The sequence below is a fragment of the Elgaria multicarinata genome, chromosome 1 (genome assembly GCF_023053635.1).
Source record: "Elgaria multicarinata webbii isolate HBS135686 ecotype San Diego chromosome 1, rElgMul1.1.pri, whole genome shotgun sequence".
NCBI classification, from domain to species: domain Eukaryota; kingdom Metazoa; phylum Chordata; class Lepidosauria; order Squamata; family Anguidae; genus Elgaria; species Elgaria multicarinata.
Window position 1 is genome coordinate 900351 of NC_086171.1, and position 140096 is coordinate 1040446.

The 140096-nt window shown below is 50.2% G+C and overlaps 8 protein-coding genes across 9 annotated transcripts; 3 read left to right on the plus strand and 5 right to left on the minus strand.

Annotated features, from left to right (window-relative positions):
• Nucleotides 1–1140: 1140 nt before the first annotated feature.
• Nucleotides 1141–2704, minus strand: MRPS12 (mitochondrial ribosomal protein S12). 2 transcript variants are annotated; one of them, XM_063121711.1, is made up of 2 exons: nucleotides 2466–2704; nucleotides 1141–1667 (listed from the first exon to the last, which is right to left on the minus strand). In XM_063121711.1, the coding sequence occupies exons 1-2, from the start codon at nucleotides 2512–2514 to the stop codon at nucleotides 1264–1266; spliced, it is 453 nt and encodes a 150-aa protein (XP_062977781.1). In that variant the 5' UTR covers nucleotides 2515–2704; the 3' UTR covers nucleotides 1141–1263. The 2 variants fall into 2 exon arrangements, with proteins under 2 accessions (XP_062977781.1, XP_062977787.1); XM_063121717.1 differs by having other exon boundaries at nucleotides 1141–1660; nucleotides 2462–2704.
• A 2370-nt stretch (nucleotides 2705–5074) lies between these two features.
• LOC134395533 (transmembrane protein 176B-like) lies at nucleotides 5075–11947 on the minus strand. Its single transcript, XM_063121700.1, has 7 exons — nucleotides 11850–11947; nucleotides 8117–8384; nucleotides 7623–7754; nucleotides 7266–7319; nucleotides 6791–7024; nucleotides 6196–6306; nucleotides 5075–5432 (listed from the first exon to the last, which is right to left on the minus strand). Exons 2-7 carry the CDS (start codon nucleotides 8363–8365, stop codon nucleotides 5346–5348), a joined length of 867 nt encoding a protein of 288 aa, XP_062977770.1. The 5' UTR covers nucleotides 8366–8384; nucleotides 11850–11947; the 3' UTR covers nucleotides 5075–5345.
• Nucleotides 11948–15497: 3550 nt separating this feature from the next.
• LOC134413380 (zinc finger protein 585B-like) lies at nucleotides 15498–37087 on the plus strand. Its single transcript, XM_063147562.1, has 12 exons — nucleotides 15498–15607; nucleotides 16827–16953; nucleotides 19896–20003; nucleotides 20427–21417; nucleotides 24037–24249; nucleotides 24542–24765; nucleotides 24832–24993; nucleotides 29658–29714; nucleotides 30767–30892; nucleotides 33100–33204; nucleotides 33731–33847; nucleotides 34995–37087. The coding sequence occupies exons 1-12, from the start codon at nucleotides 15593–15595 to the stop codon at nucleotides 36359–36361; spliced, it is 3612 nt and encodes a 1203-aa protein (XP_063003632.1). The 5' UTR covers nucleotides 15498–15592; the 3' UTR covers nucleotides 36362–37087.
• A 10163-nt stretch (nucleotides 37088–47250) lies between these two features.
• Nucleotides 47251–48630, minus strand: LOC134396032 (succinate--CoA ligase [ADP-forming] subunit beta, mitochondrial-like). The gene has a single exon (XM_063122751.1). It carries the CDS (start codon nucleotides 48628–48630, stop codon nucleotides 47251–47253), a length of 1380 nt encoding a protein of 459 aa, XP_062978821.1.
• Nucleotides 48631–53994: 5364 nt separating this feature from the next.
• Nucleotides 53995–55395, plus strand: LOC134395712 (succinate--CoA ligase [ADP-forming] subunit beta, mitochondrial-like). Its single transcript, XM_063121877.1, has one exon. The coding sequence runs from the start codon at nucleotides 54010–54012 to the stop codon at nucleotides 55393–55395; it is 1386 nt and encodes a 461-aa protein (XP_062977947.1). The 5' UTR covers nucleotides 53995–54009.
• Nucleotides 55396–60941: 5546 nt separating this feature from the next.
• Nucleotides 60942–69788, minus strand: LOC134396902 (enkurin-like). The gene is made up of 5 exons (XM_063123776.1): nucleotides 69712–69788; nucleotides 67657–67805; nucleotides 66193–66419; nucleotides 64918–65064; nucleotides 60942–61420 (listed from the first exon to the last, which is right to left on the minus strand). Exons 1-5 carry the CDS (start codon nucleotides 69786–69788, stop codon nucleotides 61247–61249), a joined length of 774 nt encoding a protein of 257 aa, XP_062979846.1. The 3' UTR covers nucleotides 60942–61246.
• Nucleotides 69789–76418: 6630 nt separating this feature from the next.
• Nucleotides 76419–83397, minus strand: LOC134413381 (uncharacterized). The gene is made up of 2 exons (XM_063147563.1): nucleotides 83278–83397; nucleotides 76419–80140 (listed from the first exon to the last, which is right to left on the minus strand). Exons 1-2 carry the CDS (start codon nucleotides 83372–83374, stop codon nucleotides 76419–76421), a joined length of 3819 nt encoding a protein of 1272 aa, XP_063003633.1. The 5' UTR covers nucleotides 83375–83397.
• Nucleotides 83398–119589: 36192 nt separating this feature from the next.
• LOC134395584 (GTPase IMAP family member 5-like) lies at nucleotides 119590–127115 on the plus strand. The gene is made up of 4 exons (XM_063121748.1): nucleotides 119590–119813; nucleotides 122509–122578; nucleotides 124519–124543; nucleotides 125766–127115. The coding sequence occupies exons 2-4, from the start codon at nucleotides 122546–122548 to the stop codon at nucleotides 126398–126400; spliced, it is 693 nt and encodes a 230-aa protein (XP_062977818.1). The 5' UTR covers nucleotides 119590–119813; nucleotides 122509–122545; the 3' UTR covers nucleotides 126401–127115.
• Nucleotides 127116–140096: the final 12981 nt, after the last annotated feature.

The following is a 140096-nucleotide window of genomic DNA, read 5'->3' on the forward strand; positions in this document are numbered from 1 at the left end:
CTCCACACCCTCCATTGCTCCGTTATCCCTAGTAAACAGTCTTAGAATCAGTCATATTTCCCCAACAGGCACATCCAGTGAAGAAAAATAATTGCCAGGCTGAGGGCTCTCACAGAACTAAAGGCCAACATTTCAGGGTGGAGTGGTGCGTTTCCAAGAAACGTAGTTCCATTGCCTCCATGGGGGGTGGGGGCAATGGCAGAGCAGGCCACATGTGTGAGAACTCTGCCCGAGGAGAGCCTCCTGCCCATAGTGCCAGCTGCAGGGCAGAGCAGAAGGCCAACCACAGGCTCAGCAGGGGGACTGGGGGCACCCAGCTTCTTTATCTGAATGATGTACAGGAAAGTCTAGGAGTAAAATGGGCTAGGACCCCTCCAGAAAATTTGGCTGCCTCCTAAGAGCTGCCCTACATGTCAAATGATCGTTATGGATGGCCTAGAAGCCTATGAGGTGGTAGCATTCGAAGACTAAGGAATTGCTAAGATCATTCAGTGTTCCATCCCCCTTTCTTCCTCACGCTTATATTGTTTCTTCTCATAGTAGAGTAATTTAGAAGCAAAGGATGAATGTACTGCAGCAGACGGTTAATGGGTGGGGGTTTCTTTGGGCATAAAACAAACAAACAAAGGACAGCCCCACAGCATGAGTGCTGAAGAGGGGCAGGGGCAGGAAGACCTTGCTGCTGCTTGACTTCCTCTAGCCTATTCTGGCTCCTGCCAGCACCTAGGAGAAAAGTAGGTGAGTCTTGAGACCATGTGCTATTGAGCAAGGTCTTGTTTTGTGAGAATCACCACTGAAAAGGAGACTCTTGCTTCCTCGCTAACAAGAGACAAATGGGGACACGGCACAGAGTTGTCGCCTCATCCAGTTTCCTCCCCACCTTGATGTGTTGGACTACAACTCCCAGCATTCCTGATCATTGGCCAAGCTAGCGGAGTATGTCGGGAGTTGAAGCCTAAAACATCTGGAGAGCACCAGGATGGGGAAGGCTGCTCCCCAGATGAGCCCAGGAAATCATCCCAACGAAGCAAGAGTTGGTCTCCCTCCAGTAACATTTGGGGACGCTGCGGAAGGCGGCACCAAGTGTGAAATTGAGAGAAGGGTGGTGGGTGGGGGAGAGAAATCAACGGTGCAAAAAGGTCGGCATAGGGAGGCTCTGCCCCCAGGGCACGCTTTTATTCAGAACCCCGCAGTCTTCCTGCGCCCCTGGCAGGCTCTGGGTTCAGCCCTTCCGCTGGCCGGGCTGCCTCCTGCTGCTCCTGCTCACGCCTTCTTCTTCTGCACGTGGGCGCAGTCGTACTTGCCGCGCACGACCTTGAGCTTGACGCCCGGCAGGTCCTGGGTGCGGCCGCCCTCCACCAACACGATGTGGTGCTCCTGCAGGTTGTGGCCCTCGCCGGGGATGAAGCAGATGACCTCCTTGCCCGTGCTGAGCCGCACGCGTGCGCACTTGCGGTTGGCCGAGTTGGGCTTCTTGGGCTTGCGGATCATGGTCTTCAGCACCACGCCCTTCAGCTGAGGGCGCCCGCCTGTCGGGCCCGGCTTGGCCGGAGGGCGCTTGGGGCGGCCTAGCCGGTGCATCTGGTTCAGCGTCGACATCGCGGTGGCACCGGGTGGCGGCAGGAAGGGCCGAGGGGGGATCAGGGTGGCGGCGCTGCTGCTGCTGCCTGGCGGAGGACAAGGGTGAGCCGGTGGGAGGAAGGCAGGGAAGGAGCCCCTCGACACCCCCCCCCCCCGCCCAGGCCCTGAAGCCCTCGCCTGCCCCACCCCAGGCCCTGAGAGGGCATATAGTGGAGGCCCCCCCCACGACCTCCCACCCAGGCCCTGAGGCCCTCGACCCACCAGACCCTGAGGGGGCGCAGTTGAGCCCCCGCTCAGCCCCACGACCCCCCACCCCAGCACAGCCCCTGAGGCCCTCGACGCCCCCAAACCCTGAGGGGGCATATGGTGGAGCCCCGCCCACCCCTACGACCCCCACCCAGGCCCTGGGGCCTTCGCCCGCCCCACCCCCACCCCCACCCCAGCGCAGCCCCTGAGGCCCTCGACGCCCCCAGACCCTGAGGGGGCATATGGTGGAGCCCCGCCCACCCCTACGACCCCCACCCAGGCCCTGGGGCCTTCGCCCGCCCCACCCCCACCCCAGCACAGCCCCTGAGGCCCTCGACGCTACCAGACCCTGAGGGGGCATATGGTGGAGCCCCGCCCACCCCTACGACCCCCACCTAGGCCCTGGGGCCTTCACCCGCCCCACCCCCACCCCCACCACAGCGCAGCCCCTGAGGCCCTCGACGCCCCCAGACCCTGAGGGGGCATATGGTGGAGCCCCGCCCACCCCTACGACCCCCACCCAGGCCCTGGGGCCTTCGCCCGCCCCACCCCCACCCCCACCCCAGCGCAGCCCCTGAGGCCCTCGACGCCCCCAGACCCTGAGGGGGCATATGGTGGAGCCCCGCCCGGCCACCTACCCCAGCGCAGAGGCGCCGCCAGCGCCCTCAGCAGTCCCGCGCAGGCCATCCTCTCCGCAGCGGCAGCGACGCACCCGGCGGGACCTGAGGGGTGGGGGGAGAGCGAGAGGGGCCAAGAGCGGCGGCTGCCTCGTGAGAGCGCTTCACCGGCCGAACGGCGGCCTGACGGGGCGCCGAGCCACAGCAGGAGACTCACCTCAGCTCAGCGCCGCCATTCCGGCCTCTGATGGGCGGGAGTGAGACGGTCCCGCTGCCTCTTCTGGTTGGCCACGGAAAGCGCCACTCGACGGGCGAGTCTTCTGATTGGGAGAGCGGGCGGGGGGGACGTCCCATCGACGCTTTTCATTGGATCAATCGCAGTCATTCCTCGTGGAACGTGGCCGGCGACGTCGAGCTCCGTTACGTGCAGGAGCGGAAGCGGAAGGGGCGGTCAGGGAAGGCCTGAAGGCGGCGCCTAAAGACTCCAGGCCCAGTGAAGCCCGTAGAACAGGGCGCGACCAGCCTGCAAAGGATGGGGCCGGAAGTCGCGCCTCCCCCTCCGCTTCTATGCCCTAAAGATGAAAAAAGGGCCGCGGAACTGACGGCCGGCGCCGCTTCTCCTGTGCGGCTCTAGAGCAAGAGGCGGCCTATGGCGGCCATTGCCACTGAGGGCAGGAACCCGCGCCAGTCGCTGCCGGAAGTGCTCCCGGGAGCCAAGGCGGGGTTTGACCTGCGCGCTAGAGTACTTTTGTCGGAGAGCACTGAAGGGTTCGGCCGCTCTAGGGGCGCGGCTCTTCCTGCTCTGTGCCTCCCCGAGGACCACAGAGACGAGCCTTCTGGGAGAGGCCACGCCCCAGCCCCGGGGATTGGGCCTAGACGGTTTCCACGGGAACCGAAGCCTGTGGTTCCTGTGGGGGAAGCCCCACGCCACCCCCTGAGCTATGGGGCGACATGGATCCGACCCAGGCTGGATGTGTTGGGACGCTGACCCTGCATGGCATCGATTTGGATGCGGAGGGACGATGGCTCAGAATGCCAGCCTTTGCTTTTATGTTCTACAGAACTCCAGAGATAAGGAACAGCATGAGAAAGTGATGATTTGCACGAGGAGGCGCAGATGACACAAAATTGGGTGGGATAGCTCATACCCTGGAAGACGGAGTGGGTGGGCGGCTCATACCCTGGAAGACGGAGTGGGTGGGTGGCTCATACCCTGTGAACAGGAGGGAGACAGAAGGGCTGGGGGGATGCTAGCGCCCTTCACTTGCTGGCTCCACCCTGGGGTGGGCCGTCGCTCATCTTAAGGCACTTCAATTTGGCCCCCAAAGAGGTACCAAGCAGACCTGGAGTGGTGACGCATGAAACCAAGCACCACCAGCCCAGAGAGATTCCCTAGGCAGCGTGGGCATGGTCAGAAAGAGATCTTGGGGTTGTAGTGGACAGCTCCGTGAAAATGTCAACCGAGTGTATGGCTGCTCTAAAAAAGGCAGACTCCAAGCTGAACAATCAAACTCCAAGCTGAAATTTAATAGGGATAAATGCCAAGTTCTACATTTAGGGAATAGAAACCAAATGCACAGTTACAAGATGGGGGATACTTGGCTCAGCAATACTACAAACGAGAAGGATCTTGGAATTGTTGTAGATCGCAAGCTGAATATGAGCCAACAGTGTGATGTGGCTGCAAGAAAGGCAAATGCTATTTTGGGCTGCATTAATAGAAGTATAGCTTCCAAATCACGTGAGGTCCTGGTTCCTCTCTATTCGGCCCTGGTTAGGCCTCCTCTAGAGGATTGCATCCAGTTCTGGGCTCCACAATTCAAGAAGGACGCAGACAAGCTGTAGCGTGTTCAGAGGAGGGCAACCAGGATGATCAGGGGTCTGGAAACAAAGCCCTATGAAGAGACACTGAAAGAACTGGGCATGTTTAGCCTGGAGAAGAGAAGATTGAGGGGAGACATGATAGCACTCTTCAAATACTTAAAAGGTTGTCACACAGAGGAGGGCCAGGATCTCTTCTCGATCCTCCCAGAGTGCAGGACATGGAATAACGGGCTCAAGTTAAAGGAAGCCAGATTCCAGCTGGACATCAGGAAAAACGTCCTGACTGTTAAAGCAGTATGACAATGGAACCAGTTACCTAGAGAGGTTGTGGGCTCTCCCACACTAGAGGCCTTCAAGAGGCAGCTGGACAACCATCTGTCAGGGATGCTTTAGGGTGGATTCCTGCATTGAGCAGCGGGTTAGACTCGATGGCCTTGTAGGCCCCTTCCGGCTCTGCTATTCTGTGATTCTATGAAAGTCTGGCTGTCTGTTGCGCCATGAAGAGATGCCTTTTGCCCCCTCTGCGAGCAACTCCAGCCCAGGCCCTGGAAGGAAGGGGGCGGCTCCTTCCACCCTGTTGAGGAGGGGGGGTACCCTGGGTGCCCACCCACATGGACGCCCACAAGCACCAGGTGTGTGTGTGTGTGTCTTTGCTTTCAAGCTTATGCAGCAGAGTGACAGGACCATCTGCCACGTAGACTGGAATCCAAGAGAATGCTTCCATGAATTAATGCAATAAATATTATGTAAACCGCCCAGAGAGCTTTGGCTATGGGGGCGGTATACAAATGTAATAAATACCAGAATAATAATATAAGCAGCAAGAGCCTTTATTACTGACGGCGGCAACTGCAAGCGCAACCAGCGTTTTCCATTCAGGAGGGGGCCCCAGATAGGTGCCGGGGCCAAACCAGGGCTCAGGAGAGTGGCTCAGCAAAGGCCGCCAGGGCAGGCCGCTCCTTCACAAGCGTGAGGCGTCTTTGCAGGCAGCAAAGCACAGAAGGCACGTGAGAGAGCAAGGGGCAGGATGGGGCCGGGGGCTGGCACCTTCCCACTGGCAGGCAAGCACCGCCCTGCTCAGGCAGCGTCCCCCTCTTTCTCCGGATCCTCGTAGGAAGGGGGCGCTTCCGGGTCTGTGATCGCCACGTAGTCCTCACATCCAGCCTGCAAGGAGGAGGAAGAAAGAGCAGAGCCGGCTCAGTGCCTGGAGAAGAGGCGGAAGCGGGCAGAGGGAATTGGGGTGCAGCGGCTGCTGCGGCCTGGGGGCATCTACGGGGGTGGGGAGGGGCACTGATCAAGGGCGGAAGCGGCTCCTCGGGTGTCCCACGGGCGGAGGGGCAGCCTAGGAAGTGCCCACCCCGAGGACCCCCTCCCACTATGGAGCCCCCGGGCACGGGCTGCCCCTCACTCTCTTCTGCAGACCCAGACCAGCTGGGCCCCGTTCCCAGTTCCTCCGCTTCCAATTCATCCCCACAGGAAGGGGGACTTTGCAGCGCCACCGTGACGGAGCGATGGTGGCCAGAAGCAGAACTGACCGCCTCAGGGGGTTATGCACAAAGGCTCACTCCTCTGCTCGTGGATTGGGCGCGAAAAAGAACGGCTCAGCGTTTCCTCAGAAGTAAGTGCCAGTGAGTTCCGTGGACTTGCTCACAAGTAAGGGTGCAGCCCTCAGCACTGGCCTGCTCAGCACAGTGCTGTGCAACTTGCTTTTCCTGCTGCTGCCGCTGCTCCTAAATGCTTATTAGATGCTTACTAAGCTGTGGGAACAAACTCCGCTTCCCTGCGCCTCCTTTGCCCTCCTCCCTCCCTACGATGGATCGCAAGGCCCGTCCCAGCACCCAAGAGGGCTCTGGCTCAGGGCCCAGCTGCCTGGTCCTGAGGGGTCCCACACGTGCCCGCTCCTCTTGCCCTGATCTTCGCTAAGTACCCGGACGGAGCGACACAGGACTCGAAGGCCGTATCCCAGGCAGAAGATGGCGATTCCGAGAGCAGCGACGGAGACGATCAGCAGCAGCAGCCGGACACTGTTGGCAATGGTCTGGGGAGAAACGTGGGGCGGAGGTTGTGCTCGGATCAGGGAGAGGATGGGGTGGGGCAGACACACGCCCGCCCCAATTCCCCTTGCGCGCCACCCTGGAGAGCGCCACGGAGCCCTCGCTGTGGGGCAGCTCTGGGCCCAGGAGGCTCAGAGCCTCCGCCACGTGGGACAGGGGTGGGCAGCTTGTGGCCCCCTAGACCTTCCGGCCTACCACCCCCACCAGCGTCCCTCTCCTCTGCGGCTGCCGCCTGTGCTCTGGCTCTCCACGCTCTGCTCATCCTCTGCTCGCCCAGTCCTGCTCCTCAACCCCTACTTGGCATCGCCCACCTCGCAGGGCTCTTAGGAGGCCATGTGGCGTGCAGGTTGCAATGCACATCCGCCCCTGTCTCCGCCCCCCGTGAGCCTCTCCCGTCCCAGCTCTTTGCTCCCGTCCCCCACAATTTGCAGTCCCGCCCTTGACGACAGGGGACAAGGATCCACTCACTATCAGCTGCCACATCATCTTCTTGCAATCCTCCACTCTCCAGGCGTCATAACTCTTACTGGGGCTGGGGCTTGAGGGGACCTCCCATGAATTGTAATACTGTCTGCTCTTCTGGCAGAGCCGATCAATGTAGTAGGGCTTGTCTCTCATGTTGGGAACAGAAGCCACGCCTAGGGCCAAGGCCACCGCGCCAGCCACGACACTGGCCAGGTTGAAGAACGTGGCCAGGTGGACCTGGGTGCCAGAGGGAAAACACACACACACACACACCCTAAGAAAGCGAGGCCCCCAGTGTCTCTGGGGGGACCACGGACCCTCCAGCCCCCCGGCCGTTCAGGGATATGACCACAAGCAGGCTTCAAGGTGAAAAGGGAGGGCTGGTCTCCACGGAACAACCTGCGATGGAGCAGACCCCAGAAGCAGGGGTCTCTCTCCACCCCCACTCCCACCCCCACCCAGGTTCCCCCTGACTTACCCAGCCACCGCTGCGTCTCTCGCCCACCACAGAGAAGGTGCCAGCTAGGATGCACTGAGGGAGGAAAGGGCAGTGTGAGTAGCCCCCGCCTGGGCACAGCCACCCCCTCCCTGGCCCCTCTCCAGCTCACTGGGACTGAGTGACCTCCTCACGGGTAAGTGCGCAAAGGATTGCGGCCTAGATGTGCCGACCACTCAGCACAGTCTTTCTGTGGGTTCAGTTGAGGCCACGCCAAGTCAACCAAAGTGGGAGATGGTTGAACTTGGAACAGAGGGAGCTTGTTTGAGGTTCTCTCCCAACTGAGCCGGGCAGAAACGGTGGCTGCCTGCCTGGTCCCAGGGATTCCCCACGACTCACCACGCTCCCCATCCAGAAAGGGGCTCCGTTATATATTAAGCGGTCTTCGTAGTAGCTTGAATAGGGCCCCAGCCCCAGGCTGATCACCACGCCCAGGGCGATGCACATCAGCCCAAGCAGGATCTGGGCCGCCTGGAAGTAAATGGGGAAAGAAGTCCAATGCTGGAGCTGGGCTCTTGCTTGCCTCCCAGTGAGCAAGCCAGGTACCCCCCTGCAATTCCCCCTGCTTCCACGCTCCCCCCCCCCCACCCAGGGAAGAAAAAGCCCTGGAGCTGCCAGGCAGGGGGCTTCCTTTAATCCACGGCTCCGAGCCAGCCCCTGTTTTGAACGCCAGCACTCCGCTCTGTCGCAGGCAGAAGAGGAGACGTCTCTGTGCGTGCACGGAATTCCTGGTCCACACAGTCACCCAGTCCTGGCTGTGTGTGCCCCCAGCTCCTCTTCCCTGGGGGCTCAACCTCCCCACATCGCTCCCTCGCGTGGCCCACGGCCTTTACCCCCAGCACTTTCTGCTCCCCGCTGCATCCGGTCCTGGCACGGGGAGTGGCAGCGGGCGAGAACTCCTGGGCCTTGGAGGCTGGCTTGGGGCACCTCATGGCTGCCACGGCCTTGAAGAGGTAGGCGAGCGAGGACTCCTGGCTGATGTGGACGTTGACCACCGTCTGGCCTGGGCCCTCGGTGGCCACCTCGGTCCCGTTGACCTTCACGACGCTGTGTGACATGGTGCCCTCTCCTTGCGAGCCCATCGAGAGTGAGATGCTTCACCTGGAGGGGGGCAGAGGGGAGGGAGCAGGGGGAGGGGCTGAGATCCTTGTGAAAGACAATGCGTGGGGGAAGAATGGGTGGGGGGACGCCACTAACACACTCCCCGACATGCACACCTTTCCCAAAGGCTGGGATTTTGCGGAAGAGAATTTCCTTGGACAGAGAGCCCTGCAGAGATGTGGGGCAGACCTACCCTACAGCAGGAGCCACATTGATCCCAGCCTAATGGTTGTGGCTTCCCCCAAAGGCTCTGGGGTGAGGGTGGTGAGAATTCTTTGCCAAGCAATCCATGGCTCCCCCTCATAGGACTACATTTCCCAAGCTTCCCCAGGGAGAAGACTACGGTTCCCAGGGTTCCCCAGTTGCGGTAGACGACACCTGCAGCACAGACCTCCCTTGGCAGTGCATTTGGGACAGTCTGCTCCATGGCACATGCACAGGTGGAAGTGGCGTTGTGGTGCCCAGCAGACGCACAGGGCAGTCCTGGACCAACAGCAGCTCAGAAGGGCAGGCCCAGGCCCAGGGCCCCTCCCGTTTACCGATCCCTGAGCAGAGCAACACCCACAGCCATCAGCAGAGAGCAGACGAGCGGCATCTCAGCCGACCTCAAGGAAGCAGCGGCAGCGTTACGTTTTTATTTCTTTCTTTCGTACCCCTGCCTTTCTACCAAAAGAGGGGGCTCAAGATGGCTTGCAGAACGAAAGTAAAATTGATCAAAGCAATACAATACAAAAATGCCAAAAAGAGCTCCGATGACAGCAAAGCATCCAGGGACAACGCTCCAGGCGTCTCCTGCACGGTCCTCCCTCTCGCTGTCTCATGGCAGCCAATGTCTGACTCTGCCCACTTTGTCAGTTTGGGATTGGGGGGCGTGGGGGGGGGGGGAGAAGGACACTTCCTGAAATGACTCTGTAGCCATTAAGATTTGACAGTATACAAAGGAAGCTTAAAGCTTTGAGCAAAATCTTTGCTCGGGGCTCTGTGGATCTGAATTAAGAACTTTTTGTCAAGAATCTCTTGCCAAGCAGGGAGGGGGGATTTCATGTGAGTATGAAATAGAAATGAAGTCACAGAGGCCAATCTCACTGCTCTCTCCCCCCACCCCCAGTTCTTTGGATGGCTCCTTTGTTCCAGTGCAATGCGGGACATGGTCTCACCTTGCCAGTTCCACTTTGGCCCAGGGGCTCCACGCACATTCATTTCAGCGTGGCTTATTAGCCAGCCATTGCTTGCGCTGGGCACTGGCCCCGCCATGCCTGACTCCTCTGAGCAAGCCAGAGTGCGTGGGACAGGGGCGCTCTTCAAAACTGGAGGATCCATGGCGCGCGCTGGCTGGGCCATGTGTGGCGTCGCCGGCCTCTCGCACGTGTGGGCAGCCTGGGGTGGTGAGGACAGGGGCTGCCTTGTAGGGAGACCTCCCTCTCGTGCCTGTGGGGAGAGGCTCCGTTCGATTCAACACAGAATCATAGAATCATAGAATAGCAGAGTTGGAAGGGGCCTACAAGGCCATCGAGTCCAACCCCCTGCTCAATGCAGGAATCCACCCTAAAGCATCCCTGACAGGTGGTTGTCCAGCTGCCTCTTGAAGGCCTCTAGTGTGGGAGAGCCCACAACCTCCCTAGGTAACTGATTCCATTGTCGCACTGCTCTAACAGTCAGGAAGTTTTTCCTGAAGTCCAGCTGGAATCTGGCTTCCTTTAACTTGAGCCTGTTATTCCATGTCCTGCACTCTGGGAGGATCGAGAAGAGATCCTGGCCCTCCTCCGTGTGACAACCTTTTAAGTATTTGAAGAGTGCTATGGCCTGTGTTGGACTTCCAGGGCAGTTTGTGGTAACTGTTATTGATTGGTTGATTGATTGGGATGCACCAGGGAGGGGCAAGTGTTCGAAATCCAGTTTAAATCCATAGGTGCCAGCCATATCCTAGGACTTGTCAGCCCTGGTCTTGGGCACTGGTTGTCCATCATTGGGAGGGAGGGGGGAGAGGGTTAAATCCTGGAGAGGCAGCTGGACAAGCATCTGTCGGGGATGCTTTAGGGTGGATTCCTGCATTGAGCAGGGGGTTGGACTCAATGGCCTTGTAGGCCCCTTCCAACTCTGCTATTCTATGATTCTCTTCTCCAGGCTCAACATGCCCAGTTCTTTCAGTCTCTCTTCATAGGGCTTTGTTTCCAGACCCCTGATCATGGAGCACGTCTACCCTTAGTTGCCAAAGCAACTGCAGCTGGACGACCTAAATCTTGGGGGTACAGAAGACACCCCTCCAGCAACTGAGATATCCTACCCCACTCCCCTTTGGTTCTGCCAGGAAGGAACGTGGTGTCCCTTCTAGCTTTCTCTGAAGCGAAAAACAACCAAGGCCGCTAACAAGTTACCACTTTCTGAATGAGCAAAACTGGCTGTTTCTCTTCCACTGCAAAAGGCCACTTCTGGGTCTATTCTTCTCTGAATGAGTCCTGGCTCTCTTCCCCTCACAAAGCCTTCAACCCCCACCAGATAGGCTGCCTGCCAGGCTGGGCTTTCTTTCATGGCGGCTTCCGCCTTGTTCCAAAGAGACGCTGGTGCTGCCCTGCCCTGCGGAAGCTTAAGGGGCTGTAAAATGCCAGTTGTTCCTCTTCTGAAGGTGTGTTTACAACCCACCACAACCGAGTCCAAAGTCTGCAGCGAGCAGAGAGAGGACAAATATTTATCCAGAGAAGCAAAGCAAGATGGCTGGTTGCTACGTGGGGCAGTCCTGGGACCCTGCTGCAGGAGAAGCGGCACGGAATCGTTTGGTGGCACCTTAAAAGATGAGCAGGTTTCTTGTGGCAGAGGGTTCCTAGGGCCAGAGCCCACTCTGCATTGCCTTTCTTTGTCCATCTCATTAACAAAAGTTTCTGTTCTAGTTCTTATGATGCCACAAAAGGCTTCTTTGAATTTAAGATTACTCAACAACTTCCCCCTCACTCACTCTGCAAGAGCTCACATAAATCAGCCGACAGATGTTCACACATTCCACCTCTGGATTTTTCACTCACAAACACAGGCACAAACCTCACATTTTTATAAAAGCCACGCCTTTAATCAGTCAAACTCAGAGGAGGAGAAGCAGGTTTAAGGGGAAATTAACCAGAGCGATTTCCTTGAAGCTGAGAGCTACCCCACCCGTGTTCTCTGTGGAACGCCCTCTTGTTTTTTGGGGTGGGTGTGGCCCTGACATCCGGATTATAGTGAAGAGGGAAAGGGCTCACCCCTTCCCCAACATCTCTCTCTCACACACAGACCACCACCACCACCCTGCCCACAGAGATGCAGGATGTCTGATCACAGCCCTGTCTCGTTTGGTCCTTCGCACCTGCGCTTGCTCCTAGCAGTTTGATCAAAAGTCTTGCCATGCCTCAGTGCTCTGTCTGTTCCCCCCACCCCAAATAAGCCCCCAGTCAGGGATGCAGAAGTGGCTTACCCACTGCCACAGCGCAGACAAACCTGGGAGAAGATGGATGTTGCTGGGAACTACTTCCTTGTGGACGCAGCCAGGTGGGGTCCATAAACTGCAGCTGGCTGACGACACGCTGCAAGGCCTTTTTATCCATCTAAACTGGGAAGCCAGCCAGCTGGGCATCATCATCAAGAGCCTGAAGTGAGTAAATCCTTTCCTGGCATTTTTGTGCACCTCACTAAGCCTGCACGCGGATCCAGCTCAGAACCTTAACAGGAAAATGCAAAGGAAAACACACACACGCGCACATTAGTATTAGTATTTCTATACCACCCCACAGTTGAAACTCTCTGGGCGGTTTATAAAGATTAAAAAACACTAGAATACAGTATACAAAGTTTTAATAAAAACAAAAAAGGAGAGATTCCACACCTTGGCATAGATGCAAAATAGAGCCGTTATTTCTTTTTGCTGTGTGATCAAGCAGAGACTTTGGATGACATCTCCCTACTTTCAGAATGAGGGTTTAGGAATAGAGCATGTTGTTATTTGCATTGTGTGCAGCCTTCTGGCAACATCTGGTTAGCATCCCAGCCACGGGGGGGTGACGACTTGTGGCCCTCCAGATGTTGTTAATAATAATAATAATAATAATAATAATAATAATAATAATAATAATAATAATAAATTATTTATTTGTTGGAGGAAAATTCTGAGAGTGCCTTGGACTGCAAGAAGATCCAACCAGTCCATACTCCAGGAAATAAAGCCAGACTGCTCACTTGAGGGAATTATATTAAAGGCAAAACTGAAGTACTTTGGCCACATAATGAGAAGACAGGATACCCTGGAGAGGAGGCTGATGCTAGGGTAAGTGGAAGGCAAAAGGAAGAGGAGCCAAGGGCAAGATGGATGGATGATATTCTGGAGGTGACAGACTTGACCTTGGGGGAGCTAGGGGTGGCAACTGCCGACAGAAAGCTCTGGCGTGGGCTGGTCCATGAAGTCACGAAGAGTCGGAAGCGACTGAACGAATAAACAACGAAATACCCGCCTCTCCCTCTGGATCGAGGCGGGGTACAACACAATTAAAAATACCACAAAGTACCTAAAACTAATTCAAACGTTTAAAACCAGTGCATCATTAAAAGCAGCTCAACATTAAAAAAGGCATCTTAAAATTCAGCTGGGTAGCCCTGCCGGAAGAGATCAGTCTTTATGTTAGCTCTGTTGGGGCTGATGGAAGTTGTGGTCACTGGTTAAAAAATGGTTAAAATATTTATTTATTTATTTATTTATTTATCATACTTATACCCCGCTCCTCAGCCAAAAATGGCTCTCGGAGCGGCTTACACTTAGAAAAAAAGACAGTCTCTGCCCTCAGGCTTACAGTCTAATAAAGACATGACACACAAGGAAAAGGAGTCAAGGAGGGAGGGAGGGAAGAGAGAGAGAGAGAGAGAGAGAGAGAGAGTCCAAGAGGAGCAGGCCCCGATGTTACTTCTGCCTGCTCCTGTCCCCTCGGTCTTTCTTCTTCCCCACAGGGCCAAGATGGCAGTTTGCCCTGTGGGGGGGGGGAAGAGTCCAAGAGGAGCAGGCCCAGATGTTACTTCTGCCTGCTCCTGTCCCTTTCTGGGGACGCTTCCCGGGCAGGATCTACACTACTGCTTTAAAACGGTTTATAACAATAGTAACAACTGTTGAGGCCCAGGACACACTCCCTATACAGTCTTCAAAACGTTTTCAAAGTGTTATATCCTGCTCAGTGTAGATCTGGCACTGGGCCCGTCCCCGGCTTCCTCGTGGCCACAGGCCCCCCCCCCGTCCCCCCCGGCGCGCGGAGGGAGACAGGCAGGGAGGGAGGCAGAACCCCCGCCGGGGCTGGCGCCGAGTCCAGCTCCATCCTTGCACACCCACCCGGAAGAGCCGGCCCGGGCCACGAGGCGGCAGCTCTCCGTTGGGGCGGGGGCGGGAGAGGCCCCGATCTCTGGAGCCCGCGCGTAGATCAACAGAATTTGCTTGGGGGGAACCTTAAGAACACGGCTTCCCCCCAAGGTTTCAAGCGTTTTGTCTGGCTTGAAGCTACGGAACGCCTTCCAGCCATTATCTGGGACGGAAGGGGCGCGGGAGGCAGACGACGTCAGGGGAGGGACCTGAGCAAACGCCATGTGTGCCTAAGAACGAGCGTGCCATAAAATGCTCATCCGATGGCGCGCATTAGCTGGTAACTTCTTGTTCCGACCAAAGCAAGCAGGCAAAAAACCAATGCAGAGGAAGCTACAGAGGGGGAGAGAAAATATCCCAACCAGCTCCATCACATCTAGTAAAATGCGCGTCTCCCGTCACTTCTCTGTCGCGGCTCCCACGTCGCTTCCTGAAAACAGTGAGCTGCAACCGGACTTAGTGAGGTGTGGTGTGTGTGTTTTTGCAGTGCAATCATGGCCAGAAGGGGTAGGAGACGCGCGAGAGGCAGACGAAGTCCTGTGAGTCATTCGCGTGCAGCAAAACGTTCGTGGGATGGAGCGCTTAGGAACTGCTGTTCGCATCCACTGTTCAGGATGCCATCCTGTGGCACAGGCCGTGCCCGGGGTCCCGTCTAGGCACACCCTAACGCACCCCGCTCCGGTGATCGGTGACGGCCGTGTGAGGGGGTGGGGGAACTTCTGCCCAGCTCTCCCCTTCAGATGTAAACCGGGGCACCACAGTGAACTTTAAACCTCTATTTGACATGCAGACAATGTGACATAAAACAAAGAGAAATGCATGTAAATATCTTGAATGTTGCAGCGTTTTAATCAAAACACGCAAGTGTCAGTGGGTGATAGGAAGGGGGGGGAGAGCAAAGACCCCCGTGGGATGTGCGATGCGCTGGCTGTGCCGCGGGGGGAGAAGCGGGGGAGGGCTGCGAACGGCTTCGAGATTCTAGGCAGGCCTCCGGGAGGGAAGGGGCGAGGAGGCCCCGGCCGGAGACCTCTGCAAAGGGGGCGTCAGCACCGGATGTTTGACCGCGGAAACCACCCCGAGAACGCCCGAGGAGCCGGGAGCGGGTGTCCGAGGCCGCGCCGTCAATAAGCAATTTGCGCTCGAGCCGGGCACGATGCGGGATCCACGCGGAGCGCCGCCAGCGCCTCCTTTGCTGCCCGAGGCCCCGGCGAGGCTCAGGGCGCGGGCAAGCCCTCGGCCGGGCCCATGCGCCCCTGCCCGGCCGCCCGCGGGGACCCTCCACCCGCTCTCCCTCCGCACACGGATTTCCGGGCCGTGGTTCAGCTGTGCGCGAGAAGCCGCGGAGGGGCCCTGGGTCGGGGGCAGCGCGCGCGGCGGGCCGCGGCTCCCCGCAGAAGGGGCCCCGCCTGGCTGAGCGCCCCGAGGCTGCCGAGGCGGCCCCGGCCCTCGCGGGGGAGGGGGCGCCGTGCGCGGGGCGTTTTGCGGAAGGCGCGTGGCGCGGCGAGCTCGCCAGGCCGAGAAGAGCCGCGGCCCGGGGCAGGCGCTGCTCGCCCTCTGCAGCCCGAGCCGGCGGGGCAGCGGCCGAACCCCCTTGGGACGCCCCCGGCGAGCCCCGCACGGTAGGTAGCTGGGGGGCGGGCCGGCCTGCCGCCATGCTTCCCTCCCTCCCTCGGCGGGCCCTGCCTCCCTGCCGGCGCTGGGCGCATCCGGCGCCGGGGAAGCTCCGCAGGCGGAGGAGAGGGCCGCGCCCGCGCCCGCTGAACTCCGCCGGCAGCGCCTCGGAGCAGCAGCAGCAGCAGGAGGCCCCGGTCCCGGTCCCGATCCCCGCCCGGCTGCCGGGGCGGCGATGGCCGCGGGCCAGGTACGAGCGCGCCTGGCGTTGCCGGGCGAGGGCGAGGGGGCAGCCCGCTGCCCGCCCAAGGCGCCGCCGCCGCCGCCACTGCTGCTTGCCCTCCTCCCAGGCGCCGGCGGATCTACGCGCGGGCTCCAGGGATCGGGGCCTCTCCCGCCCCCGCCCCAACGGAGAGCTGCCGCCTCGTGGCCCGGGCCGGCTCTTCCGGGTGGGTGTGCAAGGATGGAGCTGGACTCGGCGCCAGCCCCGGCGGGGGTTCTGCCTCCCTCCCTGCCTGTCTCCCTCCGCGCGCCGGGGGGGACGGGGGGGGGGCTGTGGCCACGAGGAAGCCGGGGACGGGCCCAGTGCCAGATCTACACTGAGCAGGATATAACACTTTGAAAACGTTTTGAAGACTGTATAGGGAGTGTGTCCTGGGCCTCAACAGTTGTTACTATTGTTATAAACCGTTTTAAAGCAGTAGTGTAGATCCTGCCCCGGAAGCGTCCCCAGAAAGGGAGGCGCAAGGCAGGATGCGGCGCATCCAGGGCGCTCGTCCTTCTGGAGGAGGGCGGGCGGGCAGCCAAAGGTGGCCATGAATCCGCGGACTCCTGCTCTGGCCTCCCGAGGAAGCGGACACCTGGGCAAGGATGCCCTTCAGCTGCGCAGGGCCCAAGAGAAGCCTCCCAGCACCCCGGGGAGCAGAACCTGATGTTGTGCAGACTTCTACTGTTACTTTCTACTGTTAGTTTTACCCTACCCTGTGCCTGCTTACCCTACCCTGTACCTGTTTGCATTCTCTTCCCCTCCTTATTGTTTTACTATGATTTTATTAGATTGTAAGCCTATGCGGCAGGGTCTTGCTATTTACTGTTTTACTCTGTACAGCACCATGTACACTGATGGTGCTATATAAATAAATAATAATAATAATAATAATAATAAAAGAACCCGCAGAAGGCGCAATGCTAATAATGAGGCCTTTTTGGAAGGAGAGGGCCTGAGGGAATCCGCTCTATCCCCTAACCCCAGGGGTGCTGGATGGGACATGGATTCACAGTCGTGGCAGGAAGCTGCACTGCACGTGCTCAGGGGAACTCTCGACATTGCTTTTCCCTCCAGGGCATGGTGGGTGAGACAAGCCATCAGGCTGCCCAGGACTCTCAACCCTTGCTGTTGCCTGCACTGCAGGCGTGGCGTGTGATGGATGGCAGGTCCTGAAGGAGGCCCTCTGCTCTCTCTCTTCCAGGCCCCGGTGACCTTTGAGGACGTGGCCATCTATTTTTCCTCGGAGGAGTGGGCGCTGCTGACAGAAGGGCAGCGGGAGCTCTATCAGGATGTCATGAAGGAGAACTTTGAGCTGGTGGCGTCGCTGGGTGAGGCTTTGAAGGGACCCCGCTGTTCCTAGGGGTGGGGACCATTCCCATGACCCAGCGTTTGCACAGCCTGTTTTTCTGGGCTGATGTGTGAAAAGCACTGAGGTGGCCAGAGTGTGGCTGATGTAGGACATAAGAGACCCTCTTTAATGTCATAGAATCATAGAATAGCAGAGTTGGAGGGGGCCTACGAGGCCATCGAGTCCAACCCCCTGCTCACTGCAGGGATCCACCCCAAAGCATCCCTGACAGATGGTTGTCCAGCTGCCTCTTGAAGGCCTCGAGTGTGCGAGAGCCCACAACCTCCCAGAAACTGATTCCTAGGTTTTCCCTGATGTCCAGCTGGAATCTGGCTTCCTTTAACTTGAGCATGAAGAAGATGCATTGATCATCTTCGTGATCAACGCAGGGCAACTTAATTGTGGGTTGTTGGGAACAGCTAAAGAGGTGGCCTGGCAAGAAAGGTGCAAATCTCTTGTTGCTTCTCCCAATTTTGCAAGTGCTGCTGCTGCTGCTTCCCTCCTCCCTTGTCAGTAGCCCCCAAGCCCTGCTCCTAAAAGTTAAGAAGGAAAAAACACTGGAGAGTGTCCTGGATGCATTTGCAAACTAAAACCTAAACATTATTTTTGGTCTTGCACAAGTGTGCAGATGCAAAAGTCTGCGGTTATGAAATTTGCGTAATTCCCCCCCCTGCTTTACAGCTCCACCGTGACATTTGTGCCGTTAGGGATCCCCTTCACTTCTGTGCCTTGAAATTTGCTTATCTTTACCGATCTCCCTCACTTCTCTGTAACCCACAGGGTATATCTGACAACTGAGGCCAGTAGAGGGAAGTGACAAGCATGAAGGTGGGGGTGGGGCAAAAGCAGCCAGCAGCTGCAGGAGAAAGATATTCTGGAGTGGGTGTGCTGCTTGCAGAAGGAGAGGATGAACTTTGGACGGGGAGGAAGTGCAGGACACGGAATAATGGGCTCAAGATACAGGAAGTCAGATTCCGGCTGGACATCAGGAAAAACTTCCTGATTGTTAGAGCAGTATGACAATGGAATCAGTTACCTAGGGAGGTTGTGGGCTCTCCCACACTGGAGGCCTTCAAGAGGCAGCTGGACAACCCTCTGTCAGGGATGCCTTAGGGTGGATTCCTGCATTGAGCAGGGGGTTGGACTCGATGGCCTTGTAGGCCCCTTCCAACTCTACCATTCTATGATTCTATGAAACTGACAGGGACATTGACAAAGGGGTGATGGGGACAAATAGCGGACAGGCGGTCTTGCACTCCCCTCTCCAAATTGTGAGCACATTACCACTTTCATAAGGGCTTAGCAAATTAATTCCATTTGGTGATCTGATGCAGGGTGGTGGTTGGGGAGGAGTTTCCCTTTGGAGCTGGGAACCAGGGGTCCATCTGGTCCAGCGTTCCATTCACACTGTGGCCAACCAGCTGTCAACCAAGGACATGAGTGCAGCAGAACCCTTGTATACAGGCCTACTGCCTCTGATACTGGAGCATGCACTTAGCTATCAGGACTAGTAGCTATTGATAGCCTTATTAAAGACAAAATTAGTGAGCATATAGAAGGACAGGTCCTGCTGAAGAAGAATCAACGCGGCTTCTGCAAAGGCAAGTCCCATCTCACTAATCTTTTAGAGTTCTTTGAGAGTGTCAACAAACATGTAGACAGGGGTGATCTGGTGGACACTGTTTACTTGGACTCCCAAAAGGCTTTTGATATAGTCCTAACCAAAGACTCCTGAGCAAACTGAGCATAAAAGAAATGGTCCTTTTACGGATTTATGGATCAGCAACTGATTAAAGAACAGAATGGTAAATACTCCTGATGGATTGAAGTAAATAGTGGGGCCCCACAGGGATCAGTAGTGGGACCAATGCTTCTCAACTTGTTCATAAATGATCTGGAATTAGGAGTGAAGTTGCCTTCTTTACAGAGGCCGCGCACTGGGCGGACACTTTCATGGAGCTTTTCCACCACAACCCCAAGATCTCTTTCTTGGTCAGTCACCGCCAGCTCATAGAATCATAGAATAGCAAAGTTGGAAGGGGCCTATGAAGCCATCGAGTCCAACCCCCTGCTCAGTGCAGGAATCCACCCTAAAGCACCCCCAACAGATGCTTGCTCAGGTCCCATCAGGTTAATTATACAAACTCAGGTTACGCACCACATTTTTTTGTGGGGACATTAAATTGTGGATGCTTAAGGAGAAATGTGAGTGAACAGCTGTGGCTTCATTTTCCAGATGTTGTTCCTACACTCCAAGCCAGGCCCATCTGTTGCGGGGTTGGAGCAGAGGAAGCACCAGAGGGCACGATCTGGTGGGGGATTTTGTCCTGAACCCACAGAGGTCTCCTGGAGCCTGTGTAGACGAGTGGTTTGCCCTGGAGTGGATTCGAAGTGGCGGCAGGTCATCTATATGACGCAGCCGCCATCTTGAAGCCGTCCGGGGGCAAACGCCTGAAGCTACACTTTCAGAAAGTCGGGTACTTACCGTGACTTTTTGAGGCAAGGGAGGAGGAGACCCAACATCTCTGGTCTGTCGTCATCCCCTGGCTTTGCACAGGAGGTGTGTCCATGGGCAATGGCTAACCATGATTGGTTACCCTGCAGTGACAGGGGGAAGGGGCGCCCGAGCAAGCCGCCCCAGCTGCTGCCTCAGTAGGCAGCGCAACTAAGGAGAAAGTAAAAACAAAATAAAAAATCTGAAGCCGGTTAAAAAAAAAAGACTTCTCTTTTTGGCTGCCTGGGGAGGACCAGGAAAACAACGGGGGGGCGGGGATGGAAGAACTGGTGTGGCACCCCAGTTACTTTCCTTCCAGGATCTGTGCCAAGAACATCTTCTAAATTGCAACGGCGGCTTTCACTCCGCCCTGAGGTTGCTGCAGTGGTGGTGGCAGATTGAGACGGTTTTCTTCCTCCTGCCCGCAGGGCCCATGCCTCCCAAGCCGGAGCGGATCTGCAAGGTGGAGCAAGGGGAAGCGCCGTGCGCCGTGGATCCCGGGGAGAAAGATGCCGAAGGGGGGAGCCACAGTTCCGGTGAGTAGCAGTGACTTCCCCCCCAACCCACGTAAGGGCAGGGCATTCGGCTGGTGCTAGGCAGAGAAGCTGCGGGCGGTGGGTGAGAGGGGGAATAAACAGCACGTGTGTCCGTCCTTTGGTTGATTAATCCCATTTGGTTTTGATGTCATAGAATCATAGAATAGCAGAGTTGGAAGGGGCCTACAAGGCCATCGAGTCCAACCCCCTGCTCAATGCAGGAATCCACCCTAAACCATCCCTGACAGATGGTTGCCTAGCTACCTCTTGAATGACTCTAGTGTGGGAGAGCCCACAACCTCCCTAGGTAACTGGTTCCATTGTTGTACTGCTCTAACAGTCAGGAAGTTTTTCCTGATGTCCAGCTGGAACCTGGCTTCCTTTAACTTGAGCCCGTTATTCCATGTCCTGTTCCTCCCGTAGCTGGCGAAAGCGTGCAGGAGCAGAAGATCAAGGAGGAGGCCGGGTGCTGGAGTTCGGCCGCGTCCCCCACCGGCAGCGCCTCCGGACAACGCTTCCGTTACCTTGAAATGTGCCCCAGCTGGTGTGAGGTGAAGCTGACGGACGTGAGGAGCCTCTCGTGGGGTCTGTCCGGGGGCGACCACGGGGACCGCTGCCCTGAGGGGCTGCTGATCTGTGCGGAGTGTGGGAGGAGCTTTGCGGACAGGGAGTCCTTCAGTGACCACCAGACGCTGCACAAGGAGGAAAAAGGGCCCTTTGCGTGCACGTCTTGTGGGAAAACGTTCCAGTACCGCTTCAACCTCCTGACACACAAGAAGCATCGCGGGAAGAGGCGGCACACCTGCGCCCAGTGCGGCGCCCTCTTCTGCCTCAAGGGAGACCTGCTGCGCCACCGGGCGGCCCACGCGGCCGAGGGGCTGCACCCGTGCGGCACGTGCGGCCTGGTCTTCCAGCTCAAGGGGCAGCTGCTGGCCCACAAGGCGGAGCACGCGGGCGAGGAGCCCCACCGATGCTCCGAGTGCGGGGAGGCCTTCGGCAGCCAGGCGGAGCTCCTGGGGCACCGGGCCCTTCACGAGGGGGACAGGCCCTTCGTCTGCCCCCAGTGCGGGGAGAGCTTCAGCTGGAAGGAGAGCCTCCAGATCCACCGAAGCACCCACACCCAGGCCGGGGGCCACTCCTGCCCCATCTGCGGGAAGACCTTCAGCCGCAAGGGGAACCTCCTCACGCACCAGCGGCTGCACACGGGCGAACTGCCCTTCGCCTGCCCCGAGTGCGAGCGCCACTTCCCCAGCAAGGCCAGCCTCATGGTGCACTGCCGGCGGCAGCGCCACTGCAAGCCCTTCGCCTGCTCCCAGCGCGGCTGCGGCCTGTGCTCCGGGGGGAAGCTTCTCCAGCACCAGGCCTCCCACGGCAGCGCGGAGGAGGGGCAGGACAAGGGGGGCGCGGAGCCATAGCCGCGTCTGCGGGGCTGTGGGTGGACTCCGGGGATCTGTGTTCTATAGCCTGGGGCCTTGTAGGTGCGATGGATTGCAACTCAAGTCTGGGGATGATGGGAGGTGTAGTCCAACCCATCTAGGGGGTGTGTGGCAGGCTGGTGAACGCCTTGCCTCTCAAGTGCCCCTGATTAGCAATGAGGTCGTTTCCCCCCCCCCCCAAGTCTTGGTCTTGCAATGTCTGTCTGTTCTGCTGAAGCCACGCCTACGAGTGCTGGAGGCGGCCTGTGGTGTACGACAGAGTACTAGAGTGCTGGGCTCCGGCTGGGGAGACTCAGACTCAAATCCCCCTCTCAAGTACTGACCCCTTCCCTAAACTACCTCAAAGGAACGTTGTGAGAATAAAATGAGTTAAACTTCCTTGTAGTTTGATTGGCCCAAGTTCCGTGGAGTTAAGCCAGGGATACAGGTGTCCCTTGTGCTTTCAATGGGAGACAAATGAGGCTTGCTAAGTAATCCACAAGGCTTTTATTAAGCAACAAACATCTCTTCAACCTGAATAGAGTCTACCTCTTTGAAGCAACCCCCCTAGGCAAAACTATGCAAACTGAGCAAGACAATTGTCCATTCAAGAAGAGAGAGAAGTTACTTCGCAAAGCACCTGTTGCGGAGGTAGGTTCTGGCGTATTCTCTCTGACTTTCTCACGGCTTCTTTATGCGCCGTGCGTTTCAACTTCCGGCAGATCCTAGCATCAGTTAGTGTTTCGGAACGCTTGCCCCCCCCCCACCAAGGAAACCTCACTTCCCAGTGGGTGTGTGGGATTTGGCCTTGAAGAGATAAGCTCTGGAGGGGGCTGATTCTCAGCTGGTGAATCGGCCGTGAGAGCTTCCTCCCCCACTGGTACAGGCTGGCTGGTGTCCGGCGCTGCGTCTTCTAGTTCTGAATCTGATTCTGATTGATTACCTGAAACACCTCCCGAAACAGGGGCAGTAGGGTTAGACATGACAACAGGTATGGCAAAATCACACTCTCTCCAAGGCACAGTTTCCTTTCCAAACGTGGCCCCAGGTTTGCCTCTGATTCTTTCGGAAGAGAGCGTGGACTTGTCAAGAATGAGCTGGCCTTTGGACCCGGGGTCCAGCCGGCCCACGTGGCACAGCCAAAGGTTATTATTATTATTATTATTATTATTTATTTATATAGCACCATCAGTGTACATGGTGCTGTACAGAGTAAAACAGTAAATAGCAAGACCCTGCCGCATAGGCTTACAATCTAATAAAATCATAGTAAAACAATAAGGAGGGGAAGAGAATGCAAACAGGTACAGGGTAGGGTAAGCAGGCACAGGGTAGGGTAAAACTAACAGTAGAAAGTAACAGTAGAAGTCTGCACAACATCAGGTTCTGCTCCCCGGGGTGCTGGGAGGCTTCTCTTGGGCCCTGCGCAGCTGAAGGGCATCCTTGCCCAGGTCCTTGTGGGGCTGCCCCAGGTGTAGCAAAGAAGGCCCCGTCCGTTCTATCTTTTCCAAGGGAGCCACGGAGGAGAACCAGCCACTGCTACAAACTCTTCCCCCCAGTTTTTGAAAACCTGCCCCATCTCCTAAAAAGACAAATACTGTTCAGCACATCCTATAGGTGGGGGCAATTGGGTTAAGAGATGGAGAGGGCATTTTTTTTTTTAAAAAAAGATGTTAGGCGAAGCTTCCTAAACTCAGCTCAGAGTGGGAATAAACTCTGGAGGTTGTGGACCACTTTCCGTAGAGGAGTTCTGCTTGGGGTGGGGGGAGAGGTGAGGCAGCTGGAGGTGCTTTAGTTCTGGAAACCCTCCTTTCAACTGGGCGATTCTGCCTCTGTAAAACAGACCGATCCTCTTAGAATCATAGAATAGTAGGGTTGGAAGGGGCCTACAAGGCCATCGAGTCCAACCCCCTGCTCAGTGTAGGAATCCACCCTAAAGCATCCCTGACAGATGGTTGTCCAGCTGCCTCTTGAAGTGTGGCTGACATCCCTGTGGTTTGTACTGGAAAAATACTGCAGAGCGCCTGCTCCACGTTTAGCCACCTCTGGACCCCTGGCTCTTGCAGCCCCACAGCGGCACCAAGTTAGAACTCTGCACAGCCTCCCACCTGCCCCAGGCCTGCTGTGGGGGTGGGGAAGGGGCTTTGCATGCAGAACACGTGCTCTGCCGGTGAGCCCCCCACCCCCTCCAATGAGGTCAGCCTGTTTGGTATGGAATTGCAACTCTTCAGGGGGAGACACAATATCCGAGTTTGGACGTCACACTAATCAACGGGGTGGTGGTGGTGGTAATAGGAACAGAATGGGGAACAACCCTTGATTAGCGTGTTGTCCAAACTCAGCCAATGCCACCCACAAAAGGGTGCTTTGGCTGAGCCAATGGGAGGCAGCCGTCTCTCCCCCCCCACCCCGAAAAGAAGCATGGCCCTGGGAACGAGACAGTGGGGTTCCCGTGGGGCCTTTGCCCCTCCCCAATAAGAGGGCGTGGTGGCGCCGTGGCTTTAAGGTAAGGAGTCCTCCCCCCCACCCCAGATCCTGCTCCCTACGAAGAGGGATCGAGCTTGAGAGGTGGTGGTGGGGGCGTTTTCACCTCGCTCTCCCCCCCCCCCCGAATAAAGTCTGGTCGGAGCCCTTTGGCCCAGCTCCGCTTTGGACGCGCGTCGGCCAGGCGCGCCGCAGGGCCACGCAGCGCACCGGGGCGAGGCTCCGGCCCGGAGGAGCCGCGGGAGCCGCCTCCAAAACGGCCCGCAGCGCTTGAACGAAGGAGGGCCGGAGCGCAGCCGCCCAGCCCGGCTCCTCGGCGCGTTTGGGGAAGCCGAGCGCCCCGCACGGTGGGGCCGCCCCAAGGGTCCTTCCCTCCCTCCCCGGCCAGGGGCGCTGGGGGCTCCCGCGGCGCTGCCTCCCGTCCCCGTCCCGGCAGGTGCGCGAGGCAGCAGGCGCAGCGCCACGGAGCCCCCGGGGGAGAGGCGGAGGGAGGGAGGGAGGGACCGGCCGACACCCCCCCCCCGCTTCAGTGGCGGAGGCCGCTCCGCCTCCTTTGGCCACTGGCCCCGCGGAGGGGGGGCACTGGTGGAGGAGCGCGGGCTGCTGGGAGTTGTAGTCTTTCCGGCGCCCGCAACAAAGGCGAGCAAGAGGGCGAGGGCGAGCTCTCCCCGAGGAGTCCTGCGCCGCCGCCGCCGCCGCCGCCGCCACCGGCAGGAGCAGCCGGGCCCGGGTGCGGCGCTGCTCCGGCTCCGCGGCTCGGGCGGCGGCCGCCTCCGCCATCTGCCTGGCCAGGGCCGGGACGCGCCTCGACCGCCGGGACGCGCGCCTGCCTGCCTGGAGAGCCCCCGCGCCCCCCCGCCCAGGTAGGGCCGCCCGCGTGCCCGCAGGGCCCCCCTCCGCCTCCCCGCGCCGCCTGTCCCTCCCGGCAGGCTGCCCGCGCGCCCTCGGCCTGCCCGCCTCCGCGCCTCCGGCCCCCAGCGCAGCCCGGCTCGGCTCGGGGCTCGCGCCTTGGTGGAGGCGGGCGGCGGGGGGGGGGGGGCGTCAGTCCGCCGGAGCCAGCGGAGCTCCCCGCACCGCTCCGCGCTCTGCAGGTCCGCCGCGATGGGCGCGCGCAAAGGCGGCTTCTCCTGCCCCCCCGCCCCGTTTCCAGTCTCCACCCGAGGAAGCCTCTGCCGCCCCCGCTCTGTCATCGAAGCGAGGGGGGAAAGTGAGCCTCGGCAGCCCACCCGCCCCGTCCATCTGCTGCCATTGCTGCTGCCGCCGCTTTTCCCCGCAGGTGAAGCTTTTCCTGGCACGGCGTGGGGGGCGGGGGCGGACACATGCAGCCCCCCCCCCCGACTGCTTGCTGTTATCATAGAACCAGAGAACAGCAGAGTTGGAAGGGGCCTCTAAGGCCATCAAGTCCAACCCCCTGCTCTGCAAGAATCTTCTCTAAGGCATCCTAAGGCCATCAAGTCCAACCCCCTGCTCTGCAGGAATCCACCCTAAAGCATCCCTGACCGGTGGTTGTCCAGCTGCCTCTTGAAGGCCTCCAGTGTGGGAGAGCCCACCACCTCCCTAGGTCACTGGTTCCATTGTCGTACTGCTCTAACAGTCAGGAAGTTTTTCCTGATGTCCAGCTGGAATCTGGCTTCCTTTAACTTCTAGGCGAAGCCGACCTCTGGAGGTGGGCAACGGGCTAAGGCCAGGCTGGAGCCCTCACTGGCCCCTGGGGGGCTTGGTGAGGTAAGGTGGGCCCAGAGGGGTGCCCACTGCAGGCTGTGCCCCAGGGGTGAGGAGTTGCCTGCTGCAAGTTGCAGCCACAGGCTCCCCCTTCCCCCCGGCTACTCCGTTGGCTCTGCTTCAGTGGCCGCCAAGAGAGAGACCCCTGGGTCCAAACCGGCCTGGTGGGGAATGTGTGACCTCGAGGGAGGAGGCCTGGACCCCCAGCACCAGCAGGATTGGGGATCGAAACCAGCAGGGCTTGAGGTGTGATGTTGGAGCCAAGGGCCAGGCGCTCTAAGGGGGGGAGGCCCTGGCCCTTTCCTGACACCGGGCAGAACCAGGGCCGGCGCGACCAAAGGGCGGAGGGAGGGGGCTGCCTCAGGCAGCAGGTTGGAGTGTCCAAAGAGGGCAGCCGATGGCTAGCGGCTGACATTGCCTTTACAGCAGCAGGTGGCTGGAAGGAGTTTTCTGTCTCGCGTGCCGGATGGGCTTGGGCCTGGCTTTCGGTCCCATCCGCCTGTTTTACGCTCCGTCTCAGGCAGCGCAAGTTCTTGGGCCAGCCTGGTCAGGATGTATGAACGTGCAGCGACCGAGTTGGCTTGCAGGTGTGTTCCCAGTGTCCTTATGGCTTTCGGAGTTTCTTGTCTGTTGGAGGCGGAAGGCCTGGGTTCAAATCCCCTCATTGGATGGTCCCATTCTCCTGCTTGCAAGGGAGCCATGCACAGCAGGCTGGTTGGGCGGCTGGGCGAGAGCAGGACTGTGCAGGGCTTGTGAGCGAGGGGCACCACGAGGCAGCGCATGAGGCGGGCAGAGAACGAGAGAGATCATGGAATCATAGAACAGCAGAGTTGGAAGGGGCCTACAAGGCCATCGAGTCCAACCCCCTGCTCCATGCAGGAATTCACCCTAAAGCATCCCTGACAGATGGTTGTCCAGCTGCCTCTTGAAGGCCTCTAGTGTGGGAGAGCCCACAACCTCCCTATGTCACTGATTCGGGCCAGAGCTCCCTCTCCAAGGTGAGGACTTGTCTCTTGAAACATCCGGAGGCCCCTCATCCTTAGGAGTGAGGACGGCAGGTCCGTCCCTAGAAAGCCATTTCAGAGCAGCAGCCGTGCAGCCACACCTCCGTGCCTTGCAGGGTGCTTCCTGGTGGTCTCGCGTGCAGGTGCTGAGCACCTCTGCCTCCCCCTCAGCCCATGGCTTCAGGAGTGCTGCAGGACGAGGGACTCCCTGGATGTTCATCAACTTCCATGGGCTGTTTGCCCACATTTAGCCTTCGCGTCTGTGGGCCGCCTTCGCTTGAGTTTGCTTGTGGGGTTTTCCTTCGCTGTAACCTTTCCCGGGGCAGCTTGTAATAGCGCTAGGCGTTAATTCCCATCCGAAGAGAGAAGGGTGCTCCACCTTGGTGTTATCTGCGCGGCCCCCTGTACTTTACTTCTGGGCTTGGGGGGTGGGAGCTTCTCTGAGCAGATTAATTCTGGGACTGCCGGCTTTGACAACATCCAGCATTTCTGAGCTGGTTTTGCAGCGGTGTGCTTAAGCGTGGCTTAACTTTAAAACATGGAGGCCTGCATGATTCTGTGGTGCATGTGGTAATACGATAAACGCCAGCCTTCGTCTGGCCCTTTCCAAGAGCTCAGAGTGTTTCACGGACGCTCTCTTGGCCACCTTCACAAGGGCGTCTGGCTTCCCATAAAATCACAAGGCTTTGCTGTGCTGATGCTCCTAAAGAAGGCAGCGGGGGGGGGCATTGCATCTCTGGTCCTGTAGCCCTTGGGGTTCTGGGGTGCAAGAGGCGCAGGGGCTCTCCTGGCTGCCCCTGAGCAGGATCGACCAGGGTGGCGTGTGATCCTAAGCCAATTGGAGAAGGGCGCTCAGCACCAGGCCGAAGAACTCAGGAAGGAGGAAGGGCTGGAAACGGAGGACACCGATTAGGCAGCGGATGCTAGCCAACTCCCCCCACCCCCCGCGAGCGTGCCCAGGACCGAATTCGCCTTGAGCCAGAAGGGGAGCTTTCTAGCCAGTTGAGAGGGAGGGGGGCACTCTTTGATGCCAGAGTGGGGGGCAAGTGCCGGCCAGACTCCGCCTCTGCACCTGGGCCGCCTGGCTCTTGCCGCCTTCCCTCTTTCGTCCTTGGTTCGGTTTCTCTATTGTTCCTGTTTATGCCCATTGTCCCCAAACAGACCTGAACGCCTGTGTGGGGCCGCCTCCACCCCCCCCCCCGTCTCCTTCAGTGCTCCTCCCTCCCTGGTGAAATCCTCTTTTGCTGAATTCTTTTGCCTTCTGCCCTGACTGAAATGAAGCCCCTCAGCCCGGCCCAGGCAGAAGCCCCTCGTTCTCCGCCCCTCGTGACGCTCCCTGGCCTTTCTTTCGCCCGCTTCAGCTGAGGCTGCAGTTGAGAGTGTAGGCTCCTGAGGGCAGAGACCTAGACACCTGTAAAGCACCACGCAGAAACAATAAGCGGTGATGATTCCTGCGTTGAGCAGGGGATTGGACTCGATGGCCTTTAGAGGCCCCTTCCAACTCTGCTATTCTATGATTTTATGACGACATCACTGTCTGGGGATCCTCATTTATTTTTCTAATTCTGTATTTCGGTTCTTTTGTCTTTCTCTCTCCCTTTCTCCCCCGCCCCTCCTGATAACCAAATTTACAATTTGTGTATTCTTTTTATTTAAGGAGAGAGCAGTCACTTTTTAATGCCCTGGCCATGCTCAGGGTTGGCTAAAATTCCAACCTTGGTCATTTGGAGTCCTCGGCTTTGTCTCCATTTTGCCAAACCACGTGACTGAATGTGCCAACGTCACTTGGATTGGATGAGAGCGTTTGGCCCTGTGCAGGGCCCTGGGGCCCACGGCAGCCAGGAGAGGCGCAAGAGAGCTGCATGCAAAACCCCATTAGAGCACACTCAGCTCTCAACCTCTAAGGTCCACGTGAGATCTTAAGATCCTATAGGAATAAAATCATGGCCACGGCTCCGAAATGAGCTTCCGTTGTGGGTTCATCAGGACCCTTCCTTTTAGACCTTCAGGGAAGCTCAGGAGACCCCCTAGTCTTGTTCGCTTTTTCCAGGACTTATATACAGGACCGGAGGGAGACGAGAAGACCCGTCTGTTCTTTCTCACCCCCGTCTGTTCTCTCTCACCCCCGCCCACCCCCTCGCCCGGCCCGGCCCAACCTTGTGATGATTCCGCTTCATTTCTTTGCAGGCATGAAACTCTGCAAAGGAGTTGTTGCTGAGGAGGGAAAGCGGAGTGTGCAGAGGTGAGCGGAGGCAGCGCTTCCCCCGTGGGCCCTGGGGGTACCAATGGCTTCGTCAAGAGAGCGCGTGGCGGCCCTGACCACGTCTGGCAGCGCCTAGTGCCATGGTAAGCCGGCATTGCCAGGGGGGGCCTGGGCTCTTCCAGGCCCCCTTCGCGGCCTGTGGTGCCGCTCTCTGCCCTCCTCTGTGCAGGGGGTATCGGGCATGAGGGGCTCCGGGCACCTTCCCATCTGCCCCCGGCTTCTCTCTGCCTACGGCTTATGTTGGATGTCTTGCCCCAAAGGCGGTGCAAGGAAGGGGTGGAGCGGGGTGGGGCAAGGGATTTTGGGCCCTGGGGTAGGAAATGCAAAGGGGCCCCGCTCCTCCAGTCCTCTGGTGAACTCAGAGTGCCACCCGGTGGGAGATTCTCCTGCACAGGCCCCGCACCGCCGAGGGGTCTCCAAAGCCTGGCCTCAGCCTGGCACTGAGAGTGAAGCTCAGCCTGGTTTCTGGGCAGCGTCCTGCCGTTTGGGGTGTGCCCCGGAGGCGTGGGGGCAAAATGAAGCCCTTTCTCTTGGGCTGCCCCCATTCCTTCCTTATTCGTTTATTTAAATTGTGTCTCTGCTGCCCTTCATTATCAAACCACGGGGGTGGGGGGTGGGGGGCGTACAAAATGCACACACCAAAAAGACCGTTCTAATACAATTCGAAGAGAACAGCAGCAGCCAAGAAACGCGGCCCAGCGAAAGCGTCCCTGCAGCAGGCGCTTTCCCTCACGTCCTGCGCCCCTTTGTCTTCCCCCACGGGCAGGTCGCCTCGACGTGACGCTCCGGCCCTTCGTCCGAGAGGAGCCTGACGGGGCGGCTTGTGCGGCAGCAACTCCCCAGGCGAGGAGATGGAGGGCAAGGACTGGCAGCCCCCCGGCCCAGGTGGGTGGCAGGCAGGCCGGCAGCACGGTTCCCCTGCCCGGGCGAAGAAAGGGCGGAGCTCTTGCGTGGGGCGGTGGGGCTGGGGGGGGGCTTCCTTGGGACCCTCGTGGACCATGGCCTTGTGGCTGCTGCCGTAAGATGCGCTGCGGCTCCTCCGCTTCCCCCCAGGGTTTGGGTCTGGTGTTTGAGCCAGGCCAGGTCATGGGACTGGTGTCTCTGGGCTATGGGGCGCCGTGGGTCTGCCCTGAAGGGTCTGCCCTCCGGTTTAGCTGTCCCTCAGATCACTGCTGCTGCCCCTGCGTCTTCCTCACCCTCCTCTGGCTGGGGAGAGGCTGAGCAGAAGGAAGTATCCTTGGATGGTTCAGGAAGCGAGAGGCCCGGAGCGCCACGCTCACCTAGGGGGAGCCGCTTGCACTCTGAGAGGACCACCATGCTCCCCCCTCCTCTCCCGTCCCCTCAGCCTGTTGCATGTCACAGGGGTGGAGACCAACAAAGCTTTTGCTTCCTAGCAAACCTCCCCCCCCCCACACATGCCATGCAGGAGGAGGGCCAGCCCACAGCCTTTTATTTTGCTCTGGAGTCCCTGGGAGGGAGGGAGGGAGGGAGGGAGCTGTCCAGCCGTCTGGCCAGAGGAGGTTCTGGTGAGGGGAGGAGCGCCTGGAAAAGGGGGCTCGCTGTGTGCCTCTGTCGGAGCTGGTTGGCTGCCGTCACATGGGGCAGTGGGCAGGGTTGGGGCGGAAGCGCTTTCCGAGGTCGTGCAAAGCCAGCTGTGGTCTGTGGCAGCCGGGGCTGCTGAGCCGGATCTTCACCTGCCTCCTGTTCACCCCTCGACTGGTCTCGCTGGAGGTCGTGCAGAGCGGTTTCTCTCTCCTGGCCCGGCCTGCAGCCTCGGGGATGTGGGGTGGCAGGTTAGCCGTGGCCAGGAGGAGGCGCCCCGTGGCTGCCACGCGCGGAATCCAGCTCCCGTTGACTCTGGCTTCCTTCTTCCAGCCCCAGGCTGGGCTGTTCCGGGACCAGGGGTCGTGGTGAAAGTGGAGCCGGAGGAAGAGCTGCGCATCGAATGCCCGGAAGACCCGGCGGAGGCAGAGAGGGAGGTGGCCCCTGAGCCCCCGGCAGGTAAGGAAAGCGGCTGCCGTTCCTCCCTTGGGGAGCGCGTGGCGTGGAGCAGGAGACGGGCGGGGGAGGCGGGGGGGGGGAGAGTCTCTGCTGGGAGGCCCCCTTTTCCCCAGCCACGGTTAGGAGCCCTAATCCGGAGTGTGCAGGTCGAGACTGGCTGGGCTCTCTCGGTTTCCCCCCAAAGAAACGTCCACGTTGTAGCTTTGTGAGCCCGTGGATTTCTGAGAAATCACAGGCCTCCCTGGGCCCGGGCAGGGCCGGGCTTCTTGGCCATGGCAGCAGCACCGTTGGTCTGACCCTCCTCACACTTGTGGCGTTTCTGTGCTCTCGTGGGTCGTCCCCCCCCCCATGTGGCTTTGAAATGGTTGTGTGAACTGACCCGGGCTTTCTCACCCACTTGTTGATCTCCTCAGATAGGCAGAGATTATAGATCTGTGAGAAGAAGGGCCTGGCTGCCTTTGGATACTGAAAGCCCTCCCCCCACCCCCACTGAAAGAAACCAGCCCCCCACAAGAGATGAATCGCCTCCCTCGCAGTGGTCTTGGCAGGCGTGCTCCCCCACCCCCTTGGGAGACGGGAGTGGGAGGGAGTCAAGAAGCCCCCCCCGGGGCAAGGACACCCCTGGGTGGCAGGAGGGTGAGGCAGCAGATCGCCCTGAGCCCCACATGTGAGGGTACAGCTCACACAGGACACGCAGCCAAGGAGCTGGGAGGGAGCATTTATGCATCTTTCTTGCCCCGGGGATTTCTGGCTGCCTGAGCCGGAATGGTTGCTCTCTTGAGTGCCTTAACCGGCAGCGATTGGGACAGGCTTTCCTCCGAGGAAGCGCCACGGGGACACGGCCGAACGTCCTTTCGTGGCAGGGGCCGGAGAGGATTCCTTTCCCCCCATTACTCTGAGCTTTGGCTAGCAGGGAGGCCAGCAGCAGGCGGCCCCGTTCGGTCCTGCCAGGCAGCACCCCGCCCCACTGGTGGAAGTTTGCCACGGACCCACGTGGCCTCTTGTGAGTGCAGCTCCTGGCCGTCGATGGGTGGCCGGCCAGCCACCGCCTTCCAGGAGGAGCACTCGGAGATCGGTTATGGGATGTGCGCTGCTGATAGATCCCACGGTCATGTTATTCGGGAGATCGAAAGACCCGATTCAAATCAGCTTCCATAAGATAATGGGGAACAGCATCCTTGAAATAATTTAATGAGCAGGACACACTTAAGCCATAACTTCAAGCAGTAAAATTAATTCCTGATAGGATGACATCTATGTCTGGCTACCTAAATTAACTTCTCTATTATCTCTGTGTGAAAGAGCTTTTGTTTTGCAATAAAATTAAATCTCAAAAGAGTCTGGAAAGAAGATTAGTTTAAGCTTGACCATCTTGCAGTCCTTATAGTCACTGCAGCTAAGGGTTTTTTATGCTCTTTGGTATCTTGCTTGCTTGTAAGTTTGGGGGAGAAAGGACTGGCAGGGGTGGGGGTGGGGATAGGGGGGGCTTCAGCCAGGCACAGGTTGAACAGCCCTGGCAGAGCCGGGGTGGGTGAGTGGAGAGAGGGTGGGTGGCGGGTGGGGTGGGGTGAACTTCTCTTGGGGAAAACCAACAAAGACCTTGAACTCGATGGCCGTGTAGGGCCCTTCCAACTCTGCTATTCTATGATTCTATGTAAAGACCCATTGTTTTTTGATGGTTTAATCTTGGGCTGTTTAACCTCTAAACAACCCAGCACTGCAGTTTATTTATGTATGTATTGCATTTCTATACCGCCCAGTGAGCTTCTGTACCGAAGCTCACATGACGCATGTAGCGACTTCAGGATGAGCTGAACGTGGGTTGCTGAGTGGAAGTGGAAGGTGCAGCGCACCCGACTCTCCTGCTCTTCCCCGACAGCCCGTGGGTGGTTTAAATCCTGGGCTGTTGTTGCGTGGGATGGGTCCCACGGGGTCTTGTGGCACCTTAAAGACTGACGCACCTATTTTTGCCTCCGCTTTCATCGACATCAACTTCGTCAGACGCATGAAGTGTAAACCTCAAACTGGGGAAGGGGGGGCTGCAAACTGGGGGCTGTTTTGCACAGTTGCAGAGCGGGGGATCCGCCCCGGGTGCAGACAGAAGAGTGGAGGATTCCCGCTGTGGCGCATGTGGGAGGCGTGGGAGTGACCCGCTGGGCCTGCGGTTCCCAAGACAGTGAGGGACGTGGTTCTGGGCTCTCTTTCAGGCATCAAGCCGGGGATAGTGATCAAGGCGGAGCCGGAGGACGACTCGTACGACGAAGGTCCCTGGGACTACAGCGACGGCGAGTCCAGCGATGGCACGGACTCCTGTGAGTAAAGCCTGCTGGCTCTCTTTCAGCAAGGGGACCTGCGGCACCCCTGGGGTGCCCACGTTTTGGGCAGCAGGGGCCTCGTGGAGGCCACAGCAGCAGCCAGGGCTCTGCTGCACAGCCTGTGGGGGGCCCGTGGGCAAACATTCTCTGTGCCTTGCCTGTGGGCTGACCTGGGGTCCTGCTGTCCCCGGAGGAAGCTGTGCAAGAAGCCTCGCCAGGCCCCCTACTGACCTTTCCTTTCGAGGCACCTCCCCACACTCCACCCCTGCCACTCCCCACGGCCTGTGTAAGAGGCTGGAGTGGTGGCAGGACTGAGCCCCTCCCCACTCCCAAGCCTTATGTGGGGCTGCCTTTGCCCTCGGACATCTGCAAAGCAGGGAGCCAAGTGTGACGCCGGAAATCCTGGGGGAGTTCAGGGCATTAGGGGCCCCCCATGGGCAGTGGGAGAAGCAATGATGCAATCTCAGCCCCTCCCACTCAAGCTGCCCCCCACAAGCTGCTTGACCCACTTGTCTCCCTACAGCTGATGCCAAACCTGACGTCATTGTGAAGATGGAGCCGGAAGATGAGGAGGAGGAGCAGGACCTCGGGAGCCCCCCGGGCTGGACAGGGGCAGGAACTCTGGACGCGCTTCCCACGGGTGAGTTCTGCACGTCTCTTGCCGCAGCCAAAGGGGGAAAAGTGGGAGGGGATGACCCAGCGGGGGCTTTTGCAGCCACCCCCTTTCCTCCACCCCCCACCCCGGTGTGCTGGACGCAGCTCCAGCGTAAGGGAGGAGCAGAAGCTTCCAGGAGATGCCTTGAGGGAGGAAACCAATTTGTTAACATTAAAAAATCAATCGATCTGGGTGACCCTTCTGAGAACAGCCGTTCCAGCCGATTGGGCATCGCAGTGTGAGGGTGACGCGGCAAGCGTTGGCCAGGTGACGAGGTCGCAAAGCCAGCTGAGTGCGTCCCTTGTATACAGCTGGACCGGCACGTGGTTTTGCCCAAACCATGCTGACGGCTTAGCAACCGCAGCGTTGTCTTCCAGATGCTTACAAACGGCCTGCTTTATGACCTGCTCTAACCTCTTTCCAGGGATTGACGTTGGGCTCACTGCCCGATAATTACTGGGCTCCTCTTTTTCCCCTTTTCTTGAAGGTGGGGGGATGTACATTTGCCGACTCCTCCCCGGTTCTCCAGGGCTCCTCAGAGGTGATTGTCAGAGGCCCTGACAGCCAGGTCCTTCAGTATTCTGGGCTGCAGTTCATCAGGCCCTGGGCTCTTGAAGGCATCCAAATTGGCTAGAAGTTCCTGTAGGAAACCCTTACTGATCCGCCCCCTCCCCTGTTATGTTCGTTCCCAGTCTATTCCACTCCACTCATCGATTCATTTGGATGTAAAGGCAGAGCCGAAGTAGGAGTTGAGTTCCTCTGCTTGAGCTGACAGGAACCGGAGCTGCCCCCTTGTGGTCCCCTCCGCCCCCCGCCCCCCTTAATGGCACCCAGAGCCACCTTCTCTGGCAGCCCTGGCCCCTCTGCACATGATGCGTTCAATGCAACTCTGGGCAGCCCGTGACTGGCAGCGCTGGGCCCCGTCAAGAGGGGCAAGGACGCCTCCAGAAGGGTCAGACGGAAGAGCGGCCTCCTAAGCCACTCTCAGAGGCCTCCCGTGGCTGTTTTTAAGAAGTCTGCGTTACGGGCAAAAGCGCGTCCTTGGAGCGGCTTCTGCGGGACCGTTTTGGCCCCAGCCAGCAGCTACGATCCTTCCAGACCCAGGCTCAGTGTCGTGTCTCTTTTTCTCTAGGTGGCCTCATCCAGCCGAGTCGTTGCCCCTTGGGAGCTGCTGAGGGCCCGAAGCCCTTCCAGAAGACGGCGGAATCGGCCCCCTCCCCGGGCCCCCTCAGGAGCAGGAGCAGCAGAAGCCAGGGAGCGCAGGGGAGCAGCCCCGGCCCCCGGAAAGCCCCGACGTTGATGCCGGAGAGGAGGCCGGCTGCTCCCGGAGGGTCCGGTGGCTCTGGAGAGAAGCCGCCCCCGGCCTCCGGCCCCCCCGAGGTGAGCAAGCGCCCCAAGGGCCACGCCGCTGCGGAGCGCCCCTTTGCCTGCAGCGTGTGCGGCAAGCGCTTCCAGCACCGGGGCAACCTGATCACCCACCTGCGCGTGCACACGGGGGAGAAGCCCTTCCCCTGCGCGGAGTGCGGCAAGAGCTTCAGCCAGAAGGGGGACCTGATGCGCCACCTGCGCATCCACACGGGCGAGAAGCCCTTCGAGTGCACGGTGTGCGGCAAGAGCTTCTGCTCCAAGCAGACCTTTGTGCTGCACCAGCGCATCCACACGGGCGAGAAGCCCTACTCCTGCGCCGAGTGCGGCAAGGCCTTCAACCGCAAGGCCAACTTCGTCACCCACCAGAAGATCCACCGCGGCGAGCGGCCCTTCGTCTGCGGTGAGTGCGGCAAGGGCTTCTGCGCCAAGAAGACCTTCATCCTGCACCAGAAGATCCACGTGGGCGACCGGCCCTTCGGCTGCTCGGAGTGCGGCAAGAGCTTCAGCCGCAACGGGGACCTCACCCGGCACCAGCGCATCCACACCGGGGAGCGGCCCTTCGCCTGCGCCGACTGCGGCAAGTGCTTCAGCCACAACGGGGAGCTGATCAAGCACCAGCGCATCCACACGGGCGAGAAGCCCTTCGCCTGCCCGGAGTGCGGCAAGGCCTTCAACCGCAAGGGCACGCTCATCACCCACCAGCGCATCCACACCGGCGAGCGGCCCTTCGTCTGCGGCGAGTGCGGCAAGACCTTCAACCTCAAGACCACCCTGATGAAGCACCGGCGCATCCACACCGGCGAGCGCCCCTTCGCCTGCTTGGAGTGCGGCAAGAGCTTCAAGTACAAGGGCAACCTGCGGACCCACCACCTGACCCACACGGTGGAGCGGGTGTACCCCTGCACCGAGTGCGGGGCCATCTTCAGCCAGCGCAAGGAGCTGAAGGCGCACCAGGCGGCGCATGCCGAGGACCGCATGCTGCCCTGCCTCGGGGACGACGGGGAGACCATGAACCCCTTCCTCCAGATGCACCCCCTGCTGCTCTCCTGCACCCCGCTGCAGGGGCCCCTGGGGCCCTTCAAGCAGGAGGCTGGCTACAAAGACCTCGAACTCGGCCAGGCGGATCCTTAGCGGGGCTCGGTGGTGGTTGTGGGCGGGGGCGGGGAGGTCTGTTTCCATCAACCGCCGGGCAGCAGGCCTTTGAGCTCTGCGGGGCTGATGGCTCGTGTGCGAAGGCCTCACGCTTAGCGGCCACCCACACGTGTCGGCGCGCCAGAAAGCAGCCTGTCCCGTGGGATGTCAGGGCTGCCCCTCCCTGCTGGCTCAAAGGCAGCCTCTCCTGTCGAACCTCTGGATTGTGGCCCTGCCTTCCGGAGGCCCCCGTGGAACTGCGGCTCTCTTGGGGGTTTTATTACTTGGCAAGCAGAGGCAGTTGCAGCGGCCTGCTGGGCGGTTCCTGGACGTTGGGAGAGTTGAGCAGGCATTGCGCTTTCCCAGTGGGGCCTGGGGTGTGGTGTCATTGCTAAGGCCAGTGGTTTTAGTGGGGGCGGGGGGCAGGGAGCCTGGGAGGATGAAATGAGAAACAGATTAGATTTTAATAAATGTGAACACCAGTGGGGCAGTGTGGTTACGCTTAGCGATGTGTGTTTTTTATAACTTCAAATGAAATGTTATGAATTATAGACTCAAAGGGTAAGTGTAGATCTTGAGACACGTAAAAGAAATGTAAAATTGCGGACGCTGCAGAGACCTAAAATGATGGTTACAGAAGTAGTATCGCAGAAAAACTAGCCTGGAAATCCCCCACCCCCCGTACAATATTTAAGCTAGTTGGAAGCAAATAAACCTATACTGATTGAATAGTAAATGGCTGAACGTCACTGCTTGGACCCCACCTCCAGCGGGACCTGGCCAGGCCAAGCCAGCAAGGGGGGCCTGGGGGTCGGTCTCCCTCCCTCCCTCTCTCTCTTTCTGTGTGTGTATGGGGGGGGGTGGCGCAGTCAGGTGATGGACAAGTTGGTCTCATTTGCTGTAGCTGTTGCATAGGAAAAGGGACCTCCCGGAGCTGGTGGTGATCAGTGGGGTTAATTCTATGTGGTTGAGGGAAAGTGCTGCCCATATTTCTCCCTGCAAGAGCAAGCAGTAGCAAAGTCCAGATGTTTCCTGATGCAGCTGACACGTCCGGGGCCGGTGGGCTTGCCATGGCCAGTATAGAGCAACCTTCCCCAATCTAGTGCCCTCCAGATGTTTTAGACTACCGCTCTAATTGCCCACGCTAACTAGGAATGATGGGGGTTGTAGCCTGAACACATCTGGAAGGCACTAGTTGCAGGAAGCTGGGCAGAGGGTCTAGGGGGCTGTCAGGTCCAGGTGTGTTTTTATTTGACTCTTTGTCTTCAGTGGCTTCTCAGTGTTGCTGTGAGACAAATGGTAGACGCACATTCTTCTTCGTGGTCTCTGTGCATTCACACTGATGGGCCTGCGCGGAGACCAACCGGGAAACTTCCATAGCCTAGAGTTTTGGCGAGAACCCCTCCCCCTCCCATATAGTTCCCACCCTAATCCCTCAGTTCTTCGTTGACCGCCATTGTGGTAGACCAACTTAGGGCTTTCTCTGCTTCAGCAGCGCTTAGAGTTTAAATAATAGTTCTGTTCCACCTTTCTATCTTCTCTTATTTCTTTCTTTCAATTTGCGTTTATTTGTTTCCTCGGACGTTTATTTTGCGATCTCTGATCGCGGGGCCTTGGCGCATGGCTGTCAAGGCTCCTTTCCGCAAGTGTGTCTGCTGCGGGAGCAAACTCCCCCCCTCCGACGGACACTCTCCCTGCGTTTTATGTCTTGGTGAAGGCCATGTTGTAGATACGTGCCACCATTGTATGGCCTTTACTAGACAAACCAGAAAGCATCGTGCAGATCGCTTACGCTCGCTCCTTTGGGATAACGCCCTCCGAGCCGTGGACGCCCACCCCAAAAAGACAAAAACAATTCCAAAAATGAAGCCTACTTCGGCCTCAACTGCAACTAGATCAGATGATCTATCAGCTGCACAACACAGCTTGAGAATCATACAAGTTTCTCCATCTAAATCGACTTCTGATCCAACTCTCACGCAAGAACCAACTACTCCTAAATGACTACTGTCCTTAAAACATCTCTCTAAAAAGTCCAAAAAAACTAAACATTTGGACCCACAAAGGAAGAAGAAGCGCACTGAGCAACAGAATCCATCCCCTCCACAAGCACGCCCATCAACGCCAATTCCGTCGCCACCGATACCTTCGACACCGATAGCCGTACCACCTCAGTTAAAACCCTCGGTACAGAACGTTGTACCTACCGCCTCGATCCCTGAAGGAGAACTCGTCGAATCCGTGCCAACGAGCCTCCCTATACAGGCTACAGCAATCACCTCACCTGAGAGGCAACAACCCCTAGCCTCCGATATGCCGGAGAGAGGGATGGAACGAGGAACTGAACGGTCTCGATACCGTACCGATAGATCTAGATCCCCTCACACGGAGTGGGACAGATCATCCGAGTATTCCGCATACAACTACAGAAGGGAATACCCCCCTTGGGAATATTATCACCCTCCTCGTTATGAATACGAGTCCAGCAGATACCCTCCTCGACACACGCCTGATGCCAGATCACCATCCAGGCATAGGCAGGACGACCATGTTATGCCTCCTCCTCAGCCTCCATCCAGATCGGACCGCTTACCACCACCGAGGCACAGACCACATGACGATCATGTGACTGTACCACGGTCAAGTCAAGACAACACAACTTACCTGCAATTGCAAACAGCGCCCTCCAGCGTCGACAGCCTTACATAGACTCCCCTGGGTCTCCCTCCGATGATTACGAATCCGACTCCCCATTGGAGCTATCGGTCGCTCCATCAACACCATCCCCAGATGCAGCTGTAGGTTCACAGGAACCCGTTTCACCTCCACAAGACGTCATCAACTTCTCCGACCACATTCTTCGAATGGCCCACTGGGACTAGAAGTACAAAAACAAATAGAAAGACCTAAGGACCCTGTTTTTGATGCAATCACAACAGAAAGCGTGACATCAGTAACGATACCATACCTCCCTACTTTATTGCAAACTGCACAACAATCGTGGAAAAACCCTTCTTCTCTAACTCCAGCCTCCAAGAAGCTAGAGAATATGTACAAAGTGCAAGAAGCAGATGCGGCTTTTCTTTTGAAACACCCGCCACCTAACTCAGTAATAGTGGAGTTGGCCCAAGGAAAATCTCACAGAATCCACACCTCCCCGGTCGATAAGGAGGGTAGACGGTTGGACTTCATGGGACGCTGTATTTATACATCAACGTCACTAAGTGTGAGAGTGGCCAATTACCAGACTACCATGGCCCGATATCAACTCTTCTTATGGGAGAAGATAGGGGCACTTTGTGATGACCTCCCTGAAGACCGAAGGGACCTAGCCAGAGTCTTTTCAGAGCGAAGCATCCAAACTCGCCAAATTACAGATCCATTCCGCCATGCATCAGACAGACTGCGACACCAGGACTATGATGGCTGCTATTGCATTATGCAGGCACGCCTGGCTGCGATCCACTTCTTTAACTCAAGAGGCACGAACGAGAATAGAAGACCTTCCGTTCGATGGACTGGGACTATTCCATGCTACTACAGACGACACCATGGATTCCGTGCAAAAGGCCCGCACTACTGCTAGGAAAATGGGTCTGACACAAGCACTACAACCATTTAAGCAACGCCCCTGGTACCGACAACAATACCAACCAGCTACCCAATTCCGTACGGACCGCACCTTTCGCCAACAACAGCAGCCACAGCAAGGAAAAAGACAATACAGCACAGGGAAATACCAGTCCTACCGCAAACGACAGGAACCCCCAAAGAAGCAGCGCCAATGACTCTCACCTCCAGTGGCTAACCAGACACTCCTTTTTCTTCGATGGCCATCTCTCAAACTATCTACACACGTGGGAAACCATCACCACCGACAAGTGGGTTCTCACCATCGTAGAATCAGGCTACATGATCGAATTCAATGATCCCCCTCCTTTTTCGGGAATTCAATGATCCCCCTCCTTTTTCGGGAATAAAGGTGACCAAACCATCGCCAACACTCACACAAGAAGTACAAACCCTACTAAAAAAGGGCGCCATTCGCCTTCTATACCAGCACGAAATAGACACAGGGTTCTATTCAAGGTACTTCACGGTCCCGAAAAAGGACGGGGGCCTCAGGCTGATCTTAGACCTCAGAAACGTCAACAGATTCATCACGACTCAGAAGTTCAGGATGGTCACTCTCGCACAGATAACCCCATTGCTAGCCAAAGGAGACTGGTTCACCACTATAGACCTCAGAGACACTTATTTCCATATTTCCATAAGACAGGACAGCCAACAATACCTACGGTTTGCTATAGGGAACCAGTCTTTCCAGTTCCTAGTTCTCCCGTTCGGATTGGCAGCGGCTCCACGCGTCTTCACCAAATGCATGACCGTGGTATGCGCGCATCTAAGAGTACAAGGCATACAAGTCTACCCATATATAGACGACTGGCTGCTGGTAGCAAAAACATTCCACCAACTCCAGCAAAATCTCAACACCACTCTCCAACTCCTGGAAGACCTTGGATTGTGCGTAAATATAGAAAAGTCTGTCCTTCAGCCCACTCGCACCACTCGCTTCATCGGTATAGATATCGACGCCATCACTGGCTGAGTCTACCTTCCGAAACACAGGGCTCGAAGTTTCGCAGCCCTAGCAAAGAAACTTCGCTGTCGACAAACAACTACTGCTCATACGGTTCAAAAACTATTAGGATACATGGCAGCAACGACCGCTGTGGTGCAATTTGCAAGGCTCCACATGAGACAATTGCAAAACTGGTTCCTACGGGCATACGACAACCAACGCGACGACCAGCGCCTCATCCTTCGGATACCTACAGAAGTAAAACGGTCCCTAAACTGGTGGGAGAACCTGGACAACCTCATCCAGGGACTACCCTTCCAAGTACCAGCACCTACCAAAACTGTGGTAACAGATGCCTCCCTGTCAGGTTGGGGAGCACATTGCGGCCCCCTAAACGTCCAATCACGGTGGTCGAGAGCCGAAGCACTCAACCATATCAACTACTTGGAATTACTAGCGGTACAGAGAGCGCTGAAAGCCTTTGTTACCGTACTTCAAAACCAGCACATCACGGTCGCATCAGACAACACAACGGTAGTCTTCTACCTAAACAAACAGGGAGGAACGCGCTCTACCCGTCTTCTGCACCTCACAATAAAGATCTGGCAATGGTGCATCGTCAACCACATATACCTCACATCAGTATATATAGTGGGCCGGGACAATGTTCTTGCCGACCAGTTGAGCCGCTCCCCCTCCACAACACACGAATGGACACTTCACTCCGACATTCTAACGAACATATTCACGAAATGGGGGATGCCAACATTAGACCTATTCGCAACACACCACAATGCTGCATGTCAAAATTTTTGCAGCCGAGCAGGGACCAGTCCAGGGTCCCTCGGAGATGCTTTCAACATGAAGTGGGAAGGAACATTATTTTACCTCTTTCCTCCCTTTCCCCTCATCGTCAGAGTCTTATCGAAGATAGAACACGACAACACGAACTGCATCCTCATTGCACCCTGGTGGCCACGCCAGCCGTGGTTCACTAGGCTACTTCTCCTCTCAAAGAACAGTTATCATCGACTTCCCCAACGGCTGGATTTACTAACAATCCAACAAGGCAGAGTCAGGCATCCCAACCTGGACACCCTGGGACTCACGGCATGGAGAATCAGGCGGTAGCCCCAGACACGCTTCCCGCTCCCATTCAAAATATCATATTAGAGTCTAGGAAATCCAATACTCGACGATCGTACCTAGCAAAGTGGAAACGTTTCTCCAGGTTTGCCTGCAAATCTAGCTTCGACCCGCTACGCCCTTCGGTCACGGACATTTTGCAATTTCTATATACCTTACACCAAGACGGTCTCAAACCAAACTCTTTAAAGGTGTATCTAGCAGCGATTGCAGCTTACACTAGCCGTCACAACAATCCACCTTTAACTACACATCCACTAGTGAAAAGTTTTCTAAAGGGATTAAAGAACACTATGGGCCCATCGCGATCAATAGTTCCCACATGGAGTCTCTCGGTGGTTCTCCACTCCCTTACAAAACCTCCATTCGAACCTCTAGCAACAGCCAATTTGAAGCTGCTCTCCTTTAAAGTGGCGTTCTTAATTGCAATAACATCGGCACGAAGAGCAGGAGAGTTAGCTGCTCTAAGAATAGATCCACCTTATTTAGCGTTCCATAAAGACAAAGCTACTTTATGCCCAGATGTGACTTTCCTACCAAAGGTGGTATCAGACTTTCACTTGGGGCAGGATATTATTCTACCCTCCTTCTTTCAATCGCCGACAACACCGCTAGAGTGTACCATGCACACCCTAGATGTACGTCGAGCCTTAGCTTTCTACAAAGCCAGAACGGAACCATTTCGAAAGTCACCTAGACTGGAAAATCGAAGGGATTACCCATCTCATCACAAAGAATAGCTGCTTGGGTTGTCCAAACCATCAAGCTTGCTTACGAGATTGCTCACCTACCTGTACCGGTACAGGTTAAAGCCCACTCTACGAGAGCAGTGGCAACCTCAGTCGCCTTTGGAAAAGGGGTTTCATTACCCGCCCTCTGCAAAGCAGCTACCTGGGCTAAACCCTCCACGTTCATAAGACACTATCGTGCCAGAGAGGACTGCGCCTTCGGCCGAGCCGTTTTGTCTGAAATTCTTCACTAACGACACTGACCCTCCTCCAAGGTAGGTCAGCTTGCTAAACGCCCATCAGTGTGATGCACAGAGACCACGAAGAAGAAAGTCAGGTTGCTTACCTGTAACTGTAGTTCTTCGAGTGGTCATCTGTGCATTCACACAACCCACCCTCCAACCCCTCTTGTGTCGTTTATATACATATGTACATCCTTCTATTCAATTAAGGGTAGATATTACACCGTCGATACCGATGTTTCCCGTACCCTCTCCTCCTCTCGATACCATGTTATTCCTATCCTCTCGAGGTCAGGTCATTCCCATTTCCACCTTTACTATCCTATCTTGTTGATTTTGGGTTATCATGTCAACATCATACATCTCTCGGTCAGGCAGGCCACAATGTCGGTCTCCTAGAAACTGAGGGATTAGGGCGGGAACCCCACGTATATATATATATATATAGGAGGGGGAGGGGTTCCCGCCAAAACTCTAGGCTATGGAAGTTTCTCGGTTGGTCTCCGCGCAGGCGCAGAGCCCATCAGTGTGAATGCACAGATGACCACTTGAAGAACTACAGTTACAGGTAAGCAACCTGACTTTTTTGGTGCCTTGATGGAGCAGCACAAGTGAAAAAAGTGGTTTCTTTTGCTTTCAGAAATAACACCCCATTTTCCCTGCTCTAAAAAAACCCTCACTGAAAGTGTTGTTTGAAACTGGAGGGTGTAAAGGACCCTTGAATAACCTTGAGTAGGAAATGACAAGTGCCTGATAAATGCCTCATGTAGAAAAGCTCTTAGAAAAACAAAATATGCTAATGATTGAAACCTCCATGCCAGGATATGTGGCCCAAGATAAAAGTGGATGGAGAATCTAGGGCTGTGCGCAGACCCCCTGATTCACTTTGGGTCTTGATTCGGATTTTCTGAATCGAGCCCAATTCGATTCGGATCGATTCAGACCCAGACCACCTCACCTCGGATCTGAATCCAAATTGAGATTCGGACGTCCGAATCATTCGTTTCTTTCATTTCCCTATAGACTTGCATTGAAAAAAATAAACGCCTATAACTTTTTTATTTTTCAACATAGAAATATGAAAGTTGGTGACCTTACAGATGCCCTGGATGTGCTCATGTGTGCCAAACTTCAGACACAACGTTGCAGTGGTTTGCCTGTAATCCACTGCTAAAAATGTGATTTTTCAAGGAAAGAAAGCAGCCATTCAAAGCAAAGAGCAATTTCATAGAATCATAGAATCATAGAAGTGCAGAGTTGGAAGGGGCCTACAAGGCCATCGAGTCCAACCCCCTGCTCAATGCAGGAATCCACCCTAAAGCATTCCTGACAGATGCTTGTCCAGCTGCCTCTTGAAGGCCTCTAGTGTGGGAGAGCCCACAACCTCCCTAGGTAACTGGTTCCATTGTCGTACTGCTCTAACAGTCAGGAAGTTGTTCCTGATGTCCAGCTGGAATCTGGCTTCCTTTAACTTGAGCCCATTATTCCGTGTCCTGCACTCTGGGAGGATCAAGAAGAGATCCTGGCCCTCCTCTGTGTGACAACCTTTTAAGTATTTGAGAAGTGCTATCATGTCTCCCCTCCATCTTCTCTTCTCTAGGCTAAACATGCCCAGTTCTTTCAGTCTCTCTTCATAGAGCTTTGTTTCTAGACCTCTGATCATCCTGGTTGCCTTCCTCTGAACAAAAGGTATGTAATCAAACATCTTTTCATTTTTTAAAAAAGAGAGCAAGTTGGAAACACACCATATTAAACTTACGCGATTGTAACATCATCTACATTTCTGTGACGCCACCTCCACCTATTCACCTATAACAAATTACTGAACCGAAACCCATCACCGGTTTCTCCCTATTCTGTGAAAAAAGGGGTTCCTCCGTCCGGTCGACAGCTGCGGCTTCTGCCTTCTGCCCTGGCAGATGAGAGAACTTCAGGCCCCGCGTGGGCTGCCTCTATCCGGTGTTCTCTGCTGACCCGAGTTCAGCCAGCTGGAACCCAGGGGTCAGTAGCGGAATGGATTCATTGGCAAGGCGCCATGAAATGTCCTGCCACAATGGGGCCTTTCCTGGCCTGAGGGAAGAGAAGGCTTCTGTGTGTGTGTGAGTGTGACAGTGAGTGTGTGGTCATCTGGAGGCTTGGAGGCAGGGCAGAGAACTGATTTCAGGCTGCATGACCCACCCACCCATGTTGCCCTCCACAGGCTGGGCCTTGGCCCTGGTCCTGACATCCTTTGGTCACTGGCCAAAGTGCCGAGGGGATCGTCCTCTCGATATTTGGGCCAGGGGCCAGGCTTTTCTGCAAGTGGGCTTTCCCAGTCAGGGAAGGGCTGTGTGGAGGATCATTCCCCCCCCTCATCAGAAAGAGCCTAAGGCTGAGCTCCTTCTCCTGGTTCCAGGCATTGCCCTGATGTTGGACAGGAAGAAGCTGTGCTGTAAGAAAAGAGGCAACCCTGCGCATATTGATGTGGGATTCAGCCCCACTGAACCCTCGTGAAAGTAAATATGGATGTGATCACGGGAGTGTCACAGGCCCGGGGAGGGGGAGGGGGAAGGCAGTGGCGGCGGCAGTGGCAGCCCCCTCTGCTTGGCAGGAGGGATCCGCCAAACCCTTGCGTCCGAGGGAAAGGGGGCTTCCGGGCAGGGGCCACGCCATGCTGCCAGCCAGAAGGCACTGTGCACCAGTGCCACATTTTTTTTCCTTTGTAGGTTTTCTGCAGCAAGAAACAAGGTGGGCCCAGGAGTCGGGAAACAGGAGGCTGATGAGTGGAAGACGTCATCCAGACCCACCACAAAATCCCGTGAATGCGTCAGACGAGGCAATAAAAGCCTCGTCTGGAAGCGCCCAGAGTCGTAAATTCTGTGCAGGGATGCAGAGGAGAATGCTGCTGGGAACTGAACGAGAGTACTAGTAGAGCTACTTCCTTTCTCTCGTGTGCACACACCTACTGATGTTTACAAGTAATTCACCACATAATACTCTGCTCTTCTCCAGAGCAGCTGTAGCCGTGCTGAGAGGAGAGGAACAAGAAGAGGCCGCCCACAGCAGTGGTGGTGCCCGTGGTAGCGAGGAGGAAAGGCGAGGACGGAGACCCAGCCCACGCCAGCGGAACGGCCCTCTTCCCAAGGAGGAGGAGGAGGAGGAGGAGGAGAGCCTGCACATGTTTGGGGCTGCTCCCTGCTCAGCACAACATCTCCCGCTTCCTTGATGCAAAATTCTGGCGTTTTACATTTCTGCGCTCCTAAAATCTACAACAGCATCATTTCAGAAAGTCGTCCCTCTCCAGACCCTTTTCAGCAAGATGCATTTCTCTCTCTTTGCTTTGGGGAGAGATTTAAAGCAGGGGAAATACTTCTATGTCTTTATGCGACGGCAACATTTGCTGTGGAAACATTACATTGGTGCAGACTGTTGTGCAAAGATTATTTACGGTTACGGATTCACCACCACCTCCTTCTTCTCCGTGACGGTCTTTCTCTTTTCTTTGTGCTTGTTAAATGTTTGCTCTGTCTCTGGTAAGAAATAATCCATATATATTTATATAGTGCTTTTAAATTAAACTAAACTTCATGAACTGGTACAGGACATGTTGTAGCAATTCAATAATTCAGACAGCTCTGAGTGTAAAATACACTCCACACACACACACACACACACACCATGTGGACAGTCAAGTTTATTTCCCCTACTGCAGAATACAGATATAATCAATGCTCATTTCATCACAGTCCTCTGTGAACTCTCTCTCTCTCTGCGACGATGAGGTTCCTGGCTTCTTTTTACGGCCTCTTTTCACAACAATCTGTGAACGGCACACTGCAGACATGGAAACCGCTGTCCTACATCCTCCCATGACACAAGTCCAGTAATGATGGAGGCAAATACAATATTCCAGTTAATGCTAGACTTTTATTTGGAAGAAATGTAGGACATGTTTATCAACAATGGTTTCATTTTTGCAGCTCTAAACATCTTTGCAGCTGTAAGGGAGGTGGCTGCTAAGGATAAATATTAGCAATACGAGACTTTTACATAAAGAGTAAACCAACATCAGCTAGAAACCAGACACACGTGCGCTTACGAAGAAATGGAAGCCTCCACACAAAAATGGGGCTGAGAGGAGAAGGTAGAATAAACTCTAGAAAACAGAACACCACACGGGCGTTTGGGGAGCACAAGCCGGGCCACTATGAATCAGGCTTGCAACTGAAACTGAACATCCAGACAGGCCTGCCTCGCTAAGGTCATAATTTCAGAGAGCTTCACGGCCATTTTGGCGGCTTTATCCAAGTCATCACAGGGAAGGATTTTCAGGCCGCTGTCCGCGATTAAAGCCCGGGCGTCCTCCACTTGCGTCCCTTGGAGCCGCACGACAACCGGTATTTTCAGCTCCAACTCTGTGGCCGCCAGAATGATCCCTTGCGCAATAACGTCACATCGCATGATGCCCCCAAAGATATTCACCAGGATGGACTGGACTCGCGCGTCCGACGTAATCAGCTTGAAGGCCTCTTTAACTTGTTCCGCCGAGGCGCCACCTCCGACGTCGAGGAAGTTGGCCGGGGTGCCGCCGTGCAGCTTGATGATGTCCATGGTGGCCATGGCCAGGCCGGCGCCATTCACCAGGCAGCCGATGCTCCCGTCCAGCCCCACGTAGTTGAGCTCCGCCCTGGCCGCCTCCCGGTCCCTCTCATCCTCCTGGCTCCAGTCCTGCAGTTCAAAGATCTGCTTCTGACGGAACGCCGAATTGCTGTCGAAATTGATCTTGGCATCCATGCACAACACTGCCCCCGTTGAGTCCTCAACCATGGGGTTAATTTCGATCATGAGGGCGTCGAACTTGATGAAGAGGTTATAGAGCTTAACGATATTATCGGCGGCTTCATCGACCACCTTCATGGGAAAGCCCATTCTCTGGGCGAGCGCCAGGGCCTGCTCCTTCCGGATGCCTTCCACAATATCCACGGGTTCCTTCACGATGGCCGCAGGGTCCTCGGCAGCCACCTCTTCGATGTTGACCCCACCCTGAGAGCTGCCAATGAGCACCGGGCCCTGAAACGCCCTTTCCAGGGCGATGGCAAAATAGTACTCTTTCCTTGGATATCGGCGCTCACAGATGAGCACTTGGTTACATATCTGGCCCTTCTCTCCTGTCTGCTTGGTGAACAGCCGTTTGCCAATCATTTGGGAGGCCATGTCCCTGGCCTCTTCGGGGGAAGAGACGATCTTCACCCCTCCTTTGAGGCCCCCTTCAAAGGTGCCTTTCCCCCGGCCACCAGCTAAAACCTGGGCCTTGACCACCAGGTCCTCTGACCCGATCTCCTTTGCCGCTTTGTAAGCTTCTTCCGGCGTCTTTGCAACCAATCCATGGGGAACGGAAATGCCAGCGTCTTTCAATAGTTTCATGCTCAGGTATTCATGCAGCGACAAGTTCCTTTGCTGCTGCGCTGGAAGCCTGTGGCCAGGAGAGAATCCTGGGCTGGCCCCGAGCACCCTGGCCGCAGTGCTCAGGGCTGCTTGGCCACTGCCTCTCCCCACCAGCTTTGCCATTCCCACCACCCAGTTGCAGGTCATGGCGCCGGCTTCCAGGCCCTTGTCAGCACTGCCTCCTTCCCAGCCCTTCTCCAACAGTCTCTAACTGACCTCGGGAAAAAGATGTCCTAAAGTTCCTTCTCCAACTGTTTGCAGCCCGGCTTCCCATTGGCCAGGGTAGCAAAGATTCCATGACATCATCGCCCTGACCGCGCATAGAAGGGCTGCAGCCTGATCTTTGGGCTTTGGCTGGTCTCCCTTGTGGTCGAGCAAATCCCCCTAGGCGATCATGGGTGGTGATGGGCTCAGAGCAGGAGGGCTGCCTGTGAGCAGGAGGGAGACAGAAGGGCTGGGGGGATGCCAGCGCCCTTCACTTGCTGGCTCCACCCTGGGGTGGGCCGTCACTCATCTTAAGGCACTTCAATTTGGCCCCCAAAGAGGTACCAAGCAGACCTGGAGTGGTGACGCATGAAACCAAGCACCACCAGCCCAGAGAGATTCCCTAGGCAGCGTGGGCATGGTCAGAAAGAGATCTTGGGGTTGTAGTGGTCAGCACAGTGAAAATGTCAGCTAAGTGTGTGGCTGCTCTAAAGAAGGCAGACTCCAAGCTGAACAATCAAACTCCAAGCTGAAATTTCATAGGGATAAATGCCAAGTTCTACATTTAGGGAATAGAAGCCAAATGCACAGTTACAAGATGGGGGATACTTGGCTCAGCAATACTACAAACGAGAAGGATCTTGGAATTGTAGGTCACAAGCTGAATAGGAGAACAGTGCGATATGGCTGAAAGAAAGGCCAATGCTATTTTGGGCTGCATTAATAGAAGTATAGCTTCCAAATCACGTGAGGTCCTGGTTCCTCTCTATTCGGCCCTGGTTAGGCCTCCTCTAGAGGATTGCATCCAGTTCTGGGCTCCACAATTCAAGAAGGACGCAGACAAGCTGGAGCGTGTTCAGAGGAGGGCAACCAGGATGATCAGGGGTCTGGAAACAAAGCCCTATGAGGAGAGACTGAAAGAACTGGGCCTTTTTAGCCTGGAGAAGAGAGGATGGAGGGGATACATGAGAGCACTCTTCAAATACTTAAAAAGTTGTTCCACAGAGGAGGGCCAGGATCTCTTCTCGATCCTCCCAGAGTGCAGGACATGGAATAACGGGCTCAAGTTAAAGGAAGCCAGATTCCAGCTGGACATCAGGAAAAACTTCCTGACTGTTAGAGCAGTACGACATTGGACCAGTTACCTAGGGAGGCTGTGGGCTCTCCCACACTAGAGGCATTCAAGAGGCAGCTGGACAACCCTCTGTCAGGGATGCTTTAGGGTGGATTCCTGCATTGAGCAGGGGGTTGGACTCGATGGCCTTGTAGGCCCCTTCCAACTCTGCTATTCTATGATTCTATGATTCTATAATCCCAGCTTTGTAACCTTCCCACATAGGGGAGATGCTCCAGCCCCTTAATCATTTTAGTTGCCCTTTTCTGAACTTTTTCCAGATCTATAATATCCTTTTTTAGGTGTGGTGACCAGCACTGTACCCAGTATTCTAAGTGTGGTGGCATCATAGATTTGTATAAAGGCAGTATGATACTGGCCGCTTTATTCTCAATTCCTTTCCTCATCATGCCTAACATGGAGTTTGCCTTCTTTACAGCGCCTGCACACAGGGTGGACATTGTCATTGCGCTTTTCCACCACAACCCCAAGATCTCTTTCTTGGTCAATCACTGCTAGCTCCAATCAGGTTATACTGGGGTTTTTTGCCCCAATGTGCTGCAACACTTTACACTTGCTTACATTGAACCAGCTGGGAGAGATCCCTTTGGAGCTGTTCACCATCCCTTTGTGTTTTAACAATCCTAAATAATTTGCCGTCATCAGCAAAATGTGTTGGAGCTGGGCAGAGGGAGGGGAGGGGTTCACATGTTCCTTGTGTGAAGGGTAGACCCCCCTGCTTTATATGAAAACGGATCAACACCTGTTTAAATTTGCTGAATCAATCATGCCACATGTCCAGTGAGATAAGCAGTTGACAGAAGGAGTCACTGGGGGTGGGGTTAGGGGTCCTAATCCAGCCCTCCCACAGGATCCAGTTTTGGCATTGCAGTTTTCTTCAACCAATTTAGCAGCACTTGTTGTCCCCAAACACACGAGGCTGGAGAATGCTCTTAATCCATTTACTTCCGATACTGCAGTAAGGGGTGGGTGGGGTGCTCTCCGGTTCTACAAAATGGAGGCACCCAGGACAAAGGAACCTTACAGTATATATATGCTCTGATTACACAGGGGGTGTTACTTTCTTTCTAACCCCTTGATTGGTCAGGACGGGGTTAGCAAGTTAAATTACATTCAATTTGCAAGTTAAGGTGCACAATCTCAATGAGTCATAGGTTACATTCGATGATTCATTGGTTGAAAGTTCTTTCCTTTGTCTCCTAGGACATGATGTCCACCATTGTTGTTTATTCGTTCAGTCGCTTCCGACTCTTCGTGACTTCATGGACCAGCCCACGCCAGAGCTTTCTGTTGGCCGTTGCCCCCACCAGCTCCCCCAAGGTCAAGTCTGTCACCTCCAGAATATCATCCCTCCATCTTGCCCTTGGTCAGCCCCTCTTCCTTTTGCCTTCCACTTTCCCTAGCATCAGCCTCTTCTCCAGGGTATCCTGTCTTCTCATTATGTGGCCAAAGTACTTCAGTTTTGCCTTTAATACCACTCCCTCAAGTGAGCAGTCTGGCTTTATTTCCTGGAGTATGGACTGGTTGGATCTTCTTGCAGTCCAAGGCACTCTTGGAATTTTCCTCCAACACCACAGTTCAAAAGCATCGATCTTCCTTCGCTCAGCCTTCCTTATGGTCCAGCTCTTGCAGCCATAGGTTACTACGGGAAAGACCATTGCTTTAACTATGCGGACCTTTGTTGTCAGTGTGGTGTCTCTGCTCTTAACTATTTTATCAAGATTTGTCATTGCTCTCCTCCCAAGAAGTAAACGTCTTCTGATTTCCTGGCTGCCGTCAGCGTCTGCAGTAATCTTTGCGCTCAGAAAATTAATCCACCATTAAGGAACACAAATCTGGCCTGTAGCCACCTCTAGCCACCCTTTGGCAGAGAAGCCATCTTTATCCCTTGGCACATTACATTCTTAGGCAAGATGAAATCTCTCCCTGCCTCTATCACACTTTCTAGTTGAAACTATGACCACTGAATTGATGCATTATCTGTATAGGTGCTGACTGACTAACTGTTGGCATGTTCTGAGATCTGAAATGTAGAGAAATCCCCATTGCGCAGACAGGAAAGTTTCCAAGCGGTTCTTTCCAAATGTATTGCTATTTTAATGGGATGTGGTGGTGGGTGGTGGATTGAACAGGAGAGATTTGATGGGTCAGAACTCTATTTATGGAGTTTTCTACACAAGGCTGTTAATCCTCTGTATGTACTTTTGATTTCATCACAGAACTGAGTTCCAAGCACGCCATGAAGAGTGTTTCCTTTCCTACATAACTTCTTAGTAGCACCGTGGTATAACAGAACAGTGCAATTACACAAGTGGAAAAAGCATTCACTTTCACAAATAATACAGCACTTCCCCTGCTCTAAAAAAAACTTGCTGAAAGTGCTGTTTAAAAACATAAGCAAAATTGGAGGGTCACAACATTCTCTAAAGAATCCATAAACCACCATGAATAGGGAATGATGAGCGCACAATAAATGCTTCATGTAGAAAAGCTTGAATTTGATCAAAGCTGCTGCCTAGGCCCTGCCAGACACATCCTTTTGTTAGGTAAAACACCAGATAATACGTTGCCATTGGAACAAAAACAGACAATTGCTTGTTGGTGCAGGACCATTTCGGGAATGTTCTGTAGAGAAAAAAAAAATGAGATGGCAGCGAAAGAGAAGAGCGTGAGAAAGGCACAGAGACAAAGGCCCTGTTCAGACAACACCTTAGCCACAGCTAGACCTAAGGTTTATCCTGGGATCATCCAGGGTTCGCCCCTGCCTGAGCACTGGATCCCCTGTGTGTCACCTAGATGAACAGGTTTGCCCCCTGGACGATCCAGGGATAAACCTGAGGTCTAGCTATGGCCCTTATATCACCGTGGTTTAAGGTGTCTTCTGAACAGGGTCAAAGAGAACTCAGGTTAGGACTCTATAAGCTGGCTGTATTTGCTGGGCACCGGCTCTCTCCCCTGGAGCCTGGTTTTTATGCTGCGTCTCCACGCATGCTCAGCCTGTATATTTGTTTTAAAATGGAAATATTAAATGCAAATGTAACAAAACGCCAATAAGGCCCGGTGACCCCCTTCCAAAGGGAACGAAGCCCAGGCAAATGTTGGGCCCCTGGAACGTCTCAGTGCTTGGAGATATGAGCTGATGACAGCACATCTTATCCAGTGAAAGTCATAGTTACCTTTTTAAAAATTAAATTCAAAAGATCCTTTTGAGGGAAAGTTTTTAGAGTTAAGATTGAAAACAAGCAAACCTCCAGGTTTAGCACAGTTGTAGCAAATGTTATCAGGAGCAGAAATGACTCTGGTGGTGGGGAATCCCACAGTGACACAGGCAGATGTTGCCAGATGTTGCCACAGGCTTCAAAAAAGGAAAGGGGGGGGAAGGAAAAGGAAAAGCTGCTCAGACCCTGAAAATAAATACATAAATCAGGCTGCTTCCAGGATAAGGGCGAAGTATCTGCCTGCAATTGGAATTTATGGTTCTAACCAGTTATGCACATGTGGGGCTGATGGAATCAGTAGGGCTTAAGTTAAGTTACTCATGACTAACTTGTCCCATTGATTTCAGTGAGCCCTCTCAAAATATGACTAAATCTGGATCCAACCCATAAATTCCATAGGTCCTATATCCTTATTGAGAGCTTTTCTACACGTGGTTGCTAATCCGTTGTACCTACTTTTGGTTTCTTTGCAGAATTGAGATCCGATCTCTACAAGAAGAGCTTTTCCTATCCTGCTTTTCTGCTATATAACCTCTAGGTGGCAATGTGCTGTAGTGGAGTACTGCAATTACACAAGTAGGAAAATAATTTCCTTTCGTTTTCACAAATAATTCTCCATTTCCCCCACTCTAAAAACCCATACGAAAGTGTTGTTAAAAAAAAGAACTGAAACTGGATGGTCGCAATGTTGTCTAATGAACCCAAAAGCCATTGTAAATAAGGAATGACAAAACTGCACAATAAATACCTTGTGTAGAAAAACTCTGAAAGTATCAATGAGGACGTGCCTGATTGCTTGGTCCGGGTGATGATGTCACGGAGCTTTTGCCTCGGCCAATCGGAAGGCAGCCTGTGAACAGTTGGATGAAGAACTTTGAGGAATTGTTCCTTACAAGGGCAGTTGGAAGGTCTGTTGGAGAAGAGCCGGGAAGGAGGAAGAGCCTGGGAAGGGAACGGAAGTGCAGTGCCATGATCTGTAGGCGTGCCGTGAGCATGGCGAAGCTGGTGGGGAGAGGTGGCGGCTGGTTGGCCTTGACTGCCGCAGCTAAAGTGCTTGGAGGAAACCGAGGGTATTATACCACTCAGGGCGTGCCATTGCTGCAGCAGCAGCTGAGGGACTTGTCGCTGCACGAATACCTGTGCATGAAACTATTGAAAGAAGCTGGCATTCCTGTTCCCTACGGGCTGGTCGCAAGGACGCCCGAGGAGGCTTACAAAGTGGCAAGAGCAATCGGCACGAACGACCTTGTCGTGAAGGCCCAGGTCTTGACCGGTGGCCGGGAAAAAGGCACCTTTGAAGGCGGCCTTAAAGGGGGAGTGCAAATCGTCTATTCTCCGGAGGAAGCCAGGGAGATCGCTTCCAAAATGATTGGCAAACGGCTGTTCACCAAGCAGACGGGAGAAAAGGGCCGGATATGCAACCAAGTGCTTATCTGTGAGCGCCGATATCTTAGGAGAGAGTACTATTTTGCTATCACCATGGAAAGGTCATTTCAGGGCCCGGTGCTCATCGGCAGCTCTCAGGGTGGGGTCCGTATTGAAGATGTGGCGGCGGAGAACCCTGAGGCCATCATAAAGGAGCCCGTGGATATTGTGGAAGGCATCAGGATGGAGCAGGCCGTGACACTCGCCCAGGGAATGGGCTTCCCTCCTCAGCTGGTTCACGAAGCAGCAGATAACATGATTAAGATCTACAACTTCTTTATTAAGTATGACGCCATCTTGGTGGAAATTAACCCCATGGTTGAGGACTCAACGGGGGCTGTGATGTGCATGGATGCCAAGATCATTTTTGACAGCAATTCGGCTTTTCGTCAGCGGAAGATCTTTGAACTGCAGGACTGGACGCAGCTGGACGAGAGGGACCGGGAGGCGGCCAACGCCGAGCTCAACTACATCGCTTTGGACGGGAACATCGGCTGCCTGGTGAATGGCGCCGGCCTGGCCATGGCCACCATGGACATCATCAAGCTGCACGGCGGCACCCCGGCCAACTACCTCAACGTCGGGGGTGGCGCCACTGTGGAACAAGTCACGGAGGCCTTCAAGCTCATCACTTCTAATGAAAACGTCCAGGCGATTCTAGTCAATATTTTTGGGGGCCTTATGAGATGTGATGTCATTGCACACGGCATAATTATGTCAGCCAAAGATTTGGAGCTAAAGATACCGATCGTTGTCCGGCTACAAGGCACCCGCGTCGAGGACGCCAAAGTGCTAATAGCCGAGAGCGGCCTGAAAATCCTTCCCTGTGATGACCTGGATAAAGCTGCCAAAATGGCTGTGAAACTGTCCGAAATAATGATCTTAGCGAAAGAAGCCCAGGTGGACGTCAAGTTTCAGTTGCCCTCCTGAGTCGGAAGATCCTGGCTTAGGCCCCCGAAGCGAGGGCCCCCTGCTCAGAAACGCTTTCTGCAACCGCGGCCCCAAACTCCCATTTCTTGTGCGGCGGCTTTAATGGCCACATAGGCAGGGCTGCATTTGGGGTTTTCCCCCCAACGTGGTCATTGTTCATGTGAAAGTATTTATGGCTGATGTTTGTTCTTCCTTGCAGCCCCCCCTTCCCCCACCCCCAGTGTGCAGTTGCAAAAATGAAGTCATTCTTGAGAAGCTGTATTGTCAACAAGAGCTGGGAACTATATTTCTTCCAAATAAAAGTCTGACATTAATTAGGATGCTATGTTATTAGACTCGTGGGCATGCATGTTTGTTTGTTGCTTTATTTATTACATTTCTGAAGCGCTTTGGGTACTGCAAAATCTGCTGCTTGGCTCCCACAGAAAAAGGCTCCATGAACCACATAGTGGCTCTGGAAAGGGACTGAGCAACAAATAGGAGCCGACAGTGCGATACGGCTGCAAGAAAGGCCAATGCTATTTGGGCTGCATTAATAGAAGTATAGCTTCCAAATCACGTGAGGTACTGGTTCCTCTCTATTTGGCCCTGGTTAGGCCTCATCTAGAGTATTGCGTCCAGTTCTGGGCTCCACAATTTAAGAAGGACGCAGACAAGCTGGAGCGGGTTCAGAGGAGGGCAACCAGGATGATCAGGGGTCTGGAAACAAAGCCCTATGAAGAGAGACTGAAAGAACTGGACATGTTTAGCCTGGAGAAGAGAAGATTGAGGGGAGACATGATAGCACTCTTCAAATACTTAAAAGGTTGTCACACAAAGGAGGGCCAGGATCTCTTTTCGATCCTCCCAGAGTGCAGGACACGGAATAATGGGCTCAAGTTAAAGGAAGCCAGATTCCAGCTGGACATCAGGAAAAACTTCCTGACTGTTAGAGCAGTACGACAATGGAATCAGTTGCCTGGTGAGGTTGTGGGCTCTCCCACACTGGAGACCTTCAAGAGGCAGCTGGACAACCCTCTGTCAGGGATGCTTTAGGGTGGATTCCTGCATTGAGCAGGGGGTTGGAGTCGATGGCCTTGTAGGCCCCTTCCAACTCTGCTATTCTATGATTCTATGTCCATATTCTGGAAGGAAGGTGAATACATCTGAGCATCCCACTCGGTGGGGTATAGATCAACAGTTATCCTAATCACCCTGCCACAGCCCGACCCTATGAAAAGGAGGACAGGGCTCCTGTATCTTTAACAGTAATGTAGAAAAGGGAATTTCAGCAGGTGTCAATTGAAGAGAGTGAAATTCCCTCTTCATCACAACAGTTAAAGCTGCAGAAGCCCTGCCCTCTTTGGTATCTGGCCACTCTACTCTAGCTAGTGTAGCTTTTACTGTTGTGATGAAGAGGGAATTTCGCCCACTTCAATTGACACCTGCTGCAATTCCCTTTTCTACATTCTTGTTAAAGATACAGGAGCCCTGTCTTCCTTTTCATAGGGTCACGAGATCTGGTTTGGACTAACTAGTCGAAAAACTTATGTTAGCATAGAAGATATATTTTGAAAAGAGGGGGAGAGGTGGTTAAGAAATCATGGTTGAGGATGAGCTGGAGCAAGCGTTAGGTCTGCCCACCCCTCTCTGCCACCCTGAAAAGGAGATCAAAAGCTTCTTCTGTTTTCGATGGGTCTAGTGCAAGGCTGCCACCCTCTTGGGCCTGGAGCATAGGCGGAATTCTAAGAACAATTGCCGTGGGGCGTGTGTGTGGCATGGCATATTTGTTGGGAATGCACCCCTCTCATTTCTTTTTCTCTTTATGTGCATCTTTTCCTCTCACATACAGAGAAAAAGCAGAGAGTGAGAGAAAAGACACACACACACACACACACACACCCCGAAAGAAAACACAGCGAAAGAAATTTCCGCGAGAGCACACGCGCCGTGCGCAGAGCACAGGCATGTAGCCACTCTGATGCTTTATCTAACCCACTGTATTTTTGAGATCTCTCAGCATGGCGAGGAACAGTGACGTGACCAGGTTCCAGTTCACCATTTATCTGAGTAACCCACCTCTTATTTTTATTTAAAATGTTTATTAACTGCTTTCCTGCCAACCACAGGGCTTTCAAAGCAGTGTACAATTATATAAAATCCAAGAAAAACCGAATAAATCCAGAAATAAAACATTCCTTGAAACAGGCCAAAACAGTATTAAAAACCAACGGCCCGGCAAAACCGTACCGTTTTCAGTGCCTGCCGAAAGCTCAGTAGAGAAGGAAGGCGCCAACCTGCTCTCCCTTGGCGAGAGTTCAACAGTTCGGGTGCAGCTATAGAAAACGCCACGTCCTGTGGACCAGCCTTCTCCTGGTGGTGGGACATAGAATCATAGGATCATAGAATAGCAGAGTTGGAAGGGGCCTACAAGGCCATCGAGTCCAACCCCCTGCTCAAGGTAGGAATCCACCCTAAAGCATCCCTGACAGAGGGTTGTCCAGCTGCCTCTTGAAGGCCTCTAGTGTGGGAGAGCCCACAACCTCACCAGGCAACTGATTCCGTTGTCGTACTGCTCTAACAGTCAGGAAGTTTTTCCTGATGTCCAGCTGGAATCTGGCTTCCTTTAACTTGAGCCCGTTATTCCGTGTCCTGCACTCTGGGAGGATGGAGAAGAGATCCTGGCCCTCCTCTGTGTGACAACCTTTTAAGTATATTTGAGGAATGATATCATACAGCAGCATCTCTGGTGAAGGTTGCAAGTAGGGGCACATCCACGGAGGAGGATACGGTCTTGCAGGCATTCTACTCCTGAGCCATTTAGGGCTTTAGGGCCATTTAAGGCTTGGAAACAACTTGGAAGCCAGGGCAGTTGGTTTGAGACCAATTCTGTGTTCTCTAAAGCACATGCCAGGCAACACTCTGGCCACCGCCCTTTTGCATCCCTTAACAGGCACCGTCCGGCAAGCAGCTTCCCTGTGGCTCTAGTGGCCAACGTCCCCAGAGCTGCTACAAGCAGAGATGCCACGTGCTGCAGTCCTCTCCTGGACAAGGAAGGTGTTGCTGTCTCCACCTTCCTGCTCTCTGTAAGCAGGAGTGGGCAATGGCGGAGGCACTGCCTGTGAGAGGGGATGCCCCGGGAGCCCTTGTCCCATCCGTAAGTGGTTTAGAACGTAACACATCAGAAGAGGCCTGATGCCGGGTGAGGCCAAGGGACCATCTAATCCAGCGCTCTGTTCACAGTGGCCAACTGGCAGTCAACAGGAAAAGCACAAGCAGTGCGACAGCACCCTCCTGCCCATGTTCCCCAGCAGCTGTTGTACACAGGCAAGAGGGTCTCCAGCAACTGGTGTACATACTGCATCTGTTACTGAAGGTAGCCTACAGCCATGCCAAGCAGGAGAGGTCCCCCCTCCCCCCGGTCTCCTGAATTCTCATGAAATATGCATTTCCCCACATCTTAATCCATAATTGCATGGATACTCATTTAGAGCTCCATCAAATGGGGGGAGATCATGGTTTCCTATCGTTGCTTCTCTTCTCCCACTTCTGTTGCACAACACTTCCCCTTTCTCACGGAGAAGAAAGAGGAAGTAAACAACGTCCACGTGGCCCATTCATTGGGCCGTTTTTATCGTGCCGCTTTTCCTGCAGACAGCAAGAGAAGGCGGCAAGATACGTCTTTAAAAATGATTTTAGTTTTGGAGCTTGAACCTCAGCTCTGCCTTGGACTTTCGTTCTTGGGCAAGTGACTTTTGCTTTAGCTCCACCAGTTTGCTTTCTGGTTACTGAGTGTTTTGTGACTGGCCAGGTCCTACCATGGTAGCTGTGTTGAGTTGGGTTCTAGTTCTGCTAGGTCAGAAACAAGCCACCTGGGCAAACAGATGGCAGTTCGTTGATAGAAAATGGATGCAGAATACATGCATTCAAAGCAAGTTCACATCAAGCTTTCATAGCTGGGTCTTTATCGGGGGCCCCATGATAGACAGGAGCTGTCCCTTTGAACCACAGCTGGTTCTCTAGGCTGGTAGCGTGCACCCTTCTTCCTGAAGCGAGGCCGAAGCCTGAAGCCTGCGCATTGGATCTTCGAGGCTCCTCTGCTCAGGAGCTGACAGGCTGCATCCCTCCCCACTTTCAGAAGAAGCTTGGGGTGTGTGTGCTCCCTCTCTCACAGGACTCCCAAAGCACTTAAGCAGGGAAACCGAATTGCCTTCCTTGGTACCTTATTAGGTGTGAAAGCCTCCCAGCTCATTCTGAGATAAGACTCTATGAGAAAAGGGTGACCTAACCATCAGCGGCCCGTCCAGGGAATGAGGCCTGCTCTTGTCAGCTGCAGCCGGCTAAAATCCACTCACTGTGTTCGGCTACACAGGTCTCTTGGCGGCATTTTGAAGTCCATATTTAACAAACTCACTACAGCAGCCATTTCATGAATGGACAAGGGTGTGCTCAGGGCTGCCCCAAGGCGTTTTGCTCCCCAAGGCGAAAATGTATAAAGGTGCCCCTCCCCCCCACCCCCATCAAGGTGTGTCGTACCCAAGGTGGGCCAAGTGATTTCGGCACCTTAGGCGAAAATAACTATACATGTCTCTGGACTTTGGGGGTTGTTATTATTATTATTTATTTATTTATTTATTTATTTATATAGCACCATCAATGTACATGGTGCTGTACAGAGTAAAACAGTAAATAGCAAGACCCTGCCGCATAGGCTTACATTCTAATAAAATCATAGTAAAGCAATAAGGAGGGGAAGAGAATGCAAACAGGCACTGGGTAGGGTAAACAGGCACAGGGTAGGGTAAAACTAACAGTATAGAGTCCAAACAACATCAGGTTTTAAAAGCTTTAGGAAAAAGAAAAGTTTTTAGCTGAGCTTTAAAGCTGCGATTGAACTTGTGGATCTCAGATGTTCTGGAATAGCGTTCCAGGCGTAAGGGGCAGCAGAAGAAAATGGACGAAGCCGAGCAAGGGAAGTAGAGACCCTTGGGCAGGTGAGAAACATGGCATCAGAGGAACGAAGAGCACGAGCGGGGCAATAGTGTGAGATGAGAGAGGAGAGATAGGAAGGAGCTAGACCGTGAAAAGCTTTCCCACTGAAAACCCTTGTCCACACCCTTGTCCATTCTTGAAATGGCTGCTGTAGTGAGGTTGTTTCCTGTTTGTTCTTATATTCTATTGTGCAGCACCTTGGACCACGTGTGTGGAAAAGCAGTGCCTATATCTTAGGGGAAATGGAAGTTGCAAGGTGAATGGGCATCACGACTGACCGCTGTGTGCCTAAACACACACACACACACACACACACACACACACACACACACACACACCAATAAAAACATAGGTGGGAAAAGTAATTAATGTGGATATTTATTTCAGAATAAAACAAGACCCATCATAACTTTTCCAGAACTTTAAAATCCAAAACTTGCAAGATATTTGTTAAAATTGGCTATTATTTTATTTTACTACAAAAAGAAAATGGTATTGAAGCAATTGGTATTTTTAGTTACCTGCGGAGGAGGAGGAGGAGGAGGAGGAGGAGGAGGAGGAGGAGGAAGGGGGAATTGTGGGCTGCCAGATGTCGTTGGCCTTCGGGCCCCATCAATCCTGACTACTGGACATACTGGATGGGCCTGATGGGAGTTGGATTTCAGCACCATCTGGGAAGGGGGGGGCAGACATTTCCCCAGCCCTGCTGTAGAAAATAGATTCATTTTTAATTGCTTCTAAAATAAAAATGGGCACAATCCACCCAGAGTTAACCATGTTTTAAGTCTCAGTGATTTCAGTGGGAGAGATGCAAGCAGGTGCGCAACTCTCCCACTGACGCCAATGGCTTGGATCGTGGCCAGGATTTCGGAGGGCCTCCTTATTCATTGGCAATGTAGATCATTTTGTGTTTCTCCAGTATGTTGATGTCATGTTCCAGCTGCCGCATCTGCACCTCCATTTTCTCTTTCCGAAGCTTCCGTGGCACCGTGTCGATGACCACGGAAAGGCTTTGGAATTCCTGATTGATCTCCTCCCAGTTGTGCTTGAGACCCTGCATGGATTATATGAAAAGCAAGCTTAAATGGAGTCTTTCGAAGAATGCAGCAGCATTTGGGGGTGGGGGGAGATGTTTCTTTTCACCCAACAATGCCGGAAAGAGTTAAAATAATTGACAAAAACTAGAAAGATAACATTGAGCTTTATCACACCAGCGTTATACTGTGCAATCACTGTGAATTGTGTGCAAAGGACTCCAAAGTTTTCCAGCTTATAATCTTCTTTTATTGTGAAGTACTCCCATGCATCCTGCTTTAATTGCACTTCTTAACCAAAAGAAGTGCAATATTTTGCTACTAGTTTTTGAGCGTATCATTTGTTGTTTTCCGAGCGGCCACTGGGGCGCAGGAGCAGGATTTGAAGAAAAATTAAACAAATGCTTACATCTGCATAAACTTTAAAGCTAAAGACATCAAAATTGGCACAGTAATAGATATTAAGAAGAGCTTTAAGCATACCAAATTTGAATCTGATTGGGTCATCCATTGATTTTTTATGTGTTTTTTTTTACAGTTCCCCCCTTAAACCTCCAAGTTAGATTACTACAATGCACTCTACATAGGGCTGCCTTTGAAGATGGTTCGGAAGGTGCAGCTAGTGCAAAATGCAGCAGCTAGATTGATTTCGGGAACCAGAAGGTTCAACCTGCTCTGGTCTGCTTGCATTGGCTGCCTGTATGTTTCCGAGCCCAATTCAAGGTGCTGGTTTTGACCTATAAAGCCTTACACGGCTTGGGACCGCAATACCTGATGGAACGCCTCTCCCAACGTGAATATACCCGGTCACTACGTTCAACATCTAAGGTCCTCCTCCGGGTGCCCACTCCGAGAGAGGCTCGGAGTGTGGCAACAAGGGACAGGGCCTTTTCGGTGGTGGCCCCCAGACTATGGAACGATCTCCCTGATGAGGCTCGCCTGGCACCAACGCTGCTATCTTTCCGGTGCCAGGTTAAGACTTTCCTCTTTGCCCAGGCATATGGCGGCACATCTTAATCACCCACATGTTTAGTTTTTTAACGGTTTTTAATGCTTTATGTGTGCATGTTCTATATTTTAGAATTTTAAATTTTGTATACTCGTTTTTATTTTAATTTTAGAATTTCTGTAAACCGCCCAGAGAGCCCTGGCTATGGGGGCGGTATATAAGTGTAATGAATAAATAAATAAATAAACAAACCAACAAACCCATTTCCTAGTATGCAAAGTATCTAGCTACCCGGTAGCAACAACAACGGCGACAACTTAGCGCTGTAGGGGATAATTCAAGGGAAACAGGTATGTGGGATGAAGCTCATTATATGTTTTTTTTTTTTTTTAATAATCCCATTGTGCAAAATTATCTGGACAAAAATCTATGACGTCAACTTTCTATGAAAAAAGGTAGATGATGTTACTCCAGTTTCATGGGGTGTTTCACAGAAGTCCAACCGATGTGAATTTGGCCAAATTAAACAGATAAAATGGGAGATTCCAAAGGGGTTAATTAATGCTATTATGGCAGAAGCTTTCATGGGATGGTTCTACACTATGCATTTGGTATGGAAATCCCGTGGTTTACTCACTGACTTTTTATAGGGCATCCCACAACACAGAAATCCAATCTTTGTCATTCTGTATTTTCCTGCGGTTCTTTTGTATTTGAGAAAAGGACTGCAGAAAATCCAATGTCTTTTAGAAAAACAGAGGGAAAGCGGGATCTCTACAGGTGTAGAAGCATTTTGCACCCTCCTTCTGTCTTGTTTTAAAGGGCAGGCTTTGGATGTGGGCAGTGACTAAGAGCGTCATCACACGGGGGGGGGGGAATTGCGTTTGTTTGCTGTCGGTTCTCGCCCACACGCTTGTCCCTCGCAACTCCCTCTTTCGAACAACGTGCACGTGGCCCGCGGAAGGCAGATGACGTTGTGAGGGGGCCCACGAGAATCCGTGAGTGCCCAGTAACGAGCGTGCAATAAAACACTCGTCTGATGGGGCTCGTATTGGGCAGGTGAAGTTATCACAGCTCAGCACACATTCAGTGGCTGCCATTTGATCACCCTGATTATTGGTTTTCAGCCTTTTAACTAGCTCTAAAATGGGGGGCCTGGTTATAATATATAATATGCATTATAACTGAAAAGTTGTGTGTATACATATGTAAAATGCCATTTCAATGAAAGAGTGCTACTCGTGCTATAAAACCATCGTGCTATTTAATATTTTTTATACTTAAAAAGCCATTTGTGGTCACCACTGTGAGCCACATGGCTAAACTGATGGTGACAGGAAAATGGCCTTTCCCCATCTCTTTAATTAGTATGATAGTTTTAGAGCATTCTAACACTCCTTAATTTAAGTGGCATTTCACTAATATATTTTTTAAAAAATATATATACAGAAAAGTATTTTACTGCTAATTGAAAGACTGATTAAAAACAAATAATGGTCAAGGTTATAGTGAATGTGTGCTGAGTTCCAAATGGCAGGTGAACTGGGGCTTCATCCCACTGCAGCTTTAGTTTTGCCTGCCGCTGGTACGGTTGGACAGCCATCTGCCAGGGATGCTTTAGGGTAGATTCCTGCATCGAGCAGGGGGTTGGACTCGATGGCCTTGTAGGCCCCTTCCAACTCTGCTATGCTATGATTCTATGATCATGGGATGCACAGAGAGAACAATGGCGTCTGCGTCTCTGGTGGTGCGGAAATTCCCACGCAAGCCTGCTTGCCGTGTGGACTGGAAGCGCAATCGCGGTTCTGAGTCCGAGGAGCCACTTGCCTCGAAGCAGCCATGGGCTCAGCTCAATGCTGTAATGCTCTGAATTCTGAAACACAGTTGGTGACCTGCTCAGTCCTGATGCACAATCATTCTAGGGCCATAGCTAGACCTAAGGTTTATCCCTGGATCGTCCAGGGGTCAAACCTGTTCACCTAGGTGACACACAGGGGATCCAGTGCTCAGGCAGGGGCGAACCCTGGATGATCCCAGGAGAAACCTTAGGTCTAGCTGTGGCCTCAGGTTCCATCTGGGCAAACGGTGCCCACCCTCATTATGTAACTTGAATAAACACTCTTCCGTTTCTTTTACCAGAAGGAAAGAACAGTTTATTATCTATCTTCTACAGCCTGCCTTCACGGCGCTGCTGTGGGGTGGCAGCAGGTAATTCTGAGGAAGTGCTCCAATGGCCATATGTTTCGCCAGGCCCACCCCCTGCCCCCCGCCCAGCTTCCCGCAACCAATCAGAGGTTGCCTTCTGCCTGAGAACTCCCCCCCCCCCCGGTTTGACACCAGAGTGAGGACAGATGCCAGAAGATCCTTGCTGATCTCACTCCAGCAGGAAAAGTCAGGGTGAGTAACTGACTTTTTTCCATGCACAGCTTCGTCTATTTGTCCCACTGTGGATGTAAATCAGTGGCTGCGTCATGTAACCGACGCAGCGCCGGTTCACAGCCACCGTGCGGCAAAGATGACGTTTAGACATCTCCCTGGACATGGTTTGATGTGAGCCGCCTTCTGTACCTCCAGGACGTTTTCCCTCTCTTCCCTGGAGAGCCGCGTCAGGCCTTTCTGCTCAAGGGCCTCCTCCAGGCTGGCGTCAGTCTCTTCCTGGGCTGTCTTTGCTTCCTTCTTTCGCTTTTTAATGTATATTGGTGTAACACCAAAATCCTACAAGAAACACACCCGTTATGTCTCAAAGTGCGCATTATGGAGGCCACGCGGGCAGCTTCAGCATCACCTTTTCCCATCCAACATAGAGTGCAGGAAAAGACACCAAGATACCAATGTATCATAAAAAATGGTTAATTAATGCTATCCATTATTAACTGCTACTTTATTTAACATTTCCAGAGAAAGATAAGCTTCAAAGTTAATACTAAAACCTAAAAACCACACGAGTGGCATTTATGGACAACCCCATCAGAGGCCTTTGCTTTTGTCAAGATGTTCAACCATCAAAAGATGGATTAATTTCAGTCCAGCTCAGAGCTGGATGTCATTGCAAAACACGGTTGTAAGTCTCAATAGTTAGTTTATTATTCCCAAAATATCAATAATGTTGTTCTGATCTCCTGATGTGTGCAGGGTCTTATCCCAAGATGTTCAGCCAAAATAGGAAAAGCAGCAAGGCCCAAATTCCATGTCGTCCCTGTTGGCTTTATATGGTATTGCTGCCTCTTGTTAAAAAGGCAGTTAGCAGAGTAAAAACAAAAAGGCCAAGCATGATGAGCAGTAAGATCAGCCCCAGGGCCCTTCCTTTCTTCCAGAGATAGAATCATAGAATCGCAGAGTGGGAAGGGGCCTACAAGGCCATCGAGTCCAACCCCCTGCTCAAGGCAGGAATCCTGCACTGATACATATGCCCCTCGAACACCAAGTCATGCCTTGCATTTAGTGGTGAGTTGTCTCCAACTTCCTTCAGTATTGAAAAAAGGTGCCATTGTTTTGGTTTTCATAATATGGAAATGTATATATTTACTGAATGACAACCAATTAAGTAGCTCATAAGCAAATGATGAATCATGTGAAATCATTTAATTGGTTGTCGTTATTCATGATGATATATAGAATCATAGAATCATAGAATAGCAGAGTTGGAAGGGGCCTACAAGGCCATCGAGTCCAACCCCCTGCTCAATGCAGGAATCCACCCTAAAGCATCCCTGACAGATGGCTGTCCAGCTGCCTCTTGAAGGACTCTGTCATCATTCATGATGATATATCAGGTGCTAAAACTTTCCAACCCTGCTACGAATATTACTTTAACCACATCCTGTCATTTGTAGCACTGCCTACCTTTTTCTTGAGGTACTTTTTAACAAGTCCTGAATCGTCGATGAGAAACTTGTCTCCCTTTCGCACGTCTACACATGCATGTAGCGGTTTCTTAGCCACTGCCATGATGGCCTCAGCGACGTTGGTAGCGATGTAATTCTTCTCACTGTGGATGCCCATGATGGGGTGGTCTGTCCTTAATGGCACGTGCAGTTCTGGTGGTCTCTTACTGCCCGGACCTCTTTTTCCTGGGTTGTATAATAATAATAATAATAATAATAATAATAATAATAATAATTACACACCATACAATAGTGGCAACTATTTTATCGCTATGCACGACTAGATCTACACTACTGCTTTATAGTGATATTGAAGTGCACTGATAACGATTTGGGGCACATTCCACATATCACTTCCACAGTATTTATTTATTTATATGCAGCAGCTGGTGAAATGCCCTCTTCATCACAACAATTAAAGCTACAGGAGATATGCGAGAGTGACCAGATACAAAAGAGGGCAGAGCTCCTGCAGCTTTAACTGTTGTGATGAAGAGAGGATTTCACCAGCTGCTGCATGCATATAAATGACACCTGCTGAAATTCCCTTTTCTATGTAACCGTTAAAAGATACAGGAGCCCTGTCCTCCTTTTCATAGGGCCACCCTATTTAAATCTAACCCCCATATATACTTTGTTTTAAAAAAGGAGGTATCATTTTGAAAAAGAGTCTGGAGATTTAAAGCATTTGAAGTTGGTCTTGTCAGTCAGCTTGCCACCGCCCCCACCCCCCCGGGCCAAATATATATATATTACAGGGATCTTTTCTTGACAATGGAATGTTACATGCTGACTCCTTCGGGCCGGTATGTACATTTCATAGAATCATAGAATAGCAGAGTTGTAAGAGGCCTACAAGGCCATCAAGTCCAACCCCCTGCTCCATGCAGGAATCCACCCTAAAGCATCCCTGACAGACAGTTGTCCAGCTGCCTCTTGAAGGCCTCTAGTGTGGGAGAGCCCACAACCTCCCTAGGTCAGTGGTTCCATTGTCGTACTGCTCTAACAGTCAGGAAGTTTTTCCTGATGTCCAGCTGGAATCTGGCTTCCTTTAACTTGAGCCCGTTATTCCGTGTCCTGCACTGAGAGTGCAGGACAGACATCTTTTGCTTGACCTTAAATGCCCATAACCTGAGATCTTTGTTAGCTGTAGAGTATCTCCAAAACATGCTACAATGGCCTCACATTGGCATCCCATCTGAAGACATGGCACAAGAAAGCAGCACATCCACTAGGCCTGTCCTGGTCCAGTCCATCCGCCATGTTCTTTGGAGCAGATGCAGAAGCAAAACACCCTACCTTGGTGGCCCTTTGATGGCTGTGACACCTTTCCGCAGAGGGCCTCTGTCCTCCCTGACTCTGGGTCAAGGCCTTACACACGGGAAAGGTTTTGGCATGGAATATTGCTAGGCCCAACACGTACGCTTTGGAAGCTTCGGTTCCTTTGAATGTTTCCGGAGAAAGTCTCTTGGCGTGGGGACTTGGAGTTTGGGTATTCCCATCGTTTTGCACGGTGCTGTCTTCTTCTCTTGTGTCTCACGTTCCACCAATGGTTTGAATGTTGACACATACCTTTAATTCCAGAAAAAGTAGAAAGAATAGTTAAAACTCAAAGGGAAGCTTAAGCTCTAGACTTTCCCCACGGACAATATAATTGCACAATGCCAATTATTTCTATCTCCAGAACAACTGGATAAATGTTGCTATGATATTCCTTAGTGGAAGGTATGTCTGACATATCATGGGTACAAGCTATGATTGCTATAGCAAAGGACTGGCCAAAATTCCTAAGCAAAGGGCTGAGGAGACGCAGCAGCACCACCAACCTCACCAAACTGCTGTTTTTATTAGTGCTACCCCCCATCCCTCTTCAAAGGTCCCCACCCCCACCCTGTTTTGATTTCCCCAGCTTCTTTTTGCTTCTTGGTCAGCCTGCGACTTCTTCCTTTGAAATGGATTTTTAATAGTGATGTTGCTCAGATCTTGAAGAAACTGGTTCCGAATATAAATTCAATCAATTCATAATCCGTGGTCAAATGCTGGACTGATGGCAACCTTCCCCGCCCTCCCCCAGTGCCAAGTTCTTCTTTAGCTTGAACAGTCACCTGAGCCAGTGGGTGCCTGCCGTCCCTCCCTCCCTGGCGCCTTGAATGCTGCAATTGCAATAGCTGAAGCACCAGGGATTCTGGGAAATGCCAGCTGCCCAGGATGCTTGAATCCCTCATTGTGCGGATGACAGGTGCCCTGGAAAGTACCTCTCCCAAGGCTCCTGCGTATGGAAAACTATAGAAAGCTCTTCAGCAGGCATAGGCAATCGATGCGGACTTAGAATCATAGAATCATGGAATCATAGAATAGCAGAGTTGGAAAGGGCCTACAAGGCCATCGAGTCCAACCCCCTGCTCAAGGCAGGAATCCACCCTAAAGCATCCCTGACAGATGGTAGTCCAGCTGCCTCTTGAAGGCCTCTAGTGTGGGGGAGCCCACAACCTCCCTAGGTCACTGGTTCCATTGTCATACTGCTCTAACAGTCTAACTTATGGCCACATCTGAAAATGTGAGGACACTGTCTTGGGCACCACCACAAAATGGCTGCCATGGGAGGTGTGGCTGGTCACAAAGGCTAATCACCATGTAAGCTGGGGGCATAGAAATACTTTTGGTTGGGTGGGCCAAATGACCCCCCACCCCAAGCCCTCTGTAGGCCCATATGAAGTTTTGGGGTACAACTGGGGAGGAGTTATTTACCACATTGTGCATCTCTGTGGAATAAATTATTTATTCATTCATTTTAAAAACAAACAAATATTTTACTGGTTTGGTGACCACATTTCTTAATCAAATTGAAAGAACTCCCATCACTGTTTTTTTTAAATGAATAGCTGCAATGAAATACTGTTAATGCTATTTGTGAATGACCCATGTTTGGAGGAACTTTAACAATCTTAGCCAATCAGCCGGAATGTGGCTCTTCGCTGGAGGGCTTCTCCACATTTAGCAAAAAACCTGCAGCCTTATTGGGGCTTTGTCTTCTGGAGCCTTCAAGGGTTTAACAATTGACACAATACACGCACTGCCCTCCGCCCCCCCCTCACCTGTTTCTGCCAGTTTCCTTCCCGTGTCTTTCAATTCTGCTCCCAGCAGATGGCAATGTTTTATCATGCAATTTCAATTTATTACTCCATTTTGGGTTTTTGTTGGTTTGTGTATACATATAATGACCGATTCCCGCTTGAAATCGGCAGGAGAGGCATCAGAGGCTGACAGTGTCATTAAAAGGACCTGCAAACATCCGTGAGTCCTTTTAACGAAACTGTCAGCCTCTGATGCCTTCTCCTGCCGCTTTCAAGCGGGAATTTCGGTCATTATGAGTGTGCAATAAATCACTTGTGTGGAGAAGCTCTGAGAAAGGACCTTACAGAGTGACAAAATGTCATGCTTGACCAGGTGAAGTTTTCTCACCTGCTTGCCCCCTTACCGCTGCGTTTTGATGGGTTCTGTCTCTTCTGAGGGCAGCAGATTGTAAATATTTTCCTCCAGGTAGAGTGCGGTCATCTTCAGACGGTGGAGAGTCCTGCAGAGAGCTTAAATTGCACAAGGGATTAGTTGAAGTGGCTGTCAAAAGTGCTTGCAGACTGGAAAAGTAAAAAGTGGATTGGGTGGGTTGGGGGAAGCCCTGCTAAAGATAGCCAGACCCACCTGCTTGTGGGGAAGAGAGAGAGCCTAGGATATGAATTCAGGGGAAGTGACAGTTCTCACTCACTCACCCACGCATTGGACTATCCTCCCCCAAGCTGGTGCCCTTCAGATGGCTTGGGCTTCAACTCCTGCTAGTATGGCTAGTGGTCAGGAATGCCGGGAGGTGGAGTCCAAAGCTACATTTATTTATTTATTTATTTATTTATTTATTTATTTATTTATTACATTTCTATACCGCCCAATAGCTGGAGCTCTCTGGGCGGTTCACAGAAATTAAAAACATTCGAAGTATAAAACAACAGTATAAAACCATACTATAAAATACAATATAAAAACAGCAGCAATGCAAAATTACAAATTTAAAACCCCAAGTTAAAATTTATTTATAGACTGTTAAAATGCTGGGAGAATAAAAAGGTCTTCACCTGGCATCTAAAAGAGTATAGTGTAGGTGCCAGGCGAACCTCCTTAGGGAGCTCATTCCACAGCTGGGGTGCCACAGCAGAGAAGGCCCTGCTCCTCCTGGTAGCCACCTGCCTCACTTCCTTTGGCAGGGGCTCATGGAGAAGGGCCCCTGTAGATGACCTTAGGGTCCGGGCAGGTACATATGGGAGGAGGCGTTCCTTCAGCTAGCCTGGCCCCAAGCCGTTTAGGGCTTTAAATGTTAATATCAGCACTTTGAATCAGGCCCGGACCTGGACTGGCAGCCAACAAAGTTGTAAAAGGACTGGTGAGATGTGGTCTCGCCGGCCAGTCCCTGTTAGTAAATGGGCTGCCCTGTTTTGTACCAGCTGAAGCTTCCGGACCATTTTCAAAGTCAGCCCCACGTATAATGCATTGCAGTAATCCAAACGAGAGGTGATCAGAGCATGGATCACTGTAGCTAGGCAATATTTATATACCGCTCCCCATTCAAAATTCCATAGTGGTGTACAAGATAAAATAAAATAAAAGCAGAATAGAAACACATTAAAATAGATTTTTTTAAAAGAAGCAAAATCCAAAGTGAACTATGGCTGGTCCTCCAGGGAGGGCTTCCTGGAACAACGATGTTTTCAGGAGGTGCTGAAAGGAGTCTGGGGGGCACAAGGTCGGGGAAGGCTGCACTAGGCTGTCAGGTGCCTTGCGTCAAGGGCGTGGGCTTTCGGGGGCTGGGGAGAGAGCCAAGGAGGCCTGGCCAGTCTCTAGGAACAAGTGATGGACCAAACGGCTGAGAAGCGTCCGGTGAACCTTTCAGCTTCTAACCATCATGCAATGGCTGTTTGGGATCCATCTCCTGGAGGTGAGCGTGAGTCGTACCACTCAAGGCACAGAAGTCAACAGACTCCACGAATCGGGAACTGAACGTGTGGGACCAGATAACGCCCACCCTACGTTGTTAGGCCTTTCCCTTCCCCACTAACCGCTGCTGACCAAGATGGAGTCTCAACCACGTTTGAGCTTTCCCCAGCCCAGGTTGTGGTGGCAGTTGGGATTCCGAAGGGTGGGAGGGAGGGAGGAAGGAGAGGCTCCGCCCACTGGGCTCCTGGTCCTGCTGGTCCACAAACCCATCCCTGTCATTACTGGCCAAATTCTCCATCGGGTCTTGTGCTCATGAGCCGTACCCACACCTGCACAGGTATATAGCTGCCTTCTTTCCTTGGATATTTTCTTCTTCTTCATGATTGGAATATGGCAGGTTTCTTATCAATTGACTGTTAAATGCCTTGTGTAGGAAGGCTCATCCTCTCTGTGGCAGTGAGGTACGCCATCTTTGAACAATATCTGATACAGCCTAGCCATCACGACAATATTCTGGGTGGCCTTTTCTTCTTCTTTACATAATAATAAGGAAAAACTGTTTTCTATTGCGTTTGTTAAATATTAGATGCTGAGGAGCTAAATATTAGATGCTGAACCCAAAGCTTTTAAAGCAGGTTGTGATCAGGGGGTGGGAGCACAGGCATGCTACAGCAAAAACACACAGCCCCTGTTCAGAAGACACCTTAAACCACGGCTTTAACCAAAGCCTTATTCACTGTGGTTAAAGCCATGGTTGAGGGGGTCTTCTGAACACACACTCCTTTTTATTCTTTCCTTGAATTTAGAGAAGATAGCCTGCACTCCATCTGTCAGGGATGCTTTAGGGTGGATTCCTGCAGGGGGTTGGACTTGATGGCCTTTTGGTCCCTTCCAACTCTGCTATTCTATGATTCTATGAGGCCGGGGCCTTGTCTACACCAGCCTTTATTTCTGAATAATATCACAGCCATCCCTACTGGGCCACATGACATTCATCTACTCCCACGGTGGTCTCGGGTCGACCCCTCAGTTATTCAGGAATATCGCTGACTGGATTTGCAATGGCTTTTCCGGCTCTCTTGCTACAATCCTGACGTCCACAGCTGGTGTGCCCCCCCCTTCCCAAAACTGTTGCTCTTTGGCACAAGCTCCCTGCTCGGCGAACAGCCAACCCGCTGTCCTGGGGGCACACCGCTGTCCAGCAGCTTCGGGCATGTGTGAGAGCGGACCCATCCGTCATTTTCAGAACATTTTTTTTATTGGTTATCAGCAAGTTTTGGTGCTGACTGTGTGTATTTTTTTTAGCATAAACGTATCGATGTGCGAGAGCACGTCTTCGACACAGTGCCTATCCCCCCTTGTGTTGCTGTGTATTTGCGCTGGTGCACATCTTGGAGGAGTTATTAAAAATAATAATCCATGCCCTGTACTAGGGTGACCATATGAAAAGGAGGACAGGGTTCCTGTATCTTTAACAGTTGCATAGAAAAGGGAATTTCAGCAGGTGTCATTTGTATATATGGGGAACCTGGTGAAATTCCCTCTTCATCACAACAGTTAAAGCTGTAGAAGCTATACTAGAGTGACCAGATTTAAAAGAGGGCAGGGCACCAGCAGCTTTAACTGTTGTGATGAAGAGGAAATTTCAGCAGGTTCCCCACGTATACAAATGAAACCTGCTGAAATTCCCTTTTCAATACAGCTGTTAAAGATATAGGAGCCCGGTCCTCCTTTTCATATGGTCACCCTACCTGTACCCGTCTGTCCAGTCCTGCCCACTTCTGCCAATGCACATTTGGAACCGCCGTCACAGGGAACACGTCCTCCTGCAATGGCTCTCCTTTACTTGTGGGAAACTTCCCTCATGTGTGCTGCGTGAGCAACCACAGTGGAAGTGGGAAACTTCGCAATTATCCTTCCTCTGTTGCGAAAGGGCAGTAGGTGTAGATTAGCCCCAGGTGTCCTCACTGGGGCTTCCTTCAGTGTAAAGGTGAATGAAATTGGCCTGCTTTTCTTTTTCTGCACAACACTTGGGAAAATGGAATAACCCAGAATTACTGCCTGTAAGAAAGCCGAATTTTGCACAACACAGATGTGGATCATTTAACTCAGCCCAGCGGCGCTGTTAAACACAGGCAGTGTAGTTAAGAGGTGATGGGTTGATCCCTCTACTTCCATTTCATGGCCTGCTTACAGGCAATGTGGCAATTCTATTCTGTATGAGGGGTTTTGAATCGATCCAGGGCTTGTTGTTAAACTCAACTGGTTAAAATGGAGGAGAGCCACCAGGAGATGGACTCAGGCCAGCCTGGAATAACATGACGAAATAATACTTATTCTTGCTTTGTAGAATATTTGAGATCCCTGAATAATTACAATTACTAGATAGTTTCTGTTCAGAATAAATCAGAATAAATGTGAAAAGGGACCACGAGTGGAGCTACCGGTAGACCTCTTTGGCTAAGTCAGGGGTCTCCTTCCATGTTTGGAGAGGGGCCACATCCCAATGGTAGTGCCCATGTTTTGCACAAAGAAGGACCTGGGTTCAACCTTGGTATAAAAGGTGTATAGGTAACATCAGGGCTGGGGGAACCTTCTCTGCAGAGATCCTGGAGAGTGGCTGTCAGTCGGATGAGAGAATATTGGGAAAGATGGACTAAAGGTCTGGTGTGGTGCGTAAGGCAGCTCCATGAGTCCACAAAGAATAGTAGAGTTGGAAGGGGCCTAAAAGGCCATCGAGTCCCACCCCCTGCTCAGTGCAGGAATCCACCCTAAAGCATCCCTGACAGCTGCCTCTTGAAGGCCTCTAGTGTGGGAGAGCCCACAACCTCCCTAGGTAACTGATTCCACTGTCGTGCTGCTCTAACAATCAGGAAGTTTTTCCTGATGTCCAGCCGGAATCTGGCTTCCTTTAACTTGAGCCCGTTATTCCGTGTCCTGCACTCTGGGAGGACCGAGAAGAGATCCTGGCCCTCCTCTGTGTGACAACCTTTTAAGTATTTGAAGAGTACTACCATGTCTCCCCTCAGTCTCCTCTTTTCCAGGTTAAGCATGCTCCCCCAACCCACCCGCCCTCAAGAATACATCTTTGGGATCATTCTGAAAGAACAGATTAGTTTATATTTGCGTAGTGCGATTCAAAAAAGCAAACACTAGTAATACAGGGTTCCCAAAAACACATGGGAAAAAAGTGGGAGGCAGTTATGTTTACAGAAGTGTATTTCATGCCAAATGCAAAGTGTGCACCATTATTTCCAGCACTTAGTTTCTCAGCAGAGTGTAAGAGCAAAAGAAGGGCCCTGAAGCTGGATCAGACGAAGGGTACATCCAGACCAGCATCCTGTTCCCACCGCGGACAACCAGGTGCCAACACGGGGCTCCACGAAGCTGCACATTTAGAGGGTGGATGAGGACCAGGTGTCATCCTATTGGTGACTGGGAGCTTCATCCCACATACCCATTTCCCTCGAATTATCCCCATAGCGTAAAGCTCTTCTTCTTCTTCTTCTTGTTAGCTAAATCACACTCCAGTCGGCAGCGCTCTTAAGATCCTTTGCATACCAGGAAAAGGGTTTAAGGGGGAGAAATGTAAGAAATCATAAAAAAATCAACGGATGACCCAATCTGATTCAAATTTGGTATGCTGAAAGCCCTCCTTAGTATCTATTACTGTGCCAGTTTTGATGTCTTTAGCTTTAACACTTACACAGATGTAAGCATTTGCTTAATTTGAAGTTTAAAAATATCAAATCATCCTCTTCCGCCCCCAGTGGCCGCTCGGAGAACAACAAAAGATTCACTCTTAAAGGGGTACTAAAATACGACGCTTCTTTTGGCTGAGAAGCACAATTAAAGCAGGATGCCTGGGAGTACACAGTAAAAGCAGATTATAAGCTGGAAAACTTGGAGTCCTTTGCACGCAATTCTCAGTGATTGCACAGTATAACGCTGGTGTGATGAAGCTATGGAGCTGGTGGTCTCGTCCCAGATCAGCCTTCTCCTGATGGACGTAGCTTCCAGGCAGAAGTTCCAGGGCTTCTTTTGCAGGGAGGCTCTTAGACGTGACTGGTGCAAGGGACAACGGGATAGGGTTCGCCACCCTCCCCAAATCATCACCATCACCATCATATTATTATTATTATTATTATTATTATTATTATTATTATTATTATTATTATTGTAGTTAGGCTATTACAGGTATTCTTAGTTATTTTAAAAACATTACATTCCACTTTATCTTAAGAAAGAAACCAAAGTGTCTGCCAATAAGAAATATTCAAAACAATAATATATAAAAAATAATCCAAGAGATATTGAAACCAGGCCAGATCTACACCAAGGAGGATAAAACACTTTGAAAACAGTTTGAAGACTGTCTATGGCCTGTGTCCTGGGCCCCAACAGTTGTCAAAAGTGTTATAAACCATTTGAAAGCGGTGGTGTAGATCCTGCACAGCTCAGTGCAGGGTTAAGAGCAATGCAGCAATAGAACCCCCAACCAGGCAGCCTGCTGGCATGTAAATGTTCTTGCCATCCGGCAGAAGACCCAAAGAGAGGAGGCAAGAGGGGTCTCCCCAAGCAGGGAGTTTCAAACCTGGGGGCAGCCACTAAGGAGACCCTCTCTCTCCCATTCCTGTCAGACTTGTCTCTGATTTCCAGAACAAGGGAAGTCAGCGGAGTTCACAGGAGAGAGTTCTGCTGAATTATCCTGATCGGGAAACTAGCATTTCTGCTCGTTTCTGCTTGCTTTTTGAAGTCCTAATTTCCTGTTGTGCTAGCAGTGGGTCCCATTGGTGCAATGGAAAGAGCAGGAGGCAGCAACCGTATATGATGCTGCCCGATGGATTTTATGAGGGCTTTGTTTCAATTTTTTTATTGTGTAAAAAATCTTCAGGTTCTCTGGCTCATCTCGAGGATAATATACACCCCAGCAACTTGGCACCCGGCAATGCAAATGGACAATAAGCAGGTTGGAGCACAAAGTGTCTTAAAAGCAACAAACACTTTCCTTTTCGTAACAGAGAAATGAAGGTCTTGCTGCATTTAGTAGCACTGATTCTCTAACCGCCGCCACCCCGGACTCTCGTCTCAATTGGGGATAATCTAATCAGGGGTTACTGCTGCTAGAAAAAGGCAAACAGGGCTTGTGTGCAAAGGTCTGGGGCTGAGGGGGGCCTTTGTTCCCTCCCTTCTTTAAATGGACCCCTAAGAGCGGCCCCCGCCCCCTTTCACCAGCGTGGCTGTCCGAGGGGGAGGAGGCTTCCTCGGTTCTCCCTGCGCATAGAGGCCTTGTTCTCCAGGCAGCAGGGGCTCCTGGTTGGCGATCTTTTGCGTGATCTCAGCCGCTTCCTTCACTCCTTTCAGCGTCTGGATCCTTCCCTGGTAGCCAGGCTTTAGCTGCTGCTGTTCTGACATGATGAGCAGGTCCACATATTGAGGGGCCGACCAGAAGCTGGGCTTCAAGGCCATTTCCTGCAGGCGCTGGAGGCTTTGGGAAGCTTTTTGGGCAAGGCCTCCTAGAACTCCTCTCACCTCTTCGTATTCCTGGCAGAGATTTCGAAGTGTCTTCTCGGTGGCCTTCCTCTCACCACAGGCCTTTTCATATTTTTGCTTCAACTCCTCATAGGTCTTTTTCTCTTTTACTACTTTATACTGAAATCGGAATTTCTCTTTGAGATGCGCCTCCCAGGCACACTGGCCAGGACAGACGGCGCAACTTCCCGAATTCGGATTGAGAGCGGCACAACCTGGCCTGTCCGCGTCCCCAGGACTGCCGCAAGGGTAGTGACAGGTGAATTGGCAAATCGTGCAATTAACGGCATAGCTGCCGCTACCAGAGATTTCCTCCTTCACAGGCACAGTTTTTACTACTTCATACTCAAAGTGTTGGTTGGCCGCCACGTCGTCCTTGCACTGATTCAAAGCATGCTGTGTCTTCCTCAGTTCTTCCCGTTTCACCAGCCCTGTTTTGATGTGGGGCTGCAGCCGCTCCACGACGGCGTCCAGCTCCTTCCGGACCCGGAGGACTTCCTTCGTCAAAGATAAACTTCCAGTCGCCAATTTGTTTAACGAGTCAAAGAAGGCCTTCATGCTCTCAGTGCCCATTTGCCAGAACATTTCATCGCCATTGAAGCTGCCCCCACTTTCTTTACGACTGTTGGCAAACAGCGCGGAATTATTGAATTTGAAGTGAACAGGGCTGCCGTGGGCCTCCTTCGCACACGGCACGTCCGCTTTCTGGATGGCCTCTAGAACAGGGGGTGCCTGTCCATCTGCAAAGGTGATCAGGACCTGGGTATTGTCCTTTATATCTTTCCCAAAAATGGAGAGCACCGAGTCAAACACATATTTCTGGTCGGGAGGTAAGCGACCAAAGGAGGCCTGAACTACAAGACAGAGAGCATCGATATGGTCAATGCTGCCTGGGTTGGAGAAAAACTCCTGGATCTGCTCTCTTAAGAATTTGCTGCACTCTGTGCCTGTCGTATTTCCAAATCCAGGAGTGTCAATGATCGTGAGGGAATAGGGGATTTTGAAACCCTCCCGATAACTCAGCACATAGGTTGTCACTTCAGCTGTCTCACTTTCAGCTTGACTCCCATTGGTCACTTTATGAATAAGTTTGAATCGAAAGGCATCTTCCCATTCAACGCCCAGGATATAATTGACCATCCCGTTGATGAGAGTGGTTTTCCCTGACCCCGTTGCTCCGATCATCATAATGACTTTGTTGGGGACTTGCAAGTTCTCTTTTCCTAGCTGGTATTTTAGACGGGACGTTGAGGCATCTCTTGTGGCCTTTTGCAAAGGAAGGGCATACACTGATGGCACCCCCATTTCTATCAGGGTGCTTTCTGGGAGGTATTTGTATGCGAGTCTGGTCTTCCCTTCTTCTACACGTGATGTGGAAACCTCCACCTCTTCGCTGGGATCACTCTGAGCCCCATCGGCACACACAGCCGACACTCGGACTCTGTACGGCGACTGAGACTTCAGACTGTCAATTTCACAGAATTCGGTTTCCCCCCCTGTTCTTTTTTCATTCCATTCATCTTTGCCACTTTCATTCCCCTCTCTGCCCCCCCCTCTGTACTCCACTTTGTACTCCTTTATAAGAACTCCCACTCCAAGGACACTGGGACTCTCCCAGGCAACAGAGATTACGGAAGGCCCTACGGTTACCTCTCTCGGTTCCCGAGGAGGGCTGGTGGGCAGTGTCTTTACAGGTTGAGTCACATCGCTGCTCTCACTAAGGCCTGGTTTGCTCCTGGCAGCGTATCGGAACTGGTACTCTGTGTTTGGAGACAGACCCCCCAATAGGAAAGTCTCCTGGCTGTCCTCTGTATCCACAGCCTTCCAGCCTTCTTCTCCTGTGATCTTGTACTCCACCTGGTAGCTCAAGACAGAAGCCCTCCCATATTCAGCCGGCTGAAGGGTCAGCTGCACATAGTCATGGCCAATTCCACCAATGAGGAGAGGGAGAGGTTTTGAGGGCAGCTCAAAGCTGCTGCTGACTAGCTCCCCATTTTCACAGAGGTAAATGGAAGCTCCTGGGTTGTCCCCGTCTGGGACGGAGGCCACAATGCACCGGGTCTTCCCATCTGATTTATTGACACGGGAAAAATCTGAAATGGATTTGGCAGCTTTCCAAGCGTTTTGGCTATTCTCTTCATGCTCAAACCAGGCCTTGTATTTTTCTGGCACAAACCTGCCTGTTTTGGGATCTGACATTTTATGCAAAAATGGCTTCTTAATCCATTGGTGTAAGCTGGATAAAAACGGTTCCTCATCATGTAAAGAAGTGAATGTAAATGATACGACAAACTCATTCTGTTCGTCAAGCACTTTTTCTTCAAGCTTCTTCTGCGAGGTGATAACTTCCATCCCATTTAGGATAGCAAGATAAGATTTCACAAAATGAATCTCTCGTTCCTTGGTATCCAGAAATTCATGGAGTCTTTGGCTATTAAAGGGTGATTGGTTTATGGACATCAAGATGTCCACCAGGGCACCTTCCTCTTTCTCACCTCCCCGGATGGAAGGCAGGGCTCTTGCCAGCTCCTTCTGGAAAATCTGCCTGTATTGATTGCAGAGATTCTTGAATTGCTGGATTTTCTTCTTGATTTCTGGGAAGGTGTTAGGAATGGGATTCTTTGCTAGGTCATTGCATCTCATCTTGATTTCATTCACTTGCTCCATGACTGCTTTAACGTCAGCAATCAGGGCTAAGCTCACCTCATGCACCATCTTAGCTGCTTTGGAATCCAGCTTGGACAGTGGATACAGCCAGACTCTCACTGGCACAGCCTTCTCCCCATCCTCCCCTAACATTATGGGTAGAGAGGCATAGATTTTCTTGGCATCTTGGAAACTCACTGGATTGCTCTTCAAAGAAAAATCTCCATGAAACTTGCATTGGATGCTTTGAACTCTGGATTTTTCCTTCTCACTCATCTCTGCTTCCCCTGTGAATGATATTATCTTCCCAATCAAAACTTTTATATTTCTTTCTATCTTCTGTACAGTCTCAGAAGAAAAGACTTCTCGGTCAAACACAAAGAAAGCTTGTGCTCCATATAAGATGGCAGTGACAACATGGGTGGCTGTGCCATGCTCAAAGACGGCCGGGTAGGAGACATTTTGGATTCCTAAATGGCTCATGGTCAGTTGTTCGTACTTGGTGGTGGCTTTGTAATGCAGAGTGACTCTGGCCTGTTGCCGGGACGTCTTGGTGTCTTGAAGGTATTTGGCTGATCCTCCCACTTCGATCAGCCCCCCCAGGAAACTGGCCTTGAGCGCTGCTGAGATGTTGAGGGCAGAGGCCTTATCGTCAATGGAGTCGGACATGAGGATCTCCGATTCGGTCTTGGGCTGTGGTCTGATATTCAAGTTCCTCTGGAGTGACTCCAGGTCCCAAAGTGTGATCCCTGGAATGAAGCAGAGGAACATATGCTAGCCTTTAGAACATGGTGGGCAACATTTTTTGGGTCCATGGGCAAATTTGGCAATTTGAGAAACTGGGTGTGCTGGCCTGCAGCGAGCTGCCATCTTCATTTCTAAGAATATCGCTGAACCCCACCCTATGGCCAGAAGTAGGGTGGTCAGCTGTCAGGATTTCCGTGGGTTTGCCCAGGTTTTTGTTCTATCCTAGCTGTCAGGGGGGGATTTTCTGTACTTTTCTATAATGTCCTTTCCCCTTTAAGACCACCATTAGCGTGGTGGGGTGGAATGACATGTTTTTTTTGGAGAAGGTGTGTCATCCTCCCCCCCCCCACTGCTCCCATCAGGTCCTTAAAGGGGAAAGCGTGTCATTCCCAGACATTATAGAAAAGGCCCCGATTGGAGCATTGGGGGTAGGGGGTAGGAATGACACGCTTTCTGGAGGTCCCAGAAATCCACTTTCCCACCCCCACCACTGGGTGTCTTCTTTTTTGGTTGCCCAAATATGGTCACCTTTGCCAGAAACATTCATAGGAAAAGAAGATGGGAGCCTCTAGAGGCCCTCCTTTGGCTTTGAAGTGACCCCCAGCTGCCAGTAACAAATGTTGTTCTATAGAAATAGTAAAATAAAAAGTAGAAAGGGTTAGGTCACCCCAGAGGGCATCAAGAAGGGGGTCTGAGGGCGTGCTGGCCTACAGCTGATCTGGATTTCCTCCCCATTTTAAAGAGGGGGGGGGGCTTCCCCGGTGGGAAGTGGCTACTGCCGCATTAAAATAATAATTCAGAAATCCTGGATTTTAGTGTAGCCGAGATTGGACAAGAGTGAAGAAGAAAAAGGAAACAGCAAAGACAGGAGTTCATGATCTTTCCAACTCAGATTCTTATTAATCTCCCCACCCCCTGAGTTTGTAAAATTTGTAGACAGCGTGCCAGGCAGCTCCTCGGAGTGATAAAGAATCCTGTTTTGTAAGTATCTGAGGGCCAAGGCAGACAGTACTTTAAAGATATAACTATCCATAAAAACACACAACGAATCACGATATTTGCAATTGAAATTGCAGGTGTGGGTCCCCTGATCTGTGCTGGGCCCATAGCTGGTGTGTGTGTGAGGAAGGTTAAAGCCTTCTGCTCTCCCCACACTGTGGTCCCAATTCAGATGAGGCTTCCAATGCGTACTGTATAGTAAAAATGGAAGAAAGCCACCCACGTCTTGGATGTGAGTCTATTGGGTGTTGCCTGGATAGCAGACCTTAGGAGCAGACCGCAAGCTGAGCAGATCCCCCGCCCTGCGACCAATACTAACCACCCCCTTGACTCATGTGAGGAGGGCCTTTTCTGTGGTGGCATCCTGGTTGTGGAATGAGTTTCCGAGAGGGTGCTTTTTTCGGTGCTGGATAAAGACCTTTTTATTTTTCCTGGCATTTTAGTTTCTCAGTTTGTTTTAAAATTGTTACTGTATTTTAAATCTTTGTTTCTATGTTCTATTTTGTTGCTATTTTTATTTTGTGCTGTAGTTTTAAACTTTAAAGCTTTGGCTATTGTAATAAACAAGTGTGGCAACTAGGAACAATTACCAGACTATGGCCTAATCTACACCAAGCAGGATATTGCACTGTGAAAGTGGTATAAAAGGCAGGAGCCTCACGACTGCTTTATAGCAGTACGGGCCCATGGATGCATACCACATACCACTGCCATACCACTATATCCTGCTTGGTGGGGCTCCTGCCTCTCATATACCTCTTTCAATCTTCTTCCCCATCTCGATCCAGAGGGAGAGGTGGGTGAGAAATAAATAAAAGTATGATGATGATAATTATTATTATCATACTGCTTTCATAGTGCAATATCCTGCTTGGTGTAGATTAGGCCCTTGTCAACCGCCCAGAGAGCTTAGGCTATTGGGTGGTATAAAAATGTAATAAATAAATAAATGGGTCAAATAACCGAGAGTGCTTTCCTGTGGAACAAGCCAAAGCTGTTTCTCAGGGGTCTCTGCACCGGAACCCATGACCCAGGGAGGCCGTGGGCTCTCCCGCGCTAGAGGCCTTCAAGAGGCAGCTGGACAACCATCTGTCAGGGATGCTTTAGGGTGGGTTCCTGCATGGAGCAGGGGGTTGGACTCGATGGCCTTGTAGGCCCCTTCCAACTCTACTATTGTATGATTCTAGGATTCTGGGTATGTTTATTAACCTGAAATACTTCTGTTCCTGCCAGAGAAATTCTCCTACTTCCCCTCCAGGGGCCAATCTACACAAGCAATTTGGTGCAAAGGGAGAGCAGCTCCAGGTCTTTTTTGATACCTAATATCATCACCCCCAATCCACAGCCAACCAGGCGCTTCCCTTTTGAAAAGCCCTTTCAGAAAGCCCTTTTACTCCCTGCATTAAATCCTGGGTGTGCCTCTGTGATGTGGCTGTCCCCGCCCCACCCCATTCATTCTTTTCCCCCTGAGGCACTACTGCCACCAGTGAAAGAAACTAGCCTGCCTTTCCCATTCATAAAAACGGCCTATCTACTCCCTCTTTCTAAAGCAGTAAGGAAGTGCGGCATTTCTAAGGGGAGTAAAATCACTATTGTGCATTTGTGAATGGGAGCGGCAGTGACTAGCCTGCCTTTCCCATTCATAAAAGCAGGCTAGTTACTCTCTCTTTCTAAAGCAGGAAGTGAAGAGGAATAAAATCACTACCCAGCATTTAGGAATGGGAAAAGGCAGGCTAGTAATAGAGCTTCGGCTACTGGTGTGGAGGGGGTATAGAAATGCAATAAATAAATAAATAGTAACTATCACTGCCTTTTCCATTGAGAAGAGTAGTGAGGTGAGATCACAGCAGGAGAGGCATGACCACGATGACATGTGAGTTCTGCCCTGGGAATCCGAAAACCACCATGTCGAGAGTGGATTGGAACCCTACTGTGATAACGCTCAAGGTTATACTCTGTCCACCCTGAATGGGAAGCGCTTCCATGGGACCCATGAAAGCGGGTTTTTAGATGCTCTCTACTCCGCATCTCTTGTGCAATGTGTCCCTGGCGACCAAAGCCGATTTCAAGAAAATCTGGACAATACTCAAACGCGCCTCTCATGCTGTTTTCGTGCAGATCCCCCCCCCCCCATTCTTACCTGGGATGAGGGCATCTTTGCGGCAGTCGTACAACATCCCCAGCTGGAAGGGACGGCCCAGGGCTGGCATCTCAATGCCGTTGTCTGATTGGGCCATGGCTCAGCTCCTCCACAACCTCTCTCTCTCTCTCCTTTCCACCACACTGCAAAAAACAACAGGGGAGGTGGAGGCAGGATGGAGGCAGGATGGATTTTCAAGCCTGGAGAGTGGGGGGGGGGGAGAAGTGAAGGATGAGGGACCCCAGACATCACAGAAGCTCAATCCCTGTGAGGTAGAAGAAAGGGGGGGGGGCAAAATTCTGCTGCACGAAACAAAAATTGAGACTTTCTACTTGGTTGATGTCATGCAAGGCTTAGAGGACACACAAGAATAGACGCGGGAAACTCCAGCCAGATACAAGCAGCCAAAATGCATAATGGCACAAGCACAAAGCTTAGAGAGGACGTGGTGGATAAAAGAGAAAATGATGACGATGATTTTATTATAATAAACCATCTTTCTGCAAAGGTGGCTTACATTGAAAACTATTAATAAAGGAATTGCACAAAAAAAATTGAAATTATTACGGAAAATGGTAAAACAAATTCAATAAAGCCTCAAGCTAGGGGTCAAACTAGTTGTCACATTAAACACCTGACTGTCTCTTTCATGTTGGTTCGCTTCTTTTCTTTACTAAATAGCAGATGTCAGGGGAGAGAAATCTGGATTGAACAACAGAGGCTGAGAGATCATCTCCCATAATACCAGAACCCCAAAGGGGTCATTATCCCATGAAGCCGTTTGGTGGGAGATTCGGGAGGGTGAAAAGGAAGGACTTCTTCACGCAGCACAGAGTTATGCGATGGAATTTACTACCACAGGATGTGGTGATGGCCACCAACTTGAATGGCTTTAAAAGGGGGTTGGACAAATTCCTATCAATGGCTATCCATGGCTTCTAGTCCTGATGGCTGTGTGCTACCTCCAGTATCAGAGGCAGTAAGCCTGGGTGCACCAGTTGCTGGGGAACATGGGTGGGAGGGTGCTGTTGCACCATGTCTGTTTGTTGGTCTCTGGCTGATGGCTGGTTGGCCTCTGTGTGAACAGAGTGCTGGACTAGATGGACCCTGGGTCTGATCCAGCATCAGGGCTCGTCTTACATTCTGAGAGAGAGAGAGAGAGAGAGAAAGAGAGAGAGAGAGAGAGAAAGAGAGAGAGAGAGAGAGTTCATGACAAGAGGTGAGATTCAAAGGCCCCTTTGGGTGGGCCTGCAGGAAAGAGGGTGTGTTGCCCTGGAAGGGTGCACTGTTATCAGTAGTACTCCCTTGTCCTGCAGTGCCCCTATTGTTTTAGAAACTGAGCAGTGCTGGTACAGTTACTCCTTAATTCCTTGTGACTAACCCCGTGCATTTCAGTTTCACTCAGTTTCCCACTTTGTTAACTTTTCTGTATCCCATTTCAACATAAGGTTGCAACTTTTTTTAAAAAAAATCAGTACAAATTTTTGTGTGTGCATTTCTCCTAAAATATCACATTTTTGCGTGTAGTATTGTCTAATATATCCATTTTTTGCAAGCAATTTTAACATAATGCATTTTTTATCCTTTCCTGACACTTAGATACACTTTCCCTAACATAAACAATTTGGTACACATTTTTTGTTTGGGGAACTGCATCGTTCAATTCTGAGAAGTGTGATACCAAAGAATTACAGTGGTTCTACTCTAAATGTGACTGAGTCCAGAGCCCGGGGGAAAGGAGCCTAGGGCCGGATCTACACTATTGCACTATTTAAAGTGCTTTATAACAGTTTTATAGCGCTTTAAAGCAGTTAAAGCGCTTTATAACAGTTTTATAGCGCTTTAAAGCAGTAGTGTTGATCTGGCCCAGGACAGCCACGGGGTCAAGCTCACGTGGAAGTCAGTGGCAACGACATTCGCTGAAACAACATGGCTAGGAATTTCCATAGCTTGGATGGTTAATGGTAGCAGCACTGCTCTACTCTTCCTGCAAGCCAGGATCTTAGCCTGATTCACTCCACCATCATTTTAATTTTCAGCAAAGTGCAACCATTAGTCTCATGTAGCTAAAAACCGAAAAGAACAGCATGCAAAGGCAATCCAGAGAAAGGAAAGGTCTGCAGAAACCTTTGAAAGAAGCGACAATCTTTGACCAGAAACCACAGTTCTTAGAATCATAGAATAGCAGAGTTGGAAGGGGCCTACAAGGCCATCAAGTCCAACCCCCTGCTCAATGCAGAAATCCACCCTAAAGCATCCCTGACAGAGGGTTGTCCAGCTGCCTCTTGAAGGCCTCTAGTGTGGGAGAGCCCACAACCTCCCTATGGGATAGTATTCCTCCAAGAAACAGGAATTTCACATGTATGTGAGCTCATCCCATGTTCAGAGGCACTGTCCTCTTAATTCTTCTTCCAACTCCCATGGTTAGCTTCCGCTTGGGGTGCCTCAAGTAAACTCCCCCCCCTCCCTGGACCCCAGGCGTTCAGAAGCAGCAGCAAAAGGCATTTGGAGGCATTCCTCAGTAGCGCTGGTAGCTCAGGGCTTCACCGTGCAAACACTTACGTGGCGCTGGAGTCTGCTACGGATGGCGTCGCAGTGCTCTTAAGCCAGGCTCAGCAAGTACTTTAAGGGCTCCTTAAGTCCTGCCGCAAATTCTTGTGCTGAAAAAAAATTGGTGGCTTGCCAGCAAGAACTGAAAAGTGGCTTCTTTCTATGCCACCTGTAATTTGGACAGCTGGGAGTCCCACCCACCCACCGAAATGCAAGAAAGGCAAAAAAAAAGCAGCAGAGGAAGTAACAGAGAAACAGCAAAATGAAAGAATCTTGCTGTATAGCATTAATAGGAATGCGCATGATTTGAAATCAAATGACCCTCCAATTAGCAACGTGAAGTGTGTTTGTTTCCATGCTGATCAACAAGAAGAGAAATATTGTTAACTGAGCTACAAATACTGTTCCATCTTCTGTTTGTCCTGCTTCTACTTGACAAACAAGATTTATATTTTATATAAGATTTTATCCTATATTTTATATAAAAAGATTTATATAACCCATCCCTTCACTGTAGAAACAAGGCTCCCCAACCTTTTTGGGGGCCATGGGCACATTTGGAGTTGAGAGAGGTTTGTGGGTGCCATCACAAAATGGGTGCCACTGGGGCATGTCCCATCCTTCTTGCTACCATGAGAGGAGGAATGTCACAATTCCTGAAAAAGAATGGCATCGGGGATGTGACCTTCACTGTGGTGTGGGATATCATAAAAGCCACCTTTTAAGGGGACTTGCCACTGCATAGGGTGACCGTATTTTGGCAACCAAAAAGGAGGACAACATGGCCGCCTCCAAGTTGGCGTGCCAACTAACATACCCAGCCCCTAAGGCCTTGGTCACAGGTCTGATTTCACAACACACAATTAAGACAGACTTGTTCTATATAACATCTTAATGCTAAAATCACTGGAATAAAGAACAAGTGAGACATTCAATATATCTGAAATTAACTTCACTCATTCCTACTTTTGTAGCTTTTGCTGTACTTTGAAGCTTTTGCTATACTCTGTGAGATACAGTCTCCCCTTCCCTCAAATACCTTTCCTGACTGCAAATCCTTCACTGGATGACCATAGTCTCACCTTTCCTAACATTTAACACTCTTTCCCCACCACCTTTCTCATATCCATACTCACACATTCAGCATACTGCTACCACTGAACAAATGAAGCAGTTGACAAGTACAGAAAAATCTAGTACAACAAACAAGCAACCAAGCATTCAGAAAGAGTATAAACGACTATTACCATGCAAACATTAGCCATGGAACAAAATGGACTAAGGACTAGCACCTCTTAGCTTGTTTCAATTTCAACCAGACATAACAGTAAAAAACAACAAAGAAAAACATACCTACCTCATTGACATAGCAATACCTAATGACAAAAATGTTGCAGAAAAGGAAGAGGACAAGAGAGAAAAATATACAACACTAGCTATGGAAGTTAAAGAACTATGGCAACAGGAAAAAGTTTCAATTATTCCATTAGTCACATCAGTCACCAGCATCACATCATATATTTTTTTAACAGAAAACCTTCAGAAATTCGGCCTACTAAAATACATGCATGCCAACATCCAGAAAGCAGTCATCCCCCAACTCACACACAGAAAACTACAGCTCTTCCCCCTCATACACTGCAAACATGCACATGCACCCATTCATAGTCAAACAATCAGGCGTTCCATTCAGACATCATCACATCAATACACTCACACACTGCCAGCACGCACACACACACACACACACACACACACAGACAGACACGGGTTCACCCAATCCAAACACACACACATGCATCCATTCACTCAAACAGCAAGACATCCCATTCAGACATCAATACACTCACATACTGCCAACTCACACACACACACACACACACACACACACAGGATAACCCACTCCAAAACACACACACACACACACACACACACACACACACACACACACACACACTCAAACAACCAGGCACCCTATTCACCCGTGCACTCTCACCCACCCACCTTATTATTATTATTATTATTATTATTATTATTATTATTATTATTATTATATTTATTTGTATCCTGCCTTTTGCCCAATGCTGGGCCTCAAGGCGGCCTTACAAAGTTTAAAATATACATGGGGTGTGTGTGTTAGTCTTACCTTCTACTTGCTTCTTCTCTTGCTTCTGGGGTGGGGGCTGGAGGACGCATTCCCGGAAGTCCGGGAATGCATCGTTCTAGGTCCTCCCAGTGCTGATCCCGTCCTTCTCATGGGCCGGCATGATCGCGCCAGCCCAGGAGAAAGCTAGATTAGCGCTGGGAGGGGCCCTGGGGGACGCATTCCAGGAAGTCCAGGAATGCGTCCTCCAGGCCTTTTCCCTGGTAAATTGGGGCCCAGTCCTGGTTGCCCTGGAGTTCCCTGTTTTTCCGGAGGTCTCCGGGGTTTTCCAGGTCATCTGGTCACCTACCACTGCACATGATTCATAGAAAATGGAGGCTCATAAGGAGGAGCTAGCCAAATTGGAAAATGAATTGCAACAGTTACTGAAATCTTATGCCAAATTGCCCTCTCTGGAAAATTATAATAAATTGATTAAATTAAAGTATGTGGTAAATAAGACCCATTCAGCTCAGGCAGAATTCCACCTGACCTGCATTAAACATTTTGTATGTGTGCAAATGGGGGAGACTGCCCGCATTCAGATTAAAACAGGCCAAACATCGAAACAGCCTCCTGGGAGTGCTAGGTGCTGCAACACAGTGCAAAAGACTACAGGCTAATCCAATGAATGGTTTAAAACTGTTATTCAGATTTAATACTCCAAGGAAGGGTTAGACTGAGCTGGGAGACCCGGGTTCTAGTCCCCACTCGGCCATGGAAGCCCACTGGGTGACTTTGGGCCAGTCTCTAACACTCAGCCCAACCTACCTCACAGGGCTGTTGTTGTGAAGATAAAATGGAGAGAAGGAGGATTATGTACGCTACCTTGGGTTCGTTGGAGGAAAAAAGGCTGGATATAAATGCAATAAAAATATTTAATAATAACAGGAGACACAGATTCATTTTGTATACTATCTGACTCCCAAGACCGTGTGAGGAGCAAAAAATCCTTCATGGCTTCACCTCTTACAGCATCTGAAATACAGGAGCCTTAAAATCAATGGAGACAAATAATGCTCCAGGCTCAGCCAGGTAACACACCCCTGGTGAAATTTCCTCTTCATCACAACTGTTCAAGCTGCAGGAGCCCTGCCCTCTTTTAAATCTGGTCACTCTAGTATAGCTCCTACAGCTTTAACTGTTGTGATGAAGAAGGAATTTTACCAGGTTCTCTATATATACAAATGACACCTGCTGAAATTCCCTTTTCTATGCAACTGTTAAAGATACAGGAACCCTGTCCTCTTTTTCATATGGTCACCCTATTTCTATTAAGCAAAAATGTATATCTTAGGAGAATTTGTATGCAGATTTATTTATTTACAGTGTTTAAAATGAACCAAATTTAAGACTGATAAAAAATGAGAAACTCAAAGAAACCAAAATTGACAGAATCAATTGTTGGACTTTCAGCCTAATCTACCTCATAGGTTTGCTGTGAGGATAAAATGGAGGATCATGTGTGTGACCTGGGACTCAGTGGAGGAAAGGCAGGATATAAATATAACAAATAATTAAATATGATTTGTCCAGTGTAGGCTGGTGACTCCGATGTAAGTGGGGCAGTAAATCCGATCCAGGTTTCAGTCAGAACTGTAAAAGAGCAATCGAAGCAAAGGTGCTTCTCAGTGCGCTTCATGCTTCACACCTCACATAGCTCCTTTGGAGTTCTGACTGGAACCTCTCTGCATCAGGGATGTGTATCCGATTCAGCCCAGCCGGAATTGGGGCCCTTCAGTCTGTTCGTTTGCTCCCCAAGGTGAAGCGGGCCTCCCTCCGGAGGCGGCAGAATGGAACCCACTCCAAGACGAGGGCGCGTCGACAACTCGTGTTGCGTCCAGCACATTGGAGTTCCATGTAATCCTACGTAGTGCCACCAACCCAGGATCTAGTGTGACGTGTGGGTGTCACTGAACCAGCTGGAAACAGTAACCACAAATGCCATCAAACTGAATGTGCATTTCAAATGGAAATCCAGGCCAAAGAAACGCAAGACAGTCAAATTTTAATTCGAAAGAGGAAATTTCTCTAAAACGAGGGAACTGGTAAAAAGAAAGTTGAAAGGGAAAGAGATCGTTGCATCAAATCTCTCCAAAATGCTTGGGGATTACTTCATACAAGAATAAGGATACACATGTGGGTCAGGAGAGGTTATGGATTCACCCCTTGCAGAGCGTTTTCAAATGACCGTTCTGATATCTAGGAAGACTTTGGCTGCCATTATTAACGCATGCATACACCAACAATTACTCTAAGTGGGTTCAATTTTGGTTATTTTATCAATGAAAATTAATATGGGAAAAATCTTTTGTTCCATTTTTCATTTTTATTAGAAATATATTTGCAACACATCAAAATATAACTTGCATAAAATAACATTTCTTGCTGTGAAGCAGAGCTTTGCTAAAAATAAATAAATAGATCTTAACTTAACAGGGAATAGGGTTTCTGAAAACTTTCTTGACCTTAGAGGCTGTCTATACGCCCGCACTCCAGCTGCCAGGAGTTTCATAGAATCATAGAATCGCAGAGTTGGAAGGGGCCTACAAGGCCATCGAGTCCAACCCCCTGCTCAATGCAGGAATCCACCCTAAAGCATCCCTGACAGATGGCTGTCCAGCTGCCTCTTGAATGCCTCTAGCGTGGGAGAGCCCACCACCTCCCTAGGTGACTGATTCCATTGTTGTACTGCTCTAACAGTCAAAACGTTTTTCCTGCTGTCCAGCCGGAATCTGGCTTTCTTTAACTTGAGCCCGTTATTCCGTGTCCTGCACTATATGGGCTATTTTGTCAAATCTAGCAGTGGCACCTCGGAGGGGGAGAAGGAAGGAAGGAGCCTGGGGAAACAACATAACACAGCCACCCCAGACTCCTCCCCTCCCACCCCAGGGAATGCCCCATTTACCCCATCTCTGTGCTCTGTATTCTGAGTGCAGAGAGGTAGCTGGAGCAGTTCTCTCTGCAACAGCTACAAGTGAATGGGGGAGGGGGCAAGGGCCCCCAGTTTCCCAGGTGGGAGCCAAGAAGCCTGTGCCCCACCAGACATAGGATTGCTCTCCCCTACAGCTAAAAACAGTTTCAGTACCAGACCCGTTCAAGATAGCTGACAAGTATCGTCTAGTCTCTCAGTTATATTTTGTTAGACCAATGCTATTAGCCCCCTCCCCCCACTTTCAAAATGTTTGAGATACTTCTTTAATATCTGGCTGCAAGAAAGGCAAATGCTATTTTGGGCTGCATTAAGAAGTATAGCTTCCAAATCGCATGAGGTACTGGTTCCTCTCTATTCGCCCTGGTTAGGCCTCCTCTAGAGTATTGTGTCCAGTTCTGGGCTCTACAGTTCAAGAAGGACGCAGACAAGCTGGAGCGTGTTCAGAGGAGGGCAACCAGGATGATCAGGGGTCTGGAACCAAAGCCCTATGAAGAGAGACTGAAAGAACTGGGCATGTTTAGCCTGGAGAAGAGAAGATTGAGGGGAGACATGATAGCACTCTTCAAATACTTAAAGGGTTGTCACACAGAGGAGGGCCAGGATCTCTTCTCGATCCTCCCAGAGTGCAGGACACGGAATAACGGGCTCAAGTTACAGGAAGCCAGATTCCAGCTGGACATCAGGAAAAACGTCCTGGCTGTTAGAGCAGTATGACAATGGAATCAGTTACCTAGGGAGGTTGTGGGCTGTCCCACACTAGAGGCCTTCAAGAGGCAACTGGACAGGGATGCTTTAAGGTGGATTCTTGCATCGAGCAGGGGGTTGGACTCGATGGCCTTGTAGGTCCCTTCCAACTCTGCTATTCTATGATTCTATACTGCTTTTTAGAATCCCCTTGTGGGGAACAGTGGAAGGCAAACTCACCACAGCCTGCCTTTCACTGCTCTTGCTGAACCCCCAAGGGCCCCCCAACCCTGCTTGCTGCATGCCTGTAATTTTGCAAAAATGTGCCTCTTTACGGCCACCATTTCTGCAAAATTTCCCTTTATGTAAAATGGTGGCTCACGGACAAGCAGGGATCCCTGCACTTGCCAGACTCAATGTGCGCTGGGTTGGGCAACCAGGGGGATTTGTGGACTGGCATCATGGGGTGGGGGGGGAGGGGCATCCCCAGAAGGGAAGCATGAAAATGGCTTTTCAGTGTGTTCCCATTTCGCAGATACCCGATGTGTAAGTAGTCTTGAAGCAGGCCAATTGGAGAGGTTAACCAAGATAACTGAATATTCAAAGCCTGTTAGTTACAATAGTGAATTAGTAGCAATTAAGAGGCAAAATCTAACATAGAAAAGTAACGTCAAATTTCAGTGTAATAAAAGGAAGTGCCTGTCTATCATAGCCAAAGCTACGGAAAACCATCCATTACTGATGCATGTAGACAGCTGTTTTACTCTTTTTTTTTATTTCTTAAACTCCATTTAACAAAGCAGATTTTTAAAAAGTTAAAAATATATATAAAAACTTACAAGTCAGACAGCGTTTCTAATAAATACACAAACACGATTTCTGTAGTTGCCGAACCGAGCTTGTTTCCTTCAATTTACTGTGGTCAGAGGAAGATTTGTTAAACCAGAGTTGGATGCCACATCTGTACCATTGATGTAATTGAGAAAAGGAGACCATATTTCATTGAATGGGTCATAGCTAAGTTGGCCCGACGAGACTCTGCGGTGGTAGGTTAATTTTTCAGAGCAGGCTATATCCCACACTTTCCCTTTCCATCCAGTGAGTGTAGGGCCCTTCGGATCCTTCCAGTGTTCGGCGATTTCTAAACGAGCTGCCGTAAGGAGGATAAATACCAATTCTTTATGGGTAAGGGAGGGGTTTAGAGCGTTGGGCAGGGTCAGCAGGGCCAGGCTTGGTTCTGGAAAGATCATCTGATCAGTGGCCTTAGAAATTATATTGAAGATAGTTTCCCAGAACTGCTTCAGGGCCTTACACTCCCACCACATATGTAAGTAAAAGCCCTTTTCATCGCATCCTCTCCAACACAGTGGGGAGATTGAAGTCGTTGCATGCGAGAGTTGAATTGGAGTTATATACCATCTTAATATAACCTTGAGGGCTGACTCCTGTATGCGGGACGATATTGTTCGGAGGGGGGGATTTATCCAAATTTGTTTCCATTTTATATCTTCAATCTGTATATGTAGGTCAGTTTCCCATATGCTCCTCAGAGCCAGGGAGAAGCCACCGCCCTTCTCAAGCAATAGGTCATAAATTGCTGAGGTCACGCCTTTATCTTTCCCTTTGGATCTCACACATAGATGCTCAAAGGGGGAGAGAGGGCGAAAATCCGTCTCGCTACTGAATCTTTTGTTTAAGAATGTTCTGACTTGTGTCAGTTGGAGCCAAGAGGGATTGATCCCTTTTAGCTTGTCTTTTAGTTGACTATCGTTAATTATTTGGTCTTTGACTAAAAAGTCCCTCAAACGATAGATCCCCTTACTATCCCACCCAGCAAACTGGGCATATTTATCTTCATGTCTAAAAGATGGATGATCTAAAAAAGGTAGCATTGGAGACTCTGGGGGAGAGAGATAGGTTGACCATTTTTTCCAGATTGCTAGGGTAAGGCGTGTGAATGGATTGGAGATTTGTTTGACGATGGCCCAGGGAGTTTTTAGGAAGGGGAGAGCTGGGATTGTGGGTTGCTGGGATATCGTTTCTATTTGTACCCAGGGAATACTAGTCTCACCGTTGATTATTTTGACTAGCTGCCTAAGCTGGAAGCCCTCAAAGTACATCAGTAAATTGGGCATTCCTAGGCCTCCTTTTGTGCGTTTCCTATATAACGTCCCCTTATTTATACGGGAACGTTTGCCGTGACTGACAAAGCGGTCTAGTGTAGCTTGCCATTTGGAGAAGGACTTAGGAGGGATATTTATAGGTAAGGCCTGATAAAGGAATAATATTTTGGGCAATAAAGACATTTTTATTGCGGCTATTCTGCCAAGATATGTGAGTTTTAGTTGGCTCCATTTAGTAAGGTCATGGAGGATCTGATTAGACAGTTTCCCAAAATTTCTTTTAAGCAGCTGCAGTGGGTCTTTTGTAATAGTCACTCCTAGGTAGCGAAATCCCCCATAGCATAGTTTGAAGCCTGTTTTGACACACAGAGAATTTGTAGTCTCTAGGGGGGTATTCAGTGTCATAAGAATTGATTTTTCTTTATTAATTTCGAGACCTGAGACTTTTTTAAAGGCTTCTAGCTCACATAGTAGCTGAGATAGGCCTCTAGAAGCGTTGCTGAGCATAAGAAGCATGTCATCAGCATAAAGATTTATTTTATGTTCTGCTCCCTGGATGTATATGCCCTTTATATCTTTGTTGGTTCTTATTTTGGAGGCAAGACTTTCTGTTATTATAGCAAAAAGGAGGGGGGATAATGGGCATCCCTGTTTGGTACCGCGAGAGAGTCGTGTGAGATGAGAGTCAAGCCCGTTGACCCCTACTGAAGCGATGGAAGTAGAATAGAGCTGGTTTATGATATTCTTGAACTTAGAGCCGAAGGCCATGGCTTCTAAGAGTTCTTTTAGGAAGCACCACTCAACGCGATCAAAGGCTTTGGAAGCGTCGAGAGAGATAAGTGTTGCTGGTTGTTTGGTCGTGTGGCAATATTGAACTATATTAATGACTCTTCGTATTGAGTCAGCTGCACTGCGTCTTGGTATAAAACCGGTTTGATCTGGATTGATATAGGAAGCTATAAATGTGTTGAGTCTTGCAACCAAGACTGCTGTAAAAAGTTTGGCATCTACATTTATCAAGGCAGTGGGTCTATAAGACTCCATTTTTATTGGATCTCTGCCTTGCTTGGGGACCACCACTATTTTAGAGATCTTCCAAGACTCTGGAATCTGACTACCCTCCTGGATTGCTACGAATAAACGGTGCAACCAGGGGATGAGTTGCTCTCTAAAAGCCATGTAGAATTCTGTACTAAAGCCGTCAGGACCGGGGCTTTTCCCCTTTTTTAAGTTTTTAATTGCTTCATTGATTTCTTCTACTGAGAAAGGGCTATCCAGGTAAGCCCTATGTAGGTAAGCCCTAAGAGGTATCTGGTCTATATAAGATGCAATATCTGATGTAGTAGGTGCATCTGAGTTGTATGAGGAGGCATAGAATTTTGCAAATTCTTCTGTTATATCCTCTCTATCCGAGTATAGCTTGCCTGAGACTGAGCAGATTTCCTTGATCTGGGCCTTGTTTTTCTTTTTAGATAGCGCATGGGCCAATAGCTTGGAAGACCAGTTGCCAAATTCATAGTAGGTGGCCCTGACCCTAGTGAGTTTGATGTGGATAGCTTCAGTCTCTAGTTGGTTAAACTCATGGTGTTTTAATTGAAGTTTATCATATATCTCTTGTTTAGGGGAGATCTTTAAATCTGACTCCAGTCTCTTTATTTCTTCTCTAAGACTCTTCCTCGTAGTGTCCCTGGCTTTACAAAGACGGCCCTGCTCACTCAGGCAATGTCCCCGGAGGGTCGCCTTCATTGCGTCCCATATTAAGTGAGGTCCAGCATCGATTATGTCGTTATCCATGAAATAATTGTTAATCGCTGTTTGCAAGTTGGATTTGGCCTTCGCATCGGTTGCTAAAATTGGACGAAAGCGCCAAAATCTAGGCTTCTGTTTAAGCTGCCTTGCCAGGGCCATGGACACCATTGCATGATCAGATACCAATCTAGGGCCAATAGAGGTCTTGTAGATTAGATGGAATAGATCTTGAGATGTTAGAAAGTAGTCTATTCGTGAGAATGAATGATGTCTGCATGAAAGGAATGTAAACTCTTTGTCAGTAGGATGTTGCAGGCGCCAGACATCAACCAAACCCTTATCATCAAGAAAATCCTGTATTCTTTGGCCCTCCTTTGATCTAAACGCTGAAGGGGGGCATCTGTCTATAAAGTTGTCAAGACATAGGTTGAAGTCCCCACCTATTATCACGTGTCCTTTCTTAAATATCAGGAGTTTTTAAAGAGTTTTTATAATGAAATCAGCTTGACCTCTGTTAGGGGCATAGATCGAGGCCATCGTAATGATGGTAGGCCCCCAGGAACCATTGGCAAAGATGAATCTGCCTTCTGCATCCACGAGTGTATCTAGAAATGCAATAGGACTATTTTTAGAAGTAAGAAGGGCAACTCCACAGGCCTTAGAGGTTCCTGGGGCTGTATGTTGGGTGCCTAGCCAGGAACCTTGTAGTATAGGGCCCAGGTTTATGCTTTTCTTTTGATGTGTTTCTTGCAGCATAATCAAATCTGGGTGTTCTTTTCGAAGTAGGGATTCTATGCGAGAGCGTTTAACCATTGTGCCCAGACCATTAACATTTAAACTAACCACTTTTAAATGTGGAACAATTGGATAGCTGGGTGGAGTACCGTTAAATGGCCGTGATTGTATACAATTATCTCTTATTACTTTTTCTTTTTTGACAGGGTCCGGCAAGGAGAGTGTTAATTCAATCAAAGGCGGGTTTGTCGAAAGATTAGTACTGAGGTGAGGGCAGAGAGAGTTGGATTGCTTCTCTTCGAATCACTCCAGCTCCACAATTTCGTTGATCTTGCCCTCTTTGTCCAGATATACAGACCCCCCTCCCCTATCTTGAAGTTTGGATTCTGCCTATTGGTGGAGGTGAGCTTGGTTGCAGGGGTGATGTCTGGCTGGCCATTTTCATCCGGAGTGAGGGTTCTTCTTTGTAACCATTCATCAGCGGTTATAGCAGGCGCTGTTGAACCAGCGAAATTGTATTCTTTAGGTGGAGTTTGTTCCTCCTTTTTTTGGTCTGTTGTATTTGAGAGGTTATTTTCAATCTCTTGTATCTCATTTCCTGCATGCCTCTGTCTGGTGAGAACGAAACCATGTTTCTTGGGATGCTGCATATTGATGAGTGTGTTTCGTAGCTGGGTTAATTTTTTTATAATATCATCCTGGGAGTGGCATGGGAGTGCTGCAAAAGAGCTCATCAAGCTTTTTTCTTCTATAGTGGGAAATTCATCACAGTCTTTTTCAATGGTACATATAGTCTGTTGGTCTCTATTCCAAGAGTCCTTTGTTGGTGAAGTCCCTAAAATTATTAAAGTATCAGTTTTACAGTCCAAGGTATTTTGTGGATCCTTATAAAATAGAGGCACGATAGTCCTGTTATTAAAATATCTGCTGACAAAGATATTAAATTTCGCAAATTTTTGTTTTTCTCCATAGATTCTGCTGGTGGTATATTTGTTCGCAAAGGTGACAACTGCACGAGCACGATCCTGATTGTAATAAAGATATTCTATTTGAAGGATATTCTCTATTTTAATGGTCTGAGATATTGTTTCTGTTAATAACCTAATAAAGTGAGTTTTCCGTTGGAGCTGCGATAGCAATCCTCTAGGTTTAGGAAAATTTGAAAAAACTAACTTGGTACAGTCAAGGACTAAGTTCCAGGTGGATGGAATTTGTTTACTTTGATTTTGTTGTCTTTGATTTTGCTTGAGAGATGTTGGACAGCTAGGGGCTAGAACGAACTGCCAAGGGTCCTGAATTGTATTCAAGGAGGTTGTTAAGTCATAGGGCATGTTATTGAGGGGAGGTGCTTCTGGGTCTCCAGAGTCTGTATCTCCTGAGACTGTAATGTCAATGTTGTTTTGCTGGGTTGTTTCATTTTGCTTTTTAGATTTATGCCTTTTTTTGTGGTCTGTCATCAGGTCGGGTGTTTGAGAATCTATCAACTTAAAGAGTTTCTGATAGTTCATTTTATTGTTTCTGTTTTTGCTTCTAGTTTGGAGAGAGGTTCTGGTGGTTTTAATGTTTTTACTCTTTTTTTGTAGCTTATTGTTAGAGCTACCTTTTTTCTTTTTTATTTTGAAGTAGTATTGATCCTAGGTATAAGGTGTCCTATGGGATGTTCTGTGTTAATACCCTTATCACAGTGGTCCTTCCCAGAAGAGGTAAGGCTGGTTGACTCGGCTCTTGTATGAATTTTTACTAGTGTAGCCAATAGGGTATAAGACTCTGACAAAAAGTTCTTAATAGATTGCAAGTCTTCAATTATCTCTAGAGAGTGTTTGTTGGTTAGATCTAGGAATATCCTTAAATAATCCTCTTTAGAGATCTTGGAGAGTGTGTCATTGACTGTTCCAATATCAGTATTAGATTCTAGTGCAGGGTAGATTGGATTCACGACTGTTAAGTCAGGCTGATTAATTTTGCTCGTTGAGAGCTCACTGGTAGAAGTTTCACATGCCATTGAACAGGGATCCCTTGCTAACTGTTGATTGATGTCTGCTGTATCTCCATCATTACCAGCTGCAGCTGCAGCTTCAGCTTCAGCTAACTCAGTAGCTAGATCTATTGCAGGTTCCCAACTCCCATTGTTAATAAAAGTTTCAAATTTCCACCAAGGGGAATCTATTGAGCGATCAAGTATATCCTGATCCTCAGCTGTTGGACTGTTGTGAGGCTGATTCCTATGAGGGAAGAAAGCTGAGATTTTTTTTTTTCCTCTGGGGTAAATTGAACACAGGAGGTGTACTTATCCCCTGTTTTTTGCATTTACCTCTTGTAAGGACCATGTTCCAACCTAATAAGTCAATAAGCCAGCAATCCAATAAAGCAATTGATTGATGATATAGCTTCAATCCCGCCCCTCGATGTAAAGTGCAGGATACAAGATATAAGGATAAAAAGGTAAAAATTGTAAAAATTGAAGAGTAAAAGTTAAGGTTAAAAGTTAAAAAGGTTAAAAAAAAAAACCCTAAAAAAGATAGCCAAGATAGCGATAATAAAAACCTTCACTAGCCAAGGACTTTTGTTTGAAAAAGGAGGAGGTGGAGATGGGTATGATAGCAAGAGATGACTTAGGACGACAAAATACAAGCAAAAAAGGTTTCAAGGAACCACTGTAGTCGTTTAAACTTTGTTCCTCGTCTGTTCACTTACTCCTTGGCAGTCAAGATTCTTCACCCCAGTCAAGATTCTTCACCCCAGTTGTTTTACTCTTGAGGAGGTCATGCAACAACAAGACTGTCATATTGGCATTGGCCAACTTCGCTCTGGCAGCTCAAATGTATAGAGCAGAATGTCTGACCTTGAATGTATGGTTTGTTTTGGTATTGTTTTTATTGTGCTTGTTGTAACCATGGGTTAGAACAATAAAGCTTTGTTACTATTACTACATCAAGGAAGTCAAACCCAACATTTCCCCCCCAAAAAGCATTCCATCCCCTTAATCTGAGCCACGCTCATATAAGATGAAAGAAAGGTGGTTCGCTAAAAGGAAAGAGAATATTTGAATGCAAACTAGGGTAATGTTAGAATCATAGATCATAGAATAGCAGAGTTGAAAGGGGCCTAAAGGCCATCAAGACTAACCCCCTGCCCCCTGCTCAATGTTCCTGATGGCTACTTTTGAAAATGGGAGTAATATTCTTCCTCCCACCCCACCCCCCTTTTCAGTTGCTAAAAGAGGCCCAGTTCTCCAGGCAGCAGGGTCTCCTTGTTGGCAATCATCTGAATTATTTCAGCCTCCTTCCGCACTTCCTTCAGGGAACGGATCCTTTCCTGATACCTAGGCATCTTCTCCTGTTCTTCTGATATGATGAGCAGGTCAATATATTCAGGGATGGACAGGGGGTTGGGCTTCAACGCAATTTCCTGCAGCCTCCGGACGCTTTGAGATGATCTCTTGATAAGGTCCACTAGCTCTAGTTTCACCTGCTCATATTCCTGACTGAGACTGTGAAGCAGGTTCCCTGTGCTCATCACCTTTGCAGAGGCACAGTCGTATTTTTCCTTCAAGTTTTCGTAGATCTTTTTCTCTTTGACTACTTGATGGACAAATTTGTGTTTCTGGAGGGTGTGAAGATCTATTGAACAGCGGCCAGGACATTTTTCGCATTTCCTCGTGGAAGAATTTATAGAATTACACCAGTAAAGAAATATATCCGAAGGGCACTGGCACTGAAGGCAACAGGTGACTTTACATGCTGTGCAATTGTTATTAAGACCATTGGAGCATTCAGTCACTGACTGAGTTGTTTCTACTTCATACTGGAAGTTCTTGTTAGCCATCATGTCCTCCTTGTGTTGGTCCAGAGCTTGCTGGGTCTTTCTCAGTTCTTCCATCTTCATCAGTCCAGCTTTGATTCGGGGCTGCAGCCCTTCTATGACCATTTTCAGCTCTTTCTGTTCCTGGAGGACTTTCTTCGTCAAAGTTAAGCTTTTAGTTTCTAATTTGTTTAATGAATCAAAGAAGATCTTCATGTTCTTAGTGCCCCGGTTCCAGTATATTTCATCAAGCTCCTCATCACCCTGATCGGAGTTGCTGGCAAACAGCGCGGAATTATTGAACTTGAAGTGAACAGGGGTGCCGTTGGCGTCTTTCGCACACGGCACCTCTGCTTTCTTGATGGCTTCTAGAACAGGAGGCCTCTGTCCACCTGCAAACGTCGTCAGGAGCTGGATGTTGTCCTTTATATCTTTTCCAAAAATGGAGAGCACGGAATCAAAAACGTATTTCTGATCAGTTGTTAAACGGGCTAGAGGGGCCTGAACCACAAAGCAGACAGCATCAATGTGGTCGATGCCCCCCGGGGTGGTGAAAAACTTCCGGATCTGCTCTGTTATTGATCTGTCATGTTGTATTCCGTCTGTGCTTCCGTATCCTGGCGTGTCAATGATTGCGAGGGAGTAGGGGATTTGGAAACCCTCCTGGTGATTCGCCATGTAGGACGTCACTTTCAGCGTCTGGCTCTCAGCTTCGCTTCTGCTCAGCACTTCGTGAACAAGTTTGAACCGGAAGGGATCTTCCCATCGCACGCCCAGGATGTAATTGATCATCCTGTTGATGAGGGTGGTTTTCCCTGCCCCTGTCGCTCCCATCAGCATGATCACTTTGTCGGGCTTCTGCACGTTCTCGTCTCCTAGATGGTACTTAGCAGCCGTGTCTTCCTCGGATTCCTTTTGAAGTGGAAGAACAAAAATGAGGCGTTCCCCTTTTTCGACCAGGGTACTTTCTCTGGCGTATTTCTGGGCGAGTCTTTCCAATGACGTTGACGCCTCCAACTCTTTCCCAAGAAACCTGCCTGCACAACCTTAGAAAGAAAAGCAGGCATCAGTGGGAAACTCAGCAGAATGGAACCTGGGACTTATTTAGCTGAGATAAAATAAATACATCGGAACTGTGCCAGGTAAGGAGGGACACCTGGAGCATATGGAAGACCACAGTTCCAGGCTGCCATTTCACCACATCCCTGGAGTTATCGAGAAACAGAAAGGGACCGAACCATGGCAGCTGTGGAGGAGAAGAAACCATGCAATTCAGAGAGGAGCAGGCCTGCCCCTCGGTGTGACCGTAAGAGCCGAAGAAGAGGCCTGAGGTGGGATCAGACCCAGGCTCCACCTTGTCCAGCTCTCTGTTCTCAGAGTGACCAACCGGCTGCTCACAGGAAACACATAAGCAGGCCACAAATGCAACAGCACCCTCCCACCCATGTTCCCCAGGAAGTGGGGCACACAGAGGCACGCTGCCTCTGATACTAGTTGGGGCCCACAGCCCTCAGGACTAGTAGCCATGGATAGCCTGATTCTTGTAGTGGGGAGGCCTGGGCAGAGGCAGGAGCCATCACCACGTGGTGCCTCAGCCCCAGTGACAAAGCGTCAGCAGACAGGGGTGTTAAGCACCTGGGCAAGTGGAAAGTAAGTGAACTTATTTAAGTAGCTATCACGTCACCTCAGATGGTCATTTAGAATCTAGAACTCATAACCACCTGCGGAAGCCAAAACAAGGCCACGGCAAAGGGAGCCAAATGCCAGAGGGGTAACCCTTTACAAGCGCACAGTACGGAGCTACATATCAGGGGTGGGTGGGGATCCAGCAGGAACATATAGCTCTTGCTGTAAGATTCCTAAGTGGTTGTAAAGCTACATTAGGGTGCCCCTATGAAAAGGAGGACCGGGCTCCTGTATCTTTAACAGTTGCACAGAGAAGGGAATTTCAGCAGGTGTCATTTGCATATATGGAGAACCTGGTGAAACTCCCTCTTCATCACAACAGTTAAAGCTGCAGGAGCTATACTAGAGTGGCCAGATTTCAAAGAGGGCAGGGCTCCCGCAGCTTTACCTGTTGTGATGAAGAGGAAATTTCACTAGGTGCTGCATGCATACAGACGACACCTGGGAGTTGGAGGTACTGCGTTGCAGTGGTTCCACTCCTACTTGGATGGCCGATTCCAGAAGGTGGTGCTGGGGGATTATTGCTCTGTGCCGTGGCTCCTAAGCCATGGGGTTCCGCAGGGCTCTATCTTATCCCCTATGCTGTTTAACATATATATGAAGCCGCAGGGGGAGGTTATCTGGAGATGTGGACTGAGGTGTCATCAATATGCGGATGATACCCAGCTCTACCTTTCCTTTTCATCAAACCCAGGTGAGGCAGTGACTGTTCTGAACCAGTGCCTGAGCACGGTAATGGACTGGATGAGGGCTAACAAACTGAGACTCAATCCAGACAAGACGGAGGTACTGTTAGCGGGTGGTTCATCTGTCCGGCGAGGTGATATTTGCCCTGTCCTGAACGGGGTTGCACTCTCCCTAAAGGATCGGGTCCGTAGTTTGGGGGTGCTCTTGGATCCAGAACTGTCACTTGAGGCACAGGTGAACTCAGTGGCAAAGAGCACCTTTTATCAGCTTAGGTTGATATACCAACTACGCCCTTATCTGGACAGAGATAGCCTAGCTACAGTTATCCATGCTCTGACAACCTCTCGCTTGGATTATTGCAATGCGTTATACGTGGGGCTACCTTTGAAAACGGTCCGGAAGCTTCAGCTGGTACAAAATAGGGCAGCCCGTTTACTAACAGGGACTGACCGGCGAGATCACATTACGCCAGTCCTTTTCCAGCTTCATTGGCTGCCAGTCCAGGTCCGGGCCCAATTCAAAGTGCTGGTATTGACATTTAAAGCCCTAAACGGTTTGGGGCCAGGTTATTTGAAGGAACGCCTCCTCCCATATGTACCTGCCCGGACCTTAAGATCATCTACAGGGGCCCTTCTCCGTGAGCCCCTGCCAAAGGAAGTGAGGCAGGTGGCTACTAGAAGGAGGGCTTTCTCTGCTGTGGCACCCCGGTTGTGGAATGAGCTCCCCAGAGAGGTCTGCCTGGCGCCTACACTGTACAGCTTTCGTCGCCAGCTGAAGACCTTTTTATTCTCTCAGTATTTTAACACTTAATTTTAACTTAAATTTAAATTTTACTGTTTTAACTCTGTATTTTAATCTTATATCAATTTTGCTGTTTGGTTTTATCCTGGTTGTGCTTTTTATACTGTATTTTGTAATTGTGCTTTTAACCTGTTGGTTGTTTTATTGTGGTTTTAATTTTTGTGAACCGCCCAGAGAGCTTCGGCTATTGGGCGGTATAAAAATGTAATAAACAAATAAATAAATAAACCTGCTGAAATTCCCTTTTCAATAAAGCTGTTAAAGATACAAGAGCCCTGTCCTCCTTTTCATATGGTCACCCTACCTTATAGGCTCCTTCCAACTCTACTATTCTATGATTCTATCTTTAACAGTTGCATAGAGAAGGGAATTCCAGCAAGTGTCATTTGTATATATGGGGAACCTGGTGAAATTTCCTCTTCATCACCACAGTTAAAGCTGCAGATGCTATACAAGACCAGATTTCAAAGAGAGCAGGGCACCTGCAGCTTTAACTGTTGTGATGAAGAGGGAATTTCACCAGGTTCTCCATACATACAAGTGACACCTGCTGAAATTCCTTTTTCAATACAACTGTTAAAGATATAGGAGCCCTGTACTCCTTTTCATAGGGTCACCCTAGCTACATATTTTAACTACTCTCAAGCTTATAAAGGGGAAACAAAAGCAATTCATAGCTCTATATTGAGAAGAGCTATTGTACAGGACTAAATTTAGTGGAACAGTCTGCTTTTAAACAGAAAACAGTGCGGACTAGCTTCAGTTTAGGCTCAGGTTTTGGGCCTTAAAGACCACTTCATTAAATAAAGCAATTTTAAGAATTCAGCTTATCACTAAGGTTTTTTTTAAACAACAACAACAACAACAACAACAACAACAACACTACACACAGAGAAAATAAAATTAAATAAAAAAAAGACTCACTCCTTGCTAGTTTCAGTTTAGGCTCAGGTTTGGGGCCTTATAGAGGAATTCATTAAATAAAGCAAGGTTTAAAAACCAACCAACATCCACCCACCCATACACACACAGAAAAAGAAATTAAACCTCACTCCTTGCAAGCCACATCCTTCCCAAATCAACGACCCATTGGGTAAAGGACCTCCCCTGAGTAGTCCTCCTGAGTGCCACAGCTGGACAGAAGTCATGTGTGCTCTGTGTAATATGCTCCAGGCTCTCAGGGAACACATTCATTCCCTTGAGGTCAAAGTTGCTGACCTGGAGAAGCCAAGAGAGCCAGAGAGGTTGATAGATGAGACCGTCAGGGATCTCACAGCGAGGTCCCACTCCTTTGGTGTCAGCTCCTCTAACGTCAGGGAGAAGGAGGGTCTCGAGGAAGGAGGAAACGACCCCTTACAAGGGACCCATTCCTCAGGAGATGTGCAAATATCCTCTCGTATCGAGGATGTGCCTCCGGGGGGAGGGGGCTCGTGGTAGTGGTAGATTCAATCATTAGACATGTAGACAGCTGGTTTGTGACGGGCGTACAGACCACACGGTGAATTGCCTGCCGGGTGCAAGGGTTGCGGATATCACGCACCGTCTAGCTGGCGTAGTAGACATAGCATAGTCGTGCTGGGGTGGAGTCAGTTGTCGTGGTCCATGTTGGTACCAACAATTTGGGGAAATGTAGTCGTGAGGTCCTGGAAGCCAAATTTAGGTTGCTAGGCAGGAGGCTGAAATCCAGGACCACCAAGGTGGCTTTTTCTGAAATGCTACCAGTTCCGCACGCACAGCCAGCTAGGCAGGCGCAGCTGAGAAGTCTCAATGCGTGGATGAGACAGTGGTGCAGTGAGGAGGGGTTCAGATTTGTTAGGCACGGGGGAACATTCTGGGACAAAAAGAGATGGGCTACACTTAAACCAAAATGAAGCCAGACTGCTCACCCTAAATATAAAAGGGTGGCAGAGCAGCTTTTAAACTAAACCCTGGGGGAGAGCCAACAGGAACTGTGGAGAATCCGGTTCAGGTTAAAGCATCTGAAGGGGATGAGGATGAAAATGTATTTTATTTATTTTATGTATTTATTTATTACATTTATATACCGCCCCATAGCCGAAGCTCTCTGGTGGTTTATAAATTATCAAAATGTAGAAGGGGAGCAAATAGGCGATGAGTATATGATAGAACATGATAGCAAATCTAACAGGTCAAAGTGCCCCAGGCACCAGCCAAAAATGCACATGCCAGAGACATCTGGGGAGGGACACCCTGTCGAGACGTTTCTATGCAAATGCTAGAAGCCTCCAAGCCAAAATGGGAGAATTGGAGTGCCTGGTTTTAAAGAAAAACTTTGATATAGTGGGCTTGACAGAAACCTGGTGGAATGGAGAGAACCAGAGGGATACGGTCATCCCTGGATACAAACTCTACAGGAAGGACAGGGAAAGGCGTACTGGGGGGCGGTGTTGCTGTGTACGTCAAAGAGGGCATTGTGTCGAGTAGACTAGAGCGCCTAAACGGGGCAGATTCTTCCACAGAAGTGCTGTGGGTGACAATGCAGGGCCTCAAAACTAATGTAGTGCTAGGAATGTGCTATCGTCCCCCCAGACCAAAATGCTCAGGGTGACCTTGAGATGGAAAACGAAATCAGGGCGGCCTCCAAAGGAGGAGAAGGTGTTGTAATAATGGCTGACATCTATTGCCCCCACATTGACTGGATAAATGTATATTCTAGTAGTGACAAAGAAGTCACATTTCTTGATGCCCTAAACAACTCTGTCCTAGAGCAGTTGGTTGTGGAACTGACCAGAGGGGAGGCGAACCTGGATTTAATCCCTGGTTACTCAGTTACTGTTAACAATTTTTGTACACTTAGATTTGATATGTGATGCTGTATAATTTTGATGTTTTTAAAAAGTTTGTTTACCCCAGTTTTTCTGATATCAATTAGATATTCTAGCAGTCAGTGTGCTGTTTAGATGAGTTGCAACAAGGGGATGTTACTTATAATAAATTACTTTAGAAATGCAAGGAAATTATTGCTGCTATTGTATCATGGTTTTAGATGTTTTCTCTGCTGTGTTGTTTGGAGCATTGCACTTGCTGACCAAACGGTGCCGCTGCACTGTGTCAGGCTGTCCCTGCATACGATACCTGGATCGATGGTGTCACTGTGCCGGTCACAGCGTGTCCCATGTTGCAAAGGGCAGCCAAGTGCTGGAAATGCATCTTCCTGAGTGACGGGAGGGGTTTTGGGCCCAGCCAAAGAGGCTCCTTCTCCCTATAAACCACCACAACAATATCTTTTAGATTACAAACCTGGCACTCTGCACAAGGCATCAGTCCACCTGCAGTGCTGCCCCAAATGGCAGGGCTGCCTGGGGAAAGTCTCCTGCAGTGCAGATTCATCACAAACAATGACAGGACACGGCTCCTCCCCACTTAGCGCTAAACCTATGTGATACATCCGAACTTCAGTTGTGTTTGCTAGGCACATAAGAGGAGCCCTGACCTTCTGACCAAAGGTCCATGTAGCTGAGCAACTTCCTTCAAAGTGGGGTCATCCAGGGGTCTTCAAAAAAACCCACACAACCTCCCCGATTCGCCTCGGAGCCTCTGAAATGGGCCTGGGTTTTGTACAGCTGTGCACAACACGCACCCACCCACTCACCAACACCGTTTCGGAGCCTCCGGAATGGCCCTGATTGGACTGGGGTCTCCTCAGGGCTTGGCCGCTTCACCTCCCTTCAGTACCGAAGTGAGGTTCACCCCAAAGCAGGCCAGCCTTTGTGGGTTCCTGGGTGCCTGCCACCCTCCCACACGACAGACACCCAGGAAAGCCAGACGCAAGGCTCACCAAGAGCCCTGCTCGACTCCCTCCCTCCACCCAGAGCCAGAGCCGCTGGTGCCAGGGCTGACCTTCCAGTGGATCCTCCTTCCTTAGAGGCGCAATGTCAAGGTAAGATGGGGACTCTAACTTTTTCACAGTTCTATGGCCACAAACTACAGCAGCTGTTAAGGGCCTTTCTGTTAGATTACGACCATAGATCTATGAAAAATAGTGTGCCCCCATCTTCACTTTAAATCGCGGCTTTAAGGGAGGAGGATGCACAGCAAAGGGTAGTTGTGGTGGTGGTGGCCGCAGGCGGGTTTGGCACGTGACCAGGGTTTGATCCACTTTGGCCTTGGGTTGCCTCGTGCCAGCCCAGTACTGCCTCGTATTCGGGTCGAGGCAGGCTGAATTGGCTGGATTGACTTGGATTCAGGACTTTGACCCAAGGTGTAAGTCCAAGGAAATGTGTGGGTGCATAGAGGGTACATAGAGTGACCGAATGAAAAGGAGGACAGGGCTCCTGTATCTTTAACAGTTGTACAGAAAAGGGAATTTCAGCAGGTGTCATTTGTATATATGGGGAACCTGGTGAAATGCCCTCTTCATCACAACAGGAGCCCTGCCCTCTTTTGTATCTGGTCACACTAAGCAGGGCTCCTGCAGCTGTAACTGTTGTGATGAAGAGGGAATTTCACCAGGTGCTGCATGCATGCAAATGGCACCTGCTGAAATTCCCTTTTCTATACAACTGTTAAAGATACAGGAGCCCAGTCCTCTTTTCCATAGGGTCACCCTAGGGTACATTGTAAGCACAATCAATTCCTAACATTGCACAACAACAGCACAGGGCAAATCAGTTAAGGCATCAGCCTTAACAGATGTCTTAGTTTTGTGGCGCTTCGGCCAACAAGAGAGAGCCTTAACTTGGTCTTAAAATAGAAGCTTTTCCTTTTGCCTAGTCAAAACAGGCTCATGGATTATGCCTTTGGGAGCTCTGGCTCTGATTAAACGTTGCCAGACCCCTTCTCTAAGTGATCCCTTTGTCAATAAGCAGATCTTCACAATGACTCAGGTCTGGGCCTGATTCAAAGTGCTGGTATTAATATTCAAAGCCCTAAACGGCTTGGGGCCAGGTTATTTGAAGGAACGCCTCCTCCCATATGTACCTGCCCGGACATTAAGATCATCCACAGGGGCCCTTCTCCGTGAGCCCCTGCCAAAGGAAGTGAGGCAGGTGGCTACTAGGAGGAGGGCTTTCTCCGCTGTGGCACCCCGGTTGTGGAACGAGCCCCCTAAGGAGGTTCGCGTGGCACCTACACTATACTCTTTTAGACACCAAGTGAAGACCTTTTTATTCTCCAAGCATTTTAACAGTCTATCAAATTAATTTTAACTTTGCTTTTTTAAATTTGTATTTTAAATTGGTATTAATTTTTGCATTGCCGCTTGATTTTATCCTGGCTATGTTTTGATATTGTATTTTATATTATGCTTTCATACTGTTTTATACTTTGAATGGTTTCTATGGTTTTCATTTTTGTGAGCTGCCTGGAGAGCTTCGGCTATTGGACGGTGTAAAAATGCAATAAATAAATAAATAAGTCTCAGGTGCCCATACCTTCAAAAGAAGCATATCCTTGAAAGGCTCATCTGGATTTAGGGTTGAAATGGAAGTCTCCTCACTGGGGGAACTCTCTGCCCCATCAGAACACACGGCCAAGACTTGGAATCTGTACAGAGTCTCCGGTCTCAGTCCAGTAACTTTGCAATATGGACCCTTCTTTCCTACAGTCACATATTGCCAGTCTTCTCGCTTCCCACTCTGGCTCCCTTCTGCAGTCTTCTCTTTGTACCGCACCTTGTACTCCTTGATCATTACCCCCTCGCCAATGATTCTGGGACTTTGCCAAGTAACAGAGAGGGCAGAAGGTTCCGCAGACGCACACTGAGGTTTCCCGGGAGGGCTGGTGGGAAGCGTTTTCACCACTCCGCTCTCTCTGCTGGGGTTCCCGAGGCCCACTTTGCTCTTGACAGCATATCGGAACTGGTAACTGGTGTTGGGAAGCAGCTCTCTCACTAGGAAGGTCTCCTCCTCAGCCTTCGTAGCCAGGGCCGTCCAGTTCTCCTGGCCCAAGGACCTGTACTGCACATGATAGCTGGAGATCAAGGTCCTGCTGTCCACTACTGGACCAAATAAGAGCTGCACGCTGTCATGTCCGATTTCACTCATCCGAGGAGGAGGAGGAGGTTTCAGCGGGGGTTTGAAGTTGCGGCACGCCAGTTTTCCTTCTTCATACACAAAAATGGAAAGTCCAGGGTTGTCCTCATCTGGGACAGCGGAAATGATGAATTTGGTCTTGCCATCTTGCTTACAGAGACTGGCAAATTCTGAGAAAGAACTCACACATTCTCGGGTTTTTCCAATTAGTTTTTCCTCCTCAAACCACTGCTTGGATTTGGGCTTCTCATAAGCAGACCTGGAGGATGCTGGATCAGAATTTTTCGGCATCCATTCCTCCAAATCTTGTAAATACCGCTCCTCTTTTTGCAAGGACGTGAATGTGAGGGACACAAGGATCTTGCAGTTGTGATCAAATAATAGCTGTTTCCGTTTAGGCTCTGAAGAGATGCAGTCTACACCCTTTAACGAGCTACAGCAGTCCTTCACGTAATCCATCTCTGCAGTCCGGTGGCTCAGAAATTCCGTAAGGCACTTTGGATTGAAAGGAGATTGGTCTTTCCTGATTAAGATGTTTTCCAGGACCGCCTCCTCTTGCCCACCTCCTCGGATGGATGGCAGGATCGCTGCCAGCTGCTCTTGGAAACTCTTCTTGTAGCGCTTGCACAGACTTTGGAAATGCTGGACTTTCTCAGTCATCACAGGAAAACTGGCCTCGCTCCTGCTCACCAGGTCTTGGCACTGCACCTCACAGGCACTCAGTTGCTCGATAGCGGCTTGAGCTCTTGTAACCAGGTCAGTGCTGATCTCTCGGACCAGCTGAGCTGCTCTGCTGTCCAGCTTTTCCAGAGGATACAAGGAAACCATCACGGGAACAGCTTTCTCCCCATCTTTGCCAAGGAGTTTGGGGAGATCAGAGTAAATCCTCACAGCATCTGAATCATTAACTGGGTTGTTCTGAAGACAGACGTCACCATAAAAAGTGCACCTGAAATTTTCTATGTTCTTTTTACCTTTTGTCTGGATGTTGGCAGTTCCAGCTCCACCTTGTGCTTTTTCAGGTAACTTTTGGACCATGTCTGTTAGCTCTCTCTGGATCTCTTGTTTATCCTCAGATGCATCCACTTCCCGGTCAAACACAAAGAAAGCCTGAGCGCCGTAGAGAACTTCAGCGACTACATGGGTGGCTTCGCCCTGGTCAAATACAGCTGGATAATCAATGTTCTGGGGCCCCAAATGGTACATGGTCAGCTTTTCAACGCGAGTGGCAGTGAAGTAATGATGGATGACTCTAATCTGGTTTCTGGATTTCTTTATCTCCTTTAAGTATCTGGCAGGTCCATCCAAATCAACTTTCCCTCCTAAGATACTTGCCTTAAGTGGCGAGGTGAGTTTGAGAGCCGAGGCCACGTTGTCATAATCGTCAGATGAAAGTATGCGAAATTCGGTTTTGGGTTGTGGTTTTTTGCACACGTGTTCCTGCAAGGTCTCAGGCTTCCAAAGCGTGATACCTGCAAAATTACCCAACATTCACAATTAGGAATTATAGTTTAAGATTACATCCCTATGCTTACTTCAGACTAAAGACCATTGTGTTAATTTGTACACATCTGAAAGACACTGACAGTATTACAATGGAACTGGTTACCTAGGGAGGTAGTGAGCTCTCCCACAATGGAGTCCTTCAAGAGGCAGCTGGACAACCATCTATCAGGGATGCTTTAAGGTGGATTCCTGCATTGAGCAGGGGGTTGGACTCGGTGGCCTTGTAGGCACCTTCCAGCTCTACTATTCTAGGATTCTAGGAAGAGCCATTGCTCAGCTCCACTGCCAGTCAGTGTAGACAGCACCAGTGGCCTGACTCAATATGAGGCATCTTCCAGTGTTCCTCTGTCAGACTTATTTGCATGTCAACATGCATATGATTAGAGTTGTAAGGAGTTGCATTTCCTTCAATCTGGAAACTCACAGAAAAGAGGGCCTGAATTTATTTATTTATTTATTTGTTGCATTTCTATACCACCCAAGAGCCGAAGCTCTCTGGGTGGTTCACAAAAATTAAAACCATTCAAAGTATAAAACAACAGTAGAAAACCATGATATAAAATACAACATAAAAGCACAACCAGGATAAAATCAGCAGCAGTGCAGAAATACAAATTTTAAATACAATTTTAAAACAGCAGAGTTAAAATTAATTCATAGGCTGTTAAAATGCTGAGAGAATAAAAAGGTCTTCAGCTGGCATCTAAAAGAATATAGTGTAGGAGCCAGGTGAACCTCCTTAGGGATAGCTGGGGTGCCACAGCAGAGAAGGCCCTGCTCCTGGTAGCCAATCGCCTCACTTCCTTTGGCACGGGCTCACAGAGAAGGACCCCTGAGGATGAACTTAGGGTCTGGGTAGGTACATATAGGGGAGGCATTCCTTCAGATAGCCTGGCCCCAAGCTTTAAATGTCAATACCAGCACTTTGAATTGGGCCCGGACCTGGACTGGCAGCCAATGCAGCTGGAAGGGGACTGGCGTGATGTGGTCTCGCTGGCCAGTCCCTGTTAGTAACCGTGCTGCCCTGTTTTGTACCAGTTGAAGTTTCTGGACCATTTTCAAAGGTAGCCCCACATAGGGTGGTGCTGCATTGAACAGGGGGTTGGACTCGATGGCCTTGTTGGCCCCTTCCAACTCTGCTATTCTATGATTCTATAACACGTTGCAGTAACCCAAATGAGAGGTTATGAGAGCATGGGTCTCCACTTCCCTTGCTCGGCTTCGTCCATTTTCTTCGGCTGCCCCTTACGCCTGGAACGCTCTTCCAGAACATTTGAGAACTACAAGTTCAATCGCAGCTTTTAAAGCTCAGCTAAAAACTTTTCTTTTTCCTAAAGCTTTTAAAACTTGAATTGTTCTGACTTTTATACTGCCTGTTTGGTGCATTCTCTTACCCTCCTTATTGCTTTATTATGATTTTATTAGAATGTAAGCCTATGCGGCAGGGTCTTGCTATTTATTGTTTTACTCTGTACAGCACCATGTACATTAATGGTGCTATATAAATAATAATAATAATAATAATAATAATAATAATAATGGATAACTGTAGCTAGACTATCTCTGTCCAGATAAGGGCGCAGTTGGTATATCAGTGTAAGCTGATAAAAGGTGCTCTTTGCCACTGAATTCACCTCAGCTCTGGATCTAAGAGCACCCCCAATCTACAAACCTGATCTTTTAGGGGGAGTGCAACCCCGCCCAGAACAGGGTGAACATCACCCAGCCAGACAGGTGAACCACCCGCTAACAGCACCTCCATCTTGTCTGGATTGAGTCTCAGTTTATTGGCCCTGATCCACTTCTGGTGAATAAGGGTGCTGTTGAAGGAGTTGGGGGATTTTTGTGTGAGAACCAACCCAGAGCTCCTTCCCACTGGAGCTGAGAGTCATCACAAACTGCTGTTGTGACATACTGGGAGTCCAGAAATTAGACTTCTGGGTTGATGGAGTTAAACAGGGAAAATAAAAGTATAGTGGGCTGGTGGGGGTGGGGAACCGCTGAGTGTTTCTTTCTCAGAGCATTGTGGGTGATGAAGAGATGCCAGCTGTGTTGCATGACATACCTGGGATGATCGTGTCACTTCGCCGGTCATAGAGGGTCCCGAGGTGCAGAGGGCGGCCAAGCGCTGGCAAGTCATACTCTCCTGCGACTAGGGAGTCCATAGACCCAGTAGAAGAGATTTCTTTTGCCCAACTGAAAGCAACAATGTCGTTGAGATAGAACACGGCGCTCTGCATAAGGCATGCATCAACTTGCAAGATTGACTAGTTAGCAAGGCTGAAGAATAACCAGCAAAGGTTTAGAGCCATCAGAACAAGTGAAAGAATATTTATAACTAGGCATGTGCAGTGATCATAAGAGTCAGCTCGAACCTGTGATTTGGTGCTTTGGAAAACAGCCTTGGACCAATTTGGAGGCTGCCCAACCTGAAAGTGAGATTCAGAATGAAGCTGTTTGTTTCCCATTGGTTGGTGGTAATTAGGCCACTCTTGAAAATGTCTCACCTGGACCCAGAGGATGTTAACTGCTATAGACCCCTTCCTAGACAAGGTGCTTGAGCGGGTGGTTGCAGGATAACTCCAGGCACTCTTGAATGAAACAGATTATCTAGATCCATTTCAATCGGGCTTCAGGCCTGGTTTTGGAACGGAAACTGCCTTGGTCGCCCTGTGGGATGACCTTTGCTGGGACAGAGACAAGGGGAGTGTTGGTTCTCCTGGACCTCTCAGTGGATTTTGATACCATAAATCATGGTATCCTTCTGGATAGCTTGACTGAGCTGGGACTGGGAGTTGGAGGCACTGGGTTGCAGTGGTTCTGCTCCTACTTGGATGGCCTATTCCAGAAGGTGGTGCTGGGGGATTATTGCTCTGTGCCAGGACACCTAGGCCTTGGGGTTCCACAAGGCTCTTCTTTATCCCCTATGCTGTTCAACATCTACATGGAACTGTTGGGGGAGGTCATCAGGAGATGTGGGCTGAGGTGCCATCAGTATGCAAATGATGCCCAGCTCTACTTCTCTTTTTCATTGCATCTAAGGGGGATTCTACACGTCGTACTGAGGGCGCTTCCATGCGCCCCCAGTGCACCCCCAAAGTGATCGTGTAGCTTGCCTGTTTGAAGAGACGAGGAAGAGGCGTCCTTGCCGCCGCCGCCGCCGCTGCCACCCACCTACCTCCTCGCTGGCCGGGTCGGAGGCGAGGAGGTAGGTGGGTGGCAGCAGCGGCAAGGACGCCTCTTCCTCGTCTCTTCAAACAGACAAGCTGCACGATCGCTTTGGGGGCGCCCTGGTGGCGCATGGAAGCGCCCTCAGTACGACGTGTAGAGGGTCACTAAGACAAGGGTTAGGAAAAGGACTGGGAAGTTGGAATAAAGAGGTTGTCTTGGAATTGGAAGGATAAGCAACAAGTAAGGTAGTTATTTTGGGTGGTTGACCTCTGTAATTACAGTCAACCACAAACAAATTTGTTTATTTATGTATTACATTTCTATACTGCCCACTAGCCAAAGTTCTCTGGGTACTTTATTAGCCAAAGTTTAACACCCTAAAATACTATAATAGAGTAAAACATTATATAAAACCGTAAGTTAAAAACAGAATAAAACCAAGATAAAACCCAGCAGCAGTGCAAAGATTTGAAAACACAAGAACACCCTTTTTAAAACCGAAGGGCTAAAAAGCCTCGGAGAATAAGGAGGTCTTCACCTCTGGCCTGAGCAGCTCATTTCATTAGGACGTGCACCTCAAAGGTCCTGACTGGAGCGGAGGAAGGAAAAACACCCCCACTGCTCCAATCGGGGGCTTCTGATAGGCGTAGAGGGAACATAGCAGATTATATGCACTGGGAAAACGCTTAGCATGTGGAAACTCCATCGGGGAATTGACGATGTCAATTTCAACCATCTGTCAATTTCAACCATCTGTCAGGGATGCTTTAGGGTGGATTCCTGCATTGAGCAGGGGGTTGGACTCGACGGCCTTGTAGGCCCCTTCCAACTCTGCTATTCTATGATTCTATGATTTGGTAGCCCTAAGAGACCTCTGTCTGGAAGGACCTCCAGCAAACCCATCTCTCAGAGGCCCAATACAGCTGATGTGCTAGACTTTGTTACTGCTTAGTCCTCAGAACTACCAGAAATGTTCTCTGAGACTATTGAGGCTTTTTTTTTTTTTTAAAGTGCAACCAGACACGAAATATGCATTTCCAAAAGAACATTTGTTCAGTTGAAAATTCAAGTAATGTCAAAGTTGCATTATGTGAGCTGATATAAAAAGTGGCTGAAAACAGTGGGGAGAAGTTAAGGGAGGGGCCCAGACTCTTCCTGCGGACCCCTGAGCTTGCCTCCCTTGTACCACAAGAACGGAAGCTGCACTCATGACCTCTCTTCCAAGAACACATCGGAGCTTAGGGTGGTTAAGAGAGGACGGGGCCATGCAGTGAGCTCTGCTGACGATCGTACCCAGTTACAGAGCAGATACAGCAGCAGCTGCAACGGGTATGCTACATTTTTGAACCCAGTCCCCTTAATGTGTGAACAGCCAAACATGGAGTGAAAGGAGGAGGCTGTTAGGGGCACAGACAAGGTGCAAAGGATGTCTGTCAGGGATGCTTTAGGGTGGATTCTTGCATTGAGCAGAGGGTTGGACTTGATGGCCTTTAGGCCCCTTCCATGCTATTCTATGATTCTATGAAGCAAACAGAGGAGGGCCCCGGCATGTTTTGCAGCCATTGGGGTTGTCCATATGGCTGTTTACTGCGGCGAAAATGCGCATTTTTGCATCTTCGAACAGATGACGCAGCCGCAAATGTGAAGCCATCCAGGGGCAAACCCTGGAAAATCCACTCCAAAAAAGTTGGGCATTTACCCCGACTTTTTTGGCAGCAGAGGCAGCTCCGCAGCTGTAAAAAGAAGCCCAAAAACATTTTTTAAAAACATAAAAACAGGGAATGGGGGAAGAGTAGAGAAACAGTGCCATTCCCCCACTTTTTAATTTTTTTTACTCTAAACCTGTGGAGCTCCACAGAAACAAATATAAATTTTGGAGGACTGGGCAACCCCCATGTAGAGCTGCGTAGATTTGGCTGTTTAATTTAAAAAAAAAAAGGGGGGAGGGAGGGACAGCCTCATTCCTTTCCTCCCCCCCAGTTCCTTTTTTTTTTTTTAAGGAGTCTGAATATGCAGAGGACCAGGCAACCTCTAGGAAAAATCGCACTTGCCTTCCTTTCCGTGCAACCCCCAGGAAGGAAGGCAAATGCAGGTGCAAGGCGGCTCCCAGCACCAAAGTGCCTCCGTATAGCCGGGGGCCCAGCTCTGGCTTCCAGCTGTACACCACACCCATCAGTCCACTGACAACCAGGGCAGGGAAATCGTCTGCCTGTTCCTGTGGTGCTTCCAGGTGACGCTTTTTATTGTGCCACCCGGGCTGCGATCACAGAGAATTTGACAGGGCCCCCAAATGATGTCCTCTTCAACTTGTAACCCTCCTGTATTCCCCACCACTTCTTCCGGCTCCCCCCACAAAATCTGTTAGGATGGATCAGCTGCGCAATTTCTTATTTTGTTGGTAGCATTAGGGCCCCTCCGCCTGGGAGCTCCCAACACGAGAGCAGGAAAGCAACGCGAGTAACTTCACAGCATGGCATGAAGTTTGCACAAGGAAAAGGAATTCCCTTAAATGGGGTCTTTCCCCGATGCTCACCTGGAGACCAGATTCCTTCCTTCTCGGGGGGAGTGGGGAAGCAGTTCTGCCACCCTGCAGTGTCCTGTCTGAAAAGATCGGCTTCCGAGAAAAACCGAAAGCGTTTCCCCCCCTCCTTGCTGCATTTCCTGTCGGTGGTGCTGGACGTTTGCAAAAGCAGTTCTGTCAGCTCTTTCAGCTTGTAGAGCTGCTCAGGATGCCCAAAAGATGACTTTTGATGCTTAGCCCTGTGTCACTCTGGCCTTAAAGTAGCACCAGATGTTTTGTGGGGAAGAGCCTTTCTGTCTATTTTTAAATGGGGAACTATGCAGCCCTACTCTGGAGCAAGGGAGGGTCGGCATTAGGGCTGTGCACAGCACCCCCAGCAAACCTTGGAGGCCATTTCGAAGCCTCCGAAACAGCCCTGATTCTAAAGCGAGAGTCGGGCAACCCAAAGCACGTTGGTGTTGTGCGTTCCTGGGTGCTGACCCTGCGGCTGGCACCCAGGAAAGCCAGTCGCAAGGCCAACCAGGACTCCGTTGGACTCCTGACGTCCCGCTCACAGCCCCCTCCCCTTCCAAACTCAGAGCTGCTGCTGGGAATTACTTTTAAATCATGTCTTCCTCTCTGAGAGCTGTAGTTTGCAGCCCTAGGTATAGCCAAATCTGAGAGTCCACATGACCCTAACTTTAAATCATGGCTCAGTTCTCAGGGAGGATGTCCTGATTTAAAGGAAAATCCCAGCGGTGGAGGTGGCAGTGGGAGATGACCGGGAAGGGTGGTGAGGGAGAGGGAGGTGAGTCCATTGGGTCCACTGGACTCATCTGGACTCATGGCTGGTCTTGCACCAGCTTTCCCGGGTGTGGGCAGGTGAGAGGAGCAGCCCAACACAGCCTCAAATCAGCCCGAGGCGCCCCAAGGCTTTGGCACTGATCTGCTTCGGCCTGGGGGTGCCTCGGCTCAGATTCGGGTTTCAGCCCAAGGCAGTGCACAGCCCTAATCTTCACACCCTCCAAATTACTAGAACTTTGAAAACAAGAAAGCAAAGAGGTTCCTGAAACGGCATGGCATTGCTGGGATCTTGCATGTACTCATTTATTTATATAAACTATTTCTAGGCCACTGTGAGCATCAGCAGGGTTCACTGTGCAAGAAGTCACTGCTGGTGGCATCGCTGGCTTTCCCTGCGTGTACCTGGGCTCCCATGCCAGCACAAAGGGCAAGGACAGGTAGTGATGATGTCTCAAAGGTCCCCAAGCATCACCAGCTGGCTGCATCAGCCAGTGTGACCATCTCCTGAAGCGGCGTGGCAGCGGAAGGGAGAGGGGGAGAAGCAGGGAGCATGGGAGGAAGATGGGAGAGCAGGGAGGGGGCAGCTGCGGCAGGAGGGAGATGCCCAAGAGGCAGAGGTGGGAATCAGAGGCAGGCAGGCAGAGGATGGAGGACAAAGGAACTTGGCAAAGGCAAGGACAAGGACTTGGCAAAGGCCAACCCTGAAGGGGCCCGGCAGTTGGCTTGCATGCTGGAGCCCCCGGTCCCTTGCACGAAAGACCTCCCACAATTACGCCTGGTTTGGCAGTACTGACCGAGCAACCTTGTGGCTCTGGTATTGAATGTGGGACTTGGACAGGGGGATTGCAGAGAAGCTGAATGAATTCTTTGCATCGGTGTTGAATGTGGGGCTCAGAAAGGGAGATTGCAGAGAAGCTGAATGAATTCTTTGCATCAGTGTTGAATGTGGGACTCAGAAAGGGAGATTGCAGAGAAGCTGAATGAATTCTTTGCATCGGTGTTCACTGCAGAGGATACAGGACAGATGCCTGTGCCTGAACTGATGTTTTCAGAAAAGCCCTTCACAGGAGCTAGCTGCAACACAGCTGGACACATTCAGGCATCAGCAGCACAATAAAAGGAGAGCCTGAGAGGCTGCGGGTTTGCTGGAAGCAATGGTCTTGTTTGGTGCTCTGTTCCAGTCTCATATCTGCCAGCTCTTTGACTTGGTTTGGACAACATCTGACCCTGGAAAGTCCTTAGTTGGACAATATCTAACCCTGGAAAGACCTTAGTTGGACAACATCTGACCCTGAAAAGACCTTAGTTGGACAACATCTGACCCTGGAAAGACCTTAGTTGGACAACATCTGACCCTGGAAAGACCTTAGTTGGACAATATCTAACCCTGGAAAGACCTTAGTTGGACAACATCTGACCCTGGAAAGACCTTAGTTGGACAATATCTGACCCTGGAAAGACCTTAGTTGGACAATATCTGACCCTGGAAAGACCTTAGTTGGACAACATCTGACCCGGGAAAGACTTTAGTTGGACAACATCTAACCCTGGAAAGACCTTAGTTGGACAACATCTAACCCTGGAAAGACCTTAGTTGGACAACATCTGACCCTGGAAAGACCTCAACTATTCTTCTGTGTAGTCCTGAAACCTGTACTGGCTCCCAATGGATACTTTTGGCATACCAACTTTGGACTGTTAATTGACGATTCTAACCGCTGCTTATCTTGCAACTCCTGTGATTTACGACAGGGTGGTTGTGTACATTTATGCACATACATAGTCATAGATCAGGGGTGCAGAAACTCTTCCAGACCGAGCGCTGAATTCCATTTTGGAGAAACTCTTGGGGGCTACGTTCCAGAGGTGGGCAGGGTCAAATGAGAAGGGAGTTGGCCAAAGCAAAAGAGGTGGGTCCAAAAATACAAAACACATCCCAGCATATGGTAGCTGAAAGCTCTTACAGCTAGTAGATCAGCCTTAGAAGAAGCAGGTCAACCTCTGAGAATGGAGAAAGATCAGCACAAGTGTTGGGGAAATATCAGATGGTTGGAGAAAAGGGGTGGGGCCAAGTGAAGGAGTGTGGCCATCTGGGGAATCCTGGAGTTCCAGACTGGGCCATCACGAGGGTCTGGGCTTGGCCCCGGCCGGAGCCTCAGATTCCCCACCCTTGGTATAGCTCAACATAGCCACCTGAAGGTTTGGATCCTACTTGGCAGTGTGGTTATGAGGACTATCCTGACGAGCGACTGCACCTCCAAATTTACCACTTCACACCTGAATTGCAGTAATTGAAGACAGTGATCTTGAAACCTGAGAGTTAGGGGGCGTCCCTGCTCTCTTCACTGCTGCTTCTCTGCGCCTGCCTGCCCCTAGGAAGCCCTCTCCTCACTGGAAGAGGGCCTGAGGGCTACTTCTGCAGCATCCCTCGGCCCCTTCCCACCTTCCCCTCCTCCTGGGCTGCTTGCAAAGGCTCTTCCTGTAAACCAGCTGCTAGTTCAGGCAGCCAGAGGGAGGGGTTTCTTCTCCATCTGGTTCTCGGCAGGACAACACCTAATCCACTGCTTTGTTGCTTTCATTTTCAACGTGGAGCAAAAGTTGGACTCATAGTTCTGTTGAGAAGAGCAGCACGAAGGCAGTCCAGAAATTGGAGAGCTCTGCAAAAGAGGTAGTGTGTTTGTGTTTGTGTGTGTATATGTGTGTGTGTGTCAAACCAGAGTAACACACTCTGGCTCAGTGGCACACAGACAGACCTTAAAAATTGAAGGGAAAGAGTGCTTCTGAGCACATTCTCAGCTCAGGAATTTGTTCTTAACCCTTAGCCACAAAAAATCTCTTTTGGTCTGTCCCTCCTCCTGCCCCCCACCTCCACCCCAGTTTTCTTTGTTCAGTGGGGTTAGGGACTTGCAGTTGTTGGTATTTTTAAACAGCAGGAAGTCAGGAAAACTTGCCGATCTATTACAAGCTGCCCAGAGATCTACTGGTTGATCGTGAGATGCATGTCACCCACCCCTGCAATGCAACCTTACTCGCATTCTGTCGGTGTTCAGTGTTCCTACAGGAGTAAGTCCTTCTATGTTCGATGGGGCTTCCTTACTAGGAAGTGTGTTTAGAATTGCAGCCTCAAAGTGAAAAAAAAACACCCAAGAAAGTAATTTCTGCAATAACACTTGTGTGCAGATACACAATTCTTAAAAGCTTTAAGATAATGCACTGAATTTGTGGGCAACTGAAATAATTTGTCTTGTTTTCGTGGGGGGGGGCAGCTCCTGGTTGAAGCCACCTGACGGGGCTTGTTCTTTTTTTGTAGGTGAAAAGTTGTGGGTTGGAAGAAGCCTTCTTAACAGAGCTCCATTTGAGGCAGGGCTCAGCCCCAGAGCCTGTTTTCATTGCCGAAGCTGAGCCCCAGGCTATGTAAGGAAAGTGCAGCCTTAAAAGTGAGGGTACAGGACACAAGTCAAGGGCCACAATTTTGGAAATTATTGAAAGGGCCTGTAACAGAATCAGAATCCGCAACAGGTTACACCTCCAGCAGATTTTACTTCCAGGTGAATGTGCAGAGGGAGCCCAACATTGTGTTTTAACTAATCTGTCAGGGATGCTTTGAGGTAGAGTCTTGCATTGAGCAGGGGGTTGGACTTGATGGCCTTATAGGCCCCTTCCAACTCTACTATTCTATGATTCTATGATTCATGGGCAGCCCCCATCTGGAGGACTGGGGCCATTTTCAGCCCTGGACCTCCAGCACGGGGTGCCACAGACCACGTCCCCCTCAAAAGCCCAAACTGCCTATTTGCCCCCGAAATGTGCTGGTAAACTGCACCATTGCACTAGAGGGTGCTACAGTGGTTAAATTTAGCCTATTTCCAATGTAAATGTAACCCCTTTGAGTGCCCTGTAGCAGTTACAGAGCAGTCAAAGGGCTAAATTCAGCTTGCACACAAGCTAAATGTGGACATTTGGGTGCTTTGTAGCCATGATGGATGCTATTCCTCCCACCACCACCCGAAATTTTAAAAAAACCCACACATTTGGGGGGAGTAGCAGGAGCCGAAGTGGGTGTGACGGGGGCCTCCTTTTGCCCACCCTGTTTTAGCGTCTCAGAGTGCTGCTCCCTCTTCCCAAAGCCTGGCCAGCAAGGACCAGGCAGGGCAGGAGGCTGAATGGCCTGGAGGCTTGCAACCATGGCTTCCCACAAAGGCTTCTGGGTGAATGGCTGCTTCAGCCTTTAAGCTAGGAAACGGTTATTTTCCGTCTGTACCAGTCAGCGACATTGTGTTATGGGAAAGATGGGTCAAAAGCACAATTACAGTGATCGCATGAGAACATCAGGTGTCTTATCCGGAGGCTCTAACGAGCTGACATTCCACGGTGGTTCAGTCAAAAAACTGGCCATAACACCCTTGGAAACCCAATTCGTGGGTCTTGCCCATGCCAAAGAGATGCCAAGTAGTGCCTTGTTCATCACAACAATGTAGACTTATGCTATAGATTCTTATGATGAGAAGAGCTGCTTTGTTATTAGTAGCTATGCAATCCATCACTTGCTGAACTTGGCAGCAATACCAAGTTCAGTTATGCTATAATCATTGTTCTTGTGCCCAGGGGTGGGGGGACTCCAGACTGCTCGAAGGGTCTTCTGTGCAGGGAGCTTTCGCAGTCTGGGCCACTTTATTGGAATATGCCTGAATGTGCTGAGTGAATTATGCCAATAAATTAGTCTCCTTGTAAGCAAACCTGTGAGTCTGGCTGACTTTTGTCTCCTTGGCAACCCTGAAACAACCTGAAGCTCACGGCCGGAGGTAGACGGACTGGAACAGAGGCACAACCATGGTGATTTTGACAGCAGATCCTCCCTCCCCCCCCCTTTTTTTTTTTTTTTTAAAAAAAGCAATTTTGGCTAGATGGGCCTCTCAGCCTGTCTAGCTGACTTAGAGGTGATGGGTGGGAAAGGCGATGTAGAGGCTGTGATCCCACGTTCCTCCCCTCCCCTCCACACCTCCCTTCCCCACCCGCTGTCCTGCCCCCCTTTTTGCCTTCTGAGAGATCTTCTGAGGCACTCTTGTGACCTTGGATGAGCTGCCACCATGGTGCTTTCCTTGGTGGCTTACGAGAGCGTGGGGGAGTTGGAAAGCCCAATCTCAGATCCCCCTTCCAAGATCATGGTGGTGTCCGTGGTCTCAGGAGTAGGGATCTGCCATATCCTAGGCTCCCTACGGGGCGTAGGACTGTTCTGTTGTTTTTAAAGGGGATTTTTCTGGGACTTGATGTTTTTATTTTATTTTCTATTTATTGCAATCACACTTTGCCTTTAGAAAGTGGCTGGATCTCATTTGACTGTAAATAACTTCTATCATTTGCAGTGACGAATACATAGATTGCGACTTGGTGACAGAAGAAATGGCGAATCACTCAGATTCGGAACCTGCAAGGGTAAGTATTAGGAAAGGTGCCATTTAAAAGATGCCCACTGTTGGCTGCCATAAAAAGTGCAGCTCCTCCTGCCTCTTGCTTTCTGGGCAGTGTGATACTGTTGTATTTTATGGATTTAATTGTGATACAAAAATGTTCTTGGAACTTGCAGGGAGAATCTGTACTTTCCATCAGGATTAAACAAACACCCTGTCACCCTCCCTGCCTCCTTTCTCCTACAAATACCTTTCAATCCCCACATTCACAGGGGAATCTATACAGCATCCCTTTACCAACTGTTTGGTGGAAGATCCAGGACAAATAAAAGGAAGTCCTTCTTCACACAGCGCATAGTTAAATTATGGAAGTCACTACTACAAGATGTAGTGATAGCCACCAGTTTGGATGGCTTTAAAAGGGGGTTGGATCAATTCCTGGAGAAGGTGGACCATGGCTACTAGCTCTGGTGGTTGTGTGCTATCTCTGGTATCTGAGGCTGTAAGCCTGTGTGCACCAGTTGCTGGGGAACATGGGTGGGAGGGTGCTGTTGCACCATGTCCTGCTTGTTCGTCCCTGGCCGATGGCTGCCTGGCCACTGTGTGAACAGAGTGCTGGACGAGATGGACCCTTGGTCTGATCCAGCCTCAGGACACTTTTTTGTTCTTATGATTCCCCAAAAAAACCTGCAGTATCGCTGCTGCGAACTGGCATCGATAGAGTTACACGGCAGGAGGGAAGATGGGCGATTCGGCAAGGAGAATTCGCACCACCATTGTCACACGGCAGCAATGGACAGCAAATATCAACTGAAGGAAAACCTCCAAAAGCATTTTTCCTGGCAACTCTGTGCAACAGTTTAGCTTTGAAAGCCTTTAGCTGCACATCTGCACTGATCATTGAATTTATACATTATACATGATAACTGTCCTTTAGTTTCGTTCTGGAATGAGACTTTCATGTCGGACATTACTAAACACTCACATCAGAACATCAGAAGAGCCCTGAGGCTGGATCAGACCGAGGGTCCATCAAGTCCAGCACTCTGTTCACACAGTGGCCAACCAGCTGTCGGCCAGGGACCAACGAGGCAGGACATGGTACAACAGCACCCTTGTTCCCCAGCAACTGGTGCACACAGGCTTACTGCCTTGGATACTGGAGAGAGCACACAACCATCAGAACTAGTAGCCATGGACCACCTTCTCCAGGAATTGATCCAACCCCCTTTTAAAGCCATCCAAATTGGTGGCCATCACAACTTCCTGTGATAGCGAATTCCATAGTTTAACTATGCGCTGTGTGAATAAGTCCTTCCTCTTATTTGTCCTGGATCTCCCAACAATCAGCTTCATGGGATATGACCCCTTTGGGTTCTAGTATTATGAGAGAGGGAGAAAAATGGAGCCTGCCTCCTGCCCTGTATTCTCCTGCCTACCCTTCACTGGGCTCCGCCCCTGTAACTACACCCACTCTCTTAATCCGAATTGGAGCCACCACTGACCCAAGGGCAAACAATCATGACGCCATCGGAGCAAAGTAAAAAAGTTGCAGTAAACGAAACATTGAAAATGCACCACTTCGTGGAGAATAGTAGGATGGGGCTGTGACTTGATGGCTGTGTCATGTAAACAATGGGGCGCCACTGCGCAGCACGATGGAGCGTAAGCAGTGTGTAGACAAGCCCCACATTACCTCAGCAAACACATGTTTGGGAACATAGGTTTCCTCAGGTGGCCTGCAGCTCTTGCGCTAGGAACCCTTGGGTGTGGTATTTCTAAGGACAATGCCACAGGGTCCATTTTCTGTGTGATCAATCTCTGTTTCTCATGCCACAGCCTGCAAATTGTTCCTCAGGGTTGCACATGTTGGGGGCGGGGAATGTTGTGATTGTAAATTAGTGTTGACTTTGTCAATTGAAGACTTTTTGTATTTAACTTATTATATACTTTAAATTATTTCAGGGACAGAAGGATGGGCCCAGACCAGGTAAGGAATGAGACAGAACATTGTCATCTGATGGCAGTTCTATCATGCCATTTGGCTTTTATTTAAATAGAACAACACTCCTTATTTGCTCTGTGTGTCTCTACACCTTTTCCTGTTGGGGGTGTGTGTGCACGTGGGGCAGAGGTGTTTGGTCCCAACAAGTTCAGTTCTAATTCTAGTAGCAGCATTGTCAAATTGCGTAATTCCCAGGCTCAGAACACGCACTGTGGCAGCCTGTAGTTCTCTCCTTCAACCTGAGACCTCCACGGCCCCCACAGCCTCCTGCCCTCTCTTCCTAGAGCACCCGGAATAAGGCCATCAAGTCCAACCTCCTGCTCAGTGCAGGAAATATATAATGACATGAAATCTTTCAACAGATCCTTTCATGGATCTGTTGAAAGGAAGACTTTCTCTTTCGAAATTATGTGTGTGTGTTTACGGAATGATATTAATAAATAAACTTTTAGAACAGTTAAATGCCATGCATTATGATTGCACTTGAGCACAAAAGCTAAAAGGACAAATGTTACATAATGTCAGGATTTTGCTTCTTCTGGAGTGTCATTGCTTAAGTGTTAATATTTAAAGCTCCATCACACCGGGGGTTAACACGCTCCCTAGCGTCACTTCTCCGCCCGTGTCTTCATTCCTCAGTTACTTCCTCTTTCAAAAGAGGAAGTACACAACGAGCCCAAGGCCCATTGAGTCCGCTGCTCTAATGGCGCTGCTTCTCCTGCACACAGCACTAGAGAGCAGCATTTCTGAGTTTAAAATTACATCGGACTTAATGAGGTGGGGTTTTTTGTGGCGCAAAGAAGGCCAGAAGGGGAGGAAGGGGCCCAGGAGGCAGACGATGTCATGGGAGGGATCTGAGCAAACTCCGTGAGTGCCCAGTAACGAGCGTGCAAGAAAACGCTCGTCGGATGGGAGCTTTTAGTGTTTAAATGGCTGATCACTATAGTACAATATATTTGGCTGACTTTGGGAAAGGAAAACAACAATGCAGCAGCCGTGCCACTCCCAGCTGGGCAGAGGGTGTTTGGGTGGGGTGGGGTAACTTAACAACTGTAGGGATAGGAGGCAGGGATTATGTGACAATGTGTATCAGAAATTTGGTAACTGTGGACATTCGCAGGGAAAATAAAGATAATTCTAATAGCACCAGGGTTATCCTAATATAGATGCCTCGAACCTTCTCTTGCATGGTCTTCCTAACTCACAGGGAAAGGCAAAGAGTCAGAACTGAGGATCATTCTCGTGGGCAAGACTGGAGGTGGGAAAAGTGCCACAGGGAACACCATCCTGGGCCAGGAGAAATTTCCTTCCATACTTGGGGCACAGACAACAACTGAGAAATCCCAAGAAGAAAAGGGGGAATGGAATGGCCAGGAGTTTTCCCTGATCGACACACCAGCTATTTTTGATTCAAAAACTCCCAAAAAAGGATCTCTACGCAATGAGTGCAAAGACCTCTCCGAGCCCGGCCCTCATGCCCTGGTGTTCGTGACCCAGGTGGGCCGTTTCACTGCGGAAGACGAGGCGGCAGCAAAGCGAGTCCAGAAGGTCTTTGGAAAGGAGACCCTCAAGCACATGATCATCTTGTTCACCCGCAAAGAGGATTTACAAGAGGGCTTGTCCTTGCAGGAGTATGTGACGCAGTCAGATAACAAGGCTCTCCTGGACTTGATTAAGAAATGTGGGGAACGCATGTGCGCTTTCAATAACAGGGCAGCTGGAGCAGAGCGGGACGGGCAGGTCTCTGAGCTGATGGAAATGGTCCGGAGAATGGTTCAGCAGAATGGAGGGGCATATTGTAAAACAAAAAAAGGTATACTATCTCGGTTGAGGGTAAAATGAGGCAGGCCAAAGGATGAGTGATTGTGAACAGCCTCAAACTGATGCCCTCATGATTTATACACTTCTTTTCAAGCTTCTAATTTTTTCTTATATAAATCTCAACAGCTTCCTAAATCCCATATTTGTGTTCCTTAAACCCTGTTTTTTTTCTTACATTACTGTAACATTTAAAATGAGCAATGTTGTTAGGAGCTGCACATCAGTTTTACCTGCCTGTGTAATTTGGGGCAACTCATTTGGGAATCTAAAAGAGGGATGAAGGAATTATGAGTATAAAAGGTGTCCTTCATAAATAGTGTAACATCCGTTTATCTCCCAATTATTTTAGTGTACTATTTTTTCATTTGCAACTTATATTGCTACTTCTTCAGTGCCTTAATTTCCATCTGCTTTTATTCTTTGTGGCTGCTGTACAGTACTGGAACTCCCTACTGCTGGAAACTCACCCAAGGCTGAGCCTCTTAATCTTTTGCCAGTATTACAAAACTTCTCATTTGGGATTATGTTTCATAGCTGGAGTTACGCAAATAGGAGGGCCCCCCCGGTTCCTCATCTATGCTTCAAAAGGATTCTTGCACACTGTTGAAATGTATTTTTAGCCACAAGCCTAGAGCACAAGGCAGGCCACAAATGTAAATAAAAGACTTCTTTGCTTTGTGTTTTGTTAAGTGCTGTTGCCCAAAATGATTAAACATTTAGCACTGATTGATTCAAATTAGCGAAAGCAGTCTCTTCTTAGCTTGATCTGGAACTGGCTTAATATTTTCTGAACATTCTCAATAAGCTTTCAGGAAAAGCAAATCTGTTTCCAAATGTTCCCCCCTCGGCTTGGAACATTGCCATGTGTGTGCTGATGGTGCTGCATGTGCGCACACTGACTTATTGCCTTCGGGGGACTGTAGTTTGGCTTCTTCCGAGCTACAGCGCAGGGGCTGGCAGAAAGCTTCACCACACCTACACATTTGTCCTGGTTTTCCCTCGAATTATCCCACTTCGTTTCCATCGCATATGAAAGCTTGCAAACTTACACCTGTGCACTTGTACGTCCCAAGCCTCTATACACCTCTCCTGTAGCACGTTGCTGTTATCCCATTTCATCGCTCTTTTGGATGTTTGCTGATGGGTTTTTGCTTTTGGACATGAGGAAGGGTGTGTTCAGGCTTTAGGGTTTGTGGTTGTGGTTTTGTTTAGTTCCAAATAGTCATTGTGATATTGCTGCTTTAAACTTATATTTCAATATATTGTTTGAATATTGCAACGGACGCCTCCTCATCCCGCCTCAGTTGAAGCTGGAGAACATGCTTGCCGTTGCCGCCACTTTTCCCTCCATTGTTCCTTCTCTCAGCAGGAGCGGCACATGTCGCCCATGACAGATCTCCTCAGCCTGGGCACCACTGGTGCTGCAACTGCGGGCCACCAAAATTTCATTTCCCCTCACTCTGACGACTGGGGGACTCTTATGCTTCCTCCTCCCACAAATGCGCCTGCAATGTTGTCCTACCACACCGGCACTGCTGGAGGAGCCTCTTGTGGCACCTGTCAGCCTCCCCCCTCCCCCCTGCACCACTAGCCGCCTTCTGCCCGCCCTTTAAGCCTGGTCTGCCTCCCTGTTTCCTGCTGGCTTCGGACTCCCCAAGTGCAGGATGTTTCCCGCCTCCACACTAGTTTCCCCTCAGAAGTGGCTAGTGCCCATTGAGGCTGGTGGGGCAAAGGGCAGGGGCACTTAAGAGCAGGTGGAAATGATGGAAGAACCAGACTTTCCGCAGTCCAAAATATGTCGCTAAGAGGGGGGGGGGGAACAACTGCAATCACAGCAGGACATGGTGTCATCGGAGCCCTTTGCATGCAATTCACCCCGACGGCAGAATATAAGCCTGGTGTTATAAAGCTTAGAGAGTCACATGGAAGTGTGATTATTTATTTATTATTTATTTTATTACATTTATATACCGCCCCACAGCCGAAGCTCTCTGGGCAGTTTACAACAATTACTCCCTCTCCAAGCAAAGAGTGCTGGCAGCAACAGAACTACCTCACATTTCTCTTTCCGGGGAAGCTAGGCTGGCTCCCTCCTTGATGGGCTTTCGGAAGCAGTCAAAAATGTGTTTGTTCCGGCATGTCAGGGTCCGGGATGTGGGCAGCAAGGCCTCAGTGCAGGAAGGCCGGGGCCAGGATGGATGGTGGTGGAACCGGCAACAGAGTCCAGGCAGGGTCCAGAAGCAAGCAGGGTTCAGAAGCCCTGCATTTAAAAAAAAGTTTTCCCAATTAAAAAAATGCACATGTGCATTTCTACAGATGTGCACTTTCCCCAACTGAACTGCCTCCCCCTCATTTTCAGGGACACAAACAGAGCAAAACGAGGTTTGAGGAAGAACGTGGAGAAGCTCAACCGCTCCAACGTTGCCCTTTTGCCCCGTACTTAGGATAACTTTTCCAGCTGGAAGTTCCCCTCTGGTGTGGAATACTAGCTCTGTTAGAGGGACTTTCTTCCCACTCCTCTTCATATTAGCATTGCGTTTATTCATGTATAGGAATTTTTATGCACTTTAGCCAAAAAGGCTCGCACTTCAACTTGTGAAGATAAGAAATATGTCAGTCCCTGCTTCCCAGGCTGACAAACTTGAACATGTGACGCAAAAGGAAATGGGATGGGGAGGGAGGAGGAAACATGCAAATTCAGGCCCCCGCCCACGCCTCTGCTGCGACTCCAGAGCGAGGACAGACAGCTGGTGCGCCATACTCACCTCACTCTGGAGGGAAAAGTCAGGGTAGGTCCTCAATTTTTTTGCTTCACAGCTTCACAGGAAAGCCACACGATGGCGGGTGCACCGTATGATCACCACAGCACCACCTGCAGCCACATGGGGCTTTTGGTGTGTATAGACAGCCCCCAGGACTGTCAGGGCCAACACCATCCCCCCAGTCCCATAGCCAGGGCTCTCTGGGCGGTTTACAGTTGTTATGGTTGCTCCCTCTTTAGAAACACAAGCCAGGACTGTGCACTGACTGAAGTCATTTTCTCTGCGTTCCTATCAATAGTTCCTCTGTGACCGGGCTGTCAAATGTGTAGGCCTCCACATGTTGTTTCACTACAATTCCCATCAGCCTTAGCTAACACACAGCCAATGGTGAAAGATTGTGGGACTTGCAGTTCAACAAGCTTTGTAGTGCCAAGCATCCAATGTTCTTGCAGGTATGAGGGCATAAGGCTGTGGTGAGAAATGGAGACATAGCAGATGACACAGAATTGGGTGGGATAGCTAATACCCTGGAAGACAGAAGCAAACTTCAAAGTGATCTTGATAGGCTGGAGTGCTGGGCTGAAAACAACAGAATGAAATTTAACAGGGATAAATGCCAAGTTCTACATTTAGGAAATAGAAACCAAAGGCACAGTTACAAGATGGGGGATACTTGGCTCAGCAATACTACAAACGAGAAGGATCTTGGAATTGTTGTAGATCGCAAGCTGAATATGAGCCAACAGTGTGATGTGGCTGCAAAAAAAGCAAATGCTATTTTGGGGCAGCATTAATGGAAGTATAGCTTCTAAATCACATGAGGTACTGGTTCCTCTCTATTCGACCCTGGTTAGGCCTCATCTAGAGTATTGCATCCAGTTCTGGGCTCCACACTTCAAGAAGGATGCAGACAAGCTGGAGTGTGTTCAGAGGAGGGCAACCAGGATGATCAGGGGTCTGGAAACAAAGCCCTATGAAGAGAGACTGAGAGAACTGGGCCAGTTTAGCCTGGAGAAGAGAAAATGGAGGGGAGACATGAGAGCACTTTTCAAATACTTAAAAGGTTGTCACACAGAGGAGGGCCAGGATCTCTTCTCGATCCTCCCAGAGTGCAGGAAACGGAATGACGGGCTCAAGTTACAGGAAACCAGATTTCGGCTGGACATCAGGAAAAACTTCCTGACTGTTAGAGCAGTATGACAATGGAACCAGTGACCTAGGGAGGTTGTGGGCTCTCCCGCACTAGAGGCATTCAAGAGGCAGCTGGACAACCCTCTGTCAGGGATGCTTTAGGGTGGATTCCTGCATTGAGCAGGGGGTTGGACTCGATGGCTTTCCAACTCTACTATTGTATGATTCTATGATCCTAAGAAAGCCATAGCAAAGGAAAATCCAAAATTACTCTAGTCACAAGCACTAGTTTTGTGTGGGTTCAATGGTCCAGGCACTGTATGGGCTGATGGCACTTAGCTGTGTGAAATTACTGGATGTACGTGCCTAATATGTTTCCGTCCTTGTGCAGCTCAAGTTCATTCACTGAGATCTGCTGATTTCTAATTCTGCCACCACCCTCACAATCTCCCCACTCTGGGCGACCCATCATTCAGATTTCTGAAGGCCGTGGCCCCACTCAGTCAGCTGAGCAAGACAGAAACAGCTGCAGGGAAAGTAGCAGAGCAAAGCAGAAAAGGAAAACCGAAAGCGATCTCTGCTGTGCCATTTCTGGGAATTCACATGATTAAAAATAACACTCCACTTAGTAATGTTTACTCCCATGTTTATAAGATCGGAAGAGAGTGGGGGGAGGGGAGTTCGTGAAGATCCTTTCCAAGACCATCCCATCCTCTGTTTGCCCTGCTTTTGCATGAAACAAAACAAGCATTATGTTTGCAAACAAAGTTCAGTTCATTATAAGGAATGCAATTTGCACCTTAATACAATTTCACAGCTAAAGACACACAAAACAAATTATGGCATTTGCAGTCTCAAGATGTAGTGCAGGCCACCAATTTGGATGGCTTTAAAAGGGGTGGTGGTGAACAAATTCCTGAAGGAGAAAGCCGTCAGTGGCTACTAGTCACATGTGCTTCCTTCAGTAGCAGAGGCCGTAAACTTATATACACCAGTTGCTGGAAAACATGGATGGGACCTAAGGTCTCTTTAGTCCACGTTTGGGACAACGGTGATCATCACTGGTTGTGGAGAAAGGATTGTGGGAAAGGGCAGGTGGAAAGCCAGAGGCAGCGCTGCAGGTTTTCATTTCTGAAGGAAGCCACTATTTTGTCTCTAGATCCCTCCAAAGGACAATGGATATTTGGGTTCCTTTGCAGACATCCTTCCATGCTTGGATTTAAAATTCTTCACTACTTATGATATAACATATGGCTCATCTACACCAAGCAGGATATTCCACTATAAAAGTGGTAGGAAGGCAGTATATAAAAGGCAGGAGCCACGCTACTGCTTTATAGTGGAATTGAAGTGCACTGACAACTGTTGGGGCCCATTGACACATGCCATGTACCCCTTTCCTAGTGTTATATCCTGCTTGGTGTAGATGTGTCTATGGGCCCCAACAGTTGTCAGTGCAGTTCAGTACCACTATAAAGCAGTTGTGTAGAGCTTGCAGTGTATTTCCATACCGTTATAAAGCAGCAGTGTGGCTCCTGCCTTTTGTATACCACTTTCATAGTGGAATATCCTGCTTGGTGTAGATGAGCCTCAAGAGGCTCCCTGCTAGGAGTGATATTATTTTATTTTATTTGTGATGTTTGTATACCTCTAAATATAATAAAATCCCAAAGCAGTTCACATATAAATATTAAACTCACATATATCTTGGTTAATATAGATTTATTAACCAATGGAGGTTGTGGGCTCTCCCACCCTAGAGGCCTTCAAGAGGCAGCTGGACAACCCTCTGTCAGGGATGCTTTAGGGTGGATTCCTGCACTGAGCAGGGGGTTGGACTCGATGGCCTTGTAGGCCCCTTCCAACTCTGCTATTCTATGATTCTATGATTTGGGTATTCCTTTCCTAGCATTCCTCCTCAGTTTAGTCAACAAACTATTGTGTGTGCACACCCAGGAAGAACAGTTATTCTTGACAGTTTTTTTTGGATCCAGAATTAGTCATAGTTTGAGGAGACCCATTGAAAGTCTTAAGTTAATCATGATTAACTAAAACTCCATTGATTTCAATGGGCCTACTTGAACTGTGACTCAGTCTGGATCAGCTCCCTGACTCCAACACCAAACTTGGCACTCAACTTCCATGGCCTCTGAGCCCCAGAAATTCAAGAGAGAGGGGCATATTATTGTACAGGTGAATGGTTTCTGATTCCCCTCCATTTTTATTTTTATTTTTACATATCAATACTTCCCCCCTCCCTCCCCACAGCATACCTTTCCTCCCACCAAGGGAATGTTCTCCCTTATTTTAAATCAACACTGCAAAGTATTTGCGTCTAAAAATACTAAAGAGGAAGAAACACGATAATGCCGCTTTCTTTTTTTAATTGCTGGAAACTTCCTGATCTGGCCGGTCTCTTCAACCCCAACTTCGGAAGGCCGCCAAGTTCTCACAGTCCCTCCCTGCCTTCCAACTATGTTGTTGTGTACTTTAATAGCTGAACTCTCAGCAACCAAAGTAAGTTTCGCTTTTACTCAAAAGCTCAAACTGTAAACAGCCAGGCACGTTAAGCGGAGAGATAGGGCCTATTCAGACAACAGGCTAAGCCACGGTTAGGCCGCTAACCCTTTTGCAGCAAGTGGTTAGTGAGCATGTTTAGACTGTGGTTATGTAGCCACCATGGTTAGGAATGGTTCACACGACACGCTAAGCCACAAAGTCCAGTCCCCCCCGAAAGACTGTGTTTGCAGCTTGAGGGTGCTTCTGGATCCGTCGCTCCAAATGACAGCCCAGGTAGATGCGACAGCCAGGAGTGCCTACTATCTTTATTTATTTATTTATTTATTTATTTATTTATTTATTTATTTAGCACCATCAATGTACATGGTGCTGTACAGAGATCAGCTTTGCCTGATGCGCCAGATGCGCCCCTTCCTAGAGTTGGAAGACCTAGGTCAGATCTACCCGTCGTTGTGAAGGCGCTTCCGTGCGCCTTTTTTAAAGACATACCTAAAAGAAGCGTCTCTTCCTTTACTGTGTGTACTGTGAGCTAGGCAGTGCCGCCTGCGGAAGAATCTCTACCCCATTCAAAGTCGCTGTTCTGGCCGCTTCCCCCTCGCGTGTTCTTCCATTCGAATAATCCCCCCTCCCACCCGGTGGCTCTTCTGGCGCGTCTCGGCGGCGGCGGCGGCTCCTCCTGCAAAACACTTTGCTCCCTCGGTGTGTTTGTATTTGCGTTTGCGTGTGCGTGTGCGAGCACACACCGAAGAGAGTCCCGGGGAGATGACACTGCGGGGGAGAGCGAGAGGGAGGAGCTGAACTCGTCCGCCTCTAAGGCCATCAAGTCCAACCCCCTGCTTGATGCAGGAATCCACCCTAAAGCATACCTGACAGAGGGTTGTCCAGCTGCCTCTTGAAGGCCTCTAGTTTGGGAGGCTATTATTATTATTATTATTATTATTATTATTATTATTATTATTATTATTATTTTATTACAGGGTCATAGTGAGCAGCCCACAGCCAGCCAGGCTGAGTGGGGATTTGAACTCACAGTTCCCTGCTGTACTCTATTGCACACATTGGCTCTCTTTAAGGCTCTTCAAAAGCCCCGAACGATGCAGGGCCTGGTGCTTCTGTTGTCGCAGATAACTGGGAGGTCACCTCCTTAGGGTTCCAGCACCTGTATGAGATGCCTCCCCCTCCATCAGCTGCTAGCTCCTCAGCAGGCCCCGGGAGGACTCAAGGTCTGCTGCTTCTAGGCAGGCAAAAGAACCTCACTGAGCACAACTGTTGTCAATAGGTCAGAGAAGAAGCTTATCAAGCGCTCCTGTTAACTTCAGGAAAGGACAAAAGCGATGGGCCAGACAACCCAGAAGTGGAAAAGTTCCCCCGAAGCAGTCGAAGAGATTAGACCTGTGTGACCCCCAAACGGTCGTGTCAGAGGAGGGAAAAGGGGGGGTGAAAAGAAGGGCAAGAGGGAGAAATGGATCAGTGCCAGGAGCGTATTTCAAGGAGACGCCCGCCAAGACCAGGGCTGAGGCTGCCTGAGCAGCAGGCATCCGGGGCTTCAAATTGCTGAAGCTGGATATTGGCCTGGGGCATGAGCGAGCCAGGGCAGGGTGGGGGACCGAGCTCCTGCTAAGGGGCTGACAGTCGCTGCGTGTTTCTGGCAGAGCTCCATAAGGAAACTGCTTACAGTTTGACAGGGCCTCCGGAGACGCCGGCACCGAACCAGGAATGCAGCAGAGGGTTGTTGTGATCAGCAGCTGGGCCTGGTCTAAATGGCCTCCCAGATGTTACAGCCATTTTTAAAACTCCACAATGCCCCTGAACCACACAAGGTTCGGATCGTTACGGGGTTCCCACAAGGGTAGCTGGGAACCCAGAGTGGAGCTCCCTTGTTGCTGCTGCCACCGTAGCAGCGAAGTAAAGGAAGAGTAATAAAGAGAGAGAGAGAAGCTGCCCCTGCAGCTAAAAGGAAGACGCCCCACAGTTTGGCACCCCCAAAAGATGCAAATTGATCCATTCACCCAGTTCAGGGGCCTAAATGCCCCACCCTCCATCCCTCACCCATGAGAACCACTTGAATGTGATGTTTGAGCATTCCTCCGCTGAGCAGCTGTTCCCAATATCAGCCAGCTACAGAGATGCAGGTATGGGGAGGCTATTTACCCACCCGCCTCTCCTGTAGCGAGCAGCAGCAAAGGGTTTCCTGTGCCATTCACAGTGGAGTAGACAGGGCAGCCATGGGGGAGTGCATCCCACCGCCTCGTAAGTGTGGTGCTGAAGCTGCCTGTAAGGGAGGTATCTTGCATCCTGCTAGAAAATCTGCTTTGCATCTTGCGTAGCCAGGAAGCAGAACATTGTCAGCCACAGGAAGCTCACGTTCTGCGGACGGAAACTCTGTTGGGCTTTGTTTTGTTTTACTCTCTGTGATACGATAAGAAGTTCATGTTGACTGGAAAGCCACCTGTTAGAAGGTGTGACAAAGTAGACTCCAGCTTCCCTATTTCTCAGAATGGCAGAGCACTATTTTTTAGACCTTCTGCCCCAACACACACTTTCACGTGCAAATGCTCCTCCCATGCCTGTATTTTTCACAAGGCTTCACTGCAGCTCTTGCTGGCTGTTCTGCTAATGCTTTTAAAAGTTTGACTGTGCTCTATGTGGGCAATGGATGGGAACCCAGAAGAGCATCTAAACCAAAGAATCACTAGTCCGTAAGCATTCCTGAAAAATGTGCCTGGATTTCAGAATCATTAGCGGCTTTGAGCGAGGATCCCCTGAAAAAAGTGTGAAAACAAACTTTATTAAGCTCTCTGTGGGCAAATACTTGCAAAACTGGGACAGAGTCTGAATGTCTGGGACTGAGGCACAGGATGCTCTGGTAGGTAGGGAAGGGAATCCCTGTGGACTAACACAGGAATAAGAAGGCACGAGTACCAGCGTGACAGTGGCCCACTCTGTGGCTGGCTCCCTGCTGGAGTGATCAGGTTGTGACCATGATGGAGTTGCACTTTCAACTCTGTCAACAGAGAGCACACGCTCACCATGCCTGGTATCTGGTCTTGCAGCACGGGACTCCCATGACGTCATCCCTGCCCTACACCCATCTTGCCTCTTTTCCTCCATTTTGGGTATTATTTTGGTGCAGGGAAAGTCAGGATTATTTCCCCCAAGTGGATTTAATACACCCTTAAGCCTCCGTGTATTGCTGTCCTCTCACTTTTTCCTTTGTTGAGGGCATGTGCTTTGAATGTAGTCTTGCTGACGAAAGGGCAGGGCGCTATGGTTTTCCTCCTCCAGCACACTGTGTCGAATGAATGGACTTGTGCTTAGTTGGTTGAATGGACTTTTTACTGCTCCAACCCCACCCTCGTTGCCCGCAGAAACTTAACCCAGCCGATGAAATGTTAAATCAGTAAATCGCTAGACAACAAAGCCAGAGTGAGGGGGCGGGGGGAAGGAGCCTGTGCCCATCAGAGTACCACAACCAATGAACTGGAGGCAGAAGGAAAAGGGGCAGGGTGGAGGGGAGAGCCAAAGAGCAAAAGGGAGGTTTCACAGTGCAGTGCAATACCACAAACCCATGTGAAAGGGACCATTCCCTTGACACGGTTATGAAACGGAGGTAAAAAACATGGAGGCAAACCAGGAGGGAAATAGGGAGAAGCCACACACAGTTTGGGGAAAGTGCTGGGAGCATCACCTGCAGAGCCCTATTTATACTGGGGACAGTAGACAGCCAAGGAGGAATTCCCAAGTAATTCGGAATTCCAAGTAATGCGGTAATTTGGCCACTCCTGAAGAAGCCTAACCTGGACCTGGAGGATGTTAACAACTACAGGCCGGTGGCTAATATCCCCTTCCTGGGCAAGGTGCTTGAGCGGGTGGTTGCAGGACAACTCCAGGCACTCTTGAATGAAACGGATTATCTAGATCCATTTCAATCGGGTTTCAGGCCTGGTTTTGGAACGGAAACTGCCTTGGTCGCCCTGTGGGATGACCTCTGTCGGGAGAGAGACAGGAGGAGTGCGACCCTGTTGGTTCTCCTGGACCTCTCAGCGGCTTTCGATACCATCGACCTTGGTATCCTTCTGGATAGGTTGTCTGAGCTGGGAGTTGGAGGTACTGCGTTGCAGTGGTTCCGCTCCTACTTGGATGGCCGATTCCAGAAGGTGGTGCTGGGGGATTATTGCTCTGTGCCGTGGCTCCTAAGCCATGGGGTTCCACAGGGCTCTATTTTATCCCCTATGCTGTTTAACATATACATGAAGCCGCTGGGGGAGGTTATCTGGAGATGTGGACTGAGGTGTCATCAATATGCGGATGATACCAAGATCTACCTTTCCTTTTCATCAAACCCAGGTGGGAATGGCAGTGGCTGTTCTGAACCAGTGCCTGGGCACGGTAATGGACTGGATGAGGGCTAACAAACTGAGACTCAATCCAGACAAGACGGAGGTACTGTTAGCGGGTGATTCATCTGTCCGGCGAGGTGATGTTTGCCCTGTCCTGGACGGGGTTGCACTCTACCTAAAGGATCGGGTTCGTAGTTTGGGGGTGCTCTGGGATCCAGAACTGTTACTTGAGGCACAGGTGAACTCAGTGGCAAAGAGCACCTTTTATCAGCTTAGGTTGATATACCAACTGCGCCCTTATCTGGACAGAGATAGCCTAGCTACAGTTATCCATGCTCTGATAACCTCTCGTTTAGATTACTGCAATGCATTATACATGGGGCTGCCTTTGAAAACGGTCTGGAAACTTCAACTGGTACAAAACAGGGCAGCACGGCTACTAACATGGACTGGCTGGCGAGATCACATTACGCCAGTCCTTTTCCAGCTTCATTGGCTGCCAGTCCAGGTCCGGGCCCAATTCAAAGTGCTGGTATTGACATTTAAAGCCCTAAACGGTTTGGTGCCAGGTTATCTGAAGGAACGCCTCCTCCCATATGTACCTACCCGGACCTTAAGATCATCCTCAGGGGTCCTTCTCCGTGAGCCCCTGCCAAAGGAAGTGAGGCAGGTGGCTACTAGGAGGAGGGCTTTCTCCGCTGTGGCACCCCGGTTGTGGAATGAGCTCCCCATAGAGGTCCACCTGGCGTCTACACTGTACTCTTTTCGTCACCAGCTGAAGACCTTTTTATTCACTCAGTATTTTAACACTTAATTTTAACTTAAATTTAAATTCTACTGTTCTAACTCTGTATTTTAATCTTATATCAATTTTGCTGCGTGGTTTTATCCTGGTTGTGCTTTTTATACTGTATTTTGTAATTGTGCTTTTAACCTGTTGGTTGTTTTATTATGGTTTTAATTTTTGTGAACCGCCCAGAGAGCTTCGGCTATTGGGCGGTATAAAAATGTAATAAATAAATAAATAAGCAAGCCAGCCTGGGGAGGGTGAGATGGTTTATTCCTATCTAAAGATATGCTGCTTTATGGGGCTTCTGGTGTAGTTTGAACACAGAATTTCCCCCCCCCAATTTGGGAAATGCAATGAAAGTGAAGGTCTGGTGCAATGCTCTCTTTCCTGTCCAGTATATAAACACCCAAGAAGAAGATATCTGCAAGAGACAGGTTGTGATGGACATTGTGTATTTGAACTTCTATTATTATTATTATTATTATTATTATTATTATTATTATTATTATTATTATTATTTATATAGCACCATCAATGTACATGGTGCTGTACAGAGTAAAACAGTAAATAGCAAGACCCTGCCGCATAGGCTTATATGATAAAGTCTCTCACCAAAGACTCCTGAACAAACTTAGCAGTAATAGAATAAGAGGAGAGGTCCTCTTATGGATCAGTAACTGGTTAGAGAACAGAAAACAGAGAATAGGAATAAAAGATAAATTTTATCGATGGAGGGAAGTAAATCATGGGGTCCCACAGGGGCCAGTATTGGACAAATTCTTTTCAATTTGTTCATAAACAATCTGGAATTAGAAGTGAGCAGTGAAGTGGCCAAGTTTGCCGATGACACCAAATTATTTAAGGTGGTTAAAACACAAAGCTGGGAGAGTGGGCGTCCAAATGGTAGTGTTGTGCCTCTGTTTGCGACGGAGAACAGCTGAGCCTGAGAGAGTTTGGGGAGGAGCCCTTCACAGGAACTAGCTGCAATGCAGCTGGACACATTCAGGCATCAGCAGCACAATAAAAGGAGAGCCTGAGAGGCTGCAGGTTTGCTGGAAGCAATGGTCTTGCTTGATGCTCTGTTCGAGTCGCATATCTGCCAGCTCCTTGACTTGGACAATATCTGACCCTGGATAGACCTCAACTATTCTTCTGTGCATTCCTGAAACCGGTACTGTTTACCTTGGCTCCCAACGGATACTTTGGGCATACCAACCTTGAACTGTTAATTGACGATTCTAACTGCTGCTTATCTTGCAACTCCTGTGATTTACGACAGCTCACTTCCAGCCTCTTTCAAAAAGAAAACCGCAGAGAGACGATGAGTTTTTTCCTTATGGAGCAACTTCATAGAGTAGTAGAATTGGAAGGGCCCTCTAAGGCCATCGAGCCCAACCCCCAGCTTGTGCAAGACAACCTGCTTTTGAAGGGGCAGGTTAGCCAACTGGTGACTGCTGTTGAGGCCTTGTGAGCCCAACAGGCAGCTGCAACTGCTGCCCCGGTGGTGAAGCAGAAGTGCCCCATAGCCCCTCTCAAGAAGTCTGATGGCTCAGCAGATCACTTGCCGATGTTTTTAGCTCAAAGCCAGCTTTTCATGAGCTTGAGGGCTGAGGCATTCCATGATGAAAAGACCAGGGGTGGTTTCTTTATCAGCATGTTTACAGGCTCTGCAGCTACATGGGCTACTCCCTTGCTGTTGGAACAAAGCCTGGTGCTGGGGAATGTTGTTGATATTATCCAGGAACTGAAGGCCATGTATGACAATCTGGTGAAGGCAGCCACTGCAAATTGCGGCATTCAAGGGCTTTGGCAAATAGGAAGTAGATCAGTTGCCACCACATAGCCCTTATGATTGCTCCATTGACTTGGCCCCAGGATCCAAGATTCCAGTTGGGCGGATCTACTCTTTGTCGGAACCGGAGTTAGATGCACTGCAGGACTTCATAAAAGAGAACTTGCAACCAGGGTTTATTCAGCCCTCTGCCTCACCAGCGGTGGCTCCCGTACTATTTATAATGAAGAAGTGTGGGGAGGTCTACCTCTGCAACGACTAAAGGGCCCTAAACCACATCACGATCCAGAACAGATACCCCCTACCATTGATCCCAAAACTTCTGGAACGACTCCAGGAAGCCCAGATCTTCACCAAATTGGATCTCCGGTGTTAGCATAAC

Coding starts and splice junctions, on each gene's coding strand:
- LOC134413380 (XM_063147562.1), top strand. Junction 24,994..29,657: donor CACCGCTCCGCGCTCTGCAG/GTCCGCCGCGAT, acceptor CCCCACGGGCAG/GTCGCCTCGACGTGACGCTC. Junction 29,715..30,766: donor GGAGCCTGACGGGGCGGCTT/GTGCGGCAGCAA, acceptor TCCTTCTTCCAG/CCCCAGGCTGGGCTGTTCCG.
- LOC134395533 (XM_063121700.1), bottom strand. CDS start 8,365: ATGGGCTCGCAAGGAGAGGGCACCATGTCACACAGCGTCGTGAAGGTC. Junction 7,755..8,116: donor GGGAGCAGAAAGTGCTGGGG/GTAAAGGCCGTG, acceptor ATTTACTTCCAG/GCGGCCCAGATCCTGCTTGG. Junction 6,307..6,790: donor AGATGATGTGGCAGCTGATA/GTGAGTGGATCC, acceptor GTTTCTCCCCAG/ACCATTGCCAACAGTGTCCG.
- LOC134413381 (XM_063147563.1), bottom strand. CDS start 83,374: ATGGCCCAATCAGACAACGGCATTGAGATGCCAGCCCTGGGCCGTCCC. Junction 80,141..83,277: donor CAAAGATGCCCTCATCCCAG/GTAAGAATGGGG, acceptor GCTTCATTCCAG/GGATCACACTTTGGGACCTG.
- LOC134396032 (XM_063122751.1), bottom strand. CDS start 48,630: ATGACCTGCAACTGGGTGGTGGGAATGGCAAAGCTGGTGGGGAGAGGC.
- MRPS12 (XM_063121711.1), bottom strand. CDS start 2,514: ATGGCCTGCGCGGGACTGCTGAGGGCGCTGGCGGCGCCTCTGCGCTGG. Junction 1,668..2,465: donor GGCGGCGCCTCTGCGCTGGG/GTAGGTGGCCGG, acceptor GTCCTCCGCCAG/GCAGCAGCAGCAGCGCCGCC.
- LOC134395712 (XM_063121877.1), top strand. CDS start 54,010: ATGATCTGTAGGCGTGCCGTGAGCATGGCGAAGCTGGTGGGGAGAGGT.
- LOC134395584 (XM_063121748.1), top strand. CDS start 122,546: ATGGCGAATCACTCAGATTCGGAACCTGCAAGG. Junction 122,579..124,518: donor CAGATTCGGAACCTGCAAGG/GTAAGTATTAGG, acceptor AAATTATTTCAG/GGACAGAAGGATGGGCCCAG. Junction 124,544..125,765: donor GAAGGATGGGCCCAGACCAG/GTAAGGAATGAG, acceptor CCTAACTCACAG/GGAAAGGCAAAGAGTCAGAA.
- LOC134396902 (XM_063123776.1), bottom strand. CDS start 69,788: ATGACCGCACTCTACCTGGAGGAAAATATTTACAATCTGCTGCCCTCA. Junction 66,420..67,656: donor GGAACCGAAGCTTCCAAAGC/GTACGTGTTGGG, acceptor TATACAACCCAG/GAAAAAGAGGTCCGGGCAGT. Junction 65,065..66,192: donor AAAAGTACCTCAAGAAAAAG/GTAGGCAGTGCT, acceptor TGTTTCTTGTAG/GATTTTGGTGTTACACCAAT.